At 41.5% G+C, this 137,575-nt stretch overlaps 6 protein-coding genes and 1 pseudogene across 6 annotated transcripts; 6 read left to right on the plus strand and 1 right to left on the minus strand.

Moving 5' to 3' along the window:
* Window positions 1–468: 468 nt before the first annotated feature.
* LOC148590923 (short transient receptor potential channel 3) lies at window positions 469–12,761 on the plus strand (the record flags this gene model as incomplete). Its single annotated transcript, XM_088538304.1, has 9 exons — window positions 469–633; window positions 2,886–3,102; window positions 4,686–4,919; window positions 6,226–6,490; window positions 8,101–8,296; window positions 8,878–9,087; window positions 9,937–10,020; window positions 11,012–11,087; window positions 12,434–12,761. Coding segments are annotated over 9 exons (1,590 nt in total), but the record flags the coding sequence as incomplete, so codon positions are not given.
* A 1,057-nt stretch (window positions 12,762–13,818) lies between these two features.
* LOC148590924 (BBSome complex member BBS7-like) lies at window positions 13,819–28,945 on the plus strand. The gene is made up of 19 exons (XM_088538301.1): window positions 13,819–13,904; window positions 14,280–14,345; window positions 14,992–15,054; window positions 15,400–15,575; window positions 16,174–16,360; window positions 17,024–17,096; window positions 18,269–18,385; window positions 19,756–19,886; window positions 20,655–20,739; window positions 21,627–21,729; window positions 22,186–22,378; window positions 23,384–23,458; window positions 23,674–23,739; window positions 24,231–24,370; window positions 25,342–25,506; window positions 26,211–26,320; window positions 26,427–26,530; window positions 27,453–27,576; window positions 28,493–28,945. Exons 1-19 carry the CDS (start codon window positions 13,869–13,871, stop codon window positions 28,627–28,629), a joined length of 2,151 nt encoding a protein of 716 aa, XP_088394427.1. The 5' UTR covers window positions 13,819–13,868; the 3' UTR covers window positions 28,630–28,945.
* Window positions 28,946–30,076: 1,131 nt separating this feature from the next.
* On the plus strand, window positions 30,077–34,331 carry LOC104578067 (cyclin-A2). Its single transcript, XM_088538307.1, is given in 7 exon segments — window positions 30,077–30,587; window positions 30,673–30,788; window positions 30,905–31,128; window positions 31,681–31,885; window positions 33,018–33,131; window positions 33,553–33,686; window positions 34,131–34,331. Coding segments are annotated over 7 exon segments (1,356 nt in total). The 3' UTR covers window positions 34,183–34,331.
* A 3,346-nt stretch (window positions 34,332–37,677) lies between these two features.
* LOC148590925 (exosome complex component RRP45-like) lies at window positions 37,678–42,677 on the minus strand. Its single transcript, XM_088538303.1, has 12 exons — window positions 42,573–42,677; window positions 42,366–42,460; window positions 41,863–41,982; window positions 41,647–41,749; window positions 41,054–41,191; window positions 40,452–40,534; window positions 39,977–40,109; window positions 39,700–39,788; window positions 39,392–39,538; window positions 38,843–39,033; window positions 38,460–38,538; window positions 37,678–37,895 (listed from the first exon to the last, which is right to left on the minus strand). Exons 1-12 carry the CDS (start codon window positions 42,636–42,638, stop codon window positions 37,814–37,816), a joined length of 1,326 nt encoding a protein of 441 aa, XP_088394429.1. The 5' UTR covers window positions 42,639–42,677; the 3' UTR covers window positions 37,678–37,813.
* An 8,648-nt stretch (window positions 42,678–51,325) lies between these two features.
* Window positions 51,326–51,514, plus strand: LOC148590926 (small integral membrane protein 43-like). Its single transcript, XM_088538305.1, has one exon. The coding sequence runs from the start codon at window positions 51,326–51,328 to the stop codon at window positions 51,512–51,514; it is 189 nt and encodes a 62-aa protein (XP_088394431.1).
* An 11,043-nt stretch (window positions 51,515–62,557) lies between these two features.
* LOC104580448 (annexin A5) lies at window positions 62,558–80,420 on the plus strand. Its single transcript, XM_088538306.1, has 12 exons — window positions 62,558–62,605; window positions 68,247–68,331; window positions 69,377–69,471; window positions 70,496–70,609; window positions 72,218–72,308; window positions 73,235–73,314; window positions 73,829–73,885; window positions 75,146–75,239; window positions 76,268–76,363; window positions 76,855–76,913; window positions 78,747–78,869; window positions 80,001–80,420. The coding sequence occupies exons 1-12, from the start codon at window positions 62,597–62,599 to the stop codon at window positions 80,061–80,063; spliced, it is 966 nt and encodes a 321-aa protein (XP_088394432.1). The 5' UTR covers window positions 62,558–62,596; the 3' UTR covers window positions 80,064–80,420.
* Window positions 80,421–133,797: 53,377 nt separating this feature from the next.
* Window positions 133,798–134,189, plus strand: LOC104575781 (pyroglutamylated RF-amide peptide receptor pseudogene; annotated as a pseudogene).
* Window positions 134,190–137,575: the final 3,386 nt, after the last annotated feature.

Consider the following 137,575-nt stretch of genomic DNA (forward strand, 5'->3'; position numbering starts at 1 on the left):
TGGAACACTCGTAAAAGAATCAAACCAAATGACAGCAACTCTCAAGGAGGTCTGCAAACATTCCATGTGAGAAGCGGGAAGAGAAGCTGAAGGTGGGTTACAGTTACACCAGAATTTCTACTCTCCATCAGCTTGATTTGCTGAGAAATTGTTGCAAGATAGGATTAAAGCCAAACTCTGCCAGGATCCTATTGGGTAGGTGACACAGTTCTAATGAAGCCAAAAAGTTTCATGTCGGTGACATATGCAGCCCCTTCCCCAAAGTGCTGCTTTTCATCATCTCAGCAGTTTCCGTATCTGTTAGCCTTATTTTAAAGGAAAGGAGGAAAAGCATGCTTATCAAGATCTAAATTAACACAAGATGCTTAAGACTCACTGTTCACGTATGTAATATTTATGTAACTTGTATTATAATAACTTGTGTTATATATTATAATATATCTTGATTTTCATTCTTTTTCTTTGCAGTTTGTGGCCCATCCCAACTGTCAGCAACAGCTACTGACGATCTGGTATGAAAATCTCTCAGGACTGCGGGAGCAGACCATAGCTATCAAGTGTCTGGTTGTGCTGGTTGTGGCATTGGGCCTTCCATTTCTAGCCATTGGCTATTGGATTGCACCGTGTAGCAGGGTATTGACTTTTATAAATTGCGTATTAAATTACTTTGTATTATTCTGGGTGCTATTTTTCAGCATCGAGCATCCAAAATGTAGTATTGTGCCTCTACCTTGATGCTTCTGAAATTGCTGCTTCTAAATAATCATATTTTTAGTGAGCTCTAGCTTTGAGCCAAATGATGCTGTTTGTTTTATGTAACATTGTAAAGGGGGAACTACAATGATGAAGCATTAGTGGGAATGTAAGTTGTTGTTAGGTTTAAAGAAAGAAAAAGCCAATTTGAAAGCTTTTTTAAAAAGTTTTAGATCATGCTCACTTTGAATTTTCTGCAATGTAACTGAATTCTTGTATTTGTTTTAGTACTGAAGATTTTTAATAGTCAGCACCCAGTGGTCCAGAAGATTAGATAACAGTTCTCCTCTGGTGGCATTTTAAGGGCTGATGTTCCTTTATAGACCATCAATAAAATGTTTGTTTACTTCAGTGATGCAGAATTTAATCCTAAATAAAATATTTGCTGTTACTGTGCTAGCAGGTCTGTTTACCAGGTGAACCATAGAACAGCAATCAAATTAAATACAGCTTTCCAACCGTTTGGTATGATATATTCATAAGAGAGCGTACCTCTAAACACTTTTTTAAAAATGATACAAAAATGAACAAGTGCTTCTACATTTCCTGCTAATTTCAAAATGAAAATAAGAGAAGCTTCTTTGAAATCCTTACTGCCTATAACATCTGAGCTATCTGAGAATGAAAGGTATTGATAGACCTTCTATATATCAGGAGTAGTAAGAAGATGTCTCTAAATTTCTTTGTCTTTAAAGATTTTTTAAATAAATATACTTCTGTGCTGAATATAGTCCTAGAATTTTCTTTTTCCATTAACTGTGCAGCAGAGAAATCTGAGTTTCATTTGGACTTATATTTTGCCTTTGTAGCTCGACTTTAAAAGGAATAAGATTTTGCTCATCCCTTGCGTATTTCAAGTGAATGTGGTGTTTTCTCTGCATTAACTGTTTTCTTTAAAGATTAGCCTTTATGAAATGGTATAATTATTTAAATTATTCTGTGAAATGCTTCTTTCTGTGATTATCAGTAGTGAAGATATTCCTCACAGCTCTATATTATAGAAACATATTAATTTTTTTAGCTAGTGGCTAATATGGAAAAGTGACGTTTGTCCTTGAGCTTTAATCCCAGTACCAGAGACACCTGACATTTTTCCTCGTGCTTATGTCAAATAAAAGTACTGTGCATTTAGATCAGTTGTTTGATACTGTAATTTCAAAATGCTTTCTAAAGGTCAGGAGGAGGAAAGGGTACTGAGGCTGTTTGCATAGGTAGTAAATCTGTTCTGCGTGTGCCGATCTGTTCGGTCCAGAGTCGGCGACTCCAGCTTTGGAGGAACCATTCCACAGAGCAGGAAGGTTCCTTGCAGTGCCGCGTGCCTGAGCACAGTTGGCTGTGGGTGGGATGGCTCCTCAGGAGCGCACTGTGTACTGGCAGTAATACAGAGTAGCCACTCCGTGGCGAGCAGCACGTGGTCCTCGTGCGTGGAGGGAGCCCAAGAGCCCCGTGGGCCACAGCGGTGTGCAGGCGCTGAGGCGAGGCCAGCTGCCTGCACAGAGGCAGGGCACGCACGCAGCCGCGCTCACGGTGCGGACATGGGCTGCATCCCAAAGGTGCTGATCTTTCCAAAGGGAGCTGAGCTGGGAGAGACTGGTGAGTTCAAATGGGCAGTCCATCACGGAGGTCCCCAGAGTGCCAGCAGGGAGTCTTGGTGCCGTCCCTGTCCTGGAGCCAGTGCACAGGCCCCAGCGTGCGGAGGAGCCTCGCGCTGCCCGCGCTCTTTGAGGCGGTGTTGGCACCTCGGCGTTGTGCTGTCACTGCGCTGTGAAGGAGGCTGCCCCTGGTCACCTCAGTGAGGTGAGCCCTCCTCTGGCACTTTCAACATCAGCTGCAGGCTAAGGCTAGCAAACTGTGTATGTCTGTGATTCCTTGGAGCATTTCCCTGCAAACATTGCCATCTAGGGTTTATGGAATAACATGAACGCTCCCAAAGAGGATGACCCCCCACAGGGCTGCCTCTGGGGGCCTCCTGTTCGGAATGGCACTTTCTTGTCCTTAATATTCCTGAGTAGAGAGTAAAAGTTTTGTTTCTGATTGTCCTGAGATTGGGGTGCCTCTTTATGCTTCTGAAAAACTGGATGAAAAAGTTTCTGTGAGGAGGATGAGTGACTGCTTTTGTTTTGTCTTCACAGCTTGGAAGAATTCTTCGAAGCCCATTTATGAAATTTGTGGCACATGCAGCATCCTTCATTATTTTCCTAGGCCTGCTGGTGTTCAATGCTTCAGACAGATTTGAAGGAATAACAACGCTACCCAATGTCACTGTTACTGATTACCCTAAGCAGATCTTTAGGGTGAAGACTACCCAGTTCACCTGGACAGAAATGCTGATTATGGTATGGGTACTTGGTAGGTATATTACGCCTTCATCTCTCTATCAGCCGTCTTCCTGGAGGTAGAAATTTGAAAAGAGAGAGGTATCTGTCCCAGACCTTCCCTGCAGCTACTGCATGGTTAGAAATAAGCACTTGGGGCTGGTTACTACTTGCAAACTAGAAAGAGCATCTCTGTGCTTGTGTGGGAGGGAAAATAGTGGGAAGAGCAGGTTGGGGCCATAAAAGGGATGACTGGACTGCTTTATACCTGGGGTGCAGCCCCAAGCAGGACTCAGGAGGCCTCTGCACTGTGTGCTGTCACCAACCCACAAAGTTGGTCAGCTGCCAGCCTTATGTGAAGCTATGTATGGCAGAAAATGGCATGTTCTAGTTTTTTATTTATTTACTTTTTTTTTTTTAAATCAAGGTCAGGTTCCTATGTTCTTAGGAAAACATCAGTTAGCCACATGATAATGTAGCATTCTCAGGTTTTACTAGCTGGTGAATGTGGAAGAAGTATTACTCTGGCTGCTGCATAAAGGGGCCTCACCCCAATTTTTGAATCTTTGATGTCTTCTGGTTTAAGCAATGTTTAATCTTGAACTGCATTATTTTAGGAGTATCCCTTGTGTGTGCTGCCTTTTGGGGAGTCCCAGCTGGTGGGGAACTACTTCTTTATTGCTTTATTTAATGGAGGGTAAAGATTGTGATTTTGGTGATCTTTGGGACTTGGTTACTGTGAGAAATTACTTTGGTTCTTAAGAGCTGATCAGTCCAAGCAAATCCAGTGTGTGGCTGCTGTGCATATGCTTGAGGTGACAGCAAAATTACAATTTAGATTGGAGAGTCTAATGACATAGGTCTGTTCAGCAGAACCCCTTTGCATTATTCCTCCAGGGAAACAAGCAAAAAAAACTTCTCTCTCTCTCTCTCTCTCTGTTCCCCTCCCCCCCGCCGAAACATTTTGAAGTAAGGAAAAATCATGATTCTCAACAATTACATCTCTAAATTGTGATGGGATTGTGGTCTGGATTAGTTGCTTGTGAATGAATCTCTGGGGAGAAGTTTGACTAAGAAAGCGAAATTATTTGAATTACAATAGCTAAATTTCCCTTCACGTTCTGAAGGGCTTCTTATTCTATGGAGAACCAGTATTCTAATTTTGCAAGTTACATGTTGTCATCTATACAGTTGTGAGTTGTACCTTTCTGTAACAATTAGCCCTTTTGATTAAGAAGTGTTACATAAATCTAAATGCTAAAATAATGAGGAGACTTTTTAAACATTTATTTTTTTTTCTTCTTTAGGAACTTGGCATGTTGTTAGGCTTTTGCTTTCATTCCATATGCAGGTTTATTGGAAAGTTATGGTGCTACTTTATATAGTATGGAGAGGACTGAACTTTATCCTGGCATATTGATTAAGATCTTGGAATTTGATCAATCCTGTTAAAACCAAGAGAGACATACCCAGGGTGTATGACAGCTCTGTGACACAGCAAATAAGTGATTTTCTGCTCTACTTGTATCCCCTGGTTTCATGTGATGGGAGAATGCAAAAAGCTTAAATGAAAGCAGTGTGACCAACATTGCTGTGTTTTGTCATTTTTTGTTGCAGGTATGATGTGGTCAGAATGCAAAGAGCTTTGGCTGGAAGGACCCAGGGAATATATTTTGCAGTTGTGGAATGTTTTGGATTTTGGGATGCTGTCCATTTTCATTGCCGCTTTCACAGCAAGGCTTCTAGCGTTTCTGCAGGCCACAAAAGCACAACAATACGTGGACAACTACATTGCGGAGAGTGACCTCTCTGAAGTCACACTTCCACCAGAAGTAGAATATTTTACTTATGGTGTGTTTATTTTTTCTGCAAATTTCTATCTTAAAATAGAAGATCTGATTGACATTCATTTACGCTATGAAATTAACTGGCATTTTTAAGCCTTAAGATGAGTATTTGCATATGTTGATGATCATAATATTACCTAATATTTTCTGCCCTTGGTTTACTTCTCTGATATTTAAACAATACTTACTATGCTAATTTGATAAACAAGCTTGCCAAAGTGTTAAAAACAAACATTAGGAAGGACAGAATCAGTTCAAATGTAACTGTGCACACTTTAATTGTTTTTCTCAAACTGTTTATACTTTTTTCCAAGCTATCTCTATTCTTGATTTTACACAGAACTAATACAGTTTTGATGTGAAATCTTCTTTGGTTGATTCATTAGAACCATTCATATCCCTAAAGGTTTATCAACATTTCAACATTTTATGATTAAGGAAGAAGCTTATGCCAGACTTAGAATCAGGGAAGTCCTGTGCAGATAGAAGTATTAAATAGTTATTGCAGTGTAAATATTATAACTAAAGGTGTAAATAATTTCTATTTGCAGCTATCAACGCAGGCCTGCATGTGCTGCTGTCAGTGTACTTTATGAGCTTCAATATATTACAATACCAGACTTTGTTACTTTAACTGGTATATGAGCAACTGAATCTGTAAATAAATATTATTTTTGTACACATAATTTTGGTGTTAAGCACATTTTAATACAGTGGTATTTTGCTACAAGGATGCATTAACTCACGTAATAAAGAATTTATTATTTATAAATGAACTCTATTATTTCTGAACATATTGTAAGTAAAAATTGTGATCCTGTTTCCACTGAGGTCAATGTAAAGAATATCCATGACCTTACTTTGCTCCAAGTTATATCCTGAATTTGTAACAATGGCAAAAGTTTCATGTAATGGGAAAAAAAAAGTTCTTCAATACTATTAATTTTCCACTAATAAGCCCCAAAATGTGAGTTAATTATTGGCTTTAGACAGTACATATTAAAAGAGCTTAATCTCATGGTCATGTTATGAAAGGCAGTAAGAAATTATTTATTGTTACATAGTTCATGTTAAAGTACACACTGTAGAAGAGATTTTCATCTTGAAGCAAGTATAATTTTCTTCTAGTAAAATGTAATTTACTTTCCATATATGTGACTTAAAGGAAACAAGAACAGAGTAGAGGCTACTAGACTCCCCAGATACTTGTCTCTGCTAGTTGCAGACATGTTCACGACAAATCTTATCAATATTTTCTAAACAATATGATAAATGAATAACTCTCTATGTCTGTATTTCATGTCTTCCAGCTAGAGATAAATGGCTCCCATCTGATCCTCAGATAATATCTGAAGGCCTTTATGCAATTGCTGTTGTGCTTAGCTTTTCTCGGATTGCATATATCCTGCCTGCAAATGAGAGTTTTGGGCCCCTGCAGATTTCCCTTGGAAGGACTGTTAAGGACATTTTCAAGTTTATGGTCCTTTTCATTATGGTCTTTCTTGCATTTATGATTGGAATGTTCATACTGTATTCCTACTACCTTGGAGCTAAACTAAATCCGGCCTTTACAACGTAAGTATGATGCTGTATTCAAGCAAAAGGAAATAGGAAATTTTCAGTTTTCTACAAAGGTAACAAAGTCTGTGACTACTGCAAGGTCTCTCCTAGCATTACATTGTAACTGAAGGCTGTTCAAGTCGGTGAGAAATCAGGTATCTTAGAGCCTTAGAAAGCAGAATACAAAAGCCCATCCTATCCATACACCTATCCTATGTACATAGAAGAAGCTGCCATTAAAATAATTTTACCTCTATATCATGGTAATCATACAAACTTGCGAACAGCAACTGCAAGAAAATGTTACTGATTTCCCCAGAAATATATTTTTCAATATCAACCAGTAGAGTTACACTGTGCTCTGACAGACCTAACTGATGCACAGAGAGGAATGTAGCTGTCAGAAACGGGCCTCCAAATAATCCTTCAATCTTTTGAGAAGTGAAGGTAGCAGTTCTGTAGTGATGTGTTTTTCTTGGATCAATACTAAAAGAAATCTATGAATTGCATTGAACCTTTTTGAATCAGATTTACAATTTGCATGCTAACTTTGCATCCACTTGCTGTTACATGAGTTACATGAGTGCAAAAGAGCACTAGCTGTGAATTGCATCTTGGGCAATTAGATTCACTTGCCATGATCTTCTCTGAGATTTCTGTCTGATTTCCATTTTTTTTACTTCCTGAAACAGAGTTATGTTGGAACTTAAATGTTTAGGATATCCCAAACCAGAAGTAGTTCTGTGGATGCGTCAACTTTATTCTTTCTCCCATCTTTCTTCAACTGAGCTTTTGTAAAAAGTGCAGTGTATTCATGTATTTGATTCCATGACTTTTCCTTCGACGTGACTTTTTTTTTACACTTGTTCTTCCTTATTGTTGTTCCTTTAGATAAAGAATGAAGTATAATGATATTTATTTTACAATTTCTTATTCCAGATATTGAGTGCAGATAATAGCAATACAAAACAGTAATTTCCAGTAAATTCTGCACAATGAAATGTACCTTTTTAAAAGTAGGGTCAACCTTTTTATTGATTTTCTACATCTCTTAGCTTCCATTCCGGAGGAATGGGTTGCAGGAGGAACAGCAGCGTGAGGACAATCCCGAAGGTGTGAACCTGCCAAGAGGCAGCTCCCTCAGGACTCAGCCTGTCCTGAGCCTGGAGCCTGAGGGGTGTTGAGGTGTCTGCTTCCTACCAATGTGCCCGCATCCCACTGTGGTTTCAACAGGGGTAGTTAGAACAGAATTAGACTGAAAGGGAAACGTGCTTCATCTCAACCTCTGCAAACGTGATAGCCTTCCAGTTCCTTTTTCCCTGGTATTGAGCTTTCAGTCTTTGACAAATATTTTTTGAGTACCTGAATGAATTTTGCATGCTTTACCAGTGTTACAGCTTTAGTACGTGTGATGTGTTGGAGCACAGTGGAGAATTCAGGCAGTCTGTGAACACGTTTTCTTAGTTTTTAGATCTTAAGGATCTTATTTTGATCAATGCCTAAATTAAAATTGCTACAGACTTGGGTCATGGACACATTACTGGAGATTGTTTATTGTTTGTTTTAAACACAGCTTATGCTTTTATTTGTGTAACTAGTAATAACGCTTTCCTCTTTTCATACAGAGTGGAAGAAAGTTTCAAGACTTTATTTTGGTCAATATTTGGCTTGTCTGAAGTAACCTCGGTTGTCCTCAAATACGATCATAAATTCATAGAGAACATTGGTTATGTTCTTTATGGCATATACAATGTAACGATGGTTGTAGTTCTGCTCAACATGCTGATTGCCATGATCAACAGTTCGTATCAGGAGATTGAGGTATGACTTGAAATCAAGTTCAGACTGGTAAAACTTTGGTTAGAAAGTATGAGGACAAAATCAGTCTGTCAGTTTTTGATGAGATTTCTTCATGAAAACAAATTTGACACTTTGTAAGTCATGGTTTGTGTTCATAGTTATGTAAAAAGCTGTGAAATCTTAATAGTTTATACTGCGCATGCCTGGAAGCCAATAGAATTGCACCTTTTGAATGAGTACAAAGTTCATGTAGCCAATTTAAAGAAAAGAAGAAAAAAAGGCTTTAAAAATGTTCTTCTATAAATAGCAGAGGGTTAATATATTAGCTTTCATTCTGTGCAAAAATAACTCATGTTTAAATAGTTCACATGCTTGAACTAAGTACCAGTAATGAGATGTTGACATAAAGAGACCCAGCTGAATTTTAGTTAAAGTAGATTCAATAAAGCAGTTGCATTTTTGCAGAACTACTAGGAATCTTACTTGTAAGTAAGTGACATTTTTATTTTACATAAAGTTAGATATTTAAAAGATTTTTAATTTGGAAGGAGTTTTACATATCATGAAAACAAAGCACATCCCTGTCTTGTGTCTTAATGCAGGACGACAGTGATGTAGAATGGAAATTTGCCCGTTCTAAACTCTGGTTGTCATATTTTGATGATGGAAAAACATTACCTCCACCGTTCAGTCTTGTACCAAGCCCCAAATCTTTTTTCTATTTCATCATGAGGATCATTAACTTTTCTAAGTGCAGGAGGAGACGGCTGCAGAAGGACATTGAAATGGGAATGGGCAATTCCAAATCTAGGGTAGGTACTAAAATCTTCTGAATGTAGTCATGAGTTATTTTTCTAACTCAGCTTTCTGCTTTCCATTTTAGCAGATAATTTGTTAATTAATAATTGTTAGCATATAATTCTGATGATTAAGCATTTATATTTATAGATCTATAATTCATGTTGTCACTTGCAAAAACACAGTTTTAACAAAAATAACTGAGTCATCAAAGATGCAAGTAATTCCCATGTGGAATGACCTAAATATTGAACAAAAAATGCCTTCAGCCTCTGCTGGAGAGATGCCACCGTACAGTTGAATTTCATAGACCACAACTCCTAGTATGAAGAGCTAGTTTTTCCTTTCACCAGCATAGGCAATGTGTGAGGGAATGTGATGCCTTTGTGATGGAATCAGCTGATCCTCTGACAACTGAGCAGGGACCAGTTTTCTAAAGGTATTGCTATTCCTGAAAACTGTGCTTCAGAAGAACCACTTTGCAGCTACTTTGACCTGGGCAGAAATGGCTTTGAGCTTTCTTGTAGCTGAGTGTGTGCCTAAGGGTGCAGTTTGACAATAACCCTTTGCCAAAGACACTAGAGAGTCTTTCCTTGATCTGGTCATTCATTCCTGCTTTCAAGTGGTAATCTTCTGAACTCTGTGAGCACAATTGCTTTGAAGCTATGCTGTGAACAGGATCGTTGCAAAGAGCAGTGTTTAAAAAAATAAATCAAGGCAATCAGGCAATCAGTGTGTTTTCTTTTGAAAATAAGCTTCTAAAGTAGTGAATATAGAAACATCTCCAAGAAAAAAAAAAAAAGGCAGATGACTTTTAACTATGAATTCCATAAGTGTTTGAATTTTGTTTCATTGTTTCCTAGTTAAACCTTTTCACTCAGTCGAACTCCAGGGTTTTTGAATCACACAGTTTTAACAGTATTCTCAATCAGCCAACACGGTATCAGGTGAGTACGTACACTGGCCACTGCTGAGTAACGGAAGTGTGTGAAAGTAGATAGATATCTGTATTAATTGTGCATCACATAAACTGAGTAATTATTTCATACCCTTTATTTCATAGAATTACAGACTGTTTAGATTGGAAGGGACCCTTGTATATTATCTAGTCCAGCCTCCTGCTCCAGGTCAGAATGTCCAAGGCCTGGTCTACTCAGGTTCTAAAGATACCATAACCACTCTAAGCAGCCCTTTTCAGAGTATTTATATTGGAATAAGGGAAGGGGAGCCAGGAGTCGATGCCAAGAACAGGTATGGTCAGCTAATGCCCAGAGCAGCTGTGGCATACTTGATTACCTAGAGCTTGTTCTTGGCCAAAATAACTACAGCAGATCTGGCACCATATGCTAGTGCTGGTGCTCAGAGGGTTTTGTTTAGGGAAGAATTCTGTGTTGCATAAGATCCTCGATATCACCATACAAGTGGCTGGACATGTGCTAAGGATGTCAAGATCATGGCAGAAAAGTGCTAGACAAAATACAGATTTTCTTTCATCCCTGCAATTTTACATTGGTAATGATATACACGGTAGTTAGATCCGTATCATTGGGTTTGCACATCCTGTAGTGTATAAACCTCTGTCAGCACATCTGGTGACTTCTGAAAATGCAAGCTGTTCACACTAAGCCAAATGTCCTTGTTTCGTTCTGTTACACTGCATTAAAATAAATGAAACTACATTCAATATTTCTATATTGTCCATGTTCCCTGCAATCAGTGGTGATATCCTGTAAATAAGAGGTAACAGTGAGAAAGGTGCTTTGTTAGAATGCTGAATATGTGTATGACACAAAAAAAGCCCATACAAGACAACTGCTTCATCTAGGGCTGATAGTTCTTTTGCTTATGAGGAAGTGAGAAATACTGTTCATAAATGAAAGTAAGCAGAGGTTCAGTATAAATGCTTATCTGATTGTATAACTGTTTTTAATCTGGCAGCAAATAATGAAGAGGCTGATAAAACGTTATGTTTTGAAAGCACAAGTGGACAAAGAAAATGATGAAGTAAACGAAGGTAAGAGACACTGCAGTTGTAGCATTCAGAGGCAGTTTTTGCCACGCCAGACACACACCTTGACTCCCAGTTGGAGGATGACTCCGGTGCACACAGTCCCCCTTTCTCCTGCCTTCCAGCAATGAAATGCAAGCCTGAGGGGTAAAACAACAACAACAACACAGAACAAACCCTTATGAGGTCTGGGCAAATCTCGAAATGAAGTAGTCAGGATGAGGGCAGCACTCTGCTCTCTAGGAAAAGATCATGAGGTTATAGACTAATGACCTTTTCAGGGCCAGCTCTGTGCTTTGAAGATGCAAGTAACTGTGCCAACAATAGTTTTGTTCCCTGTAAGGTGGAGGAATCCAAAGACCGCATGTTCTCACTAATAACTGTGGAGTTCAGGTCTTCCCAATGCCCTGATGCCTGCATGGGTATTTATATACACACACTCACATGAGTAAGGCAGTTAATGTGTGGAAAAATCATGATGTACATCATGATTTTCCTAGAGGCAAGTCCACTTTGTGCAAGCTGGCTAACACCTGAACTGCAGGCTTGGCTGCAAATCAGAGACAGCATTTTGCCAGGCTTGCTGGTACCTTAGGTATTCTCTTGTACTGTTTCATACATGACAATTTCCTGCAGAGGATAGCATGTAAGAATTAGTAAGCCTAATATTTCCAAGAATAGTAGTATTTAAATTAAAAACAAACAAACAAACAAAAACCTTCCTTTCTTGATCTGAGCATATAATGAATGTCCAGTTGCTTGTTACAAACCTGGCCTTGACCGCTGTTTCCTGACTAAGGTGGTTCCCAGTTAGCTGGGGTGTTGGTGCCTGTGTTGGCTTCTATCATAATATTAAATTGGTTGACTTTTTCTAATTCAAAGGATATTGTTAAGGAAGAGGAGAGAGACTCAGAAGCTGTGAGTTTTATTGCCAGCTCTGCCACACTTTTCCTGTGTTGTTCTAAGCATATCACTTCAGAAAAAAATCTCTTTGCCTTTTCTCTCTGAAGTGGGGGGGGGATAAATACTAATATTTACCAGCTGCTCAGCAGTGTTGCTGTGATTAATTCATTAACCTATATAAAGGGATTTGTGAGTATTTGATATTCGGTGTATCTGTGAAACACAACATTAGTAGCGTGTGCTGGATTATGAAAATACCTTGGGCACAATCCAGGGGTGGACACATTCTCACACGCTGAGTGTTGCTGCTGCCCCTGCTCTCGGCAACATTTTGGGATAAGCATATGGAAATAATTCTGAAATAGGCTCTGGTGTTTCTTGACAGAACATTATTTTATGAACATATAACAAACTTTGCTAACAAGTATTTCTTTCAATGATTAATACAGGTGAATTAAAGGAAATCAAGCAAGATATCTCCAGTCTTCGCTATGAACTTTTGGAAGATAAGTCCCAAGCAACAGAAGAGTTAGCGATTTTAATACATAAACTCAGTGAAAAACTAAATCCTAATATGTTGAGATGTGAATGATTCAGCAGGTGAACCATGGCTTTGACTACAGCACAACTATTTATTGGCAATAATATTTCAGTATCTTATACTTGAAAAATGTATTGTAGATTTTTAGCACTAAATAATTTTATGTACAGCTTCTCTGAAATTTAGTCTTAAGGAAATTTTATTAACTCATGACACAACGATTGCTCTCTCCATTTTAAGTGTTTAAAAGCAAAAATTATCACACTTTTTTTTTGCATTTATGCATTTTAAGAAGGTACGAATGACTAGTATTTTAACAGGTTTATGAATGAATGCTGAAAATTCTTTGCACTAAATTTGCAAGAAAAGATTACAATACTGTACCCAGTGTAGTGACCTGTTTCTTACAACAGTGGGGTATGAAGAGGACGATTACCTATCTAATAAGTCAGTTAGCAAGCAGTGAAGGATTACTTGAACTCTTTTATGTTCTTCATTAGCGACACTAGCACCCCATCACTGTACCCTCACAGGCACTCCATGGAAGGCAGGTAAGTGTGAATGTAACTTTAGAAGCACTGTTTAATATGTATGTATATATGCACCTGCACACATAAAAAAATAGCTTTTTCTTAATTCAGCATACTTACTTTCAACAGCAAGGAATAGGATTTTTTTTAAAAAAATACTTTCGAAAGTAATGTGACCTCGGTCCAAAACTCCCCTTTATGTGGTAGAAATGAATTTTTTAAAGTGCAGTGGGGGCAGGGCTGGTCTTTTGTTACGCACTTCTCGGTAACGCCTCCGATGCTTGTTATTAAATAAAATATACAAAATACTGTTAAATAAAATATGCCTCCTCGGTGTTGTCATGCACAGGGTTACGTGAACATGTACCCAAAACAACTTCTGTGAGAGACGCCCCAGGTCTCAACGTGCGCTCGGTCTTTCAGGTGCTGTCTCAGTAGCCCTGAGCTGTCCAATTTTTAGATTTAAGTTCCAAAAGTAGGTTTATTTGCCTTAAAACCGCCGATGTGACACAGTCCCCCCCCAGCCATGATCCCAAAGGCGCTGCCGCCTTCCCTCAAAGAGAGCGGGCGGGGGCCGCTTCCCCCGCGGGAGCCGCTCTGACCAACCACGGCGCGTCCCCGCCCGCAGGCCCGCCCCCTCTGCCGCGTGGCCAATGGGGAGCCAGCTGGGGGCCGCGTGGCCCCCGTTGCCGCGGAAACGGGGGCGCCGCGATCGCTGGGGGCGAGAGCGGGGCCGGGCGCGGGGTGCGGCGACGCTGCGGGCGGGCCGGGCCGGGCCGGGCCGGGCCGGGCCGCTCCGCTCCGCTCCTCGCCATGGAGCTGAGCCTGGCCCGCGTGGACTACCTGCAGGTAACGCCGGGGCACCAGGCCCCCTTACCCGAGGGCAGCGCGGCTCGGTGGCGAGCTCGGCCCTGCGGCGCCGCCCGGCGAGGATGGCGCAGCCGTTGCCGCTCGGGAGGGCCCGAGGCGCCGTGACCGGGCCAGCGGCGCTCACCGCCCGTAGCGGTGAGGAGCCCGGCGCTCTGCGGAGGTGGGAGGCGACGCGGGCCGGGGTAGCAGGGTGCCATGGAGCCGGTGAGTCCCGAGCGCAGGCGCTGCCGGGGCGGTTTCAGCAGGGCCGGGCGCTCCGGTGTCGCTTGGGCTGAGCTGCGGCTCCGCAGGCAGCTGCTGCCCCCGCTGCTGCGAGCAGCCCGGGGTGAAACCCCCAAACGTGTCCTTACCCAGGTGGGAGTAACGGCGCAGAAGACCATGAGGCTTCTCCCTGCATCGGGACGCAAGGCGACGCAGAAGGTACCCGCTGTTAGCGGCAGAGAGCTTGTTCTGCAGCCTCTTGCTGATTTGTTCCCTGGTTTGCAGAGTGCCCTGATGATACCAGCATAATGTTAATTGACTTCTGATTTCCTCTACCTGGTAAATCATAAGAAAAAATCTGAACGGCTGCAATTTAAAGAGTTGCAGAAACTGAAAGGAAGGCCTTGCAGTCTTGTCTATGTTGCTAGAAAAAATATATAAATAAAAGCGTTCTTAAAAAAAATACCTTTAATATAGGTTCAAGTTGATGAAAACGTTCTTCAGGAAAACTCAACACAATCAGTGGTGCATTTCTTTAAATAATAAATGCAAAATATGAAAATATGCCTGTCTGGGGGGTGTCACCTGATGATTTCTGGCCTTTATAACAAGAAGCAGAGAAAGGGTAGTAAGGGCTCTCACTTAACATCAAAACTGTTCTTAAGCAATAATGTGCTATTTATAGTAGTTTATATAGTGTTGTAAAGCATAATCCCATGCAGCTGTATAAGCTAAGTACTATAGGTCATCATAATGTTTACCAAAGCACAGAAAAGTATGACTAATCTAGTGAAAGTGTTATTTTTTTCTAAAAAAAAGTATTTGCAAATGGAATAAAGTATAATATTCTACTATACTTTTGAAGGTTGTTGTTGGAGATCAGGATGGGGTGATTACATGTTTCGGCATAAAAAAAGGAGAAGCTGTGGTAAGTATTTTTCCGTTTAAATACGTATTTTTGAATGGAGTGCAATATGGAAGAGGGATAATAGTAAAAAAATTGCACAAGTATTAGCAGTGATGAAATTATCTTAGATAAATAAGGATAAATGTTATAAAGCTTTTTTTTTTAGATTATTATATTTAAAAGACTTGCTCAAAAGTGGTTGATTTCTTTGTGATGGAAAAATATACGGCATTATTTTTATCTGCCTATAGTCTGTAGTAACATTAGTTTTGCCAGAAATAGTAAAATAAATTTATCATCCTTTGTGTGAAAAGGTGGCTGTAAAAATATTATTGAGATGGTTAAAATCCCTTTTCTATTTTACAGCCAGTGTTCAAGACGCTGCCAGGGCAAAAAATTGCAAGGCTGGAGTTAGGAGGAGCTCTTAATACACCGCAAGAGAAAATTTTTGTGGCTACAGGATCAGAAGTTAAAGGTTTCACAAAAAGAGGGAAGCAGTTCCTTTCATTTGAAACTAATCTCACTGACAGCATCAAAGCCATGTATGTATTTTATTTACGTATCTGTTTTTATGCACAGCAACTAGTTAGTTTATGTTTTTATGAAATAGGCCTCTTAAGGCAATATATGTTTGTAGGTGTGCGTGCAGCTCTAGCACACAACAGCTGCATGACCCATAGAAAGGAGCTTCCTGTGACAAATAGAGAGTGCCCAGGCCGCTGCATGGGAGCTGGGGTGGTTAGGATGGTGCGTGATGTTCCTTTACCCCTTCTGTGGAAAATCAGCTTGTTTATTCTTTGATTTGGTTGTAAAAGGCCTGGGACAAACTGTACATAAACAGTCTTGAGAAGAATTAATACTCTCAAATATACATTAGGTAAATTTCTATAGAGGTGTTCTAAGGATTTGACATGAAGACAGGAGATAAAATTTGAGAACTATATAAATCATATGGTTCTAGTGTGCATAAGAAGCATTTTTTCTTTTAACTGATGAAATGGATAGCTTACGGCATGCTAATGCTGTGGGATCTGCCGTGGGCTCTGCAGGCAGTAACACAGTCTGTGCATTATTATCAGGATAAAATAATATCCCTGTAACTGTACTGGCAAAGTGCTCCAAGCAGTGTTTTCTTCTCAGGCATATCTCGGGATCGGATCTCTTCCTCTGTGCAAGCTATATCTATAACCATTACTGTGACTGCAAAGACCAGCACTACTATCTGTCAGGAGATAAAATCAATGATGTTCTCTGTCTTCCCGTAGAGAGAGTGAATTGCATTACACCTGTACTTGCGTGTCAGGATAGAGTCCTCAGAGTTTTACAGGTTAAAATATTTGCTTGTTTTTCTTCTGTGTATGGATGCCATAGAATCTGGGTATTTCTTAAGGGAATGAACACATTTTAAATGTTTTGAGTGTATTATATCTTAGTTGGTGGTGTTATTGTCCGTAATAATACAACTAATTTTTTTGGGGGAAATGAAGTTTTGTTTTTCTGAAATCATGATAGTAAACTTGCAAAATAAGGATTTATAAAAATCTGTTATAAATAAATTTTGTAATTTAGACATGTAAGTAGTTAACATTTTTTGTAACAATAAATAATTTGTTTTCATGTAACTACAGCTGCTCACACAAGTGATTTAAGTGTGTAACTATATGTAGATAGGGAAATTCTTTCTATCATAAATTACTGTCACAGTAATTCTGTCTCATCTTAAATAATATAACTATTACTTCATACTAGCAGATGAATTCTCAGTATATCTTACCATAAAAGGAACGTTTATATGGTAATAACATAATAACATAATTTAAGACCTTTTAAAATTGGAATGTTTTGTTTTATTTATGAATAGATGAATATTTATGAGTAAATGTTTATGAATAAATGTTTATGAATAAAGGATACCCGTATACATGTACTCCATTTTTTTTATTTACAATATTTTAAAAAAATCATTTGAAGTATTTTTCTCTGTCTTTAGGGATCTGATTTACTGTATGAAGTAGAAGTTTCTGGACCACCTACTGTTCTTGCTCTAAACAATGGAAATGGAGGTAACAAGATTTGTGGTATACATATAACTGAACATTTATTGACATTATAGTTGAAAAGACATTATAGTTGATCTAGTTGTTATTTTAGTGGATGAAGTTCATATGTGGCAAAAGGGATGAAAGGCCTGTTCTCACTAAAAGAAATTCAAAGTTAAAGATACCTTTTTCTCCACACACACACACACGCACAAACACACAAAAACAATTTCTGAGTCAGAGTTACAGCATTAATACTGCTTAGGCAAGTGAGAAAATAATAAGATGAAAAGAGAGAGATGGCAGGAGGATCACTATAGTGCCTTTAGTTTGAGACTGGTGAGGCGGTTGTGGAGATTTGAGGCTAGAGACTCTTCCCCCATTTTGCTTTTTATGCACTGACTGTAATTCTTATATGTAACTTTTTAGATGATTCTAAATGATACATTTCACTGAAAGCTTCTTTCAGCAGCAGTGAGATATAAAGTGGTTTCATCATGTATGTGTAAATATGAACTACCCTTCTGGAGACCTCAAGCTAGTTTGGGTTTTGGATTTCTCTCTTACATGTAGTTTTTCTTAATGGGAATCCTTAGCTGTGTGCATTCGTGCATGGAAGAGAATATTCAGTAGTGTTATTGTGCACTGAGGATGTGGCAGAAGGATCAAGAAGGATCAGGCTTAAAATAGTTTGATCATCCTTCTTGTTAATATGTATTAACCTACTATAAATCCCTCTGGTGTCTTAATCTGGTGCTTAGTTTAGTTTTGGTTAGACCATTTGACAGCAATGTTCACAGTTGGTTTGGCCAAGTACTACTTTTTTTGCTTACCTCTCAATGCATTATTCACTATTAGATCTATGTTCTTAGTGAATCACTTTTTTTTTTCTCTCTCTCTCTGTAAAGGCAACTACAAAGTCCCCCTCTGCCTAAATTTAAAGTCCTAGATTATGAATGCCTTGGTCGCTAGGCAGAACTCCAGTATAGGAGGATATTTGTGCACAAGAAAATACGAGCATTGAAGAAATTACATGAAAACTGCAACTATTATATTTGCCTCTTTTTTTGAAGCTTGGCAGTTCTGTTGCACAGCATTCTTTGTTTGGTTTTTAAATTCTTGGGAAGCAGAGTACAGCTATACTTTTAAAATCCTTATATAATTGTATTGATTCTAAGATGAATTTATGTGCTTAGGTGATTCTGGAGAAGAAGTTGTGTTTGGAACTTCTGATGGTAAAGTGGGTCTGATCCAGATTACTGGTTCCAGTCCTGTACATAAGTGGGAAATTGGAAATGAAAAGAAGAGAGGAGGTATGTGTCTCAGTCTCCTCATCTCTGGTTTTCCAGCTTTAGGTATTATTACAAGTATTATAATCAAGAGGTCTTATTCATAGATATTTTGGATCTGCATTATAATTATTGCAGTGTATGATATTAATATGAATAAGTTCTCTTTTATTCTTTCTCCTAAATTTTAATCAATTCATCTTGCTTTGGATTTTCTGTTCGTACTATTTCCAGTCTTTTAGCATAACTTTGTTGTTATAGTGTGATTTTTAAAGTGACAATGTTAAAACAGAATACAAATTCATATATAATCCCTTGAAATTTATGTTTTTTTGTGACTATCTTTAAATGCCAATGTGAATGTGTAAATGCTAAATTTTTCACATGTTCAGTAGTCCCTAGGTCTTTTCAGAGGAAAGGCTTGCATCTTCCCTCCAAGACTATTTTTATGTTAAATCATTCTTAAGGTTTTTCTCTGAAGATAGTGCAAAGATTTCCTTAAAGCTGCACAGTATGGTTTAAGTGGTGTGAACATAGTAGAATGCTTTCTGCACTTCAGTCTTGGTATACTGTTGCTTCTGCAGCATGTGTTAGCCTTTACTCCATTGAAAAGGAAAGGACCAGAAATGCCTTTTTTTTTAAATGTGAATTTAATTATCCCACGAAAGAAAACATTAAACTTTAAAATGCATTAAGTATGGCCATACTGTTCCCTTGCAATACTTGAAATGCTCAAATTGCATCTGATTTTTCTTGTTGTCTTACACTAAAGCTTATGCACCCTTTCTCTCTCCCTCCCTCTTCCCTCCTTTCCTTTCCTCCGTTCTATAGCTCTTTCTGCCTGTCTGGTTGTCACAGACTGTGGTTCCACCTGGTTCAGTGGTAATGGGTTGTCACACTAACATGTCATTGAGCACTATAGACCTAATCCCGATCTGGCACAAGCCCAACCCTATTTCTGTCAAATTATTCAGAATTTGTAGTAGTGTGTTGATTACAGCTCTGTTTATGCTCTCAGAAACAAAGAATAGTAGAGTGGACAGGCAGATAGTTCATCTAGGAAGAAGTTTGGCATGGCAGGGTTAAATCCTTCAGGAGTGAGTTTTGGGGTTTTCATACAAGGGATATCCATACAGTGCTGTTCACCTGCAGTGTTGCTCACTGGAGAGGGCTCTTAGTGTTGACTTGGTGTTGGCTACCATAAAATCACTTGGCATTTTTTTGACATTTGGCTACAGATCAGAGACTTCAGCCCTCTCTGATGCGCTCAGCCAGAAATAGCTATTACAAGACTTTAAAAACTGACCTAGAATTCTTTCTCTGTAGTTTAATGTGGCCTGTGTATATGTCGTAAACAAAGATGAAGCAAGTGCTTTCTTTGTCCCTTTCATTAGGTATCTTATGTATTGATAGTTTTGATATTTTGGGAGATGGGGTTAAAGAATTACTCATTGGACGAGATGATGGTATGCTAGAAGTCTATAACTTTGAGAGTGCGGATGATCCGGTTCTTCTATATGATCATGTAAGTCCATATTCATCTTATTCTTCTTGCTGGCAAAATGAATTAAAAATCTGTATTTCAAAATTTGAAGCTTTTACAAGATTGAAAGTTACAGCTATAATGACATTCATCTTTTAAAAGAAATTACTGCTCTCTGTAATGTTAGCAGTACAAACTTCAAAGCGTTATGCTAAGGTTTGAAAAGCAGAAAGTGACATAATCCTAGTCTGAGTAAAAATCATAATAGTGTGGCAGCTGTATTGATGCCCTGTCTCTGCTAACTACTGAACCCTGTCCTGGGTGAAACCTGAGTGAAGAAACTAAACCCAACTTGCGTATAATCTGTCTTTTGCATATGAAATAATGTATGTTAGCTGTCAGAATTTTTCTAGGCTTGATTATAAATTTCTAAAATTGTGGATTTATTTTATAGGGATTATGTTAGCTTTCAATCAGACTGTTGATTATCCCTGGAAAAATGTGCGTACATTAGTGTTTTACTTCAAGCCACCTCTTTCTACTCTATGTTGCAAAGGCAGAGTCAAAATGTATTAATTAAAACAGCCTGATTTAGCTTTGGTCATCATCAGCTAGTTTACTTGCTTTTAGTGTCTAGATACTCTGCATCTATGTAGGTATTTTGTGATGCAGGGAAAAAGGAAGATGGAAAAATAGAAAAGGAAAAAAGGAAAAAAAATAAAAAAATAAAAAAAAACTAAAAAATGTGAAACCAGACTTCTAAAATGGGTCCAGTGATATTTCCCTCTCCTTGAATGTGTTTATTTGAAGGCATTATCAGAGAGCATTGTGTCAATCCAAGGTGGCTGCGTAGGAAAAGATGGATATGATGAAATTTTAGCATGCACCTATTCAGGTAAGCTGCCTCTTATTCATTCATTCAATAGAAGCTGGGTGTGGTATGGAATAGAGATGTAAAAGAAAAACACATGCGCACCTCTGGCTTTGCAAAGGCAAACTCCAGTGTGGGGTACAGAAGGCTGGCTTTGGTAAATTTTGGTAGAAAAGAAAAATACTGCTCTGAACAGCAGAAGTTACATTTGAAGCCTGGCAGTGTATGACTTGTGTGGATTTTTTTTTAAACCTTGCACCATTATTTGACTTTCTTAGTTGTTGAAGTAGGTAGCTGAGGAATATAAAAGATAGTCAGCGTTTACTTGGCCACTTTTGTGGTGCGTTTTGTAATAATGCAGTTTTGCCGTTTTAATTCTGCCGAACACCTAAGTCTACGTACCATACCTGAGGTATCACAGTATAAAATCGTATATCTATTTTTTAAAGGTAAATGCCATTAAGAAAACAAAGGTTTTTTTCACATCAACCAACAGCATGTTGTCTCAATATATACTACGTGGTATGCAGTTTGCTATAAATTTACAGCTCTTTAGTGTTTTCAAATACAGTGCTGCTATTAGGAAAACTTCTGTCAGAAGTAGTAGGGTTGAATAGTAAACACTTAGATAAAAATACCTATAGATGGATTATTTGTTTAAAGTGCTCTATGAGAAAGGATAAGTAATGCTTTTCAATTTGTAAATATAGAATGACTACCAACCCATAAAAATCTGTTTAATGTCTAGAGCCATCCCTTTTTGGAGTGTATCCTCCAAAGAAGGATAAAACTAGAGCTTTATTCTCCCTATCCAAAATCCTGAGCTAAAGTCACTCTACACAGATGTAAAAGCTAGGTGTACATTTTTATTTATAGCTTATTTGGAATATAAACTTTGTATATTGATTTAGGGTGGCTGACGGGGCTGACTACAGAAACCATCCATAGAGAAGGTGGATCTGGTGAAGAGCTAAAATTAAGTCAAGAGATGCAAAGCAAGATTTCATCCTTAAGGTAATTTTTATCAAAGCAGAAATCAATAATAACCTGCTATTTCATGGTCCCTTCTGTCTTGTCTTTGGATGATGTTGTCTTGATGCCGTCTTTCTTACAGTTTCTTCAAGATACAGTTCTTCACTTCTCTCTTTTTAATCTTCTAAATGATACAAGGGAAATAGTCATATATTATTAAAAATATGTTTTGTTTTTGAAGGGAAGAACGTGTCCTTTCAGTGTCTGTTAGAAATTTCTTCAAGCACAGTCTGGTAGAACCTACATTTTCATATTACATAGCTTTTATTTTATCTTTGTGAAGTTATGTATGTGAAAAAGGACTTTACTGGTCATGTCTGATTGAAAACCAGTGGGCAGAAGATCAGAAATATGACAACTTTGCGAGTAAAATATTTAATTTCAAAGGTAGCTTTTACAGTTAACTTTTCTGAAGAGTTTGTGTTTTCTCTTTTCTAGGAGTGAACTGGAAAGCTTACAGATAAAAGTACTCCAGGAACGTGAAAAATACCAGCAGTCTTCTCAGTCCAGTACTGCTGTTTCATCAGTGCCTGCGTTCAGTGTGAATGATAAGTTTACATTAAATAAGGATGATGCCAGCTACAGCCTCATCTTGGAGGTGCAGACAGCTATAGATAATGTCCTGGTACAGGTGAGAGCATTTGTTTCGTTTTCGGACCCATTTGTTTCGAGAGCATTTGGCTTTCACTGAGATTTAAATAAAAGTTAAAGCATGAGGAGACTTTCTGTTTAAAAAGACAAGCTATAAGCTGCTAAGTATGTGTTTGTTCTTAACTGTCTGAATTGTTAGGCAGCTGAAATGTGCAGCCTTGGGGTATTGATGCACTTGTTCTACACGCTTGTTGTGTAATCTTCTGTACCGGAAGATTCACTTGGAGAATGGTATGAGTCACTTCTGTGCAACTGAACAAATTCAGTATCGGATTTTTATGTTCTTAGTGACAAATATTTCTGCTAATAAACACTCTCTTAATTAGTTATTCTTCTTAACATTCATTTCAGCTGTTGCAATGTCTTTGGTAGTCAGAAGAATAGTAGTACTGAGTTAAATTTCTTTTGGGATATGCCTGGGAAGCAAAATTTGACCAGGAAGAATTTCTGTTTAGGTAAATTTGCCATATTAGAGTGGAGGGAACTACTATATGATTTTTTTTTCCCTATTGCATATTTTTATGGAAAAGGACTTAATCAGAGAAAGGTTAAGGCACACCAAGTTTGAAGTTCTGTGGTTTCTTCAGTTTCATTAGCTCAGCAAGGAATACTCAAATTCTTTTTATCTAGGCCTGAATTTATTGTATAGCGTGCTTTTGTATAAAGAAAAGGATCGAAGTTCTGAGGTAATGCTTGGTATTGCCTTCTGTTGCTAGAGAATGCAATAAAACTTTTTTTTTGTTAGTTAACGCAGCCATGCAAGAGTTTGACACACCATAAGAGAGATTGTCGTATTCCTCTGAAAAATAAACTTTATGAAATAAGTTGCATGCCTGTTAAGCTTTTACGTCTTTGCTATGAATGATGAAGTAACCGTATTGCCTCACTATTATGAAAAATGATTGATTAGAGTTAGAGGATAAATATATTAGAAGCTACTCAGGATTTAAAACTTTTTATTTTCCCTTCCTTATATGTTCTACAGAGTGATGTCCCAATAGACTTGCTGGATGTGGATAAAAATTCTGCTGTTGTTAGTTTTAGCAGCTGTGATTCTGAGGTAAGTGAAACAAAGGAAATAATACTTAAAGATTGCATGATGAAAGAGCTTAATACTCTTTTTATAAAAACAAACAATCAAACAAAAAAAAAACAACACCGAATTTGGATTGATATATTTGTAGTATTAAATATATGGAGTTAAACTACTTATTAGGTGATTTTTGTTTTGTTTGACCTGTTTTATATTATTCCACTGTTTTTTATTGTTCACAGCCAAATAGCAACTTTGTTCTTGCAACCTACCGATGCCAAGCAAATACTACAAGACTTGAACTTAAGGTAAAATGACACACAATACTTTCCACAGGAAATTATATGGTATGTGGCAGTGTGTTGCTTTGGTATGTGGCAGTGTGCTGCCTAGGGATACAGACATCTCCTCCTGGATTGACTGGTTAACCTGAGCAAATGATGAGTCAAGTTATTCTCACATAGTACCTTTCTGCTGCTGCATATTCCCTGTTTATGTGGTTACCACTGAGAAAATGTGTGAAAACAAGATTACTAAAGATAATCTTCAAAACACACATAGAGACTATTTAGCTCTGTCTAGGCTTTCTCTTGATGTGGTCAACTATTACCGCAGTAAATACTGTACAGTTTTCTGTACTCTGTACTGTAGTCTTGCTGAAATACGGATTTGTACTAAAGTCCTGCTGAAATACGGATTATCTTTATTAAATTTTGAACACCCACCAATTCTCTGAATTCTGGTAAATTCGTCTTTTCCTTCCTGTTCTCGCTTGTGGGTTCTGCTTCTATTTATGCAGGTTCGATCAATTGAAGGACAATATGGGACACTTCAGGCATATGTAACTCCAAGAATTCAACCGAAAACCTGCCAAGTTCATCAATACCAGATTAAACCACTTTCACTTCATCAGAGAACTCACTCTGTTGACCAAGACCGGTATTTACAAAGAAAAATCAATGCTTTTCTTTCTGATGCAGTGCAGTTGAAACAGTTTTTACTGTAGAAGTTTAAGCAATTATGCTCAGTTTAAGAACTTGAGCTGCTGTTCCATTTAATGCGTTTTCTGACAAAAAAAAAGGGCAGGTTTAGCAGGTTCCTGCTTTCTTTGACATTTTTATCTTTGTATTTTCAGATTATTGGATATTATTTTATTGACAGGGTGTGGTAGTGCAGCCCTGTGTGTCCGTGGAGCTAAGGGTGTGACAGAAAGGAAACTGTCCTTCATGACACTGTCTTTCTCAGTTTCAGCCTCAGCTTCCCCCTAACCCCTTTGCTGTAATTCTTTCCCTTTGCTAACTTTAGCTCCTGAGTGACTTTTTTCCCCATATCCCTCATTGTTTTACCAAATTTTGACTTCTCCCTTAATCAGTATCTTATATTACCATCTATTGATGGCATTTAAACTGAAGGATTGAATTAATGATAAAAAATCATTCATCAAGTATTTGCTTGAAGTGCCAAGGTGTTCCCTTGTTTTGATGTAAATACTGTCTGCCTGTGGTTCACAGAGTGGAAGGACTCTGAGGCTTTTAGTTGTATCTTTTTCTTTTGTCAGTTATTTACCTTTATCATAAATTTCAAGCTTAACAACTTGAAATAGGTATGCCTAAAACCTCCAACTGGTTCTTACCCAATTTTGTCATACCTACTAGTAGATAAAATTTGCACATACTCATAGCTTTTTGTCTTGAGTTATAGAAAACTAATCTGCAGTGTATTACTACTTATCAAGGTACCGGAGTTGGCCAAGGGTGGTTTTTATGTTGTTTTTTTGCAGGATGCTGATGATAAACAAGATGATCACATGGAATTAAGTGTTTATTTTTCCTTTTCATAGGGATATCCAGTGCACTGATAGTGCCACTCCTAGCAACTAATGGCAAGTTTTTACTTTCCTAATGTCGTAGACCCATGAATACACTGATGCTCAAAGGCCAGTTCAGTTTTGCTGAAATTCATTCCTGGGTTGTGTTTTGCTTGCCCGAAGTTCCTGAAAAGACTCCAGCTGGAGAGAGTGTCACCTTTTATTTTCAGAACACCTTTCTGGGTACACAGCTTGAAAGTACTTACAGGTAAAATATAATTACAGAAGGAGAGTGGACTTTGCTGGGGCTGTGTGTTTTATTTTTGACTAGTCTATGAGGACTGTTCTCATGCACATGCTAATATTTGCCTCCCCATCCCTCTCACTTCCTGTCTCCAGTAAAAACTCCCAGTAGAGATAATGGAAAATTTTGCTTAAAAGGGGCTGTTAAAGATTACCCTGATTGAATCGTGCGCAGTAATGATATCATCCTTAACAGCTAGAAAGTGGTTGAGGTCCTTTCTGGGGAGAGACATGTTTGTTTTTCCCCCTTTCTGGTAATGAAGCTCACGTTCCTGTTTGCCTTCCAGGTGTTAGAAATCTAAAAAAAAAACTGGTATATTGAATGCCATGCAGAATCTTACTTGTGTAACCTTAATGCCGTGTATCAAGTAAGATAAAATGGCTTTATCTGTGTATGCTTGAAGATACTGCTTTCTATGAACTCTTGGAACAGATTCTGTTCCCTGACGAGATTACACTGTCAGTAGGAGAGGAGGGAGTAACATGGATGTATACAACCACACAATAGAATCACAAGAATCATTATGACCAATATAGAGGTGGTTTGTTTCTTTGTTTTCTGATTTCATTATTAAACTATGGGTCTTACATTTTAAAATGGGAAAATATCTAATGCATACAGCTGTTTTAGGTTGGCCTGCTTGTTTAAAAGGTTTCTTCTTTTTATAGAAAAGGTGAAGGACTTTTTAAGTCTGACAACATATCCACCATATCCATCCTAAAAGATGTGCTTTCCAAAGAGGCTACTAAAAGGAAGATTAATCTTAATATATCATACGGTAAACCTTCTTTGCTGTTTTACTGTCTTTGACTTCATTTTATATTTTTTAAAATGAAATGTATTATTCATTTGCTTGTTGTTCCTGTTTTTTGATGCCCTACTAGACATAAACGAAGAATCTGTGAGGTATACGTTAAAGCTTATCCACCCCAAATTAGAGTATCAGCAGCTGCTGGCCAAGAAGGTTCACTTAATAGATGCTTTGAAAGTAAGTATTCTCTGGAGGCTTTCTGTGTGGATTGTATTAGTAAATATAGGTATGGCTCAAGTCAGATATGTGCCTTAATGTTACCTCTTCTGTTCCCAAGACACACATAGTAGTTATGTTGGAGACACACATTTTAAAGTAAAACTCCTATTTGTACTAGCAAATAACACATGGAGAATCACTGATGGTTGTTGAGGGTATTTAAATTGAACAGTGGACATGGGCAGCTGATTCTTCTTGCACTTAACTAGTTTGTCTGAATTCTGCTTAGTGGAAAAACTTCACTACTAGTGAGCACAGAATATGTTGTATATTTTAGTTATCAGTTAAAACAGGAAAACCTGAGAGATACAAAATAATAGAGAATTCATTATTGCATGTTACATTTGTGCACAGGTAATGATGCTGGAGCTCTTGGTGTTTTGTGCTTGTCTTGGGATTTTTTTTTTTTGCATAGCAAACATTTAACTTTTTTTCGTGCCACTGTTATCTAACTTGTTAAGCAGCAATAAAATAATCCGGTGATTGACGAAAGCTGTTAGCACTTAAGACTCAAAATGCATAATTACCTTCAGTCTAGAATAGAACAGCCTTTCTGTACAGGATAAAAGGATCTGTATTAATTGGATCTGATAGTAACAGTTATAAAAGCATGGTGAAAGCTTTGCGATGCAGCTGGATGCTGTAGAGGCTGAGCTGTGCACTGAACCTGTTCCGGCAGCACTAGGAGCTCAGAGCTGTAATATGGAGGACTTTTGAGAAACCTAGCGTATGAAGAGACAGGTAACATCTGGTATTAGAAAACCTAGAGAAAAAGGCACTTCTGAATTAGCAAGTCATTTTGAAAGGCATTGTTTAATCCCTGCTGCATTTTTGTTACATTTACGTTCTTTTAATTTTCACAATTTAAAATGTCTTTGAGGAATTACAAGTCCATGAAGGAAATGTGGACTTCTTGCTCCCTAAGTACCGTAGCATTTTAGAAGAGTCGGATCAGCTACTTGAGGAATACAAGAAACAACCTGCGCATCTTGAGAGACTTTACGGTTTGTTGATCAACCCAACTTTTTTTTTTCTAAATGCAAATTAATATTCAGAAAATACATTGGACATGATTGAAATAGTTATCAAGTCAGTAGCCGTGGCATTGAAATAATTTGATACAAGGGTACATTTGAGTAGCTTCAGGAGACAAAGAGGTGTCTAAGTGTATCTGTCCATCTCCTCTTACAGCTAGGCTGTTACACCATGTTGCACAGTATTTTTGATCATAGGATTCCAGAGCTAAAAGGCAATAGAACGTAGCACATGATGAAATTGGTTTTGCTTCTACAAATTTTGAATAACTCCGCTAAGGTCTTTCAGAAAGACCTTAGCGGAGTTACTCCAAAATTATCTGTCGAAGCACAGTGCTGGGATTGTCAGGGTTATTTGCAAGTGACTTTTGTACCTTCTATTTAATAGGCAGCTTTTTATATTCCGATGACCCTTGTATTTATGAACACAATTAAGGAATGTATTCCAATTCCAGATGGCATTTATGAATATATCTAAGTTGAATGAGTGATTAAGTTCTGCCAAAGTAAAAAGACTTAACATAAACAATAACATAAAAATAGGCATGGGATGTGAAGGGAAAATCTTTGATCTAATTAAGTGAAGGAAATTCTGTTGCATTTTCTGGTGGTTCTGCCCATATAGCTTTTAGCTCAGGTGCTAGGTTTAGTAATGAGCTGTCCTTTCCTACCTGTGGAATGTTCCTTTCTCCTGAGTGTCTCAGGTGTGGGTAACTCTAAGGCTAGTATATATATATACACACACCTTTTGGAATTAAGCTGAAATCTGGGATAATGGGAGGGTGTTTTGAATTTATTTAGAAGTAAATAATTGCTTAAAACATTGTTAGTAGAGATGTCTCATAGTTGAAAACAAGACAAAAATCTTGGAACTTTACTTTTGCAGGTATGATCACAGATCTCTTCATAGATAAATTTAAATTTAAAGGCACCAATGTGAAAACAAAAGTTCCTCTTCTTCTGGAGATTCTGGATGGCTGTGATCAAGATGGACTGATTGCTTTTTTTGAGGCTGCAGCCTGATTTGGAAGTGACAAGGAAAGGACGCAGTGATTCCTTTTAGCTATTTGGTTTTTAACCAAGGCAGTCATCTATCAAGTCCAATACATCAATTTGGGAAGGGGGGAAGTTTTACTATTCTTTTTACACTTTAATTTTATTCTTATTTATTGCCATATTGAATACTGGTCAACTTTGGTTCCTCTAAAGCATTGTACATGTGAAACGCACACACAGCTTATGTATTCACAAATGTTTTTCATAGCTAACGAAAGCTATAGAAGCAGATACTGAATATCCCTTTTGCAGAAATGTATTTTCAGTAGTATCAGAGACTATAAATCGGAATATTTTCCATTTGTAGGAATGTATGAAAAAAAATATTTTCATGAACTTAGCACGCTTAGAAAATAAAATCAGGTGTTTAATGTGTGATGTGTGAGCTGTGCTAACAGGCACCGCGCTGGCAGCCGCTTTGCGTAATGAGTGTGCGCAGGAACGGCGGGGAGGAGCAGCTCTGCAATTTAGATTTACACCGTTGTTCTTTTGAAAGGGGTGAGGTGTTTTATAAATGTCCCCTGTGCTTCTCCTCGTGTGATTCTTTGTTAACTCATTCCCCAGAAGCCTTCAGTTCTCCTTACGTGAAAGTCAGTGTACTCTTCAGCCTGTTTTTTTTATTGCTTGAGACAGTAAATGCTCTTTGGATAGAGATGTGTGTGTGGTTTTGAGCAACCACAGTAAAAAAGTGGTTAAAGAATCATTATGGTTGGGAAAGACGCTCGAGATCATCAGGTTCAGCCCATCATCATCCTGCCTCCTAAACCGTGTTCCTGTGCCTCTCGTCCACCACTTCCCTCGGCAGCCTGCAGCCATGTAGAACTTCTTAATAACCTGAACCTCCCCTGGCGCAACGTGAGGCCATTTCCTCTTGTCCTAGCAGTCCTCCTGTTATTCTGGAGAAGAGACTGACCCCCGAAAGGGGGAAGCCAGACCCGGTCCCACCCCTCTGGGCGGCTCTGTCTTGGCGGCCGCCGCGCCCACACGGGGGTTTCCCCTCCCTCCCTCCCGCCGCCCCTCAGCAGCGCCCGCCCCGCCCCCGCCCGCGCGCCGCCACTTCCCGCCCGCCGCACCCGAGCGGAGCCGAGCGGGGCCGAGCGCAGCCGAAGGGAGCCGAGGCGCCTCCCCGCGCGGGAGGCGGCAGCCGCTGCCCGGCGCGCACTGCGCATGCGGCCTTCCTCCCGCTCTGCAGGCCCCGCCCCTCCGCCCCAGGCCGTGCCCTCTCCCCGCCGCGCCGCGCTCCCATTTGGCCCTCGCCGCTGCCCGTAGGCCGCGTGACGCGCGCGGCGCGCGCTCGCTCATTGGCTGGTTCAATAGTCGCGGGCTACTTGAGGGGCCAGAGCCGCGCCGCGGCGCGAGACTCGGCGGCCCTGGGAGCGCTCGCGCGGCCCGGCCCGCTCCCGGCGCCGCCATCATGTTCGCGGAGCAGGAGAACCAGGAGAATGTCCCGCCCGCCACTGCTGCTGCCGCCGCCAAGGCGCCGCCCGCCGCCGCCCGCGTGGCGCTGGGGCTGCTGCGGGGCCCCGCGGTGCGGCCCGCGCCGCCGCAGGCAAGTGCGGGTGCGGGGGGTGGGGGGGCTGTGGGGCCGCCATCTTGGCGCGGCGGGAGCTGTCAGGGCGCCTGTCAGCGGCGCGGGCCGCGCCGGCGCTGACGATGCCGCCCCCGGCAGGCGGCGCGGAGCGAGGCCCGGGCGGCGGCGGGGCGGCCGTGCGGGGCGCAGCCGCCTTTCGCCATCCATGTGGACGAGCCCGATGGCGAGCGGCCGCGAAGGCGCGGAGCGATGGCGGTGGCGGCGACCGACAAGGAACAGGAGGCGGCGGCCAAGAAGGAAGAGGCGACGGCGCTGGGACTGCGGGTGGCTGTGAGCGCCCTGGGGGAGCGGCGGCCGCTGGCGCCGCTGAGCAACAGCTTGGAGCTGAGCTGCGGTGAGTGCCCCTGGGGCCGGCACGGTGCTCCCGGTGCCCCGGGCCTGGCGGCGGGGCTGCTGAGGTAACTGCTCTCTCCCGCCAGACTCGCCGAGCATCATGGACATCTCCATCTCCTCCGAGGCCGAGGAGACGAGCCCCAACGTGAACAATGTGCCCGACTACGCGGGCGACATCCATGGCTACCTGCGGGAGATGGAGGTAGGAGGGCGCCCAGGCAGGGCCCCCTGCGCTGCTCAGCACCCCCTAAGGAGGGCGGCCAGTGCCTCCCCAGCCGCCCTGCACAAGCTAAACCTTGTGTGTTGCGCATCCTCCAGGTGAAGTGCAAGCCCAAAATGGGCTATATGAAGAAGCAGCCCGACATCACCAACAACATGCGGGCCATTCTTGTGGACTGGCTGGTGGAGGTCGGCGAGGAATACAAGCTACAGAACGAAACCCTGCACTTAGCTGTCAACTACATTGATAGGTTTCTGTCTTCCATGTCTGTCCTGCGAGGAAAGCTCCAGCTCGTGGGTACCGCAGCCATGCTGCTTGCATCGTAAGTGGAGCTGGTTAACGGGAAATTCCACTTGCTGGTCTCGTGCGTCTGGAAATCTTCTCTTGTGGTGCTCACATTCTGTTCTGTGTAATCTGACTGACTGGGGTGGTTTTGCACTAGGTAGGAAGCCGTAGTTATCCCCTGAAGAGCTTGGTAGCTTAGGTCGAATGCTGCAAACAAGGAACTAGCTATGTTTGTGGAGAGGCCTAGTGTGAGGAGTCATTATTTGCAGCTGCAGCAGCAAAAAGCTTTTGGGATGTATTTGGGGATGTATGTGCAAAGCAATTCTTGCTCACAACTGTTAGTCTACTGTGTTTTCAGGAACTTCAGTAACTCCTGAGTCCCAAATTACTTAACAGTAAAGCTATTAAGTCTCTAACTTCAAAGTTATGCTGATCCAGGACCTAGGGGACTGGAGGCAGCAAACTTGAGTAACAGGATGCAGCTACTCCACAAGCCAGAACTTGTACTTTTCTGCTTTTCATTAAGTGTTGCCACTTAACCTGGTCCTCTGCTATGCAACAACTTGCTCATAACTACTCTTTACTGCAGAAAGTTTGAAGAAATCTACCCGCCTGAGGTCGCAGAGTTTGTCTACATCACAGATGACACCTACACCAAGAAGCAAGTTCTAAGGATGGAGCACTTAATTTTGAAAGTTTTATCATTTGACTTGGCAGCTCCAACGATCAACCAGTTCCTTACCCAGTATTTCCTGCACGAACAGACAAGCGCAAAAGTTGAGAGCTTATCCATGGTAAGTAAGAATTAATAGCTGAATCTGTGTAACGGGGCAGTTATTAGTGCACCTTGCAAGCTCTGTTTTCTTCTACCAATGGAAAACCGGTGCAAGGTATTTCAGGGCAGGCTTTCCTGTCTCAGCCTCTGTTAAATCACTAAGGTCCCTCTTTGGGAGAGGCCTGGGGAGCACAGCTGGTGCCCCTTGTGTCCCTCTGGGATGTTGCTCCGCCTCTGGAGAGCAACCCTTTTGTTGGCTACTTAGCATCTCAAACAGCCTTGTTGTCTGCTATTTGAGTTGGCTCAAGCATGAGTGCTTGCTCAGAGCAGGCTGAGACTGATAAATTCTGGGTCTGTTTCAGGGCTGGTTGCTTCCCCTGATACTTTCCTATCTAAAATTAATGTGTTCTCCCCGCCAAAAGGCACATTGTTCCTTAAGTTTCCATGTTAAAATTGTATAGGGATCAATGCATAGTTGTCATCAATTACCAGAAACCTGCACCTTGAATAGCTAGTATCTTGTCTAGGTGGACTTGTCTACCAGGGTTCAGTTTGTCTGGAAAGGATACGATTATCAAGCTACAAGTCTAGAAGCTAGTTTCTTGAACAGAGTATGAACAGTGAACATCTCGGACTTGTTCTGGATCTAGTCTGACGTTATCATAAACTCCAGGCGTGCGGCAGGTGCTGGAGATGCTAAAGGGAAGCAGCAGTCTCACCAGGCAAAGGTCAGGCATGCCTGGACCTTGTGTGCCTCCAAGGCTAGACCTGTGCTGCCTGCAGAGCGCGCGTGCGAGCGGTGTTAGGCTGTGGGTAGCGTGGATGCTCTGAGGAGTGTTTCTTGGGTAGTCTCCAGTTTTTTTTTGCTATTAAGGACACCCAGAATCAAATGGCAGTTCCATTTGTCAGGCCTTATTTTTTTCATTTTCTCCCTGCACCTGTGTCCAGTGCTTTAACCTGTCTCAACTTTGTCTTGAGCAGAGTATCAGTATTTGCTGGAAAGCAAAAACGTGGGACCATCTCACTAAGGGAATTAACTGGGAAAAGCTGTTTCACTAATGGGCAGGATTTGGAGCTTAAGGTTGTATCCAAGTGAAGCTGTTTTTTTATTCTTCCTTTTGAAAGTAGATGATTCTTTTGTCTTCTTGCAGTATCTTGGGGAGCTGAGTCTAATAGATGCTGATCCTTACCTGAAATACCTGCCATCAGTTATTGCTGCTGCAGCATTTCATCTAGCAGGCTACACAATCAGTGGACAAACGTGGGTATGTAGCACCGAAACAGAGTCTTCAATTCTCTTCACAACTATTTTATGCAGTTCTGCATTGTGTGGCCAAGGCTCCTTTTAGGGCTCAGGCTGCTGGAAGTACAGCCCCCCCACACCAAGAGTTTATTATTACAGATTGTCCCTGTGGTATCTGAAAGAGAGGGGTGGGAGGGGGAACCCCTTCTGGGAAGGGAGAAGCATCTCCTGATGTGCTCTGCTCTTGTAATTCCCCTGAAAGCTGTTATCAGCCTCCTTGTGATAGGCAGTGACCACTGGAGGTGAGGAATATTTCTAGTTTGTGCCTCTAAAGGCTAGTTTTTGGGATTAATGAACTGCTAAAATCTGAGCAGTGGTTATTAAACTGCTTGATGCCCAAGGGAAATGTGCCCAAATGTTCCTCTTGCTTTTCTTTTTCTCAGCCTGAATCTTTGTGCAAAGTAACAGGCTACACCCTTGAAAACATTAAGCCTTGCCTCATGGACCTACACAAGACCTACCTCAAAGCAGCACAACACACGCAACAGTCAATAAGGGAAAAATACAAGAGTACAAAGTAAGTATCTGTGGACATGTATGATAAATTTAGTATTAAGTGTGAGTTATCCTACTGTGTAGTTGCTGCTCTGGGGGTTTCAGCTTGAGATGGGTCTTAGGTCAGACTAAACTAACCAAATGGACATTGTGAGTGACAAGACTCCCAAGATTTGTATGTGGTGCTTTGTGGAGCAGTAGCTCATGTTCACTGACAGACCAGCTATCACTGCCTAGGCCGTTAGCTGTGCTGTGGTAAGTGCAGTGATTTTCCTGATGCTTGTGCAATTGGCAGTCAGGAGGCTGCCTCATGCTCCTAGAAACCCGAGTGGCTGACGTGCTCCAGAGTTTTTTGCTGGCCCTGCTGTTAGCAAAAGGCTCTTTGCTGCAGTGCCTGTGCTGCTCTTTCCAGCACACAGCGCTTAAGTGAGATTACAGCCTGTGTGTTTTTCCTCCCCTCCTCTAGGTACCATGGAGTATCGCTCATTGATCCGCCAGAGACACTAAACTTATTGTAATAATCAAGAGACTGATCTTTTAAAAAGATGTATATTACCTTTGCAAGAAAATAATGTACAGTTTTAAACAAGGTTCAGAAATCTAGATGTGATCATTTGGAATATTAATGCAGGTTTTGATGAGCTTAATTATGAAGTTAGTTTTATGTGGTTTTAATGTAAATCTTTTGTACATGCAATCTTGTTAAAATATTTAGCTGGACTTTTGTTTTTTTTAAGGATGTTCTCTTTAAGCACAAAATTAACCATTCAGACCAAGTGCATGTCTGAGATTGCTTATCTAATTATAAACAGTAAAAACAGCAGGGCATTAAAATAGGGCTTTGCTCTTTTCCAAGTGAGACTGACTTGGACTCCATAACAGTATTTGTAGCATTTTTTCTACTGTCTAGTTTAAACTGAGGCTTAGCACAGACTAAGAATGTGGCTTAACAGCTATAATTTTGAAGGAACTGCACAGGTACAAAGAGAACACCTTCCTTAATTGTATTTGTGCGAGACTCTTTAGGAAGTGCTAGATACTGGGAGCCTGGTTGTAGAAATGCAATATACTGCCTGATCTGTCAGGTTAAAGGCTGAGTGCTCTACTACAAGGACCATGTGCTTCGAACTAGCCGGAGAGTCTGTCCTTGGTGCTTCCTCTATGTGCAGAATGGACTTGCCATAGGTACCTTCTGCTCAAAGTCTAAAATGGATACTAATTTAAGGCCATGGAGTTCCCACTAATGCATTATCTGCCCCAAAAGCCCATCAATGTCCAACTAAATTCATTAGTTCACTTGGCACTTTGCTGCAGTTCAGTCTTGCCACCAGAGTGATCTGCTGCTGTGCTGTCAAGAGGGAGGGAGGGTGGAAGGGATCCCTTTTGCGTGGCCCTCACTATGCACATCCCTATCGCTTTGGAAGGGCTCCTCTGCAGCATACAGCAAAGGTGTAACCAGCTCATCTTAATTTTTCTTAGAATTTCCCTATACCTGTTACCAAGCTAGCGGCAAATAATCAGTGTTGGATCAAATGGACACTCGCCTTCAACATGTACAAAAGGAGTGATGTCCTGACCTTACTGTGCTTTGCCTGTAAATCAGTGAATGTATGGAAGGGGATTTTTAAATGGGCCATTTCCAGGTTGGCTAATAAACATCTTTACATCTGATGTTAGTGGTCCTGCTGGTACCTTAAAAACAGTGCCAGTTGGTGGCATTACCATCCTAAATTGGCACTCCTTCCTAAATCCCTCCAAGGACTGCCCTGCTGAACCTGTGCCATTCTAATATGAAGTTAGTAAGCATAGTGGGGTGCCTATCTGAAGACATGAACAGCACCAGCAGAATTGTATACCTATTGTCTCTGGGACAAATGATGTGGGCTATAAAAAAAGGACAGCAGCTGCCCTCTAGCGAGCTGTTAAGCACGCATTTTGGTGAGAAAACTCACGTGTCAAGTGAGTAGCTAAAAACTTGCTCTTCTGCCCCGATGCCTGCTGAACTCCAGCTCAGCCCTGCTCAGTCTGTAGTCAGAGTCCTCCACAAAACAACACAGTTTACAGAACTCTAGTTTAGTGGTGTTGGTTTGTGAAGCAAAGACAAGAGTATGCAGCAGAGGCCCTCTCTTTTGGCAGATATGAGCTTTTGGGATGCACTTTGGCAGAAATGTTGTGTGTCTTCTAATGAGTAATGATGAACTGTATCTTGTTAGTCTTCCTTGTTCTCCATTAGCTTCATTAGCTCAATTGTAATAGCTTGACACTGAAAAGCTAAACTTGGTTTGACTGAAACTACACATTATCATGTCTGATGCTTAGTTTGGGAAATGCTCTAGCCTTACAGGGGAGTGGGTCTGAATATCCATTAACATGTGGGCCCTTGCTCTACTGGGAACTGCAGCTGGTGACCTTGGCAGCTCTTATGAAAATGTTCCCTGACCACTGTCTGCAGGCCTAGAGCCCACAGCTCTTCCTGAGAAGCTGGGTCCTGCCTTCTCCTTTTGGTGGCATAGACTGGGAACTTTAAATATTACTAAGAAGTGCAAACATAAGAGAAATAACTTAAAGCTTACAAATTACTTTCCCCAGAAAAGAGCAAAATGCCAGTACTCAGGTGAAAGGCTTAGGCCCTCTTATTTTACAACTACTGAAACGTCTCCTTGCTCAGCTTTGGATAAAGGATAGGTTAAAAAAAATAGCATAGAGGATAATGCTGCCTTGCTCCCTAAGCTTTGCATTCAGCCTATGGGGTCTGCTATAGCCTGAGAAAGGCTCTGGCACTGGGCTAGCATTCTGGCTGTCGTCTGGCTCTGTTCTTCCTGCTCTGCCCACAGTTTTGCTGCTGCAGGGATCAGCAGCCTCTTCAGTTTCTACAGTTAGCAGGAGGCCTTTCTAGAATTTCTTGGAGCTTTGAACAAAACAGAAAAGCCCAGGCTGCACTGTACTACCATTTTGTCTATCCAGTGTAACTTCTGTATTACTTTCAAAAGAAACAACTTAGGGATGTAGGGCATGCCCTATTAGGTAGGGAAATAACAGGATCCCTAAGTAAAAAGAGAGACAAAAGAGGTGCCAAGAATACTCTTCTTCCTCAAGAAGGTGAAACTCAATCTTCCCTCATTCCTGTACTCCTAAAGGCCATTTCCAATGAGAAGAACTGACACTAAGAAAATACACTCTTTGAGCTCCTGGAGGAAGACAATGTTTGCCCCTTTTGGAAAGGACACACCTTGATTAAAGCTGATAATTAGCAAGAAGTTGCCCTTGTGCCAGTTCTAAAACCCTACTCTCACATATAGTATTTGCAATAACAACTTCCTTCCTGTTCATATTTCACAAAATACTGAGGTCACATGTAAAAGAATCCTACTTTGCTCTTGTACATATACATGTGTTTACGATTTGACTCAGTTTTCAACCAAAGCAGCTAAACCATCTTGGAAACTTCTTTCCTTTGCTTTGTTGTGCCTCATTTTAAATTCAGAACATAATTCTTTAGGACAAGAAGCATTCCTGTTTGTTGCATGTAATATTTAATTAAACTTTAAAAAAAAAAAGCGGAACTGTGAGTCATTCTCATTCACATTTTGCAGCCTCTTGTCCTTGGCCATTTGCTTTTATGATATTTCAAGTAATTTTATTTTTGCTCATTTTCTATAAAGCAATTTTAGTGAAGGTAAGATATGGAATGATCCAGAAAGACTGTCTTAATCACATCCTGCCATGGCATCTTTCAAGGTATGGTAATAGCTATGTTAATCAAAGAACCCTTCTCCTGCTGTTAAGCTGGAGCCCTAATTCTTTCTAACAACTGACCTCTTGTCTATACCTATCTTACAACACGTAGTACTGTGATTTATACTCCTATAAAAATTGAGTTGTTGCTGGGACTGTTTTGCTAAGGTTGCTCTTTCGCCTGTTTGTACAACTCAAGTTAAACAACTTGAGTCAGTTGAGAGAATTTACTACCAGAGAATTTAATTTATACAGAAACTTGATTTCTTTTATTTCAAAATGTGTACACATATGTGAAGTATATACGAAAGCACACCTGAGTTGGGATGGGAGGAAAGTTATCTACAAAAATAAGGTCAGTAACAATAGACAAATTATGTATTGTACACTATGTCTGAAGGACAGGTGATCACTTTAATGAGCAACTCTCTTCTTTTTTCTCTTTTTGTTAAATGTTTTCTTACTTGTATTTTCTTGTTTCAAGTTGGCCTGTGTTCTGTGAGCAAATGACATTTTAAACAAAATAACACATTAAGGATTTTTATTTTAAAAGTTAGTTGATCTTCTCTAACACAGCAAACATCTACCCTGCTCAGCACAGAGCTCCAACTTGAATCTGAATGTTTACATGTGTTAAAACATTTTTAAACTTAAGTTTCCATGGCTAATGGAGGGCTATGACACTAAGTCTCACCTCTGAAGGATTGAATTTCAAGATGAGCTATAAGAGGCACTCTCTGCAGCATCTCTTAAGCAGTAACTGCTTCAAATACACTTTGATGCTCTTAGGCCCGTGGTAGGATTGAGACTAGTCAAACATTTTTAAGCCTCTTGCACAGCTGCAGGTCAGACAGGACTAGTGTTCTCCAAAGGGAGCTGACTACCATCCATTGAAACTTCCTCACTGCTCTCTCTGCAGCCCCTTTGATCACTGCAGTTCTGGGCTTGGCCTTGGTCATCTCCACACATGCTAGAGAGCGATGTCTTTGAAAACAGCTGGTGCTTTCAGAAACTATTCCTCATCTACTTCTTCCCCCTTGTATTGTCGAAGTACCTTTACCTTGTTTTCCGTGGTGGAGCCTGTGGTTCCAGAATGACAACTTCTTCCTCTTCACTATCAGACAAGACAATAGGTTCATCTTCAAAGAAACAAACACACATCTGATGAGTTTTGTGCAGACTTCGGTAGCTAGTAATTATTCCTAAATAAATACTCCAACTAGAAAGACAGATGCTCACTACTGCTAGTGCTGCTCTGAACCTTCACCTGGACATTTCTTAAAAAGAAATTTGTTTTGGGTGGTATACTAACTAGGAAAGGGGTGTCTCAAAAAGTGGCTATCCTCGTTCCCCTTTCTTGACGGGCAGTTCTTACTCTTTTAATTCTTGACTGCTAACAAAGTGATGTTGTTATAAGTGTCTAATACCAATATGAATATTCACCTTTCTCAGTTTCGTTGGTAACACTGGTATCCTCCATTTTAACTTTCTCCCATTCAAAAGCAGTAGCATCAGTTTCACCTTCCTCATCTGCAGTTTCTTCTCTCTCAGATTCTTCAAGGTCTCCCCAGGCATTTTCTATTCCTTCCCCAATTTGGGCTGTCCCAGGAGTGTGCAGTATTGGTTGGGTAAAACTTGAAGTAGTTAAGAAAAGCCCCTGTTAGTTGGCAATCTGTTGGTAATTTAATGCAAATTAGGTGGATTTTAATCTGTGTCTTTTCTCCCTAAGTCTTTAAGGGGGAGGTAGAAGAGAATACTTTGTTTCTAGGGAGATGGACAGTTTTAATTCTTAACGTTAACTAAATATGAATGAAATTATCTAAAGGCTGTTACCACCAACACCAGTATGATGGCGATAATTTCATCTGGAGGCTGTGAGAGTACCTAGACTGTGAGAAATTTTGGCCGTGTTTACCTTTAAAAGTGCTGAAGTGGTAGCTGAGGGGAAGCCTTTCCCCTCACCCCTCCCACATGTCGCATTAAAAAGGATACACTTCAGAAGGAGGATCAGCCTTAGTGATGATTTCTTCTGCTTGTTCTTCCACATCCTTAGTATCAACAGCAGCTCCCTCCATTTTGAAGGCAGTGATCTTCTGATTTGGTATAGATTCTGCAAAGCCAAATTTCCCACCTTCTTTCCTAGTCAATGACATGTTATTTCAGGATGTTTTACGTTTACAAATTCTTTTTCTTTTCATGCTTAAAACAGCTACAAGGAAAAAAAATGCTATTCATATTAAAGGCTGCTCCCTCCCACATGTTTATTGAAAATGATCTCTTGCCCCTTTCCCCAAACTCACCTAACTTTCTGATCATTCTCCAAAGCCTTCTGAATTAGTTCTGTTATTTCTGCAACCTTTACAGCTGCTATTTTACTGCATCTCAGAACCTGTTTATAATATATATGTAACAGCAGGTTATAATTGTAAAAAACAGGAATTTGACCAGAACCATATTACACCACAGACAAAAAACACATAAAATACACTAGGAACTCACATTAACAGGACTTTTCAGTATCTACACTACTACAGGGAGTAGTTTAGATTTGAAAGACTGCTCAAGGCAAATATTTACCTGATCCTTTAACAGCATAATCCCACCACTGGACTGTATGGTGCAAATTTCCTGGTGTTTATTCATGGCAATTACAAGGAGACCATCCATTACCTGTTCCTCTCTTTCACTTGGATCCACCAGTAAGTAGGTACTAGAATGAAGTTTCCACATATAATGCAATAAGAAAAAAAAAATTTGCAAGGAAGTTACTATCCTTAATAAAATAAGAATGGGGAAAAAAAAGCTTAAATAGAAATAGTAATTATGAATAGGCCTTTCCATCCTCAATCCATTTCTTCATTGTCTGTAAAAGGTGCTGTTTCCTTTTAAACTTGTGCAGTATGCTTAAGTATTACCATCATTTCTCATTCCAGGTAAAGTATTTTAAGAAACAAGTCTATGGTTACCAATATTTTTAGGACTCTTCTACATTGTCATTTTCTGCAGAACTGCTAATAGCTTGTTTCTGTCAAAGGCTTAAAAAAAAGCTTACCCTTGTTGGAAGAAGGCAAAACTGACACAAATAGGCATGTGATGGATACTCAAAGGGACAGGATCACGCTCCTCAGGGGTGTACTTTAAAAAGAATTAGTCCAGAAGAAAGTTATTTACAAAACATTTAATTTGAAGAAGATGTACTGTATGCATGAGATATGTAAAGGATTTTTTTTTAAAAAAAAAAAAAGCATAGAAAAAAGGTACGTGAACTTCTACTGATCCAAATATTAACAAAAGAAAAGTCTTTCTAATACTTCTTGTGTGGTTCTTTCTGATATTAATTACATAGGTAATTAATACAGCCCATTCTTCATTCTTGTATTTGATCTGGTTGACAGTAGCTCATGAGTCAAAACATTCCACAAAATTTTTCTTACAATTAATACTCCCCTAAGCCTGAAGTTGATAAAATTATGTGTTCAGCAGGCTCACTTACTTACTATCCTCTTGCAAGTTGTGCAACAAGGCCTTCATCCTAAGCAACAGGGATCTTGGAGTTCATCTACTGACATAAACATTTATTTCTTCTCTCTTGGACAGAGAGGAACAACTATCTGCGGTCCTATAGCACTTACTATAGACTGATATATAACTTACCACAGTTATTTCCTCTCCTTGCACAGATACATCTGGTCTGCGAAAATGACACAAAGCTACAATTCCTGCTATACTAGCGGCATCAATGATGTTCCCATCATGATTTAACAGGTGCAGGTCCACACGAATTTGCCAAACCTAGGGAAAAGTGCACATAATGGCTCAGGACTTGATAGCATGATTCCACAGAAGCTGTCATTATTGCAATGATTTCAGCTTCTGAGTCACCAAAACCAAGTACTAGAGTATACTCATAAATTCATCAGTTCTTGGTTTAAGAAGTCATAATGAAAAATCTTAGTAAATCCAAAGATACACAGTATGCTAGGTTTAAACACTGGTAATTTTGACAGATACACAACAATGAAATATAGTTAAGATATTCAATCGGCAAAGAAATACTTCAGGGTGCTAACTGTTGCAAAAGGCTTGCAGAGATGAGTAAATTAAAACACATGGCATGCAAACTCAGATGGTTACATCCTTACTACGTTAGGCTAAAGTCAAAATTGTGAGTTTTCAAAACAAGACAGTGACCACTTTGAAAAAAACATATACGTCCTCTCGTGTCCGGAGTCAGCAACTTCCTGTACCTTTTCACCAGCAACAACACAGAGAGACTCCGTATCTATGCACTTCGAGTTTCTCAGGCATCGTTCTATCAGCCTGTTCAGTTTCACCAGCAGCTCAGATTGCCTGTTAAAACAAAATTGCCCCAGACTGTGTGCAATTAAACTGTATATTTACATGGACCCTAATAATGGCTCTTATGGTGCCCCTCTTTTTAGCTTTTTAAGGAAACTACATACCTGCCAGGCTCAAAAGCGGGTGCTGCCATTGGTGAGAGCTCAAGATTGAAGAAAAGGATACCTTCCGTAGCCCGATTTGGCTTGGGGGGCACGAGCTCACATGAGACTTGTCCAAGAACCCTGCAGTGAGAGGGCAATAAACCCTCAGATCACTGAATTTAGTAGGAAAAAAAATATCTACCACTAGAAACATGAGAGAATCCCTTAAAATATATATATGTTTATAGACATATATATACTTGCATTTCAGTTTTTATTTTGTACTTGTCATCTCCAAATTTCTACCCAGGCCCTCTCTCTCCTCTGTGCTCCAATTTATTGCACGGATTCCTACTGCCGAACTGCTGTCGCTTCCAGCCTTCATCCCGGGAATTACTTCTCAACGCCCCTCCCCCTGGGCCTCACGGATTATTTTAAAGCCCTCTTCCCCAGACAGGGAAGGGCAGGCCAGGCGCGCGGAGTGGCCTCCCGCGGCCGCCGAACCCCCACCCCGCCCCGGCTACCTCGTCTTGCCCAGCTCCACGATGCAGCAGCCGTAGTCAGTGCCGAAGGAGATGCGCACGTTGCGGTAGTCATAGCACTGCCGCCCGTCCAGGCGCTGTCGGAGAGACACGCACAGGGTTACTGCACCATCGCCGCCCGCGGGGAAGGGGCCCGGGGCCCTGCCGCCGCCCGCGAGGAGAGGAAGAAGGGGAAGGGGAGCCCGACACCTTCCGCTCCTGCACGGCGCGGAGGAGGAAGCGCCGCTCGCAGTTAGACAGCGGCGTTTCCTTCATGGCGGCCGTTAACGGCGGCGCGAGCCTGTGCGATCCCGACCGGCGCGCACCGCTGCGTCATCACGCGGCAGCCGTTGGACAGCAGAGCGCATGCGCGAGCCGCCCCAGCGCGGGAAGGGCTGAGGCGAAGCGCAGCTCGGCCTGAGCTGGTCCGGCCCGGCCCGGCCCGGCCCACTTCGCATGCGGCTCTGAGGCTGAACGCGGGATCAGTCTTCGCAGCTCCGGCAAAGCACAGCTTCCAAGAGAGACATGTTTATCCCCGGGGGCTCAGCCTGCTCAGTAAATGTGCTTGATAGAGTGACTGATTTCAGCGTCATGTTCTGCATTCGTAAACTCGTTCTCTCGAGAACTTACATGTTAAATCAATCTCTGTTAATCTGCAGTTTGCTTGTTATCACTAGCCCTGCTTTTAAATGAGTGGAAGAGACTTTCCGGTGCTTCTGTAAGTCATCCAAATGTTTTTAAGTTTAAGCTCTGTTAAGAATTGAAACATGGAGGCTGCTGGGTGTGAAATTTGAGTCCAGTTGGCCTGAAATGGTCATAAAGTAGTGAATTACCTTGCAATGGGAATGCAAATAAAGCAATATTTAGTAGTTGAGGAAGTAAGGTTTAGTCATGGTTTGGTGACCTGTACTCATAAGTGATGGCTCAGGTGGCCTTGGAAGGGATTATTGTGGTGCCTGTGAGTCTCGATGTGTTTTTTAGTGACAGAGAATAAGGACCATGGGAATTTGTGAAAAAGGTCCTGTTCAGGAAATTGTATGGAATTAAAAGAACGCATCTCTTATTTTCATTGGTAACACAGATGCAGTGCGCAGTCTTCAAGTTAGGCAGAATACTAAGGAGATGCCAGAGAAAAATAGTCTGTAGAAAACAGCTAAGCTGGCAAGAGTAACAAGGTAAGTAGGATTACAAACGTACAACAAACTTCCCTGAACAATTCCTGTTCTGAAATGTCTTGCAAGTTAAAACTCAAGGCCTCTGCAAGTGTCTTTTATGTTTCATTTGTGTTGAAATGAGAAAATCTATTACACATAGTCTCCTGTAGGCTGTTGAAATATCTTCATTATGGTGTCTTTTTTTTAAAGCTTGTTAACACGTTTAGCAGGAGTTAGCAGCTGTTTACTCTGAACAAGTGCATCATATTCAGAAAATTGCAGATGGGACCAAATGAGGAAAAGTACTGTAAGATTGCCCACGCTGATTTTATATTTTCAGAAAAGATATTTATTCTAAAAGAATACCAACAAGGGATTATAATGGCTCTCATGTTGTAGAGACAAAGACAAGTAAACAGTTTTCCCAAATGATACTGAATGTAAAGCAACAGTAAGGTAGAAACTGATTTTAAACCTGCAAACTTTAGTCACAAATACGTTAATGTCTGGGATAAGATTCAAACTCATCAACTGTCATCATGATGTTATTTTTTGTTTTGTTTGTTTTTTCTTTTAGACTTTGATGTGTAGGTTTCACTCATATTCTGACTATCCTGCTTTTATCTAGGAGACAGGAGAAAAGTCGTAGGAGAAAAGCCCTTCCACTGGGACCAAGCTTGCTCCTTGTAAGCAGACTTGGCCCTTAGTTCTGCAGTGATTTGGCCGATGCAACTTTTGACATGAAATCTTGAGTGTGGATACTAATCGTTTGCCATCGCTTAAGATTTGATATTATTTTGTGTGGATTAATAGCAGAACTAATTTCTGAATTACATACAGTTGAGTAAGTAATGAAGAGCTGGCATTTTTAAGTCATTGAACACAAATCCCACAGTTTGAATTGTTTCATTTACTATTAGCAGGAGGGTATAACATGCACAGTTAGTAAGCACTGACAGAAATATGTTGGTAAAATGTGTAAGATGAATAACAAAAGTGGAAAAATTCTGAAAGAGGCTGTATATGCAGGCTTTGCATTTTAAATGGCTCTCTAATTTAAGCTGTTTTTGCCAAGTATGTTAGTGCAAATGCTTTTCTACAAACTGATGCATTCGTTTTGTTGCACTGTGGTATGTATGTTGCATTCATAGAAATTCAATGAAGAGGTGTGGGGTTTTTTTGCATATTCAAATAAACATGAGCTAAACCTATAAATTAACTTTTTTACATCGTTTATGTGCTACCATTTTGCATTTGTCGTTATACTTACTAAGAGACCATTTTCATGAATGCTCTAAGTCTTAGCATTTGTGGAAGCAGGATTGCAGAGTATTTGTCGTATTATAATTTAAAGAGATGTGAAGTCTTTTTACATCCCAGTGAATAGAATTTGTTTGGTGATGCATTTAAGTTACGTCTCAAACAAATAGGATAATCAGAACAATGTTGCATTACCCTTTTCTCACTCTCTCCGCATGTTTTAGCGTAGGAGTCTAATGGTAGCATTACACAATATCATTATGATAACAAATGTGAACTTCTGTTCTGCTAACCTATTAAGGGAAATGAGAGGAAGGTGGCTGGGCCACTACCTTTAAATGAGCTCTGGAGAAGCAGCTTTTTGGTATTGTTTTTCCATTTACTGTATCATTGGGAATTTGTCTACAGTCATTGCAAGTTCTCTCCACGGTAAATTGGGTTAGCTTTGCCACTACTGTCATACTAAACCTCAGGAAAACAGAGTTTAATTTGTCTGAAAAAAAATGATTAAGCCTTGTGACTCGTCATAGAAGGATATTGGATTGGCCAGACATGATCCTCCCTCATTTGGAAATCTGTGCAGACTACTTCCAATCGCACTCTTGTCCTTTATATGTTTGGAAATATTTCCAAGTTTATTTGCAGTGATCAAGGTAAGATTGACTGGTCTGTAGTTCCTCTTTCTTGTCCTTGAAGGTAGAAGTGGCATTTGTGTTTTCCTGGATCCTCAGGAACTTCTGAACACCACAACCTCTCAAATGTAATTAAGAGTGGCCTTAAAATGACTTGGGCCAGTTCCCTTGGCGCTCATGGCCATGGCTGCATTTCATCATGGCTAGATTATTTTCTTGATGATACATATGCATATTTTGGCTCTACATTCAAATTAAAGGACCATTCAATAAATCCATGGAAACAGTGAGGTTGCAGAGGTTTCACTAGAGACCTAATCTGGCACACAAACATTTTATTAGTGGTGATAATATGCAAGAAGGAGAGATGCCAATTTGAATTACAGGATTTTGATTGAGTTTGGAAAGCTATTGGCTTACAAGCTGGAAAAGAATATCTTCCTGTGGTGCATTTCATGTGCATAGTAGCAGGACGTGGTGACTGTGAAACCTTACTTTGCCATTTTGTCAGCTTGCAATAATGTATAAGGTGCACTGAAAATGTCACTATCTTTTTTTTTTTTGGATTGGAAAAAAACTTTTATTGAAGGCTATATGGACCGTACAGGCCGAAGGCATAAAGGCTTAAAACATAAGAGTAGGACTTCACGCAGAGAAGTATTCTGCAGAGGTCATATCTTTCCTGATTAAAATGTTTTGTGCTGAGCTGCCCCTTTGTCTCACTCTGCGCTCTGCTGTCAGTAGCGCCCTTACATTCTGCGTTCTGCAGGCTTAGACTGGTCTCTGGACATCAACATGAGCAGTTCAGCGCTGTCACTTCTGGTTTACATTCATGTAAAGGAGCAGAGCCTTGTGCCTCTGTTGGGCAGGCTGGGGCCCAGAGCCTTTGGGTGCTCTTTTGACAGAGGTGAGCGACTGGGCTGTTGTGGAGCTACAGTCTGGTTGCTTAGCAAAGCAATAATTTCCTTGTAAAAGAAGTTCTTGTAACAGTTTGGATAAAATGTTATTTTTAGAGGAGTTGCATGTTTCATCCCCACTTTTACTAGGTTTTATTGTTCTGTCAACAACTTCTCCAGAAGTTAGTTTTGATTATCTTTATTGCTGAGGAGACAAGTAAGGTAAACTCCTGCTTCCGAAGCTGTTTTTGTTCAAGATCAGTAAAATACACAGAGAATTTGGTGATGGACTTCAGGACAAGCTGGGTGAGATTCCCATCAAGTCAGTAACTTAGGCCTCAAAGGAACCAAGTTGTATGGGAGGGCTAGAAAAGAGTTACTTCCTGTGTTTCGTGACATCTTTGCACAAAGCTTACTTTGGAGATTTTGTACGTGCACGTGTGCTAGGAAGGATAAACAATTTGATGCAAAAATTAAGGATGTTTAAAACCACATATCAGTGGAAATTTGAAGCAGGATACATGGGAAAATAAGGTCAATGGAATAGGCTAATGAAATAGAAGCTGAGCTAATACACAATTACTGCAATGTTTCTGTTCAGTAAAAGGCAGAGTTGTAATTGTAACCAAGTAATAGAAGTACACTGGGTTTTTGAAATGACAGAGGAAGGGAATGAGTGTATTATGCTGCCCAGTAAGTGAATAAATCACAGGCACTTAGACTAACGCAGGAATCCTCCAAAAGAGGAACCTAATGATCTATTGTGCCCACAGAGATGCGTTCTTTCATTTGAGATCAATGTTCTGCAGGCTGAAATGCCCAAATTCGATTATCCTACCAAACTGAGCCATGAGACAAAATCACATATGACGACCGAAGAAAAAAACAAACTGCATCAGAATCTTAGTATCTTGACTCTAAGCCTCCAGCAACCATATTTTATGGCTTAATAAAAAATAATTAAAATTTGATCTTCTTTCTTCACAGTAAACTTAAATATAATGTGCCCCATGCTGCTTTGCTGCTGCTCCCACTCTCCAGTGTCTCCAGTATACACATTTACATGTATATGCACAACATGTTGTATTCAATGTTTTAGTAGATAGATTTGGGAAGAAAAGCTCTACATAAACATAAAAAATACTTTTAATAGCTTGATTTTACAAGAGCTGCCAAGGCTTAGAAACAAACACAGTTCTACCAGAGGGGGTGAAGGAGGTGGGTAATCACTGTGAGCAGCGCAGGCTGCGGAAATAAAACTTGCGCAGTTCAGGCTGCTTAACAGCTTGATGCAGTGAGGTCCTCTTGGCCTTAGTCCAGAAAAACACTTAAACAAGCTCTGTATTTGAAGCACAGCTGTGAGGCTCTTTGTACCTTACTGGTTCGCAGGAAGGTGCCGCAGCTTGAGTGCCTAAAATTTAGGTGGGTAGTTTCCTAATTTATCCGTCCCAGTAATTTTATTCCCTAAAAGAAGCTCTGGATCATAGGCAAACCATCCAAGTATCAGATTTAAACAAGTTAATAAGTTCTGGTCCGTCTGCTCTCTGGATGTTCGTTTTATTATTCTCCAGAGGCTAAGTTTCTGAGTTCACCCCGGAATATTTGTACTGTTTCTGCCCATGCCATAGGCTTCACATAAGCTCTTCTGTTTCATTTTTAGTAGAAAGGAAATTTATTTTCTCAAGAAAGAGTCCTGTCAGAGGTTCTAGTCCTGTTGACCCTTTTTCTATTCAGCCCTTCTTATCTCTAAGCAATCCTCTGGGAAAGTGGTAAAGTCTTTGCTGGGTGGGATTTTGGCAGGCAGGCAGCAAAGTTGCAGAAAAGAAACACTCTGTCTTCTTTTGAGAGCTGAAATATTATTCTGTCATCATGTAATGGCACTTAATTAATCTATAACTTAGAGGCTCGGCACAATACTTAGCAGGGAAGAGTCTGGCTTTCTCTAAGTTGTGCAATTTCTCTCTGTGTGTCTCGGCCAGAGAGGTATGCACTTCAGCATGTCGCTCTCGATACGTGTGCGTGGGGCGGGGGGGGGGCTTGCTTTTATTGTTGTGTTTACAATAGCCTTTGAGTTAGAAGAATCACATTAAGCCAAGAACTGTTAAAGTTAGTGTCGAAGGCTCCAAACATAAAAAAGCAATGTCTGGATTAAGATTTTTAGTGTTGTTTAAAATTTTCAAACCTGGCAGAAACATCTTCAAGTTCAGAGGAGTGTGACACTTGTTTGTACTGAACAGGGAATTGATTCTCCTTGCTGAATGTTTCATTGTTTTAAAAAAATAAAAAATGTTCACGATAAAGTAGAAACTAGTTTCCTTTCATGTTAAATGTTGGATAATTACTCAGTGTAGGCAAAAATTACTATTATTTTTTTAAGAAGCACTTTATTGCATTCTGGTCTTGACTATTACTTGGCAGAGATAATAGATTAATTATTGGATATTAAATTGATACAGCATAAGTGGCTTGATACAAGAACTCAGGAGTTTGAGATTGAAACTAATATAGGTTTGAAAAATTAAATTTTTCTACTGGAAAAGTAGACAAGCATGTTTACTGATACACTTTGTTGATCTTACTGTTGTAAGCACTTACTCTACTATTCTTATAACACAGGGGAAATCCATAGTACTGAAAAGCCTGAAAAGCTGATCCATAAGTGATGATGGCACATTTATGATGAGCAAAACTGTGGAATATTTTTCTCTTTTGAAACCAGAATTATTTTGGATAATTCCATCCATTTTCCCACAATCCACAGTCTCTCGGTCTCAAGTGCCAGACTACACTGCTGCCAGTATAGGATGGATGGAAGAAATGTGTACGAGGTGCTGTGATGATCATGACCTGGATTTCTGCTGCCTATTAATTGAATCTGCTGAGCCTTACAACTCCAACAAATCAGTATCATTTCCATTCCCAGATCCTCCAAAACACCATCATGACTCAGAGTAATAACTGAATGAATAAGTACATTTGGTTACAAATAGAAGGAAAATCTGACTGCATTTATAGAATCGTCAGCTATAACAATGTTAGACAGCACGTATTAATGCAATTGCAGGAGAGGTGGTTCAACCCCAGAGAAAGCAGGATAAATAATAAATGGTCAAGTTAAACCACTAAATAAGAAGTGTTCTTTCTGAATATTTCTCCTGCTTATTCAGCCTGCAAGTATCTGTTGCAAACAAGAAATGAATCCTGACCACCTAATTACTTGAGAAATTGGCAGGCATAATCTTTTTCAAGCCCTTTTGTTATTCTCTGTGACAGCTTCTTTCGAGAAGTCAATCTTTATACTAAAATATTTTAGTACAATCAGAAGGTGCATTTTTAACACATATGGATGCACCTCTCTTGAATAACCACTCTCAAAGTGGCTATCTCTCTGTAGAGCCTTACTACTTTGTATGAAGAATAAGGATTGGGAAAAAGTTCTCACATACCTATCTACTGAGTTTGTATATTACATATGTCTTTGTACACAGTCTGTGAAATGCTTTGTGTTATATTTATATAGGATTAAATTTGGGGTAAAAGATGGTGAAATGCAACTTTAAGTAATTTCAGAATTCTGTTTCGATCACAAAAAAGAGATGTTTTTTGCTGATTTTAAATACAATTTTGTATTTGCAACTGGTTCCTAAAACAGAGTCCTTGTTAAGGTGCAAAGGCATATTTCGGAAGTAAGGACTCCTGTATACAGCAGCTGTTTACAAGGCGTTAGTGCCCAGGGCAGCAGACTGTCTTTCCTGGACATTTAGATCAATATTCTGTGCATTCAAAAGTGTGTTAATACTGTTGTATTTCCCAAAATTCTAATTCTGAATTCCTCATGAAGAAAAACTGATGAGAAAATACTGTTTCAAGTAGTTCAATTCCTCACTCCTAATAAAGGCAAAGTGGGAAGCTGGTAAATATTGTGCTTGAGGGGCTATAGACCAGGAAAGTATCTAGTGGTGGTGGAAGGTGCTGGTGGATTATGGATGTGGGGCTTTTGTGCTTCTGTCAGATAATATTTTCTACAGTATTGATACAGATGTCAGAATGAAGCTTTGCTACTTCAGGAAGAGATGAATTATCATTTTCCCAAATTGCTTCAAATTGTATATTAAATATTATTACAAAGGTCAAATGAGTATAGAAGATTCAGTGTAAAATGGTAGCTCAATAGATAATTACCTTCTCAGCTCAAACTTGCGTCAAAGCTATACTTAAATTTAAGAATTTGAAAAGTTTTATCCTAAGGAAAGTGGAATTCATATATTTATTTGCCATATTTCTTGGGAGAGCAAGACAGTTAGTATGGTCTTGACAAAATTAGGAATATATGCAGCAGTCATTATGTTTATTCTTTTAAAATTCAGTCCTAATGCTCATAAATCCATGTTTGCTTTGGGAATGTGACTTTAGCCGAGATCAATGGCTTGAGGAAAGCGCAGAGTGACATCCAAACACACGCATGGAAGGTTTTCCATGAGGATCTCAGGAGCCGCCTCGGGTTCACCCGCTCTCCTGTAGCTTGGGTGCACAGAGGGCCCTGGGGAGCAGGGAGAAGCCCCGCAGACAGTATTTGTCATGGCTTTCGTGTAGCCTGGACAAGCGGCCAGGGTTTGAGCTCAAGTTCCTGTCTGCCTTGTGTTACCTGGCCGGTGCCCTCCCTCGGGCCCGGGGCTGGGGCTCTGCTCCCCACGCGAGCGCCCTTCTCGGCCGGGAGCCCCCGGGCTACCCCGGGCCCCCCGACGGCGGCTCCTGGCCCCGAGGAGGCGGCGCTGCCAGCACCTGCTGGAGCCAGAGGGGCAGCTCTGCCACTCTGTCCCGGCTGCCGCAGCCCCGGCCACCCGCGCCGCCGATGCTGCTCCTGGCCGCCCACGGGGCGCGCCTGCTGCGGGCGGCGAGAGCCGAGCCAAGCGGCACCGAGCCGAGCCGAGCTGCGCGCGACCCAGCTGCGTGGCACTGAGCTGAGACACGCGGGACCGCGCCGCGCTGCCCCGGAACCTGCGCGCCCGCCGGCGGCGGGCATGGAGTGGGAGCTCAACCTGCTGCTCTACCTGGCGCTCTTCTTCCTGCTGCTGCTGCTGCTGCTGCTGCTCCTGTGCCTGGTGCTCCGGCAGCTGAAGCGCTCGGCGGGCAGCGCTCCTGGGGCACCGCGGCGCAGCCGACCCTCTCGGCGCGAGCCCTGGGGCTTGTGCCGGGAGCAGGCGCTGTGACTGCTGCCCATCACCCTCACCTCGGGCCACCTCGGCCTTGCCAGCCGCCTGCACCAGCCCCAGGGCTCCTGCTAACCACAGGCATCTCCTGTTCCCTCACCTTGGCTTCACCTGCAGCCGAGAAATTGAGGAGGCAGCTGAAGGTGAGCTTGCCCGGCGCGTTTTGCTCTCTACCAAAATCAGGTAAAGCTCCTGACATAAATGTAAAGTGCTTTGTCGGAGAGATTAGTTTGGATTTACTTTGGTGTACTCACATCTGAGTTTGACTCAATTAGACTGTTATTTTACAGGATTTACTCCCTGCATATGTCTAAAACACTAGTTTTGCTTAACTCACAGTAGGTGGGGACAGACCTGGCATTCTGCCTCTTCTGACTTCTCCAGTTCACCACTGTGGCTGTGGTCTGCCTTGGCCTCAGCACAGCAACCCAGGCACTGCAGCGCCGGCCGGAGAGTCCCCACGGCCAGTCCTGCTGCTCCCTGCCACCCTGCGCCCAAGGACTGGGCACCGTGAAGGAAGTGCTGTGGGCCACCAGGACTTTCTCACAGTGTTGCCTTTTGCTTTCTCACAGTGTCAACTTTGATAGCTCTCCAATTATGGTGGCTTTGGAAACAAGGCAGTACATAAGCGAGATCTGCCCTTGTGCATCACTATGAAAGCAGGATTTGGAAGGGACTTTCGACTGCTTGAGTGGCACATGGCCATCTCCCAGGTGTGTGAGGCATAGCAAAATGGCTCTGTAAAGCGGCGCTTTGGGTTTGAGGCTATTGAGGCATGGACTGGCAGCTCCCAAAGAGACCAAACAAAGTACCGTGCATTTCCTTGGGGGTTGCAGTGGCAAGGCTGGCATGGGTGTCTGCACCATGACAAGTGCATGGACACAGTGTGGTCTGTATAGGAAGGATAAATGAAGAAGTTCTTAATGGATGCCAACAACCGGCCAACAAGCTCAGTGAAAAAAAAAAAAAGAAAAGTATTTTGGAAGCCTTGTAGGGTTGATTTCTAAGTGTGTGTGTTTTTTGGGGTTTTAAAAGATCTTATTAGATTACAGTTCCTGGAAGCAGCCTGGCTGCTAGAAGAGCATGGTGTAGCGTTGCAGCAGGGTGTATTTAGAGGGCAGAGCACTGTGCTAATTCAAACAGTGTCTCCTAGCGTCCCGCCTGCCATACAGAGATCTGCCCTGCATTTCTCCATTGCAAGGCAGCGTGCTGCATGCACAGAGCTCCTGGTTTCCCAGCTCCGTATGCCAGCTCCCAGCCCTCGCTCTGTGGAGTCTGGGCTCTCTCCCCATCTGCCCTGTGCCTTGCCCTTCTCCCGTTTCTCTTGCCGCTGGCTGCAGGTGACTGGGCACGGACATGTGGGACAGGGGCGAGGAAGACCCTGTCTTCCTTCCTGCGAGCAAGGCGCTGTTGCGGGCACAGCTGGTCGGAGCTGGCACGGTTGGGACTGCTGCTCCCCATGCCCTTCCCAGCCTTTGCATGGGCTTTGGGGCTGCCCATGCCGTGCCGGGGTATCCTACATAGCAATAACATTTCCTTTCTCTCCTTTGGTAAAAATGGCAGGAGGGATAACTTCTGTCATCAATTAGAAAGAGGTCTGGCTGATGGTTTTACTTGATTAATACAAATAAATGTGCAACAGTAGGACGTATTGTATGTGAGCACACAGAGATTATCTACTGAGTTGACTCTGCAGATAAATAGCCCTGAGGTATGTCAAATAGTGTGAGTAGTTGGGATGGTTTTAGCAGGTTTTAATAGTAGGAATCTTAGATGTATTTTAAAGTTTGATTTGCACAAGCAGTGCCTACTTAGTGTATTGTGAAGAAATTGAGATTTTTTTAAAACAAATTTTCATAAATCTGTCTGCCAGACAGGACATAGGCTGTACTAGCTTTATCTGGAAATTTGAAACTAATAGACCATTCACCTCTCACATAAATTGCATTTTAGTTAGTGCTCAATGTGCAAAGCAACAAGAGGGTCTCTCGTGCTGATGATGGGTGCGGGCACTGGTACCCTGTCGCTGGGCAGGGCTGAGCTCTTCTCTCTGTCCAGACACCTAGTTCACACCTGCTTACTGGGCTGTTGCTGACAAAAGGAGGGAATGCAGATAAACGCAGCACAAAGATTTTAGGGACGCGTGAGGGGAGGATTACAATAGTTCAGCGTGTATACTTTTGGTAGCTGGCAGCTAAAGGGGAGCACGATTGCCCACGTATGCTCGAGGGGTGTGAATATGAAAGGAGACTTAGCAGAACCTGCAACGAAGTATAATGAGACAGAGGAATACGGACAGCAGGAGAAAGTGCTTGACGGTGAGATGTGTTAGATTAAGAGATAATCGCTCAAAGAAAACACAAGAAGCTTGGTATTTGCATGTTGAAAATTAGGTACAATGTACAAGAGGGAAGAAATCTATGCTTTTACAAAGGTGTATCAGCTATTGAATTAGCTATGTTCTCATCTATAGATTAAAAGAACATTAAGCACCGTGTATCAAATTTATTTCTGGTGAAGCCTGAGGAATTATACCAGGAATGTCTTACTTTGGAGATTGGTAAATAATCTAAAATAAGTACAACAACCTGTTTCTTTGTTCCATGTTCAATTTGGTATGGATATTCCCCTTGTGACAAACAGCAGCTGTAGACATAGTCACAGTTGTGCAAGAGGATCTTTAATTTCCTGGCATCCCTGAGAAGCTCACTGTTTCTTCGGCTTCCCTTCAGATGCATCGCATCCCTCAAATTTTTATTTTGAAAATCCACCTACTTGGAGAGGGTTATCAAAATTCCTGTTTTGAGGGACCTTCAGAGGCTTTAGCCAAACGGCTGATAAAGAAACAGCCTTTCTCCCTTCTTTCTAAGCACATCAGGCTTATAATACACCATATAATTCCGGTGATTTTTCCTTGTGCTTGGATTTGCTACAGCATTGGTGAAATGAGCTGTTTCTTTATCGATTTTATTAAGATATCAGAATTTAATCATCTATGTGCCTGATTATATGGTGTAAGTTGTATTTTACAATTGATACCCTACTAACAGTAGAAAATATAAAAGAAACCATGGCAGCCATATTAATACTTTTGCACAAAGTGGTCAATAACAGGCAAGTCACTGAGATTAAAAACAAAAAAGACAAATGTATTTCAAAAAATTCATTCCATGGGTTTTCTGTATTTGTATATTAATCTAGAAAGCACAGAATAATTTAGTTCCTTTCAAGTGCTTGTAAAAAGAAATTGTCCGTTGCTTCTGAGGTTGAATCCGTCCCTTTTTAATAGCGTTTTGGGTACACAGTAGTGCTTCAAAGAAGCAATTTGGATTGTCCAAGTGATTCTGCAGCTGCTGACATGAGATATGTAGCTATCTGAAAGGGCATGCCTAGGACCATGCACACGCATGCTGCTGTTCTCCTGCATGGGATTCCTAAGCTCTTTTTCCAAGACAGGAAGAGTTGTTTTGTAATGCGGGGGCCTGACTGCTTGGAGTTGCACTGAGGAAACCCTTAGTGAACCTACAAGAAGTTGCCCCTCAGCAGCAGGTTACTGGCTTTTGGAGGCAGCACCAAGCCCGCAAACAAGCTCGTTGTTCAGCCTCCCCTTTCTGCCACCAGCACTATCAGTCAAGGCAGGCCCAATAAAAACCCTAAGGTGAAAACACTTTAAAAGGAGAAGGCATGAACGTGATGCTAATGGCAGGAAGGTAGAGCTCTGAGGTGAGAAGCCTCAGATCAAATTGATTTGTTCGCTTATCTTGGCCTGCAGTTCTGATAAATGAAACAGTGCCTGGGCACTTTTGTAGAAAAGATTTCAGCTTTTCAATTTAAAGGCATAATTCCATGTCTGTGCAATGCTAATTTAAGAAGAAATTACATTCATATTAATTTCTTTTTTATCTCGTATCTTCAGTATATTTCAGATCTTCAGACATACTCATTGCCTGACCTGAGCTCTCATTCACTATTGAAAGTTGTTTTGCTAATGGCTTTTATGAGCGTCAAATTAAAAAGGATTTGCTTGACTGAAACCTGCCTAGACTGGATAGGCTTTCACACTTGTGAAAATATTTGACATTATCTTTTCAAGAGCGTATCTGAATTCTAGAGTCTGCTGAAGCTGTCACACTGGAATAAACCAAGTGCTTTATGAATTATATTGATATTAGTTGCACTCTGTGCTGAAGTCATAAGACTTGGCTATAGACTTTACTATTTCCTCCTTATTTGTTCATCTTTCACCTACTTGCTGTGGGATTTACTGGTGTCTAATTTCTATGGCATGAAATCTGGTTTCTCTTTATGTGAAATATAGTCCAAATTTACATTTAAAATCTTGTTAAGGACCAATAACAAAGAATCAACAATCACAGAACCTTTTATTTTCCATTTATTCAAATGCACTTCTATAAGGCCTATTTCCAGCTCAGAATCTTGCTTGTTTTAAAGACAAACTCTTAGCCTGAGCTATCTATCAGTAAGAAGTGTTTGTCTTCACAGTATCAGGAACCTACTGATGGTTTCATACCCAGAAGAACAGTGAGCTAGAGGGAAATCTGCCTACAGACATTGAGAAATCTCAATAAATAAACCACTCGGGGACCAAATACCAGGATGCTGTGATGTTATTATTGGTAAGCAGCCCTTTTCTTTTTTCCCCAGCAGCAGAGCTGTCAGTTTAATTTTCCAAAGAGGGCAGCAAATGGATTTTGACAGCATATTTCTGAGTGGGAACTGTAATTCAAACACATATGGATAGCTCCATATGGACCTTTTGACTCTCTGAAGTGAGAGAACGGGATGCAAATAGCAAATGTGAGGGAAGAAAAACAAATGAAGCGGGGTACCTGCCTGACTACCTGGTGACTTTTTTAAAAATTGTTGGAATAAAAAATTTACCTGTCTCAGGATTTTCAATGAATTTTGTGTATCACCCTTGTTACTGCTTTATTTTATCATAGTATTAATGCATGCACAGGAAAGATTTGAAAATATTTTTTTTTCTTTTTTTCTCCCCATCTCTCAGCCAACAGGTTCAATACCTGGGCCTTGCCACTAGATGTCTCATCTTAACCAATGCAGAGATGGGAGGGTGCATCTTATTTTGACACCTTCGAGAAATTTGCAGGGTTTATTTATTTATGTATTTTTCTTTTGTGAGTAAATATGTACACCAAGGAGGCAGCTTTCAGTGTCACTGAGGTCCCTTAGCAGCATGAAGGAGACAGAGCAGCCCAGCGCTAAGCTGGGAGCTTGTGTCTTCCCAGCTGGGCTCTCCTTGCAGCTGCGCTGCGCGTTCCCTGGGGGAGCTAGGCCAAGCACGGTGCCTTAGCTGGCCTTGTTCTCTGCTGGGGAACTTGAATACGAGGGTGTCTGCGTCTCAGGGCTCTCCTGAGAATGCTAAATGCTGGTGTGTTCATCCAGGGCCTGAGATGAGAAAGAGGTCTTGTTACAGGATCTCACTATGTATTTAGGGATAGTAAAAGCAAAGGACAAACTTTTTTAGTGGCATTATGCCAGTTCATATCAGCTAAGTGGATTAATCACAAACCAAGAGACATGCACTCAGACAGTTTTTATTTCCTTCTCCCAGGTTTTTCAAATTCCCATTGAATTAAACCTCCAGCAAACAGAACTGATTTTTTTTTTTCCTTTACTCCTTTTTTCCAAGCATAGTTAATGGCCTAATCAGCTGAGGGGAACATCTTTCTGGACTTTCATTGTTTACACTTGTTTACATCTCACAGATTTGTGATTGCTCTTAAATTCTATAAAACTCTGCTTTAAGTACTGGGTAGAAGACAAGTGTCTTGCTCCTACTGATGGGCTGTGCCCTAAGGGATTCTCATGGGCCGGGTGCATGTAGAGCGAGCACAAAGTGTAAGTGATCTGCTCAAGTTGAAACACACAGCACAGAAAAGCCAGAATCGTAACCCAAGCTCCTGACTCCCTTTCTCCACTAGGGGAGTCCAAATTCCCAGTTGTCAGGGATGTCAGCTGCATCTCCAAGGAAAACTAGGCAGCCTCTGTGAATGTAAAGCTTTGCTTGAATTCACGTTGTTTATTTTATCGATGACATTCCTGTGATATGTCTTTCTGTAGAGATAGTTTCAGAGAAACCTGCACCTCCTCTGAGTAAAAGGAAGTGTTTTTTTTCCAGTAAGCTGAATCCAGCTGCCCAATGCTGTAGCCACTATGAATGCTCTTAACTCCTGTTAACCTTTCCTCATTGTAATGGGGTCCCTTGAGAAATCAGGAATCTAACAGAGCACCGCTGTATAATGGGCTGCAGATTAAAAGTTATGAATCACTTACAGGAAATTCTCTTTGCTGGAGCATAAACCAGCATTTTTAGTCTCCAAAGCAATCCTCAAAGCACTTAAAAAAAAAAAAGAAAAAGAAAAAGAAAACTTCCCTGCTTCTTGCTCTGAACCTACCCTTCAGCAGCCCCTTCATGCCAGCATGTACAGCATGGAGAGAATTTTAGAAACTTTCTGTCGGTATTTACAGTTTTACCCCACCCATTAGGCAGTAGTGCCCTCCCCTCCCTCTTAATCTATTCCTTATGCTGAAAGGGTTGCTCTTCCAGCTCGTGCCTCGTACCTGCACCTGAGGCGTGTGAGTGCTGCCAAAGCTCCTCTCAGCAGAGCTGGCAGTTGTGCCTGCTGTTTGTGTAAGAGCCGGGCGAAACGCGGTGCTGAGAAACTGCAGCTGGAGCATCCTCCGGCTCCTGGGCTGGAATGGAGCTGGTGCCTTGGGTGTTAGTATTAATCAAAGTGTCAGGATGCAATTTCTCTTTTCTCCCCACTCCACTTCTGACTTGTTATTCCTCAAACAATTATCAGTGTTTCACTTCCAAAGAGACAGTGTCAACGAGTGTTTCAGTGTTTCATACTCACTGAGTGTGAAATGCATCTAAGGCTGATCTTCAGTTATAGTTTCATAATGAAACTGTGACTATGGGCACTAGCATCTGCTCCCTGAAATTTCACAAGCCTGAAAATCTTCCTAGGCAAAAGTTTATTTCTTTTCATTACCTCTACAATAGGCTTTTAAAAATGTTCTGCCCTTTTTTTTTTTTTCCTAAAAAGAAAATGTTTGAACTAGGGCATTGACTGTCCTTAGCCTTTTGGTATCATGCGAAGAGGACTCTAACACTCCTGTTACTCCTTTAGATAAACTGAAAGACTTTTCATTCTCAGCAGCTGCCTGGTAAGTAGCATAAGGAAACTTTTCTTTAACATGTGCCTTGCCACGTTGCGTCATGTAACATCTCAGAAATGCTATTGCTAGCAAAATGATGCATGATGCTTTTGGGGAGGAGATGAGGACTCCCTCCAGAAGCCGGCTTGATATAGACCACCTATCTTTACTTTTTTGTGTTAAACCTGGAGTTACTTGTCTTTCTGTGATAATAGCATCTTGCCTTTGACAGCAATTGCTATAGGGTGGGCTTTTGAAGTTAACTGCTTAATTTTTGGTTAATCTTTCATCCAGCTGCTTCCTACCGTGGCAGCAAATAGTCCTTGTCTAGAATTTCAGTCTTTGTGCACTGAGATGACAACCCAGTCGAGAGTAGCTGCATGTTTCTTTGGGAGACAGCAAAACCTTTATTCTCCCAAAAGTACAGAAGTAGCTGACAGGTGAAGCCTGTGTCCATGACAGGATTTCATGCTGCTCTCCTGCCACCTCCTCTGTAGGATGAGATGGTTAATTCCCATGAAGGTGGGTTTCAGCCTAGCCGCTAGCTCCCCAGCATCTCAGCTCCTCCAGCAGGACAGGGCTGGAGGCGCAGGAAGCAGATCCTCATGAGCGCTGCTCATTCTGGGTTTTGTCAGTGTGCCATGCTGGATGTGTATATGTAGTTTTTAACCCCTTTCCAGGAGGTTAGGGCAGGGCAGTGCTAACCTCTGACACAGCAGCGGTAGCTTATGTCTCTTCAGAACAAGATGCTGTGAATGCAGAGTCTGTACTCTGATTGATGCAATCCCATCTTGCCCGCTGAAGAAATGCAAGATTGCTACTGTAATCCATGCTTCTCACATTACCCTGGCCTTGTGGCTGCTAGGCACGTCTCAGTTGCCTAACCAAGGGACATTCGACCTAAATGTGATACTTCAGCTTTTATTTACCCTTTAAAAGCATAATTTAGAGGCGAGGACAGAATTTCACTCCACATAGACAGGATCTGTGCCTTGAAGCAGATTGGCATTTAGAAAAGCATTACCCTGCTGGCAACTGAAGGTCTTGTGTATGGTCAAGCTAAATACATCATAAGGCATTGTTGCTTTGTTTATCATTTGTTATTATTGTTGTTATTGCTCCAGGTGTTCACATCTCTGCACTTAAGAAAGCTCAGAGCCATTCAAAAGTAAAAAAACCCTGACAGGATTTTACCAAATTGAGAAGACCTTTGTGTGGTTTGTGGGTGAGCACTGTTGGACATTGGAGCAGCTAGCAGGTGCGTGCTCGCCATGGCTAGGAAGGTCCTGCACCTGATGTCTGTAAACATCTCCTAGTCCACCTTAGATCTTGCCATCAAGGGTAGTCCATACAATATACATTTCTCTCCTGCTGCAAGCTCATGTCTTCCTTGGGCCCATTCTGAGTTTGCGGGTCCAGCCATTCTTACCTCTTCCCTTGGCATTCAAATCCATGCAAAGCTGAATATTCAGTGATGAGTAGGAGATTTTCAAACATTCACTCTGCAAAATGGACTGGCAAATCTTTTATGTAATTTTATTCTAATGGCTTTCAAGGCCTCCTTCCTCCATGAAGTTGTGCAAATATTTGCTTGGTTAAGCAAACAATGACAGTGTTTTAGTCTGACTAGAGTAGCTCTAACCTCATCTGTTGGCAACAAGATTGCTCTGTTCTTCTCAGTTTAACCTTTCCATTGCTTCAGCGAGTGTTTATCTTAAATTGTGAGGTTTTTTGTTGTTTTTTGGGGTTTTTTTTGGACCCCCTCCAGAGCAGGAAAGCACTGTCTGTTCTCATATCCAAGATTATCTCTTCCTTATCCTTCATGGATTAGATTGGCCACACATTACCTCACGTTTGGCTGGGGGTAGGACTGTTCTCCTCAAAGGTGCGTGAGAGGGAAATGAAGCCAGATACCTCAAAATGACACAGGGTAGGCTATTTCAGCTCCCCTGTGGACAAAGTGTGTACACAGAGATCCTTACTGCGCAGCAAGCGGCATGTGTTATTTTGGTCCCAAACTCACAGCCTGCAACAAGTGTTCAAAGGGAGAAACACTGTTGAAGACGTCTCTTACCATTTGAGGATTTTCTTAAATTTGAGAGTGGTCCTAAATTAGTTAGGATATTAAATATGGCACAAGAAACATAAATCATATAATCCATGTACCAGAAAAATGTGCCCTCATAGTTTGAAAGATACATGAGTAGAGCTAGGAGAAAACAAGCTTCTTTTCAATCCTCCCTTCCTCCCTTCCTTCCCTCCTTTCCTCCCTCCTTCCTTCCCTCCCTCCTTCCTTCCCTCCTTCCATTCCTCCCTCCCTTCCTTATTCTGCAGTTTGTGTTAAACTAGTAGCAACTATTTTGTGTCGGACCGCCCGGTTTAACCAATGCTGGCTGCTAGTTCATGGCTAGGGGAGCCACGGGGAGGGGAGAGGAACACCCGGGTTTTTCTGAGGCAGTGCAGTTGCATTGCGGGCAAGCAGATACTAATTGATTACTTATTAGTATTGACTACTAATTGACTGCTTATTAGTATTGACTAATTGACTACTTATTAGACAAAAATACAAATTTTTGCAGATTATTCCAGGACTTGTTTCATCATTCATGAAGCTTAACAGGTATGTGTGAATCACTCAAGGCACCCATACCTATCTCTGTAGCCATTTGCTATGGAAGGGAGATCCTATTGACATGTTTCAAAGCGAGGACTAAAGCTTTATTAGTTTCCAGGGAGGTTACTAATTGTTAACATGATACTAATAGAGCCCTTTTCAGCCTTCTTGCTGTCCAGTAACTTTTCCTTTCCTTATCACATGCCTGAGTCACAAACGTGGTCTGAATTCCATTTGGCTGTGCTCACACCCGTGGCGTTCTGCGCTCTGTGCGGCACTGAACTTTAGAGTGCATTAGAAATGAAGGATCCAAGTCCTATGCTTTCTTTTCTATTCTTTCTTTCTTATTTATTTATTTATTTATTTTTGCTTTCCCTGGGCATATGTGTGCACTTCCTGAAGATGGTAAATCTCAAAAAATGAACCTGGCATGTCCTGTATATAAAGTGCAAGGAGAAAATGACACTGGCGTTTGCAGCTGGAGATGGGTGTGCCTAAGCTGCGTTTGTGCTTAATCTCAGAGCAAACAGTTCGAACTTCCACACACACACAATTAAAACCATTTCATAGCCCTTTATATTTTCTTAAACATCCTGACTTTGCAGCTTATCTATTGTGCATTTCCCCATGTATATATTGAGCAATATTGAGCAGTTTTGCTATTCGCGAGTCTGTGTGTGTAGAAGGTCACTTAAAGGGATGGGATGCAAAGGAGACTTTAGTAAGGAAATCAGGCTGTGTTAGCAAACCACTTGGCCCCCAGTCCTGTAAGCAGGGCCTGCTGGATCTCGTGTTTTTCCTGAGCTGTTTGTGAACTGTGGGAGCAACGTCAAATGATAGAAAAAAAAACAATGAGAGAAAGAATGAACGAAGGAAAGGAAAAGAGAAAAGAGAAGAAAAAAGAAGAGAAAAGAAGAGAAGAGAAAAGAAAAGAAAAGAAAAGAAAAGAAAAGAAAAGAAAAGAAAAGAAAAGAAAAGAAAAGAAAAGAAAAGAAAAGAGAAAAGAAAAGAAAAGAGGCGGGGCCAGTCGCGGCGGGGCAGCGCCCTGCCCCGGGTGGGGCCGCCTCCCTCCCTCCCGCCCGCGCTCGCTCCCTCGCAGGCTCCGGCGGCAGCGGCGGCTCTGCGGCTCGGCGGACCCGGTGGACCCGGTGCGGTGAGGGGCGGCGCGGGGCCCGCGGCGCTGCTCTTGCTCCTGCTCCTCCTGCCGCTCCTGCTCACCGCCCCTCTCTTTGCAGACTCGGCCCGGCGCGGAGGAGCCCGACATGGCGAAGGTGAGGCGGCGGCAACGGCCGCTGACGGCCGCTAACGGCTGCTAACGGCCACGCGACTTGCTCCCCAGCTTTTCCCTCTTGCTTTTTTCGCCCCGCCGTTTTATTTTCGGCCTTTCTCAAACCGCCCTGTCCCAGGCATCGGGAGGCGCCGGGAGGAGGACGGCGATGGGGAGAACAGCTAGTCATGTGAGGCGCACGTCAGGCGTAACTTCTTTTTTTTTTCCTGCCACTTTCACTAATTTGTCCAAGTTTTCAGTGCCGTGTGTTTATACTGTGCTTGGGTGGAGGCGCTTTCCACTGGCGGAGAGAAGTACTATTTTCCCCTCCTCCTTTTCCGCTCGGGCCTGGGCTGCTCTGTCTCTGCCACCGAGGTGACGCGTCTCGGCGCTGCCAGGTCCCTCCTGCTTTGCTGGGTCTAATGCCTTTTTTTTTCCTTCTCCTTCCTCAAAATGTTGCATCTACCACACACTGTTTCACTCGATACATTCTCCTTTGCAAACCTTGTGTCCCTCTTGCTGCATCTGAGCGGGAATGAAGCCTTGGAGAACAAGTCAGGAGTTGAAAGCCATGACATTGTACAAGTGAGGCTGATTTCATAGAAGCAGTGAAACATTGTAGTGTTTTTTATTTTAATTTGAAATAATAGTTGAATACTTATTTGGATTATTTAATAGTAGTGATGTTTGAATATTGCTGAGAGCATTTACTCATAGTCTATCTGAATCTATTTTTTTTTTCTTAAAAAAAGAGGCTTTTCATTTTAAAGAAGGGGCATTTTGTTTTTAATAGCTAACTATTATATAGAATAGAGAGTTCTGCTACTCTCTGCTAGGCTTTTTGAGGGTTAGAAAAGAGACTTATTTTCTAACTCAGATTGGCTTCTTGAGATGTATCTCTGTATCTCACTGGAAAATAGAGAACCTTACATATGCCAGGGCAGGATATCAGGCCAGACTGAGCTGCCTGGGCAACCTTTTATTGCCATGATGTATGTAATATCACTTGTAGATCTGAAGATAGCTTCTGCTTTGTAAAAACATGGAAATTTCTGATCCACTTCCGATTTAGTGGATTCACGTGCCTCCACATGGGCACTGACTGGAATTCTTGATCTTTGTCATAGGAATCTTTCACGTTCCATAGCAAAAACCAGTTTACCTTGTGTTCATGTAGTAGGGTTCTCTATTGCCCGAGGTAATGCATGGGACTGTGAGTGGCTGACTGAGGTAGGTGGAGGTGGGCTGAAGTCATTGCAACTATGGGTCTTGTACCTGGTAGGTCTTGCCCTCCAATATCCTGCTTTCCCCCAGCTCCAGTGACACTTTCTGCCTGTATGTGGCTGTAAGAGAGTTAGTGGGATTCAGCCCCAAAAAATAAAAAGGTGAGGAGTAAGATCTACTCATGGCAGAGGTATAGCATGCTTTTGCGTGTGATGAGATTTTATTTTCTGTTCCTAATTGTGTTGCACCACAGAATGAAAATGCCTATCAGTCAATTGTGAAATATTGAGTATTAATTGACAGTAGCTATTCCTGCAGGTAGCTAAAAGTTCAGAGTTCACAAAAGCTGTACAGAACAACATGAGAACTGTTGTATACTGAAGTCCAATTAAGTCTAGATATATCACTGAAGAATAAGGCCTTGAAAAAAGGTGAGTTATTCCTGGAGTCTCTGGCACTGAAATAATTGCTCTTGCTCAAGAGTTTTTCTGCTCTGGAGGTGCTGAGGGATTTTGCGTGTTGCCACTGCCAGGAGAGAAAGATCCATTCATTTTGTGGGAAGCTCCTGTGAGCCATGAAGGTGCCCTGCAGACTGGACTCTCCATGTCTGTGTTTACCCGTGTTATTTGGAGGAAAACTGCCTCTTCTCATACGGCTTTATCTGTAGCGGTCTTTGTTAAGGCAGATGCATGTGTGTGACAAGCGCTTCCTACTAGGTGAACTGAGCTCCCTCTGAAATTCCACCCCGTGAGCTTTGCTAGTTCAGAAATCCCGGATCAAAGCAGCAAGAGTGCCTCCAGCGTGCAGGATGGCAGGCTTGCGTGCTGGGTACAGGGCTGCCTTGGTGTGCTGCTCTCGGCGAAGCGAGAGGGACCATTTCCTGCATCCCTTTGTAACAAAACAGCCGGGCTCTGACTGCTCCTTGCAGGGGCAGGTGTGGTTGCTGCGCCCGCAGCTCCCGTTCCTGTTGCGCCAACCTGCACCTGTGACTAGGAGTGCAGGAGTAGTATCACTAGCTTCAAGGTTGCTTTAGAGGATGATCAGAAGGATCCACGTTTTAGCAAGTGCTCAGTTGAGTCCTAAGTTTTTTCGTTTTTTTAATGTTATGGTATTGGTTTCTAAGTTGAGGTTGCTCGATCCTCTCTTTCTGGCTCTCTTCCCCGCTATCTTTGGTATACAGGGTGCAGTGACTCAGAGTTCAGCACAGAGGTTGAGTAATTTCATCTCCTCCTAGGAGGGTTGGGAGGTTGCGTTTTTTTGTTTTTTTTTTTTTTTTCTCTACAGGGCAGATGCAAATTAAGTCTGCTGACCAGAGCTTATTCATTCCCTTTAAGTCGGCAAAATGAAGCTTTACTAAATGTAGAAAGTTTTATTTTTTTTGTCAAACTGTTTCTAAAATAGTTTTGTACGCGCCCACTCTATGCCTGTATGCATCCATTTGCTATGTAGTTTATGTTCTCCTGGCTGCAAGAGGGCTCTACCTATCTTAAGAAACGCTGAGGGAATCATGCATTTATTCCAGCTCCTGGGCTCATCTTGGTGTTCGCAAAATAGCATTCCTTTTCTGCTGGTCAACCGGCCTGCTGGAAAACGTTCTCCATTTCCATTTCTCCCTGTGCCATTTCCCTGTGCTTTCTTGGTAACAGATGACTGATTTAAAAAAAAAAAAAAAAAAAAAAAGTGGTATCAGATCCCAGCTCCTCTGTAATAGATACTGGGTTTCTCAGTAGCGGAGAGAGGAGACCTGACTTTTCTTGGTACTGCAAGATGAAAAGGGGTAGTTTTTCACGTGTGTGCAATCTACCTGGTAAGGACTTGCCGTGAGTGGGTTCGGAGCAAATGCAGTTGTGAGAGAGTCTAGTTCAGTACAAATGTGGTGGTCCCTTGTTCCCCAATAAAGAGTGCTCTGTATTTACCAGGACTAAACATAGGATCTTGTGGGTGGGAAACTTTTTTTGTCTGCTTGGTAGGAAAAACAAAAAGGAACCTAGCTAAGTGGCTACTGTTGTTTATGCAGATAGGGCTGTTGCCAGGATATATGGCCATGTGACATCTAGTTATGAAGCAATGTCATCTAGTGGGAGAAGCTGTCGTAGCTTTGAGCTGCTGGTTAGAGGAAAAACTCAGCTGATGAGACAAATATTTCTGTCCTTCTACAAACATGTCTATAAAGTTCTGTGAGGCAGGAGAAGTAAAAAGAACAAGCAGAAAACATCAATTTTATGGAGGGACGTGAGTTTTAAAATTTAAATTCCTAGAATCATGATGGTTGGAAAAGACCTTCAAGATCGAGTCCAACTGTAAGCCCCTCACCACCCTGCCTGCTAAACCATGTCCCTAAGCGCCACATCTACACGTTCCTTGAACACTGCTGGGGATGGGGACTCCACCACTTCCCTGGGCAGCCTGCTCCAAGGCTCACCACGCTTTCCGCGTAGGAATCCTTCCTAATGTCCAGCCTGATCCGCCCCAGTCAACACTGCTTAGAAGGGAATCCCTGGAATGTAGCAGTGCCTCCTTATGTCAAGGAAGCTCTCTCAGGTCACAGCTACACCAGAAGAAATTCATGATTTGTTTTTTCTCAGTTAACAAAAGTAAGAAGCATGATGCAAAGTGCCTTTTAGTGGAACATTTAGTGTTAAACAAAGTTTTAACTTAGAGAATAGCCCTTGACTTCTATGAGATCTGTTGCCCAGAAGGTTGTTTCAGTAGGAAAATTGTGGGTTTTTTTTTCTGTAATATTAATTTTTACAAGACAAAATTAATTTTTACAATCAAGAGAAAAAAACACTGGGAAATTTCCTCTTTGAAATAATCTTTTACTGACTAGCAGAGTAATGAGGGTGAGGGGAGAAGGAAAATAGAGGCTTTTCAGTCTTTATTTTCTTTTTTATCATACTAAATTCTGTTTTGTAAATTTGATTCCCAAATCCTGGAGGTTTCTTCATGATAGCCTTTGGAATTAGCTAGGAAAAAATCAGTAACTACGTATTGCTGTGCTATATCTTGAAAAATTGCCCAGGAACTTGCTTGTAATGGGAAAAGCAGAACGCTAGGGGAATTGTCAAATCTCTCAAGTATGTTGGATGCTGGAAAGCATCTACTAGAAATAAACGTGTTGTTGCTCTTGAGCACCATCCTCCCGTGTGTTCCAAAGCTCGGGAGCTGAGGCAGGCCGAGCCTCTTGCTGCTGCGATGGGAACGCGCTGCTCGGGCCTGCCCGCTGCGTTCCCCGCGCGCCCTCCCGGCCGCCCCGGGCGGAGCTCCCCGCCCAGGGCAAGGCCGCCGCAGCGAGGCCAGATGGCGGCGCTGCCGGGGAAATAATCTGCCCTCGGCCCCAAGGGGCGTCTTGGCACCTCCCTCTGCGCTCCGTGACCTGGGTGGAAGAACGCTCTGGCCCTCCAGCTTGCCAGATCCTTACAGGAACGGCTACGGGAAATCTCCCCCGCCCATGCGCCCGCCAGCAGTTAGAATAACCTCCCTTTTCCCAAGCCCAGGCTCTTTCCCCTCTTGTCCATTGCTCAGCGTAAAATCTAAAATAGCAAACTACACATATGAGTGCAGCACAGTGGGTTCTTGAACTGGCATGGTTAAGTAAAGGCAAGTCTTTAAAGTGCTGAATGTCCTTTTGACTGGGCAAGAAACTCCCTGAAGAGTCATGTTCCATGGAAACCTAACAGAATTATTTCTGTGTTTGGATGTCTTGATCTTCTATCCTTATGTTTGAAAGGAAATTTATTTTTTGGCTGCAAACTACTATGTGGAAGGTTGCTGAATTGCATGTATAAGAAGGTTCTTATGCTAAAAATATCATGAAAAGTTGAAGCCCACTGTGAAGTTCAGTAGGTCTCATTTCCAGTATGACAGGATGCTGAATCACTTGAGTAAAAGGTGCTGGTGCCAAAAGATACATGATGAAAAACCAAGTTCAAGTGGGAAAAATTTAAGTATAACACAGGCTGAGAATCCAGTAAGTTTTTCTTGAGGAAAGGAAGTTTTTTTTTTTTTTTTTTTTTCCTCATTTCTAAGCATGTCTTGGGTCTTTGTGCAGTTTTTCCAGCATATATACTCTGTCCAATTATTTCTCCAAATGACTCAAATTGTATTTACTTAGCCACTTTCATGCATTCAGGCTTTAATATTGTAAGTACCAACCCTGCAAATGATCGTCATATAAATAGACCTAACTTAGCAGGTGCACTGCTGAATGAAACCATTCTAGTACCTTTGTAGCGACAACTATGTTTACATACCCACAGAGAGCTGTTTAGACAGGCACATGCAAGAAAAATATATTAATACCTTTTGGATTTTGGATTCAAATTCTAGTCTGAGGTGACTGAGAGGACTGGAAAGTGCTGGTATCTTCTATCTCATGGCTTTGCTCCTTCTCCCACCTCCTTTTTCTCTTTTTTCCCTAGTACACAAGAGGTACCGTGAAGGCCTTCTCTCCTTTTGATGCCAGAGCTGATGCAGAAGCCCTTCGTAAGGCCATGAAAGGAATGGGTAAGAATAATTTATGAAAAGGAAGAGGTTTTCACTCTTGACTTAGCTGCCTTTGGAAATGTCATGTCTGAACTCTCTATTTTTTTCTATACTAACAAGTAAGGATAGGGCGTGTGTCTACATGCTGTGGAATGATAACCTCAGAAATACAGAAGCCTCAGCATGTCCTAGCTCTGACTGTGCTCTTAGGAGTGTTTATTCTTGGGTTAGCACAGGGGAGAAAGAGAAGGTTGTTTGTACATTCCCAGTTGAAAAATGAATACTCCCCAGACTTGTCTACAGAAGAGGATTTACTGCACAGTAAGTTAAACTCTTAACTTTACCCGACAAAACAGTAGAGAATTATGACAATATAGCTAGATGCTCTGTGCTTGGAAAATGTGCGACAGCTGCCCCTAGCCTGGGAAGGGGTAAGTTGTGGCACAGTGACTGTTTTTGAGGGGCACATGTCAACTCACATGTGCTCCCTAAGCTCGCAGTGTAGCTTTCCTGTGTGAACGTGCAGGAACTGTCAAGAAAGGCTGCAAGAAAGCAGGGAGCAGGAAGTGCAATACACTTCTGCTCATCAACAAATTAAGTGGAGCTAGTAAGATGTTGTGCTGTGAGGACTACTTTGAAAATTATTATATGTAAAAGGAGAGTAGCTCCATACTTCCATACCCTGGGGTATTTAGTTGTGAACTGAGTTTTGCTGGAGGGGTTGGAGTACTTATTCTAAAATAAATCCCTTAGAGAGCCTGAAAGCAAAGCTCCTTTATAGAAACACAGGCTGTGAATAAATGTTGTACCTGTTGCGTTGGGTGCTGGAAGCAGTGTCTGGAAGAAGGCACTGACTGAGAACAACACATGGCTTTTCCAGCCACAGTTTTGCTGCAGCATGTTGCCAAACCTGGCAGCACAGCTTGAGGTGTTACATTTGTTGGTTGAATGCTTATGCTTTTTGTCAATGAATTGCTATTTCTAAAGCATCTTTTATTGCCATCTGAGTTTGTGCCAGCCTTGTTTGTTTTTAACGGTTTGCTTTCTTTCTTTCTTTCTGATTCAGGGACTGATGAAGAAACAATTCTGAAGATCCTTACGAGCAGAAACAACAGTCAACGCCAAGAAATTGCATCTGCCTTTAAAACCTTATTTGGCAGGGTGAGAAGAAAAATTACTTTAGAAGTGAGCTGAATATGACCTGTGATAGTTACTTAAAACTGTGAGGAGCATAAACCTATGAGTCCTTTGAAGAAAATGCAGCTGTCTTTCCTCCTCACCCCTAGTAATTCAGAATTGCTGGCTAGGTTAGAATATTCCATTGAGATTATCACAATGATGTGTTGTGATTTTCTTTTTCCATCTGTGATTCCAATAAGCATCTTAGGAGGTTTTGCACAAAGCAAATCTGTAGTTTCCTGTTACCATGCTTCTAATATTGACCCCATCCTCAGTATGGAAGGAATTATCAAATCTTTTGATGCAACAAATTTGGTTTGCAGGGTAATGCAATGGCAGGAAAAGGATTTTCTGGTACTTTGATTTCTGTCAGTTTTCCTAGCTATCTAATGTCATAGCAGAGAACAAAGGCAAGTATATGGTAGATAAAGGCAGAGGGTAGACTGAAGTAAGGAAGATTTGTTTCTCTCTTTCAGCATTGCTTATCTGGATAACCTTTGTTTCAATGGCAAGTGCAGCTAGCAAAAAGAGTTTAAAAGAGAGTTTTTTCTACATACCAACCCTCTGTCCCTATTAGCATTGGTTACCAAACAAACCCAAGTGGGTGGAATTGGTAACAGCCATGCCAGTTGTCTTTCCTTTTTGACAAATTCTTTTGACAAGTATTTGCTTATATGAGCTGTGAAGCAATTTTGTATATCTTTTTCTATTTTAAGCCTGTCATTCTACCTTGCTTAAGTTTTTTTTTTTTTTTTTTTTTTTTTGGTAAAGACTGCAGACCAAAATATATCTCAGGTTTACCAAATGCCCACATCATACATAAACCCTTATTTTTCCTCCTTATACTTTGGGCTAAATTTATTTGGTGCTGGTTAAAATGAAAAACAGCCCTGTTGCTTGCACTTTTTGATGCCTCTCCGGAGTGATCTAGTTTGTGAACATGTATGACATCCATCTGAAACATTTAATCCTTGTTCATTACAGTTCTGTGTTTGTTCTGCATTAGGATCTTGTAGATGACCTGAAATCAGAGCTTTCTGGCAAATTTGAAACCTTGATGGTGTCTTTGATGAGACCTACATACATTTTTGATGCTCACGCACTGAAGCATGCTATCAAGGTAAGAGGATAGGACCAAGGGATTGAGGTGAATACGTTCTTTGACATAACATTGGGTTTTGCTCTTGTTTTGTTTTCTATAAATAAAAACTTTCTGTTGGTAAGAGGAATGCTTGTAGAAATCTTCTGTCTTTATAATTAGAAATGTTATAAACACTTGCTGATCTGGTTAATGCTGTGGTTTTGTTCTTTATTATTTGCCCTAATAACTCCTTAGGAGTGTATTCGAAATCTCATCTGTATAGTGTTCTATGTGAAATTATTTCAAGGGCAAACAACAGTGTCACTGTATATTTTAATTAAAAATTCATAACATGGGACTTATTCCTTCTGAATTAGATATTACAAGTTGGGGGCATGTATGGTTATTAAATCCTTTTTGCTGCTAAAGTGCAGTGCTGAAGTTTAGAATGCACCAGATGTTTCACTATGAGCCATGCAAGCTTCATAGCTTTACAGCTGTATGCGTGGACTACAAGTTAGTTGAAGGCATTTCATTAAAGTATGGTGGGTTTTGGCTGTCTCTTGCTGACTATGATTTAAGCTAGAGAGTTTTTTATACTCGATGATGTACAATCCAACTTGATGTGAAGTTGTGGAAGTTCGTGTCCAAGAGCAAAATTATAAATGGGTTTTTATTTTGAGTGCATTCAAAACTGTCTCCAGTTATACAGTGGGAAGAATTGATAACCGTGTTAATGTTACCTTTCTAACATCTTTCTCTATCTGAATCTATTTGGTGCTTTTTTGAGGGAAGGACAGGTAAACAGACAATTTATGGCCTATATGTCTATTCACTCTTCATTGTGTATTCTTCCATATGTTCCTTCCTGCTTTTTCCTCTGTCCCATCTGTCTGATCTCATCAGTCTGTGGAAATTCAGGAAGTGGGTGTCCCAGAATTGTTTGCAGAACCTACTGACTGCTGTAGGGGACATTGAACTTGACATAGTGTCAGCTGGTGCTTGGTTGGGTGGCACTTATGTGTAAGATCCCAAGATGCTTGATGATGACCTGGTTAATATGTAGGCTTTAGTCCTCATGAACCCATGACCCAGCAAACTGTGTGGGACAACAGAAACTTTGAATCCGGGAATTTTCTGTAATGTTTCTGTGTGACGTAGGAAGGGGAGATAGCACCTGACAAAGAGGCTCTGTTGACTAAAAGGAAAAAGAAAATCGCCAGACTCCTTTTGTTGACTTAAGAGCTGAAGCCTCACAGGGAAGTGATGGAACAGACTGGTATAGGAGGGAAAATAAAGATAATGAAACAAGAGTGTTTTGATACTGTCACTTAAAATAATATTACACAAGATCGTAGAATTCCAGAGAACGCATCTGTGCACGAAAAGGTCTTGATAATAGCTGCGATTCAGCTAAGGTGGGTAGCAACAGTAAAGAACCAGATAACCAGATTTCAGCGTAAGGTAACAACCCAGCTAAAAGAACTTGAAGTCTGTGTGGAAAATGATAGCACAAGTTTCAACAAGTGCTGCTGCTTAGTCTCTGCGGTCCAGGTTTATAAGCTGCTTCTTGCTTGTGACTGTCTATAGGAATGCCCGTCATCGTGTTGTTATTCTACTAAAGGACTTATACTTGCCCCCCTCTAGGGAGCAGGGACCAACGAGAAAGTGCTGATTGAAATCCTTGCCTCCCGAACACCTGCAGAAGTGCGGAATATAAAGCAGGTTTATCTGCAAGGTAAAAGTTCACTTAAAAATAAACTTCTAGTTCTCCTTTCAATTCTTTCACTATAGTTTTGATGTTTATTTCAAATAAGGCTTATCTGTGAGCCAAGAGGTGTTTCCAACAGCTGGGATTTTGTTCTCTTGGGCTGGAAAACTTCATACTGTAAGAAGCTAGGGTTTGGATTGTAAACCACAGTCCTTCTTCTTTTGCAACTCTGACTTGGATGCAGAATTTGCTGTTTTGTGATATATAGTTAGAATTCCTTCAACTATGCTTTCCTTCCATTATGTTTCAGCTCTCTAATCAAAGGGAATTTTTAGTAATTATAACCTGGTACTACGTAAACGGAAGCTGTTTTTTGCTTCCTACTGAGCACTGTGGTCAAATACATTTGTACTCAAGCGGGTACAACTTTTGATTGGTTTGGGTGCTATGTTTCTAGATCTGAGCTGAAGCACAGAAATATCCACGGAAATATTAATGGGTTTTCCTTCTGTGATTTGTGGGAGTTGTTGTTGGTAGTGGTTTTGAAGCCGGTGTTTAATTCAATACATTTATTTTCTATCTCTCCAGCTTTCTGCCACACAAGAAGTTGTCACGTCTGAGTAAGATTCAAGACAAGGCTTAGGGTCCGCAAGAGCAAAGCTTGCCAATAGTATTAGGTTATTAGGTTTTGCAAGCAAAATGAAACTTTTCTGGGCTCCTGCTCACTGGGTTGCTGTATTTCAGTATAACAGCAGTTCTTTGTGCCCTTTAGTTCTTTTAGGAGTTGAGCCTGTTTGTGGCACACCCTGTATTTTATAATATTTTGAGTAATCAGCTCCTGATATGAGCTTTGGGATAGTATGTTTGGGTTATTAAAGCTATTTCTGATGAATGATTCTGACAAATGATTCTGATAAATGATAAAGGTGATGAGTAGGTTTGCTGTTTTGCAGAATATGAGGCCAACTTGGAGGATAAGATCACAGGAGAAACATCTGGCCATTTTCAGAGACTGCTTGTGGTCCTGCTGCAGGTCAGTATCTATAAACGTGTGTAGGGGAGACACTGAAATGCTGGGCTGCAGCACACTGCCCCTGCTGTGGTGTGCAGCTGATGAACTGAAATCATACGTACTCCTGCTCACTACTACATTTCTACATTTCTTTCGTGTTTGATGCTTCTCACTTGTTATCTTGGGATTCTGGACAGACTTGGTGACAGGCAGGATTGGTTCTGAAACTGAGTAATTTCCACTAAGGTGACAGGGCCAGTCTGGAGCTCTGTTACAAACCATTTCCACAGCCCTTGCCTGAGAAAATTTTGTGATGCTCCTGGGTGAGCAGGGGTCCTGATTCTGTTGAAAGTATTGGGAGAACAAAGCATTTATTTCATTATGCTGTATGCAAGCTGGAGGGAAAAATAAGATTTGTTTTGGAGAAGCTGCAGTTTGGATGGACTTCTCACAGACACTCTTACAGGCTAAACATATCAGACTAGTTGCTTTTTGATTCGACTATCACTGTAATGACTTTACAAATTTTCCTTAGGCAAATAGAGATCCTGATGGCCGTGTTGATGAGGCTCTTGTTGAGCAGGATGCTCAGGTGGGTGATTTTATATATATATATATATATATATATATATATATATATTCCTTCTAGATGTCATTTCTACCCATTGTTTTGCAAAAAGAGCATACAGATGGAACTCAAAATATGAGAGAAGTTCTTGAGGTTCTCTTTTTTTAAAAAAAAATATTGCTACATTTTTATACATTCTGGACAAACATAGTGGTCAAAACTGAAATTGGCATCAACATTTTGTGAACATTCGGATTTCAGTGCAAACTATGTCCTGTTTTGCTTATTGCTTCATGAGGTGCCTAAAAGGTACAGTGGCGAAGTCAACAGAAGAGAGAGCTATGGATGCTGAGAAAAGATACTCGAAGACCTGCTGCTGGAAAACTCAGGGATGTTAGGAGTTCATTCCTTACTGATCTCTAAACCTGTGTTCCACACAGGGAAGGGAATTCCAGCAGTAAGCTGGTAGCCTCGATGTGGTATTTTGTTAGGTTATATTAGCTTTGTTCTTAGTTGTAGTAATGGTCACTATTTCAGCAATTTGGTTATGGTGCTTGTTTAATGAATGTTTCCTCTCAGATCTTTTGGATACCTTTGAGCTAGACATTGTTGCTTGCAGATTGTTAACTGAGATGAAATATACAAATTGCTCAAAAAAGGTGAGACAGAGGGAAAAGCAGAATGCCAGATCAACCACATAGCTGTTTACATTGAAGAAGGACTTGCCTGAGAAGAGTGAATGTGCTCTGAAATAGTTGAAATTTGTTATCAGTCTAGTTTCCTATGGCTAAGAAATGAAAAGTCTGAAATCCTTTTTCTGAGAGCATATAAATCCATCTGACTTTTCTCTTTGGAAAACTCCCTCCGTGGCGAGCACAGCATGGTTCTCCCTTTGCTGTGAGTCATCAAGTAATGTAGTTCTGCCTGCCTGATTTGCCAAAAAAAAAAAAAAAAAAAAAAACCATAATTAAAAAGGAAGGTGCCGTGTTTTTACTTTCTGCTTTATCCTCCTGTATTATCATGGTTCCAGAAGGCTCTACACTTATGGAAGAGACTTTGGGCATAGTAAATTTTAGAGCCTGAGGCACTATTATTAATCTAAATTTCAGAACATATGCATTTCACAACCAATTTCAGAATATATCAATTATTCCTTTCTGAAGTCATAACCATGGCTTGTATAGTAAATGTAATATTCTTTGAGTGAGACAAATGGAGCTTTTTCAGTAGGATGCATGGACACATAAGCAATACTGTTGTTTTAGTCTCTTTAATTTCCAACAGGTCTTGTTTAGAGCTGGGGAGCTGAAATGGGGAACCGATGAAGAAAAGTTCATCACCATCTTGGGAACCCGAAGCATTTCCCATTTAAGGAGGGGTAGGTAAACATGGTTCAAGTATGGTTCAAATACAGCCTACAGTCTACCCAGCTGGTGGTAGAAGCAGTAAAAAAGCTGTTTCTGCTACTGCATTTGTCAAGCCCAGCAATCTTTATTAATCTCTCCCCTCTTCCTAATATATTAAATTTTGTTTCCTAAAATTTATTTCCCCATAGCAAGAGCAGTACCCATCTGCTGCTTGAAGGAGTGGTAGTGTGATAGATCTAAAGGACAGCCAGAATGCAATTTTTGGATGCTTGTTTATTAATTTTTTCCCCTTTCAAAAGAGACAACATGGCAAGTGATGCTGAGAGTCTGTTATGAATCACCAGCTTCTGATGGACATCCAGTCCTGAAAAGATCAACCCTTTTATAGGTGCATATTTTGTTAGGTGCCCCCCCCCAAACTTGTCCTATAAGACTTGAACTTGCAAAGTAAATTTGGTTTCTGATTTTTGTTGTTTGGTTTTTGCATTAAGGTAATCCTGAAGCTTGCTTTGATCATGCTTTCAGTATTTGTGTAGCACTGCAGAAATGCAAGATTTCTCAGAGTTGTTAACAGTAGAAAACCCAAGTCTTATGGATACTCCTGAACACAGAAGTTCACTGCCCGTAGGCCAGTTTGTTTGCACAGAGTTAATCAGATGCAGTAGCCCAGTGTGGGGAGGAGCTTTGGGTGCAAGTGAGGTGGCTGCTGCCATTCGTGTCAACATCATTCCTGTTTTCCATAAACTGCTAGTACCAACTGGAATTCAAGCCAATGATCTCTGCTTTCTGGAAAAAAATGCTTGTCATTTCCTGTAACTTCCCCTTCTCACTCCTTCTCACAGTCTCTCATTGAATATGTTGTAGAGTAGCAACCTGGTAGGAAATAGGCATTTAAAATAGGACAGAGGGACGTGTGAGTGGGAAATAGCATTTGAACAGTGGCTAAGGTGGTACAGATGGAATTAATCTGCACTCCAGCACATGCTGGCAGGAATACCAGCTATACATGTGACTGTTTGTGCACTTTCTTGTTTTCCAGTGTTTGACAAGTACATGACTATTTCTGGCTTTCAAATTGAAGAAACCATTGACCGTGAAACCTCTGGTGATTTGGAGAAGCTGCTTCTGGCAGTTGGTAATTAACAGTCTTACCAGATCTAAGACTGCCCACCTTTCATTTACTCCCCAGGCCCCTTAAGCTGCAGCTGTATGGGAAGTGGCTTGAAGACATGCTTCCTTTCCAAGTCATATTTTTTGTATTTAGAAAATAGGTCTTTACTCTTTTTTTAATAGGAACATAGGGGAGGAGGTAAATTCCATGCTTTTCAGTCATTGCACCTGCACTAGGAAGTGAGATGAAATTCTACCTTTGTTTGTATTCCTGGCAGCTCACTCAGTAGGCTTGCAATCAGTGGGAGAACTTGGCTAGAAAGGTTTCTTTCCTATTAGATGTACGTGATGCTTTTAAAAGCCCAGAACCCAAAAAGTGCAGCAAAGGGGCTAGCTGTAAACTTAACTGTTCAAACTGGAGGCATGGTCCAGAAAAGTACACAGCTGTCTAGTTTTGCCAGAAAAATATTGTCCTGCCTTGGATAGCAGTCATTAACTTATGTTTTGTCTCTTTAGTGAAATGTGTCCGAAGCATTCCTGCTTATTTTGCTGAGACCCTGTATTATTCCATGAAGGTAAAAATACGGTTTCTGTACATCACTTTTCATCTCCTCCAGCTACAGTTCCTTTCCCTTTCACCTGCTGATCATTCCTTTCCTTTTACTGCAAATAGCAGCAGGATGCAGTATTGTAAAGCTTATGCAAAAGGCTTAGGGGACTGTCCGTCTGGTGGGCTGCAAAGAATTCATAAGCTTTATTTCAAGTTTGTCAGACCTGAAATGTTTCATGGGAAATATTGATTTGATCAGCTCTTTTTTGGGGGCTTGATCTTGTGATGCTGGAAATTTTCTGGCTAGATCCATACAGCACACGTGGCTTTAAAAAAAAAAAAAAAAAAAAAAAAAAAAAACCTACAGTATAGAGTATGTTTATGTGTTCATATGAAGTAAGGATGATTTATAGTTAAAGATTCTATAGGGGGACATCATGGGAAGCCTGTCAGCTACACAACTGTTTCTTCGGTGGCTTTGCCTTCTTTTGGGTGGGAAGAAATAAGAATGCAAACTGTATTTGTAACTCACAATGGCTAATGTTAATTCAAATCCTAGGAAAGATAGTCTTCTGTTTTCATGCAAGTTCTCAGATTCCCTGAAGACTTCCCCTTCCACCCCTTGTGAAAAGCACTGAAATATTTGCCACCAGATGGCTGTGTTGATGAGGTGTCAGCATGAGAATTAATGGAAAGAGGTGAAATTACAGCTTAATTTTTTAAAAGCTGCTCTACTGCTTTATAGACATCGAAGTAAAATAAGGTTCAGATTGAAAGTATAAAATACTATATCAGTAGGCTGAGCTGTATGAGGAGCAATTGCTTTTTTTTTTTTTAAGAATACAATAGAAAACCTTTCTCCAAGGGTTTAGGCATCTGGTAGGTGTATATTGTGATGGGTCTACCTTCTCTTAGTCTATTGGTGAAATCCATTTTTTTTCTACTAATAATCATTAAGAACTTTGCATAAAGAAAGCTTTTAAAACTTCAGTTGAACTAGCATTTTATGTCAAATTCTACTCAGAAACCATTATCTTCTTGGCATATTTTGAGGGCAGCTTTCGGGCTTTTTTTTTTTTTTTTTTTCCGATGTCATCTGAGAATATTACACCCATTCTAAGAACTGAGTAACCCTGGTATTTAGGGAGGGCTCTGCTAATTGAGCAGCATTAGCAGGACAACATGCAAAAACTTCCATTGCTTCAGCTTGCCTGGAGTCTGACTTATGTGAGCAGGAGGGATCAGGACATTCACTGCTTCCCAGCACAAAAAATGGAACTTCTCGTCAGAGAAGAATTGAGCAAGCTTGTGTGGCTGGAAAAGACTTTCTATGAAGCTCACCTTTATAATACACAGATGGATAATTTGTGGTTTGGTTTGCTCAGCCTGTGTGTGGCTGTACAATGTTACGTGCTTTCCTCTAGCCACTGTTAGGGCTTATATGTTCCCTTCCAGAAGCCACTGGCGTTTTTGAGAGGGTGATTTACATGTGCCAGTGATGGTGATGATGAGATCCACTACAGTGTAATCTTGGAACTAGATTATTTAGGATTTATCTGGGTATTCACAGTTGAAGCCTGTGAAGATGAAACAAATGAAATAAGGGGTGTGATAATCATAGGAGTTCAGGGCTTAGAGCACTTCACATGGGCAGCCCTGCATTCTCCATATTGTGGTGTGAATGTTCTAGGAGACCATCTAAAGTGTTCTCTGTTTTGGAGTAGAAATGACGTCCAGGGATGTTTTGAGGTGTCATTTGCTTTCTTCTTGCACCCTGGTTGTATTTACTGTTTCATTACAGAACCTGTTCAGAACAAATTCACATATCGTAATGTATTATTTGACCTTTTCTCTTTAGGGAGCTGGCACTGATGATGAGACCCTGATCAGAGTCATGGTTTCAAGAAGCGAAATTGATCTGCTGGATATTAGACAAGAACTCAGAAAGAATTTTGCAAAATCATTGCATCAGATGATTCAGGTAAGATTGCTGCTCTGCTCTCAGAGTACGTAGAGGTACCTGGGATATGTTTTCCACTATTTTTTGAAAAAATGTTTGTGCAGGGGTGAGTGGGGGAGCAGATGTGTTGATAGCAGGTCAACACAGTGTACTCAGAGCAGTATTGGCTCTGCTGCAGTAGCAGTGTCATTGAAGTGGGACACATTTACTATGAAAAGCTGAAGTTTTCTTTCCAGTGTTCCCTAGGAGAGCAAGTGTAGTCATATGAAATCATTATTACTCATGCTTTTCCATTTTTAGCTTCTTTATTTCTTTTTCTTCTTGCCTAAGTTCCTTCTAATTTTCAGTGCTTTGGAGAGGGGCAGAGGAAATAGCTTTGGGTTTGGGAGTTTATATTATCTTGAGGCTGTAGTTCCAACCTCAGACTGTTATGTGGAACTTTTTGTGCCATCTCAAAGGGGAAAAAAAACATCACTGCAGAATCATTATCTGAATCATAATCTCCTCTGAGTGGATGGGAAGGAGCAGGAAGGAAAAGATCCAGCAGGAAATCCAGAGCCAGCTGTTACGGATTGTTACATATTTGCTGAAAAGTTGAAACAAATACTTTTTCCCTAAGATTTTTTTTCAGGGATTTTTTTTTTCTTTTTTTTGTGAGATTTGCAGCACTGCTTTTATTTCTTACTTGTTGCTCTCTCTGCTGCCTTGCTTTTAGCACTGTGGGACGTGGAGAGCAGCCCACGGCAGTTTGTGGCAGAGAGTTCCATTAAGCCCAGGGAGCGGGGAGGGGGCCTTATTGAGGGATAGAGCCTGCACTTGGGACGTGTAAATCTGTCGCTTTTAGTTCTGCTTTGGGCTTCTCTGGTCTCTCTCACTTGCAGATTAATTCTTTCTAATATGCATCTCATGGCAGAGCAGTTCTAGGAAAGTGAGTTTTAAGCTTTCGGTGTTGCTGAAGGTCTGTCTGTGTAAACAGAACTCCTAATGTAAGAGGCAGAGAATTTCCTTGCGTCATTCCTGAGCGGAGAGTCATGCGAGTGGATTTCCTGTGGGCGGGCCTTGTGTGTGATCTGTCCGAGTCCTCCCTGGCTGCTGCTTTCCTTTGCATTTCTGTGGTTATGACTCACGGTGATTGGTCTGTTATATTAACAGAAAGATACATCTGGGGACTACAGGAAAGCGCTGCTGCTCCTCTGTGGTGGAGATGATGAGTGATGCTGGCAGTGGCACCAAGCATTGGTTGTGCTCTAGCTTCGCAGGCCTTCACTTAGCATGTCCAGCTAAGGTTTTATATGTTAATGCTTTATGGCTCTTTGAATTTATACTCGTATTGCACTTATTCAAAACAAGCTCATTGTTATCCAAGTGATAGCCAGTCCCCTCTCCTCCTGACATCCCAACTTCCAGGAATTTCAAGTGCCTTCTGTGAGTATGCAGGCGTTCTCTTCATAGAAGATGGGTACTGAGCACAGAACTCAGTTCTTCCCAAGTGTTTTGCTGGCATAGGAAACAAGTAATCATGCATTTCACTAATAATTTAAAAATGTTTTGCATTTATTCCATACATTTCCACTGAATGTTAAGCTAGCTCTAACATTGCAAATGAAGAAAAGATATCCTTTGTATGTAACATTTGAATTAATTTGCGAAACATAATACAAGCAGTTATTGGAAATCTGAAGGACCAATAAATTTTTTTGCTCTCAGCACAATTGTGTGTGGTTTTTAATGGGCCAAGACCTGTTTTCCCTCCCCGGGTCATATAATTCCATCACTTAAAATGGTTGGTATGTTTTTCCTACCTCTTTGTAGATTTATAAATATATAGGATATTTTCCAGCAGCATATCATAATCTCTTGTGAGGTAGCAGGAAAGCTATTGGTGTGCTGCATGTGACTGTTCAAAATAGTTGGAATAGCAAATTACTGGTGTCTAGGGCATTGAATTCCTGCTTCGTGCCACTTGCTTGTTTTCCTTTTTGTTTTTTTCTAGATTTTCTATTTATTTATCTCTGTCCCACTAAGCTGGGGGGAGGAGGGCAGGAAAGCTGTTAGCCCATCGCCGAAGCAGAGCAGCTGGGAGGCCCTTGTAGGGCCAGCTGAGGATTTCCGCGATAGGTGAAGAAGAGATGAGTGGTTCAGGGGTTTTGGGAGCAGGCAGGTGATTGCAGAAGCACCCTCTCACCAGGTCTGCAGGCAGCACGTGTTCCCAACTTGTTTCGTGCATTCAGAGGCCTAAATACTGCAGCTGAGTTTAGCTTGTTGGTTAGTCACACATTGCAGCTATAGAAACTGCACATTTTTTAGTAGTCCTGTTGAAATTCATTGTTCACATCTTACAAACAGTAAGAATTGCTGTAGGAAGGCAGCAAACCTCCCTCCTTCAAAAGCAAACAAAGCACAAAAACTTTTCTGGTTGCTATTTGAGGATCTCTTGCTGAGCAGGATAAAAGACAGGACTGGGAAGAGGCTCTTCTAGTGTCCCGGCGCGCGGGGCGGGAGCCCCTTGGCGCGGAGCCGTGCGGGCGGCGCTCCTGCACCCGGGAGCTCGGCAGCCCCGGCGCCCCTCACACTGCTGCTTCCCTGTCCTGCTCGCGCCTCCAGCCTGCGTCCTCGGCACACACCGGTGCTGGGAGCCTTGCTCTTTAAGAGGTCCACTGAGTTTTCCCAAGATACCACCCTGTTCCCATGCTTTTCATCATGCTTCCCTGTTCCTACGTTTTCCTTTTCTCCTTCCCTCTTTCTGGTCAGTGTCTTTCATTCCCCAGGGATGGATGCCTTACACTCCCTTTTCCACCATCCTCACCAAGCCTGTCCCTCTCTTGATTCTGGAGGTGTGAAGCACAACAACAACGACCCAGCAGACCATCGTCTGTATTACAAGGGTGGTGGCACTTAGGCAGATGTGTAATTCTCGCCTAAGCAGCTACAATTTTACTAGCGTTATAGAACCAGCTGTTTGGACATTGGCTCTTAACCTTCCATCCATCTTTACCCAAGCTGTATTTTAAAACTGAGTGCAGTGTTGCAGTTTCCTTACTAGTGACAAAACGCACTAATTCTAGTCTCCCTATAAGTTTTTATTCAAAGCTATACTGAGCTGAAGAGCTTGCTTAATATGACTAACTGTCAATTTTCTAACTGTCATTTCCTGTCTGGATACAGCAGAAAATCATGACACTGAAGGAGCTTCGTTTATAACAGACTTCTACCGGTGGTGCTTGTCTCAGAAAGAACTGATGAGAAAGAGGTAATTCTACCCATGTCCTTTAATCCAGGGTTTGCTCCTCTCTGGAGCAATGTCAAAAACTGATGGACATTGAAGATCTGATACCAAGAGAAACAGGTTTGGCTTTTTGTTTTTCTTGTTAACACTATCCAGACTGGCCACAACTCTGAGTGCAGGACACTGCTCTTGCCTAGGATCTGTCAGGATCTAGCCTGCAATAACCACACCAGCATATGAATAAACAGCCTAAATTCTCCTTGAAACCTCTACAGCAGAATTTATTTTTGGCCAGGCACACATCAAAAGGTGTAACCGTGCCTCTCCAATTGCATTCCCTTCTTTCCCTACAAGCTGCTTGCTCAAGGATCCATTTACTTTACTTTTGAAGGTCTCACAGCTGAAGAGATTCTTTCTTGAACCTCCCTTTTCAAGTTTGTCAGCTCTGCTGCCTTAGCAACAGCAAAGAAAATGCCAAATAATTAACAGCATAGAGCTTTCAAAGCTCCTTGAGAGAAGGGACTCATTTTTAAAATGGGAACATTAAACTGGTAGATGTGAGACTTGTAGTGTTAGATGAATAAAGTTTAGGTAGGCAGGAATGTAGTCTTTCAGCATTAGTTGGTTTTGTTTAGGAATTTGTCATAGCGATCATTGCTGATAACTCCTAAAATTATTGCTGCAGCAGAATGGTTTAATACAATCAAAACTATATTTAATTATATCAATATGTACTTTTTAAAAAATGTGATACCTACTAATTTGAACATATAGTCCATATTTTTAATCTGTAATACAATTGATGTCATTTCTAAGCAATTATTATTACAGAGCCTGAAATCTCCCAGCTAGACTGGAGTTACTACCAGCAGTTGTCCTCCAGTTGAGGTGTTTTGCTCCCTAAAAATACTTTTTTTTTTACACAGAACCACTAGGGCAATGGGTTTTGCCGGATGATGTGATCAAGACAGATCTCTTTCCCTGCTGAGGTTCTGCAGAGTGCAACTCCTTGCATATCTTGTGGTTGGTGTTTTGAAGGTGATGGCTTTCCCACTGCCAGGGACCTTTCCAAAGTGCAGGATCTGTTAAAATTTCCTAGAGTCTCAGTGGATAATAAGTGCCTGGGAGGAAACAAGCGGAAGGGATTTTTTGCCTGGCATGGGCTCCCACTGGAGGAAGATGCATATCCTTATGTTCTTTTCCTTAAATTTCTGAGAATCTCGGCTGTGCTGGTTGCACACTTTTGCAGATACGGTACATGCACCATCTGGCTTGTGGTCCTGTGGATTTAAGCACTTAAGAACATTGGAAGAGTTGGATCTAATTTAGACTGTAGAACACCTGGTTCTGGAGTCCCACATGGGAAGATGTAGAGTCAGGTTGGAACATGCATTAGAGGAGCGGGACAGAAACAGTCTGAGCTTTGGTCAGAGCTGTGCAGAGGCTATGAGGGCTCCAAGGCTGAATGCAGCTGTAATAGACTGGCAAGCAGTCTCAGAGAGAAGCTGTCTGGGCTGTAAACTGTTACATTTACACCTTTCAAAATGGGTTGTGGCCTCTCCTGTCAGAGCTGTAAGGTCTGCATTAGAGGCTACATTCCTGGAAGTACATTTTTGGCTGGCAGTCAGAGTAGCGAAGGCAGAGACAAACTCAAAAATAAGTGACTTGCTAACTTGATGTTTCCAAGTGCTTATCATGGCATTCTTTTATTCCTTGCTCCTCTGAAAACAGCAAAGTCAAAAAACAAAATAAACAAACAACAACCTCCTTCTCCACAGCTTCAAAATTGGCCCCTGCCTTTTAAAGGACTCTTCTTCAGCTGGAACTTCCTGGGAGGCCGTGCGGATTGGTGTCCGAAAGGAAGGTCCCTCACAATCCTGGAGGTGCTCAGTGTGGCAGTGGGCTGAGCCATGTCTAGCAGTGGATTGTCTCTGGTGAGATTCTGAGGGCTTTGGTTTGGCTTTGCCTTGGCTCAGATCGGAGAGGATGTGTTACATTTCCCTGAAGTCATTGACTCGGTGACATTTCGTTCCTTCTCTGCTGTTTCTTTGCTTTGAGGAGAGGTGTGATCACTTTTTTTTGTCTGAAAAAAAAAAACACAAATCATGCCATTCTCCTGTGATAACTGTGCCAAAACAAACTTACGGTACACCCTGACTTCTTAATTCTAGATTTGTAAGGGCAGCAAAAAAAAACATGGAATTTATCCGTATCTGTGGAACATGACCAGAGTGTATGGACATTTGTAATACAAGATGGTAGTTTCTATTACCTTTTCTCTCCTCTATCTTTTTGCATTTTAAAATCAATTTGGTGCTCAGCACTCACAGCATACTGTTTAGTTGAACAGATGATTAAATCTTAATTGGACTCAGTGCACGTTCTACCATTTACAGTTATCCTGGACCAGTTTGCACCATTAGAAATTCTTTTGATAAGTTGCAGACCCAGAATTTAGAGATGTGGTAAACTCAGCAATGCAGAAAATTGCTCAACTTTTCACTGGCCACATTGCCAAGATTTTCAGCTATGGAGTTTGGAGAGTAAGAACAGGGTAGTCTGTGTTTTTTAAAAGCTTAAGATACTGCTAAGGTCCAGTGCCATCCCTGGCGGGACCTGCTACTTCTTACGCTGAGCTGTTCTAGGCTGTTCTGGTTTTGTTTCCATAAACCTGCTGCCAGTCCTGGAGCAAGCAGTGTAATAAACTGTTAGGGTGAGAGAGCCATGATTAGGGTTTGGAAACTGTGTCAAGCTGCAAATATTAAGAGCTATAAGGTGAGCAAGTTTCATCAAATGGGCTGATGGAAACAAGCCAAGACCTTATCACACTTTGAGAGCCTTTTTTGATTGCCACTCATTCTCTGATCCACAGATAATGAAAACCTTGCAGAACACACTAATAATTGGCCTGAAAAAAAATGCTTTCACTATCAGGCTGAGCGATCTTTTTTTACTCATCTTTTTTCTAGCAAGAATAACATCGTTAGAGAGTATATGTTACAGAAACTCGGTAAGAACAGAGAGAAATAACATCTATTTTGAAAGTCAATCATTTAGAAAAGCACTGGTTTATTGTGGTGGTTTAGCACTTACAAAACAAAAGCTAATCTATTTTCTAGCTATAAAACTGCACAGGTAGCTTAAGCAACATAGATTCAATTCATTAGTTTTTGTTGCTGTGGCCAGGATTCTATGTTTGTCCTATGCTACTGATGACCAAAACACAAAAAAAAAAAAATGGAAAATGGGACTGGTGTTTGGAATCTGGGGGACGTTAATGTGAGAACTGGGATGTTTAAAAAAAATGTAAACACAATATAATAATATCAGAACCTCAGGTTAACTGAGGCTACCTTTGTTACATAAAGTTGGATACAGATTTTTACATACTAGTGAAATAAAGGAGTGACTTAGACCTGGGTAGTTTGAGAGAATGCTAATCATGTTTGAATATCAGCCTGATTCTGTGCTCATTCATTCCTCTGTTTATTGGTAGAAAATCTCCTCTGATGTTATCCTGCTGTAAGCTGATGCAAAAGTGAGACTTTTCTTTAAGTCTTCTGCTTTTCCCTCTGAAAGAGTATCTGTGTGCATTTTGATCCTTTCCTCCAAATTTGTACTTTCTGCCCTGTTGCTGGGTTTGATGGTATTCTTCTAAACATAAACATCCAGTTGTTTGCAGAGATGCACTTTGAAGAAGGAGTGATGGCAAAGAACATTTTACTGGTAATACCATGCATAACTAACAGAAGAATGAAATTAATATCTGTATTCTCAATTGCTTTACAATTGTACTGTCAAATTCAGAACTTAATGTCACTGAAGGGAACTTCTAAGTTACAGGTGTCCAAGTTCAGGAAAACATTAGTCATTACTAGGCAGTTGCATAAAAGGATGCAAATACCTAAAACTTCCAGTGATGTTCCTTAAATGCTCAGTATTTGGTTTGGGGCAGGCCCCGAATTGCACCGCTCCTGTCGTTGCTCAGCTGCTTCTGTGACTAGGTGCAGCTGGAGTTTGCAACACAGGTGTTTCTTGATCCAACTCTGTCTGCCATGAGACAGCCTTTTGCAAATAAAAATTGAGTTTTGTCCCTTTTGTGGAGGCAAAAGCCTAAGTCTCTTGTTCCATGCAGCAAGTCAGTGATAGTTTCTCCCTTTCGAGCACTGTGGTAATGGAACCAAGAAAGAGCTGAGAAGGCTGCACAAATACAGGCTGGTTACCCAGGGGGACGATAGTGTGCATGAATCACTAATGATCAGATGTTGTGTAGGAAATTCATTTGGAAGTATGGAATATTTGAAATTCTGTCATCCTATCCATCATTTTAATGGCACTACTGGTATGTGTAGATGAGAAAGAATACTGAGCTGGAAAATATACTAAATTGACACTTTTTCTGCCTGAAGTCTTAATCATCTGTTAACTTGCTCTTGGCCTGTGGTTCGTCTGACTTTATTATGATATGTACTTTATCTACTTCTATGTAATATACTTATTAGAGCCTAATTAAATTAACTAAATGGTTGTTCTTTTTCATGGTTCTCTGGTCTGCACACCTGGAGAGAGATTTTAGCTAAATGTTGAATGGATGCATAAATTTCCATATAGCAAATTCTGTAAATGCTTAGCTTTTAAGTTTTTATTGTATTTTTGCAAGCAGAGAGGTCCTGAAAATGGAGCACTGATGTGGTGCAAACAACAATCTTACACTTGTTTTTTGTAACACAGAGAACCAAGCAAGATATATGGAATAGTTTTCCAGTCTGATTCTGATTGTTCTTCAAAGAGATTTTGAACAAGCATACTATTTCTAAGGGGCTGGTCTCTAGCCTTAGAGACCTGTGTCATCTACCCCAAAACTGTCCCTACAACCACCATGTCTTTGGAAGGAGGTTCTTCCAGTGCAGGTTTATTAAATATTATGAGAGTGGGTTTCTTCCTTCACTCTGTGTGGCGCCCCATAAAGATCATGCTCAAGAGTTCCTACTTTTTCCGTCCTTAGTCCTCTGTGTACCTAAACTTGCCATCCAAGCCCTGAGGTCTCCATTGGAAAGAGCAGGAGCTGGGAAACAGGGGCTCTGCTGTAAGGCTGGGGAGGCATTTCACTATGGAGTGTCCTCTTGATCCTTTTGACCTTGGGGCAGATCCTTTTCACTCAGGCTTCCCTTAAGCACCTGGACCCTGTGAATTTGTGTGTGTGTGAGGGGGGATGTATTGCACAGTGGTTGCTGATTTTTGAGGACAATTTTTATGGAATGCACCTGTGGCATGCCCACGATGGCATATAGGGATGGTGAATGGGTTAAAAATAAAAAAAGAACAACAACAGCAAAAAGTTGGAAGGAACTCAATATGACAATCCCCTATTACTTTATTAGCAGTCTTGCTCTCAAAATGTATTTCAAAGGCCTACATTGAGCAGGGCAGCCCTTGTATTTCGGGTGGAGAGGTGAAAAGCTTTCTGAGCAGAGGTTATGAAAACAATTTTAGTACAGACGTTTCCTGAATAGTTTGGGGGAAAATGATTGGATAATGAGTCTAAAGTGGCTTTTTTTGTTTTGATGGTTGTAATGTATTTTCCGCTATAATAATCTGTACCAGTTTCAGTGAAATATGTGAGGCTGTATGGTGGTGCCGCAAGAGACTTATATTCTTGATATTACAAACTTCTGAAACTTTGAAAATGGAATAACTCAATAGGTGACAGATTTTTAACTTGCTTTCTGAAACTCGGCTCAATAAATAAGTGAGGACAAAAATGTGAGGGTGATTGCAATGGAGATTAAGGAAATGTTATATTGTTTTGAATGTAAGCTAATATAAAAAAAAGGAGGTACACATTTTTCTAGATTTTTATATTAATATAAAAGTATCAGAAACCAGTAGTCAGAAAATGAAATGTTAACATGCCACTGCAATGCATAATAAGCAAGATTAAATTAGACTTTAAGATTAAATTTACTTGAATGACTACAGTATACATTGAGAAAGTGCTCAGAAATCAAGGACTGAAACCAACCTTGGCAATGAGATATTTGTTACTAACCCATGTTGATCCAACCCAGAGTTTAATATGTGAATTAGTCACTCAGTTGGCCAGATGAAGTTAGTTCATTAGTTTGGCTATATCTGAACAGACGATTCAGAGTTTTCTTGGCCAGGCTTTGTGCTAAGCTGATGCAGAGCTAACTGTTATCGTTTATTGAAGAGTCAGCTCATAACCTCTGTAGGAAAAGGCTTGAAGCAATGATTTTTCACTGTAATATCATGCTTGTAGTAATGTCATAAAATCTTAAAACCATTTTATCAGGATTACTGTATGCCAGCTGATTCATAAAGCTATGACTTAAGAATCCAAAAGACTTAAAATAGAATATACAGAAAAGCTATGAGAAAGTGCACAGAAATTTGCCCGAGACATATGCAATTGCTGAAGCCTGACACTCGAGGCGTCTGCACCCTGCAGTACCTCAGCGGCCCTGTGCTCTGAGTAGGCGCTTAACTGCAGGTCAATGGGAGAACCTGAGGCCTTGTTTGCCAGAGAGTGTTGTGGTGGTGTTTTCTCTAAGCACAAAGAATGAATTCCTGAGTTAAATAAAAAGTGAAATCTAATGATTCTTCTTTATGAATCTGATACCTTTGAGCTACATTCACAGGGAACCCACGTGATGAGAATGGTATTCAAATCTCTGGCCAGAGGAGGCCATCACATCACCTCCATTGCATGTGGCACCCGTACATAAGGCTGTTAAGCGAAAGCACATCATGGTGTTAGACTATAGACTGCCCAGGCTCTGCTTGCATCTTGCATTGGATCTCTCAGGTGTCCAGGATCATTATACAGGACACAGCTACCAGCTGGTGAGCGGGTAAGCCCTTGCAGAGAGCCCTGCTGCTGCCACCGAGGCAGTCCTGCACGTGCTCTCTCTGCAGTAGTGCCCTGCTCCTCTCTTTGTAGCCGCATTTACATAGCTGCTTGGCAAGTAACTTTTCCAGCCAGAAGTTACCCGAGAGGGGAGGGCTGTGGGACAAACCCTGGGTAGTTGGGAGAGTGGGATTGCTTCCTTCGGGCGCAGGGCTGGCTTATAGTGTGCCTCCAATTTCAGAGCTGCTAAGCAATGCCGCTCTTTGTAACACAACTGTTCCTCCCTAAACTTTCATGAATCGTGAGGAAAGGGGTAAACAGGCTTGCTTTTTGTAATGATTTGCATGTCTTCTCTTAAATGCCTTGAACTGTGCCTGAGCCTGTGGAGTCTGGGTGGGGAGAGAGGAAAGAGCTGGTGTTGGAGTGGATGTGAGTCACTGGGGCCAGCATCTCGTGCTTGCAAGTTTCTTCAGTGAATATTTTATTGCAAACTCATCAGCATCTGTTGGCATAGGAGAGATATTTTTCAGAACTAGTCAGGATTTTCTGCTGGCACATGAGAAAGGAGAGGAATATTTTGGGGTAGCTTCCCTGTAACATGGAGGAAGTCCATATTGTCCCTGTTATGACTCCTAAGCCCTTGCCTAGATGACAGTGGTAACACCTCTGAGTAATTCCAAAACAGGTGAATTCTAAGTACTTTTTGAATCATTATGTATAAGGAAAAAAAACTACTCCTAGCAGGCTAATTCCAATTTGCACATCTAAGTCCATATTTTTATATCAGATCTTGTAAATGTCTGGAGAATATCCCATATTGTCACTTATAAGCAACAAAGAAGTAAACTAACATACATATGAAATCTTACAGCCTTGAACATTCTGTTGGTGAGATTGTTCTTTGTGTGGTTAAAGTAAAACTTTAGAAAATCTGCCAAATACCTCTCTATCAAAGCTCATCTGAACTAACCAGCTAGAGACTGAGTACAGACTGACCAGTCAGTGCCTGTGGTGGAGTGTCTTCAGGCCCTGTCATTTTGTATTAAAGAGGTGATCATTTCAGTCTTCTCACCTCTGATCCTGGATTTCTTCCTCAGGAAACCAAGGCCTTGACCTTGCTGTGGTATGAGACTAGGATGCAGCCAGACCAAGAGGCCCAGCTTTGGCAGACAGAAATGGATGAGGGCAAGAACTGAGGGCGACTGGCACTTGTTTGCAGCTGTGAGCTTCAAGTCTGACCCATTTTTCTCTGTGCAAGGAGTGGGGAGAAGAAGAGTTTTGTGCAGAGGTAAGGTAGGGGAGGGGATGTCCAAGTGCCTGAGTGCTCCCAGGTGGGAGCTGGAGCCTTTTCCTCACTGCCTATCTTGGGCAACATGTTCTCCTTAGGAGAAGAAGAGGAATTCTGCTGGGGAGGGGAAAGAAAAGACAGCAGGAATTGAAAGGGGCAAGAGAAAGTGATGATTAGTCTTGTATTAGTATTGATTAGTATGAAAGTAGAGATGATTAAAAATTGAAAGAATTGGAACAAGATTATACAAAGCACAAGCAGAAAGGAAAACAGAGGGGAAGACAAAGAGTCATTATATATTCCAGGGTAGTTAGTTTATAGGGGGAAAAAAAACAAAAAAACAGAATTGCAAATTCTACTTTTTAATTTTAGGTTTACTTTTACAAATACTATATATAAACATTGCACCAATTGTGAGAAAAACCTATGAAGAAGGATTTTTTTCTGGTAAAAGCAAAACAAATATAACCAGAAGGAAAAAAAAATCTCCAAAATTTAAGCAGGAAATGAGGTTGGAAAAAGTGCTTTTGCGCTCTTGGTCTTTCTCTCCTCTTGCATCCTAGGGGCTGAGTTCTGATGCTGATGTCCTTAGGTAAGTCACTTTAGTGATAGTATTGAGTTGTCTTTAAGGCGCTTATGAACCCAAACTTCCTCCAACAGAACAAATTATGGAAAAAAATTAAAAGAATCAGTCTGGGTAATTCTGGATCTGGAAATGGGGAAAACAGAACAGTAAACAAAAGGTAACTATTTTAATCAATCTCATATCTCCAATCTTGTCATTGTGTAGGGACCTAGTTTGGGATTTTATATATGAGCTAGCAACTGCTGGAAGAAAGAACAGTTTACACATTTTAATGGAGAAAAATAACTCTGACTTTTTTCCATTGTCACAGTTTTCTAGACACCAAATAAATACATAAGTAATATTGTAATAATGCCACAGCTGGAGGAGTTGGTGGATAATATGGTGGTGACAATATAATGTATGTTCTGCAAATGCTATTACTGTAAGAAGAAAAATGTTGTTTTTTCTCCCTCATGCCAATGCCTGACATCTTCAAAAGGTCTGGGTGAGTCTTTGTTTTTCATTTTGTGAACAGAGATGTCAAAAATGGCAAGAAGCTCTTTCTGCTGCCTCGTATCAGTTTACTAGTTATGAGTGTGTGCCAAGCTTCAGGAAGCATTATTAATAAGCTGACAGAAATCACTTTCTGCTCACTAGGGATCCAAAACAGGTTACCAATAATGATGAACAGCTTCTCTCATTTTCTCCTTGAATTTCATTAAATAATTTTCCCAAATACGTGCCATTTCCTATAATAGAACCTGACCACAAATGATGCAAATTTTGAGTGATCATAACACATCAATGCTTATTTAGATGGCAAATCTACAAAGTGAAATAATCAATGTATTGCTCTAAATTACAGAAATTGTATCCTAATGATGAATTACAAAATACGATGATCGACTATGAGCTATTGAAAAGTCTGCATTTATTACTTTTACTTGATGTGGGAATATTTTGCTTTTGGAAATGCTACCAGACATGTTGGCAATATTCAGTAAGGAAAAATGGGTGAATGATTGACTAGCTTGTATAATATCCCTTATGTGCTCCTCCAGTGGACTTTTTTCTTCTTCCAGAATACCACTTGCACTGTCCTTCTAAACCAGACCATGTGCTATGTTCCTCAGTTGCAAACGAGCCGGACATGGTTTTCTCTTCTGCAGGTGCCTCCCAAATCTCCCTTACATGTTGAAGAGCTTTCTTTTCATTAGCTTTCTGTTGACTATTCCTGCTTGAGGTGTAATGAATAATCTGAAATTAAACTCCAGATAGAGAAATGCGTTTCTTTGGACTGTATGCAAAAGCAGCTGTTACTGTGGTTCATTTTAGTCAGTCAGCAAGGGCACGTTATTTGGGAATTTTCTGGGTGGCATAGAGCCGGTGTGAAAGGATCAGGACAGAAGAGCTTTAAAGGAAATTTCAGATTTTAAAGCTGTTGATGTGAAAAGATGTCATGCAAGTGGCAAACAGTTCACAGAGCAGTCAGGATCCTGGCTGGTTTTGTGTTTCCTTCCACGCGCTGTGGGAAGCGCAGAGCAGACTTCTCCTCGTGCTCCTCTCCCTGGTGCAGACTCTGTGCCTGTTCCGCACAGAAGTGACGATGCCTTGAGCTCCATGCTTCTGACTGTGGGTTTCTTTGCTTTGTAACCTGCAAAATCTTATATTAATGACTCTTGTTTTCCCTGCCATTTATTCTTTAGTCCATAATTTTGGGAAAAGATGATCTGGTGTTTGTTTTCTGAAGTAAAATAATCTTTTAGAGAGCATATTCTGTTATTCTTGCCAGCTTACTGAAAATATCACCCTACCTGCTGTGAAAATACTGTGACTTCAACATCTTTTTCTTATTGTAGGTGCTTGCTATATCCTGTACCTTTCTAATCTGAAATGAAAATACCCATAGATCTGTGGCATAGATCTGTTTTTCATGTGACTTAATTGATTATTAGGAGTGATTTTTTTATTTAGTGGCTGGATTATTTTTGTCTGTGTGGAGTTGGTTTCTTGATTGCTTATATACGTGGGGATACTTCCTGAGACTAGAAAGCTGTGGTCAAGTATTCAAGGAAACCTGGTTTAGCAGCACTACAGAGGACCCAGAGAGAGATTCTGCTGTTTAAAATTAGCCCCTGGAGTTTGCATCAGATCAGTCCTGAACTTGTTCTATGATTCATTAAATCACTTCCAATTTCAACTGCCTCCAGTGCATTCTGAGTAAAACCACAGCACTAGAGGGCAGGAAGGAAGGATATTGGAAACTGCTAGCCAGCCCTAGGTGGGAAGGGTTTATTATGGCGAGGTAAATGCTGCCAGGATGCTGTTTTCAGTAAGAGGGGCTTCAGGAGAGTTTGAGATATATTGCATGTAAATGCTGGAGTCTGGCAAAAGGGTTGTTTTTAGTCCCTGTGTAACCTTGAGTGCTGACTCTAATGCTATTGCAGTGTCAGTGTCCATAGTCCGCATTTAATCTTGCAGGGCAGTGGTGGAAAGCAAATGTTGTGAAGAAACTGAGTATTTGAAGAGATTAGGATTTGAATCAAGATTTGAACAAAAGCAGTAAAAATTAAGAATTTGTTTGTACTAGCTCATGGACTAAACAAGCAAGTAGCAGAGGTGGGATATAGTGATTCTAGTAGTATCTAGAGAAAGTAGAGCCACGTGTTGTGAAGAAATGGTGTATTGTGAAGAAGAGCTGTCCCCACTGTATGCGTTTTGGGGGATTTTATCCTGGCTGAGATTCCTTTCCCAATAAGTGACGTAGTAGAGATTCATGGTCTATTGAGAACCGACAGGCTGAGTTTCTTGCAAGGCTGCTCTATTCAGAACCCTGTAAGGATAAAGCTTTACTGAAAAGAATGAAAATGGGGCTCTTGACATAAAAGCCTAATGGAAATTCTCAATATTGGGATGTTTTGAGTATTGAGTGCTCTCCAAAGGCATTGGCAGTGAAGCATGGATTCAGAACCAAACTTCAGCTTGTCTATATAAATCCTTATGCCTCCAAGAGCTGATTATAAGATGGAGAAAAAGGCATCAACGTTATTGCTTAAACATCTTTCCACTGGTTTCTCAAACTGCTCTTCCCAAAACATCTGTCAGTGCAGCATTAAACATCCTAATGACTATGAAAACCACTCAGCCTCTCCATATGTTTTAATCTGTAAACATTTTGCGCAGCAAACAATGTTTTTGCCTTACCCTGTGGCTCTAATTATCTGCTGTGATGCATAATGTAACAAGAACATTTTGGTGCAAAGCAGTGTTTCTGTTCTTTATTGGCTTTAAGAAAAAAATTTCAGCAAAAAGTTTTTTCACTTTGATTGCAACAAGATTTAAGCAGCACAACTTCCCTCTGCATAGTGTAGGAACTGGCTGGCAAGAAAGGACTTGATTGCAAGCAACTTATTTGCTAAGAATTTGGTGAAGTTAAATACAATCAGAATTAGTTTGAAAAAAAAAAGTGAAGTATTAATTTGCAATTTCGTCTTCTAATAGGTATTGGAGTTGGGAATTGAACATATCTTACATTCACTTTAATCTGCATCCTGACAAAGTATGCTATAATGTTCTATACCAGTACGTTTTGTAGTGTTTTTTTTTTTTTTTTTTTTAGAAGAGCATAGAGGCAAGCATTCCCTGTTAATTGCATGTTTTGGAAGAGTGATTTTTACATTTCTCTAATATCCTGTACTTTTTATCCCCATTGAAATATATAAATATATTTTTCCTTTATAGCATACACAGTCTTGTGTCTTACAAGTACTTCAGGATGGAGCTGGTTATGAAGTAAGTTGCATGCACTGTTTTGTGATTGTGTAGAGGATTAATAATCTCCAAACCCTCTGCCTCTACCACCTGATGAAATGGAGGAAGTCTCTCTATTGACTTACTGAAGTAATGCTGCAATTTTTGAAAACGTTAAAAATCAAAAGGTCTATATTTACCGGGATGTTTAGACACTTAAAGTTTATTTAGGGGTCTGACTTTGTGTCTAAACTTCTATATATCTTTTTAAGAGGTGAGATCTTTCTTCCACTTGGAATTAAAATGTGACACTAAAAGCATGTCCATTAGTTGCACATTAAGGCATGTCTGTGAAGCAAGAGACAGGTACTGTGCAGTAATCTGTTTTAGATGATTTTAATCTAGCTTGCAAGGCAGTAATGGTAATGAAGATGTCTCCTCAGATTTCCATGTGCAGTGGTAATCGGAATGTGGATGCAGATCCCTTAGTAGCTTTATGGGCAGTATCACCCTGTCTTCTCCGCCTGGGAAGGTTTGAAGTAGCTCCGCAGGAACGCGGTCTTGGCGGTTGCTGCCGTGCCATCCAGAACAGCTCTGTGCTCCGGAATCGCCTGGCACGGCCGGGTCGTTGTTTCCCAGCCGCTTTGCGGGGATCCCACGAGCCCTTTAATCTGCCTGTTTCCCGTTCCCTTGGCAGCCTCGGCCTGTGAGCGGAGGGCCGGTGCCCGGGGGGACCTTCAGGGCTCTGTCTAGGATTGCAGGGCAGTACTCAGAAGCGCCTGTAAACTTCAGAAAAGCTCTGTGTGGGATAAAAGTAGAAGCTGGCCTGCAAGCTGGTGTCCTATACAACCTGCAGAACTTTTCAGCTCTCCTGGCTCTTAAACCCTGCACTGTGATCCATTCTGAGAGCAGCGGGCACATCCAGCAAGATTTTCTCCAGCCACTGGAAAGGGCAGTGCCACGTGCTTGCAGCCTGAGTGGAGGCAGCTGCCGGGTCTCTGCTGCCGGCGTGCAAGTGCAGCCCGCTGAGTTACAGGCTGCTCCAAAAATCTGCTTTGCTCACTTGGTGTTCTGCTCTACTGCAGTAATTGCTTCTAGAAACTGCTGTAGGGCCGGCACACAGGAACATGCTCCTGGGCTGTACTCGTGCACATGTGGGATGAAATCCCAAGCCTCGAGGGCAGGCAAACATAGATCTTAATGACAGCGACCTGAAAAGAGGCTTTCAGACTCAGAAATCAAGGTTTATTTGAATATAAACTAGAGATTTACGAAGGCTTTCAGCTTCTGCTTTTGCTTCAAGACTCTTGGGTGGAAAGGAAAAAAAAAAAAAGGCACAGAATCCCTTTAAGATCCCTATAAAATCTCACTCTCTGTGTCATTTCAGACTCCCAGACCTGTGTGTGCTCCTGTCCTCATCTGCCCTGCCCTGCTTCTGCTGCTGGCTGAATCTCAGTACTTTTTCCAGCCTTTCCTGCTCTAGCGTGTGTCCAGCTGTTGCTGGAGCTGGCTCATCATCTGAGCTCCTTCTGGAGGGCTCCACAGCTCCAGTGGGGACAGGGCAAACAGCAGCTGCTTCTGCTGCCCAGCAAGAGCCTTTTAAAGGAAGGAGCAGGGGCGTTGGGCTAGATGATCTCGAGAGGTCCTTCCAACCTCAGCAATTCTGTGAGTCTGTAATGCTGTGACTTGCAACTGATTTGAATAGACACTTTCTGCAGTGGCATGTTACTCTTCATATATAATATATTTTATGTTTGAATTGTGGATTATAGGCCTAATATTTTAGTTGGTCCTGTCCTGGAGCTGGCCTAATTGGCTTTATAACTCTTTTCCAGGATTGTTTTTATAAATCTGTGAATTTAGTGATTGTGATAAATGATAGATTTATGGCAATTGCCTGACAATCGGTGTCCCAAGAACAAAAATTAAATGCAATACAATAAAAACATATGAAGAAGCTTGTTTTCCCTATAGCTGTCATGTTGCCCGGAGGCTGATATTTTTTTCTTTTGTTTTTGTATGTCTAAAGGCATTTCATCATGTTTAGCAATTACTTTGGACTTCCAGCTGTCCTGGGGGCTGGAAGGAGAAATCAACTTATTCTCCTGAATAATTCAGCTCTTCCCAGAAAATATCTGTGATTTTCAGGCTGGATAAGTACAGGCTCCTCAGCACGTTGGAGAGTTTCCTATTTTAGATGGGGAATTTTCTTTAGCAAAAAGAAATAATGAGGTAGACCAGTGGGCCAGTGGAGCAGCTTGCAGCTGTGTCACGGGGGCAGAGTGCTGATGCTCAAGGTAATATCCCATTTTCCCAGACAGAGTGAGGGCTGTCCTGATCGTAGCCTTTTGCAGGCAACATGCAGAAGAAGAAGTTCTTACCCTACTTTCCTATCCCATTTAAAATGTTAGAAAAAACTTGAGGAACTTTGAAATAAAAGATATTGTCTTAGCAAAGTACTGTACATTTCCAGTAGAAACTTTTATTTTTCTATAACTTTTTAAAAGAAGCATCTTCTCTGTCTACTTGAAGATTCACTGAAATCAAAATTCTGCTTCTCGTATTGGGATATGAAATTTAATTAGTTGGTTCACTTCATACTTGTAAGAGTTGAATGTGTGTTTCTGCCTCTGGAGGAATGGATTTCAGAGCTAAAATAAGCAAAAGCAGTCATCTCTAGACTGCTAGAGACAAGAGAAATAACTTGGGGTTAGAGATGTAGTGGTACAGTCAGGATACAGAGTATTTCACTTGGACACTTGTATTTGAAAATAATACACAATTTGAGAAGAGTGATTTGGAGTAGAAACCTGGAAAATAAAGTAATAGTAGTTACTAATTACAGTGTAATATAGCAGCAATACTTTGGGAACCTTAATACTAACCAGGAGCAAATCTCTCTTCCAATACATCTTTGCTGGATTGTAGATGTCTCCAAGACAAAGATTTTGAAAAATGAGGTGAAATCTATTCCAATTAGAGTTGCAGAGACTGAACAGAACAGAGAGCAGAGATGGAGGACTGATATATTTGTCACACACCAAGTAATGGGATGGAATAAAGCAAGGCATGACATTTAGGACGAATATTTAGGATGGAATTTCCTCATGGTGAGAACTGTTATCTACATAAATGGTGTCCTGGGGAAGAGCTGAAACGTCATTGCTTGGCCAGTTTTAGAGAATTAGACTGGACGAGAAGCTGGTAAAGCTACAACAAAGAAACACAACTTTCTTAAGGGACAGATGCTGTAGATGCTGTGAGGACTTTTCCCTTTTAGAGTCAGAGGATGAACTTCTCAATAGCCTAAGTGGGGAGAGCATTAGCAGTTCCCCTTTTTTTTTTTTTTTTTTTTTTTTTTTTTTTTTTTTTTGATTCATAGCTCCATTATCTCATTCTTCCTGGAAAAGTTTGTAGCAGGAAGGACACTAACCAGTGACCACTTCTGATGCTGTCCAAAGTGACTGAGAAATGACCTAAGGACCTACTGGCATAGCCTGCTGAGCATCAGCTCATACAGGCTCCGCATGCACAGATTCAACCAGGACTATCATTAAAATTCATAACCTCAGATGCTCATTACCAGGTTTCATTTAGAGATCAGGCTTGTTCTTGTGATTCTGTAACTTAAAACAGTTACAAAAAAAATCTTTACCTTTGATGCTGAAAGTATGTTTTGTTTTGTTTTGTTTTCTAAACATACAGGGAATTGGGAATGATTGCCATTTTCAAGCTCTTCTAATAGTAACAAGTGTCTGTTCTACTATTTGAACATATCTTGTTCTTAGTTATATATTATTTTAGAAAGCAGACTTGTAACCTTTTCTGTTTCTATTCAGTAAGCAGGGCTGATTCCTCAGTGCTTCAGCTGTGTAGTTGTACAAGTCGTTTGGATGATATGTGCTACTGCCTTTACTTTCTAACCCTGAAGTGCATTGGGAAAAGACAGGAATCTGTGAGAATAGATTCCATAGCATGTACTCCTTGTTGAGTATATTTGTTTTATTCTGCAAAACACATATATAGATAACAATATGTACTCTGTGGTAGTCTATCTCTTCTGTGGATCATGTAGATTTTAGTCGTCTAGCAAATAAATGACAAGTGTGCTTTTAATTCAGTTCAGATATATAATTCATCTCTGTGGTCATAGTAGCTTGCAAAGTTAAATATATATATATATATATATATATATATATATATATATATATATACACATGTGTTCCAAAGAGTTATTCTAGGTATATGTTTGTTAGCCTTGTTTTTCTCCCTCCCTTCCCCTCCATCCTTACTTGCTATTGCTTCTGCTTTCTCTGTGATGCGGCCTTTAGTATGTGTTACACCTAACGGAGAGAATAGCTCATTATTTAGAATAATTAACCATGTTTTGAGATCTGTGTTGGGCACAGAGCTGATTCTTCTGTCAACACGTGGGGTGTTGAGCGCGTCCTGGACACATTGTGATGGGGAGGGGAGGGTGCAGCCCCGCACAGCCTCTGCCCCAGGCACTGGCTCCCCTGGAGGTAGGCGAGCGGGAAGCGCCAATGGCAGGGGGGCCCCTGCTGCCTGCCTGGGCCTTCTTTTGCTTTGCTCCTTGGAGATTTTGAAAAATATAAAAAGCAAACACATCTCAGCCAAAAGCTGAGCAGCATGGGGAAATCCTGAATAGCTTTCCTAATCACACATAGGATGCATGTAGCTGTGGAGCTGTATAGGTCTATATAGCATTATATCTAGACAAGGATCTCTCAGAGAGAGATTTACATGTTTACCTTTGCACTTAAAGATACTCAAATATTATGATATTTTTATAAGTAGATGCAGGTGAAATATTTCTTATTTTTAAGTTGGCAGGATGGCTTTCTTGGGTTTTACTTTCTTTCAGTTTTAGCGTGCATTTCACAGAGTAACTGCACTCTTGCCGTCTCTGATACGCTAAGAACCGAAGTGCGCAGGAGGAGGCAGGTAATCGCAGGCCAGTAGCTTTCGCTGTTGCTGCCTTGGAGCAGCAGTAACATCCCTTGCAGTGATTTGGTAGCTCGCAGCTATTCCGCAGTGAGCTGCAATCATTTAGTAATTGCCTAAAAGGTAGGATTAAAAGGTACAAACCGTACCCTTTGATGATAATTAAAACCTTCTTTGGGAAGCCATAGAAAACTTCTTCACTACGGCCCTAACAGACTGACAGCTGGGATTAACCAAGGCTTTTTGTATAAAGAGCTTACCCAGCCTTAAGGATGTACACAGTGCAAGTTGTTTGAAATTATTAAAGGGGTGTTTTCTGTGCATTGTCTTTCAGAAGGAAAACAAGCTTGAACCCCTGCCACTGAGCTTTGCTATGTGCAAGAATCTCTTGCTGACGGTGAGTTTGACAGAGGAGTCCACTGAAATGAAGGGCAGTTTAGGTGCTGTACTGCTCCATACAGAAATGTAGCTGCAGATTTTTCTGAGTGGGATGAACAGTTTTTCTTGTGATCAGCGCTAGTGTTACAGGATTTGCAACGGACTCGGTGTCAGAGCTATTAACACCCGCAATGGGAACGGGAAATATGGCATCTACTGCAATCAGTTCAGCTTTTAGTGATATCTCCTACATCCAGAAAGTGTGAAATACAGGAGGACTTGTAAGGAAGGGAAATGTATTTGCCAGAGTGAGTATTTAGCTAAGAGATGGTGAACTCTGGAAAAAGGGGAGAGTTTTAGGAGCATGAGTAATAAAGATATTTATTAAAAGAGTATAGAATTTATGAGGAAACTCAACAAATTGGGTGTTTGCCTCTAGTTGTTGCTAGCATTCCTATAAGAGCGCACAGGGTGTGCTTGAGGCTTCCTGGTGAGTTGTGGAACAACAGGTTAATTGGCAAGGAATAGTTCAGCTCTGGGGGAAGGGGAGTTTAGAGCTGTCTCTCACCCTCATTTTACAGTGAAATATAAACAAATCTGCTTTCCCTCTGAGACAGCTCCCTTTTTCAGGGCTCTCCAAGGGGAGGCAGGGGAGAAAGCCAGCCCTACATACTCCTTTCCTTGACTTGAGAAAGGCAGCTAATGAGCATTCATGAGAGCAGGCGCAGGGTTAGATTTAACAGGGGCTTCCAAATATGTGCTCAGCTTTTGTTCTGCTCTTCACATCAATTCATGGCTTGCTGGGGCTAATCCCAGGCTTTCGGCTCTGCTCAGCTCCATAATAAATATAAATCAGCTTGTTTTTAAGATGTTCCTTCATTAGCAATGAGTTAAATTAAATGAAAAATGCTGAATACACATTCAGTTAAAGCCTCTGCTGCTCACTGAGAGCTCACTCGGGGCTGCCGAGCTCCCTCAGCTTCGTCATCTGTCAGGTGTGGTTGGCACAGGGCAGGATGGGCTCCAGCGCCTGCAGCTCACAGGTTGTCTCCTCTCCTGAATTCTTGAGGACTCCGCTCGGTGGCAGCTCTCCGGAGGCAGCAGCAGGGCTGGAGCGGGCGCCAAGAAGCTGCCCTGAGCCCCCTGCCACAGGCTGGGGAGGTGACGTGCCCGCACACGCTGCCTCAGAAATCTGCCAAAAATATGGTTTCCTTGTCTCCTGCCTCAGGGGTGACTCACTCAGTGCCCACTTTGTCATCTCTTTGTGCCCTGCGCAGTGATTTACTCTTGAGCAATGTGGCCGTAAAGTATTTCAGCTCTTCATGGTGTCAAGTTGTGCCCTGGCAAATAATTTTGCAAGCCGAAACGATTGCAAAACAAGGCAAAATGTGTGCAATTCCCCTCACTCCTCTAGTGCTACAAATCAGTTATATAATTCTGAAGCAGAAGTTTGTTTAAGGTGAACAGATACATTTCAGAGCAGAACAATACATTTCAACTGTGCATAATATTCATCTGCAACAGTTAAGCGGGAGTTTGATGCTTGTATTCTTTCATCTGAATCTAATCACCAGTACTTCTGTCTCTGCTTTGGTTGCTGTTTTCTGTTTGCTTCAAGTAAAGCACATTTAGTGAAGCATGATGGGAAAATAAACTGGTGATTTTATTCTAACTGTCAATGTTCTTAAAAGCAAAATATTTTGCGCAACTTGTCAATCATGGAAAAAGTCTCATTGGCAGAGAACATTGCTCCTCACTAGTGACTGAAAATCTTTTGTAGTTTTGGAATGAAGCAAGTGCTCAGTGGTTCTCAAAAAAAGTTTGAGATTTTTGGTTTTGCTTTGGGGAAGGGATTTTTGGCTGCTGTGGTCACTATTCTCCTTCGGAACAAAGCAAATGTTTCAGTATTGGAATTTCCCATAAAGCAGATGTTCCACTTTTTTTTTTAAGCATTTCTAATATTTATTCAACCTTTCAATTAAGACTCTTTAGCTATGTTAGGTATGACTTAAACGTTGGTGCATCTCTCATTCAGTGGATATTAAGCATCTTCTCGGTCTTACTTGCCCCCGAGGAGGGCAAGGATGTGGCTGAAGTGCCTTGCCATGGCCTGCCCATTGCCAGACCCCGTATACAGCTTGGCAGGGCCTTGGGCAAGGCAACCTGGTGACACTCGTTAGCAACAGGTGAGTAATTGTCAGAGGTCGCACAAAGCCGGCGCTCGTGTTATCTGGTGTTTGATTTACATTTTTTAGCTTCGATTTTGCGCAAATTTTCATCTTTGCCCTAGTTTACAGCTGAAAGAAGACCTGCTGCATTTATTGTTGTGCTGTGTTTGTTTAATACATATTTCATAGTACGCCACAGAGCACCTAAAGCTTAGCTGATGGGTATAGGGTCCACTGACTACTTACTTGACACTCAAATGATAATTATGATTCCTTTTTAATAACTATTTGCTGTTTATTTTGTAGTTCTGGTAAAAATGGGGATCAAGAAAGAAATTGTATTTATGCTGAAGTTATTGCTAGTGTTAGAATGGTGTTAAACCTCTGTATTTTTCTTACTTACAGGTAGCAGAGTAGCTGCTGGTAAGCGTTCTTCTTGAGTGGCTGTGTCTTTCCCTTGGTTGTAACCTTTCTGAATTTCTCGGGAAAGGAAAAAAGGCTGCTTTTCTTCCTCTTTCATCCCTATAGATTCATATATCCTATTCACCTTTTATTGAGAGCTGTAACTTAACAGGGCGTTCCCATTTTCTCACTGATGAATGTGTTGTCTAGAAAGCTGAATTTGACTGCGTTCATAATTAACAAAAAAAACCAAAAGTCCCTGTGGGAGCCAAGGAAACACTTCTTCCTCCCTCCCTCGTGTTGCCAGCAGGCCGGGCTGGTCGAAGGCCTGCAGGCCTCAGGACCCGTTTGCGGTGCCGGTGCCTGGCCTGGAGGCCTCAGGACCCGCGCGACGCCAGTGCCTGGCCTGGAGCCCTCAGGAGCCCGCGCTGGTGCCTGCCCTTGGGCCCCTGTGCAGAGCGATTCATGCAGCGGCCCTGGCGGCGGCAGCCATTTCACGATGGATCACTGGGCCCACGCAGAGAAATCATGGCATCAAGTGAGAGGTTTGCTCACACTTTTGTTTCATTTTCTGTGCATAAATGTCTTCTTGCTCTTCCCAATCTCTAGTCTGTTTCTTTTTTATTTTTGACAGGCTTTTTTTTTGTCTCCAGTGTTTTTTTTTCCAGAGTAGGATATTGCATTTGGACAGAAGATAGCCTTGCAGTAGGGCTGAAGGGACTGACATACCAATTCTCCACCATTTCACATCATGCAATCATATTTATTTGCAAGAAGTGGCTGTAGAGTGGTATCTAATACCTGTGCAGATGCACGTTCTGACGTAGTTTAAATATGTGAGGTAGAAGAATAATGAAAAGCCAGTAGATACTTAGAATCTCAGTGCCTTAATCTATGCTGTGCTTTTCATTTTTAACAAGGTTTACCATGCTTTCAGCAGCATGCAAGGAATAGAGTTGAATTTAATAGCAGTAGGTTGGAATGCTTGGTTTAAACCTATCTCCAATATTAATTCTAAAAATTATTCCTGTTAGATACTTAGCTAGCTATTTCACTGTTGAGGCTAACATTTGTTGACATTGATTTCTGTGCTAGGCTTGCTAGTTCATCTGCTATTAGATGAGTCTTCTTTGTGCTTTATGCACAATGTTTTAGTCCATGTCCTATGAATTTTAGATTGAACCCTTTTGTTTCATCTTTATAATTACATGCCAGCAGCATGTTCTTTTGGCATTAATTACTCATAGGAAAAACAAGTGCTGTATTTTTTAGGAAAATACTTTGCATTTTATGTTTTCCAGAGAGAAAAGGTTGATTGCAGCAGCATGAGAGCTACTGTAACACACACAATACATGAGTTTTGAGAATGGCAGACCCCTTACAGAAACGAATGATAACTTCTAGGAAGGTGTTAGAATAAAATTCTGTTCCAGACAGGGCAGACTCCAGCAGTCTCACAGGCTTTGGTGTTCCTGCCTGCCCTGAGTACAGCGCCATGGGAACCTGCTGCTTGGAAATGCCACCGGCTGCCAAAAGACTTGACATGACTGTTTTTCACCTGCTGTTTTATCACTTTTCAGCTTCAGAAAGGTTTCCCTTTCTCCCCTCAGGTGTAGCTCTGTAATGGAGATATTCAACAGACTGGTGGTAACAGTTTTATTCTCCTGGCATTCTGTGGGTGACTCTTTTAGGCTCCATTTATGTATTGTGTAATTAGCTGAGATTTAAGGACACTGTGCAGACAATTTATGTGGGGTGCTACATTTTAGAAGATATGCACTGTGCATTTAACAAATAGGCACAGAGTTGGCAATTTCATATCGGAAAAGCAGTAGAGCCTGTTTGAGAGGACAGTACCATGAGATGTTTGACAGCCCCAAGTCTAAGCGCTGGTGAAAGGTGGAGTTAGTTGTTTTGCTTAAATGGGGAGAGCCTGGAGAGAGAGGATGGATTACTGGCTGATTTCTGAACAGAGAAGAGTCACTCGGCAGTTATTAGGGCTACAAGCAGGAGTACAGTTTGGTGGTGCGAGAGCTGCAGAATAGGATTCTAGCTGTATCTTGAAAAGCCTGCTGGACTCTGAGGAGACCTTATTCTGGAAAGCAAAGCAACTACAGCACATGCAGGCTGTAGGGTCATGGTTAAACCTGGAGATATGCATATTCCAATTTGCTTGTGGGAGGGGAATTTTTTAGAGTACAGCTTTATATATGAATATTTTTATTTTAAACCATCGCATTTTTTAGTTTCATTTCACATGTTTTCTGTCTCTCGCATTAAAACATTTCTCATAAAATGTCTGGAAGAAAGCATCTATGTAGGTTGAAAGGTCTTGCTTTCAGGTGAGGACTGTACAGTTGAGGCTGAAAGTTCCTGCAGTGGCAAGAGCAAGTAATACAAGTTTTATGCTTCCTAAGGTCAACTTGCATATTTTTTAGAGATCTACGTAGAAGTTGTATCTGTCTTAAAAGGTCAGTGAAAGTCACTTTTTCAGTAGACGCTGTTTTTTCAAGAAGAGAAAGCTATAACAAATTATTGCTTAAGGCAACTACTGAATGTGGCAGCCTTAGTTTAACTATAGATTGCCAACTATTTTTTGTCTGGGTAGGCATATATGGAATTTTGTGGATATATCCTACCACAGGTAATTGTACCAGGACTTTTTGACTGTTCCCTCCTTCCTCATTCAGTATAATAACTGCTCGAGATGGCCAAATTAAGCTTGGTGCAGAGATGAGCAGAAAGCCCCTTCCTTGGCCAGAAAGGCAGGGGTTTGTGATGTTCCTGACAGCACCCTCAGTGCGGGGCTGCCTAAGGGGCAGCATCTGACAGCGTCCAGTGCCTTGGCCTCAGGTGCGTGCCGACTCCCTGAGTAATGTGGGAATTATCCCCCTGGCCAGGCTTTGGGGCAAGGAGGCAGAGAGCATGGAAAGGACGAGGTGAATTTGCATGCTCCAGAGAGATTCCTAAGGTCTCTCATGTAAACTGCCTGCTTACTAAACTGAAAATGCTTAAAAAGCTGTTCAAGTTCCAGCAGGAAAACTCACACATGCAAGTTCTGATAGATCTGAGATTATTCTAGACTGCTATTTTTAAGTTAGTCTCCTCGGTGAGTATTCCCAGTTCCCATTTACTGACAGGCTCATTTTTATTAGCTAATGATCAGCTTGAAAACAACAAGCTTTTCTTTATTTCACCCCTGAGACAGAAGACAGGATGGAATGGAATATTTATCTCGCCAAAGAACTATGGAAGAAACTTTGAAACACACGCACACACAAACATACATATATATATATATATATATGTATATATACACGCCCACACACACACAAATATATATATATATATATAAAATCCATCTGATTTCTCAGGATAAAGAGATACATATGCAGAATTAGCTCTAGTTTGGTCTAGTCAGCTTAATCTTTAAAAATAAATGTTTTTAAAAAGCAATGTTAAATGAAAGGGAGGATTATATAAGGAGTGAATGGCAAAAAGGCTTTCAATATCATGGAAAACTGGCATTACTTATGTGAAAGAGAATGAAGAACAAGGTAAAATGACAGTACGAAGATATAAGTTAAATATAAATTTCAGTAGCATCAAATATTATTCTTCTGATGTATGGCTTTAATATTCACAAGAAGATAAAAAATGCTCAATTTCAACTTATGCGAGTGATTCATAAGTAATAATTCAGTCACAGCATTTTTCAAAGAATTGACTTCTACAGAGAATATCAGTTACCACAGAGCACGGTCAGAGGCCAGTGGAAATCCTATGTGTGTGTGGGGAGGGTTTTTTTTTTTCTCATTTTGATTAGGATTTGTTTTTAACTGGTGGTATTTTTAACTGTGGTGGTATTTGTGAGATTAAAGTTTTTTTTTTTTTTTTTTTTTTTTGCTGCACAGAACCTGAAGTCATTATCCAGCAATTAATCCTCAGTAAAAGCTCCCAAAAGACATTGAACTGGATAGCAGTTGAATAATTTGTTTTCTTTCAAATTGGAGCTTCAATCAGAGATAGGAACTTGTAGAAACTTTCCAAATTACTCCGAGGCATTAGACATTAATTGAGAACTTCAGGGTTTTGTTTTCTTGCTCTATCTACTTACTTCTATTTTAAAATTTTATCACATGCCTAAAAAAAATAAAGGTTAAGTCTGGCATAATGTGAAGGCACTATACAGGGCAAAAAGTGATCTCCTGGTGTTTGATGCCTGGGCTTAACTGTGCCTCAGCTCAACTGTGCAGAGTTGGGCATGGTATTGTAGTCCTTAGTAGTCAGGAGAGCTGAAGCACTAGAAAAACTGCACGGATTTGCAGCACAAGAGCTGAGTTGAAGTGTGAGTTGTAGAGCTATGTGTATTTCTCAAGTGTCTGTCATCAGACTGTTTGGAAAGTGGAGCAGATTTGGGGAGAAAGGGGAGTTGTTACATGAGGTACTGTATTATCTATGCAGTTAAACAAACTTGCTTAAAGGTAGTTGCCGTGGATGTGCTGCTGAAGGAGCGAAGCTGAAGGAGAAGGACTCTTGAGCCTGTCACTGCGGAAGGGATGGGGCCGATAGGCACTCCTCCGAACCAGTGTAAGTGTATATAGAATCATAGAATCACAGAATGCTTAAGGTTGGAAGGGACCTCTACAGATCATCTCGTCCAACCCCCCGGCACACGCAGGGTCACCTAGAGCACGTGGCACAGGACTGCGTCCAAGCAGGTTTGGAAGATCTCCAGAGAAGGAGACTCCACAACCTCTCTGGGCAGCCTGTTCCAGTGCTCTGTCACCCTCACTGTTAAGAATAAGTTCCTGTGGAACTTTTGGTGTTTCAGTTTGTGGCCGTTACCTCTAGTTCTGCTGGTGGCCACCAGTGAAAAGAGGCCAGCACCATCCTCCTCACTGCCTCCCTTGAGGTACTTATAGACACTGATCAGGTCCCCTCTCAGCCTTCTCTTCTCCAGGCTGAACAGGCCCAGCTCCCTCAGCCTCTCCTCATAGGGCAGATGTTCCAGGCCCCTGATCATCCTTGTGGCCCTGCGCTGGACTCTCTCCAGCAGCTCCACATCCCTCTTGTACTGTGGAGCCCAGAACTGGACACAATACTCCAGATGTGGCCTCACCAGGGCTGAGTAGAGGGGCAGGATCACCTCCCTTGACCCATATATACACATATATATGTGTATTGTTCAATACTAAGAGAATTAAGAATATTTAGTGAGCTAATGCAGTGTATTAAGTTATGTACTTAGCTAAGTTTCAGATTTAAATTTCTGAGCAGTAAAGGACTACATCCACTTAGAATAAAAAAAAAAAGTAGGAAATAGTTTATTAGAGTGATTGATTTCTAGGCTGGTATTTTTATGTGCAACATCCAGTAGCCGTGTACAGAAACTGATTCTCCAGGAGATTAGAAAGACAGCTTTGGGGCCTTACATGCAAGTTAGCTAGGCTGCTACTTAAAAATATGTTTAACTGTTCTTGAAAATCTAGCAGGATCTATAGGAAATGAAAGACACTTTACAGATGGGAAGCAGGTACTGAGATAAATGAATGGAGAGAGAACAGTCATCGTATATTTTTCATGATCTCTCCTGTGTTTTTTTTCCTATCGACTGTGTAGATTTTTATCCTGAGTTCTAAAGAAAAGTTGCTGCTTCCCTTTCCAAATCTTGGCAGGTCTTTTTTTTTTTTTTTTTTTTGTAGCTTTTTGCTTCAGACTTACCTGTCAGTACTGCTCCAAGTTGCTCATTAGCTCTCCTAATGTGTCCTTCACCCTGGTCTAGCTTTGGATCGATCTACCTGAGCTCCTCTCCCTGTGCTGGCTCGACAGGCAGTTGAGACAGAGAGAAATATGTGTGTTTGGCAGGTGACTTTCTTGTGTGCTTCACATGTGTGTTTCACGTTGGGACAAATCTCATGCGAGGGACCAAACTTGGAACGTCCTCTCTTCAGGGATGTGGCAGCTGTGAGTTCACCTGTGTTCAGCTGTGAGAAAATACTTGTCTTTAGCCCGAGCTGCTGTGGCAGTCGGTTGTGGTGCTGTGGTGAGCAGCCTCGGCAGGTGAAGTGCCCAGCTGTCCTGTGGCAGCTCTGCTCCGCTCTGCGCTGCCTTCGAGCGACTGAAAAAATGCAGACTAAGGACGTCTGGATGCAGTGAACTGACAAAAACCTAGGCTTTTAGCGTAGGTTTGGGCCAGCACTCCACTTTGAAACAGGAAACAGCTTTCAATGCTCCTGAAGGGCAGTTGGACTAATTCTGTTTCAAGTTTCTGTTGACAAAAATGCATTAGATTTCTTGATATGATTAAAATGTTCTCATTGAAAATGGAGAGAATGAAGGTAGAATTTATAGTTGTTTTTTGTCTAGGGAAGCCAATAAATACCCATATTGTCTATCCTAGTAAGCAGCTGGTAAGAATGCCAATGAGATTTTCTTGTGATGTAATATTTGGAATTTGATATCCTGCTTTCGGGTTTTCGCTGCAGGAGCAGATAGCTGGTTGTTGTCAAGGCTGATGTGTACAGTTCCAGTCAAAGCGAGTTGAAACTGTCTCCTGTTATGATGGGCTGGTTTTGTAGTTTCCTGACTGACACGTAAATTGCTATTTATTTTTAAAATACAGCATGGCAGAAGAGGCAGGGAGACTCATGAAAGCTGAATTGAGATTTTGAGTGTCACATAGACGTAAATGGGAATAGATAGCTTGCTGTTCTGATACAGCAAATTGGTATTTCCAGAAGGTATTTCTAGCCTGATTGAAATGTTTAAAATGAAACCCTATAATTAAGACCTTCTTTTGATATATCGTGCTTTAGCTTGCAGCCTTTCTTTCCATTACTGAAAGGCAGCTCATCCACACCTGGTGGTTGTCATACAGCAAGTGCAGTATGCAGGTGCAGTAAACCTTTGCTTTGCACCTTCTTCAAGCAGGAGGAGAAAAACAATTCCTGCCAGTTTTATACTGAGTTATGGGAACATGGGATTGATCAAATCCTATTTCTTGCTGTCACAGGCAGCACATCAGGTAGTTTACTTGCTTCCATTGCCCTCTGTCCTGGCTCCTTGCTCTCCTGGTTAGGCACATTCCAGTTTTCAGTTTAAATCCATCCTCTGCATTTCCATTTCTTGGGGCAGTAGTGTCTTGCAGCTCAAGCAGCTCCTGTTCCCCACGCCATTTCATGCCAGTGTATTTGCAGTCATGTCCTATTCTTCACTCTTCAACCTACTAGGCTAGTTGCACCGTGGCCTTTAACTCTTTTCTTGGTGAGATGACTGCTTTTTTTGTCATTTCTCTGAGAGGGAGTGTTGGTGCTGAGCTGGTATATACCCGCTCATGCCTTGAGCAGCAGTCTCCATAGGGCTCTGCTAATCTTGCTTTGGCATTGTATTCCCATGCATATGCAGCTATTAGTTGGATATGCGTTTGCTTTTCATCCTTGGTCGCTGTTATGGAGCTAGAAAAGTTCTTTCTATCCAGTGTCAGCTACAAATATCACAAAGTATTTTTGTTTGTTTTTGTTTCTTGCATCTTTTAAGATGCAGTTTTTAAAATGTTCATCTGGCTGTGCTCCCACAGTTGTTATGGGCCAGTCTTTTGTGCCTTTCATGAGAACAGAAACGGTCTCTTACAGCAAAATGAAGTTGCCCATTTATTCTTTGGCAGATACTTTTTATAGCTGGATTTCAGGGAGCAGCTGCTCTGTTCACTCTATAAGGGTTCATTTGGTGTTGACCTCAACAGTTACACTTTTGTTGGCCTCTGTTTCATATTGGCAACTGTTTATCAGAAATACAAGGGGAGATACAGGTTCCCTGTTTCCTGGTGACTGTTAACACCACAGGAGTAGCAGTGGGGGCAGGACAGTGCAAAGCTATTGAAAGAGAAAAGAAAATTGCTGCCTTTTGATAGAGGAGCTCGAACCTGCAACCCCTGCACCAGCTCACTCTTCGCATAAGCAGAGCTCTGTCCTTGCTCTGAGCAGTGTCCATCTGGCTTCTGGTAAGGTTGTGAGAAAGGGGGCTTGGAAGAGCCTGAAATGTCAGCTGTATGGTTAGCCTTCAGCATCTTGTACAGCTCTGCTGCTCCACAATTGTGTTACTTTTGTTTTTCCCTGAAAAAAAGGCATCCTTGCATGTTACCTATATTTAATCAATGAGAAAACACACATACACAAAAAAATCTTTGATTCCTAAATAGAAAGTCACCTCTCCATTACGACTGGGGCTACAAGCTGTTATTTAAGGAAGACAGAACAAGCCAAGAGCTGAAAGCAAACAAGACCTTTGCTGAAATGGAAATCACTACTAGCATAGCAACGCGCTCTCTGACAGCATCAGTATTGCAATTTTTATTACAAACTTAAATCCTCATTCTCATTGTCTTTATGCCATTTTACATAGACTTCAGTAAAATAACTTCCAGTTTATACAATTCTGTATAATCTATTAGATGCATTTTTAAATAGTTCTGAGAATCTTAAGGCACTTTAAATCTGAAACACCTAATCTCTGCATTGCAGTTAATTTCTTCTTCATTACTTTTATTAAGTCAGCTCAGCAGTATAAGATATGCTGTGCCGTAAACTTTTTTTTTAAAGTCTTTGAGCTCACGCATGAAAGCAATTTAGTTTGATACAAATCATTCATGCACATTTTTGGTGCTGTTAGGATTTTTTCTCCTGGAAGTGAGACTCATCGTACAGCACTGGAAAGAAAGCAGTCTAGCAACTGTCCTCAGTAGATTTCTGTTGTGTAAAGGGTGTTTCAGATGGCATTTTGAAATACAGAAGAGTAACCATCTTGATAAAGTTATATTTAATTCGTGTTTTCCTTTGACTCTAAGGATCCTTGCTTCTGGCAACTTCTAGGCTTTTAACAGAGCTTTAATGAAGATTTTCTTCATTTAAGTATGAAAGTGAAAATGGAAAGTGAATCTGTTCTACCTCAGTCTAGCTGAGGTGATTTATTTTTTAGCTTTATTTTGAAATGGAAATTCAAGAAATAAATACAATAATTGATTTGGGTGGAGTGAGACATGTTTGGGTGAGTGAGAAATATCTTCAACATCTATGTAAGAAAATTACAATTCAAAATGTCTTCAGATGAAATATCCAACTTGCTCATTTCAAATGTTATAGTATGGTTCTTTGCTGCAGCAAGAGCACATGTATGTGCTTTAAAGTCCACAGGATTGCTGCTTGCCTTTCTCTATGTTAATAGACACAGTCTCCAAAGATATTTTCTTCATTTAGCAGTATATTGCTTTGCAAAAATTCATGTTGCAAGAGGAAGAGGTATATTACATACAAACTTGTTGAGGTTTTCTTTGTTTGGCTTAGCCATCACTGATTTATCTTTTTCTAAAGCAGCAGCTGATGTGCAAGGTGAAATCTACCATATTACACATAGATGTATCTTCCTTTGCCTGAGTTAGTGTAGCTGATGCAGTCTCCACACTGCCATGGGAATGTGCTTATCAAACACTGTAAAATGCAACTGTTTCCCTTTTGATTCCTTGATCTCTACCCTGAAAGATCATACTATGGTACCAAAGCCAGCAAAAAAAGTTTCCTGTCAATCGTGTTGCCATACTCAGTATCTCCAAACTGATGTTAACCACCCGCAGAAATCTTAGGCTTTGATTACACTGATGGCTTAACATGCTGAAATTCAGGGTAGCGTTGGATGTTAAACCTTACCTGCCCTACACTTAACTTGCTGGAGCTCATGTGGCTCAGGGCAGCACCGGATCTTAGAGCAAAAGCTAATAAGCCTTGGAGCTGTTGTGAGGTGAAGTGCTATAAAGTCTTGTAGATGGGCTTAGATACCAAATATCTGAAGCAGTTCAGTTTCCCCTCAGGGCCTGTGTTCTGCGTCAACAAGAGACAAAATGGATCCTAATAGATTTCATCCTTCTTTACCTTAGCTTAAAAAAAAAATCTTTGTATATTTTCCGTGGTTACCTTCAGCATTAGCAGCTTTGGTAAATGGCATGTGCTGGGGTAAAGAGTGGTAAGAGCAACAGGTAAATCCATAAGATAAATATATGCTCCTGGCTTAGTCTGAAGCAAATTGGTATATGACTTTATAAGTGAACCTCAGCTAATGAGTAGGACATTGGGCAGGTAGAAAGAAAAAGTGAATGGGAAATGACCTTATGAATGCTAAATGATTTGCTGGGGGGCACAGGGAAGGTCTGAGTTTATCATCCAGTATGAAATGTCCATGGGCAGAACAAAGTCTGCCAACCCAAAGACAGGCTTCTGCAGGGCACCTCGGAAACACTGAAATCCAATTAGCAATGAGCAAAATCAGGTTTGTCAAACATCTGTGGTCTGCAAAGTCAGACTGGAGTGCTTATGAAATGAATTTTCAGGGAAACTTCAGCATTTGCTTCTTGGTTTATTTGGAGTATTGCAATCACTCTGTCTGCTTCTAAACTGACCTTTCTATTCATGGAAGAAGGATGGAGTAGCACAAAAGCAGATCACAGTATGGAGGGAGTGAAGCTTCTCTGTGCCCCTTACAGATACTGCTTGTTGGTCTGATAATAACAAAACTCACTGCATGGTTGCAGTGAGGATCATGATTACATGGAGGGCATAAAAATGGAAGGGAAGGAAGAAAAGTAATTCAAAATAAGATGCTTCATAGCAAACATTTCAGATTGATACCCAGACTATTCACTTGAAAGCATTAACTGGTGAAATAATAACCAATCATACCAAAACAATATCAGTAACCACTTCTGCCAGATAATAATCAGTTGTGATTAGCAAAGATAAAGCTAGAGCTTGATGCAATGCATTTCAAGGTGCAGGCTTGCGGAATGGCACACAGCTTTAAAATCATGGCTAACATTGGACTTCCTTTCGTGACGAAGCAGGTTCAGAGACAGAACCGTGGGTCCCTGCAGTGTATCAGGCTCCTGGCCGCGGGCTGCCGAGTCGGCTTGAACGGAGCGGGCAGCGCGGGCCGACCTGCTGGGCCTCGCTCCTCTGCGTCGGCTCTCCCAGTCAGCTCGTGTTCAAGCCACCTTGGACGTCTTTATACCACGCTCCAGACTACAGTGTGCCGGTTTTCGAAGACGTATAAGTCTCTAGGTCTCTTATAGCCAGTAGAACTGGGACACTGGCCTGGACTGCTTCTTGATGCACAGCATGAATTACGGATTTCTTTGGTGCTTTTAAAGTGTCAACGAAAGCCCACCAGGAAGAAAGACAATTTGGTTCTTGATCTTCACCTGCACTTGGATGGTCTCTAAGTGGAAATTATCTCTTTTCCACGTAAATCCAGGACAGCTGAATTGAACTACTGGAGTCCAGCTGTGAGGAGCAAAGACTTGTACAGTCTGATTTCTGGTTTAGTTTTGTTTTTAAACATTGGAAAGTCAGATCTGTAGAAAGGAATATAGGCTGTGGGGAAGTGAATGAGACAGTGGGAACATGTTTAATGATGGTATATGGCTAAGAGCGAGGTCTGGCTATTAATGACAGCACAGCTTTAGTGCTATTACCAGTTTGCTAGTTAATGAATTCACTGCAGGGCTCTGGTGGCAACCTTGGGAAAGCTGCTGCAGGTTTGCTGGTGCCTTGCCAAGCCTGCTGTGCCTCCTGATGGAGGAGGAGAGAGGCCTCTATTATTAACAGATGCAGCCCAAGCAAATGAGACACGGCTGAGTGAAACCCAGTGCAAGCCGCGTACCCAAGGGAGCAGCAGGAACCTAAGGACAGTCCAGCCTGGGAAGCAAAAAGTGGTTTCGTTTTTCCAGCGTATGAAGGAGCTGCAAAGCTGGACTTGGACTTCTGGGGTTTCCTGACTTGTGAGCCATCACTAACTCTGGCTTTCATATCGTCTCAAATATTTTAACTTACCTTGGAGTTTCAAAGGCCAGTTTCTTATTATTCTTATTCTTGCTTTAGGGAGATGAGGGTGGCAACCATACTGTTTGTGAGGAGAAAAGTCGAAGGGAGATGTATTGAGAGCGATGGAAAAATGTATACGGAGTTTTGCAAATTTTGCAAATTTTACTTGTTCTCAGCAGTCTGTGTATGTCCGGACTGCTCTGCTGGAAACACTGAGGCTCAGTGATGTTGCTTGGGTTGTGCGACTGGTTTTTGAAACAACTTGCTTGTTTTGCTTATTATTTTGTGTTGGCCACATGGCAGGGTAGTTTTTCTGTTGTGGAGCCTGAGAAGGAAAAACAAATAAACTTTGTGGTGCAGCCTTGTTAAATGATTCATGGGCCAATAGTGCAAACAAACAGCAAATCATGAACAACTGATTCCTGTGTTTTAATATTTTGAAAATAGCTATCTGAACAATTAGAGACTTTTGCTACAATTAGAGAATTAGAGAATGCTACAAAAGCAAAAGATATGAAAAAAAATGGCATTAGTCATAAAATCGTATGTATCCTGGGAAAAAGAAGATACATATAAGGTGAGACCTTACAAGCCATTCCTTTAAATCACGTGCTGCCTGGGACTATCTGATCACAACGTTTGTCTAAGTTGATATTGAAATAGTTGATATTGAATAGCCCTCAGAGCACCTAACTGATCCAAGACCCCGTCTGGCTCAGTTATTTGGGCTGAAAGCTGCTCGGCCCCTCCGCGAGGAGGGCAGGGCTTTGCCCTGGGCCCTCAGGTGTTTCCTCTCCGCGGCCCCAGTCGCCGCGTGGCGCTGCCATCCCCGTGCTCTGTGCTGTGGCAGCGGCTCCCGATGCCAGCGCCCCTCTTGCGCTTGGCTGTGGGGCTGCCGGGGGGCTCTTCAGCAGCACCTTGCTGGGCTGATCTAGGATCTCCTGCTCTAAGCCCTGGCGAGGAGTTTCAGCTTGGTTGACGCGTCTGCCCACTCTGCGCTTCGTCTTGTTCCCAGTCACAGGATGTTTGTGCTGGCTGTGTTGGTGCTGGCAAACAGCTGCCAACCTCACCTCAGAAGCGTAGAACAACTGATAGATAATATTGTGGGTGCTTTGGCCCAATCTGAGTTATGGGAAGTCGCTTTAATGTTGCCCGGAGGATGCAAGTGCTCTAAATTGTGGAAAGTTGCTTGGAGACCTCAGCTTCTGTATGTGGATTTCCCAGGATGTATGGAACTGGTCTGCTCCCTTATGTTAGCCCGGTTCCCTGGCACCGCTGTCTGGATGGCAGCCAGATAATAACATCCTGTGAATGCTCTCTTCTTTCATGAGCTACTGAGAGAAACCTGCTAATCTCCGTTCTGTTTTGCAGGATTCCCGAGGCTGAGTACAGCCGAATCTCTGGGAATGCTGCAATTGCCTAAAGTTTTCTGTGCCCTGTATGTGTGTTTTTCTGACCGTGCATAGAAAGAGATTAAATGAATTAGTTGCAACTTAAAAATCGCTTTGGGAGCCAAGGTTTTAGTCACTGCTATTTTGGATTAATTTCTGAACATCTGTAAGATAACCTTGAGAGACATTTGGATGAGTATTAAGATTCATTACATACTGCTACTGAAATAGCCAAGTAAGTTTTCTCTCAGAAGAGAAGTATCTTTGAATAATACTTTTCTTTTTCTTGAACAATGGATTTCATTGGCAGTGAGGACCTAATTTCTCAAAATAAATGTTTGTGCATCTTTCAACATTTACTACAAACCAATTTTCCCCATGAATTTTTTTTTCAGGTAGTGAGTTTTACAATGAGGCTACAGTTTGGTAGAAGGAAAAGAAGGCAGCAGCTCTCAAAGCCTTCCACTCTGCTGTGAAGTTTGAAAAGAAAGTTAAAAGCAAGTAGCTTTGGAGTATGTGAGGAGATCAGCTGTATAAGGATATGAAAGATTCAGTTTGGCTTTCTTCTGTGAAGTAGAATTGCTACAAATTTTTAGCAGGCTCAAACCAGTCTCAGTGGCCCTAAAGTAAAGCCTTCATCCTTGAACAGCTGATAAAATCACGTCCAAAAGGCGAGTTGCATCTCTGTACATTAAGCACTCCTTCCGTCCTCATTGCCATGCTTTTGAGTTGTCCTGTGTTTTCATTAGACTTGCACAAAGTTCACTCACTCTTTTCCTGGTGATGCCATTGCCCTAAGCAGTACACAGGACTTGAGCAGGCTTGAATTTCCTTCTCTTTCAGTGCTGTGCAAGAAACCTTGATGTTTTCTTTCACGATTCCTCACAGCAGGTGAAAAACACTTCCTTTTGGTACTCGTGGGTACTAATGGTACCCATTAAAAATCTAATGCTTCATGAAAAGTGATGCTTTTGCAAAGGAAATGGCTTCAGACTCGGATAAGAACCCAGCTGATTGATTTTAAACATGAATTTCCCACACTAGCTGCAACTTAAATTTTTAATCATTTTTAGAATCAAATTTAACTGAAACTTCTTAAGTTCTAAACTGAGCATGAAATGGCCTCCCTGCTATGAATCTTCTGTTGTCAGTGCTGAACAAAATAGATCTAGTGCACTATCGTGAAAGACCATTTTGCAAGATACTCTTAAATCAAAAGTGAAGGTCCCTGAAGTCATGAATAGACACCTGCCAAAATGCTTTTAGGCATGATTACCAACCTAGGCAGCTGAGGAATGTCAAATAAGCACTCACACTCATCAAACATGTATTTGGTTCTTTTTTTTTTTTTTTTTCCCAATTTGGGAGGGAAAAAAAAAGTGCTTAAACTTTCAAGCTGACCGTCATATTTCCTCCAATATTTTCCATTTGATAGTGGAAATAAAGATTAGGCAAGCTGGTCATCAATTGCTCAACTTTCATTTTCCCGCTTCTCAAAATGCTCTTTATTATGTTTGAGTCTTAGACCTGATTCTTCCTTCATGCTGCTACAAGTTACCAATTTCAGTTGAGTTAAGCTAACAGGAGAGTATGTCTCCTATTTCCTTTCCCTGAGAAACTATTGACATTTTTTTCAGGGTTATTTGTTTGTTTCAGATCAACTGAAAAGATTTTCATTTCAGTAAAACAAGCTTTTAAATGTATTTTTCAAAAAAGAAGTGAAACAATTGTATCAAAACAACAGCAACAATAACAACAAAGCCAGCTCTCTTCCGTATTAAGTGCTGAAGTGAAATATTCTGCAGGGGTAGTTGAGCTATATGTATTGCAGGACTTGTGAAAGGCATTAATTCATCTCGTTTTCCTGTCTCGAACATCTGGTTCTTTCGGGAGTTGGCCTGTTTCATGCCTTATAGTTCATGAAGCTTTACCATTGCTGGTTCACTTGTGGCTGTCCAACACTTCTAATAGTTATTTGAGTGCTGGAGAATCCCTGGAGCATATGAGCATGTGTTTTGTATTCCTTTGATAGGCTCAGGAATAGAAATATTATCTCCTTTATAAAAGGTAACAACTGCAGGAGGCATTTAGGAGGGCTATTCTACTTCCTCTGAACAGCAGAAGCAGTGTAAAATGATCTGTGATGGAGTTAGAAGCAGGTATCACTGTCTGTTTTAAAATACATAAATGATGTCCAAGACTGAAAAAGGTAGAATTTAAGCAGAGAAATGTTCAAGGTCAACAAAAGAAACTGCTGGGTGTTTTTGTTCTTGTGTTGTCCACTAAGCTCTTCTATATTCCCCAGAAATGGAAAAGACTTGAAGAATTGATTAAATAACGCTCTCAGGAAAACTCTGTGATCAAGTAATATAGATTGATATGAAAGCCAGAGAAGCACAGCTGACTATATATGAGCTAATGGTTCATCTAAGACCCCTCCAAAGTACATAGAGATTTAATATCAAATGCTGAAACGTACATAAAGTACATACAGAAAGAATGATGAACGATGACTGTCAACACTTTCTCTAGTGGCTTTTTGTATTGGTCACAGCCGGGCTCTTTGCTTGACAGTTCAGGAGTTAAACTCTATTACAAGCATAGCATTTTTTTTTTTTTTTAATTCAAACCCAGAAGACTTTCATGCTTAAATGAAACACTACAATGTGCTAAAAAGGCACCTTCCCAGTCAATACCTACCCTTCCATGTTTACAGAGGAAGGTGTGATTCACAGAGTAGCAAGTACATTTTAAACTGCTTTTGAAGTGTTCTGACATACTTTCATTTCCTTCTTGTACTTTATCAGGGGAATTATATGTTAATCTCTGCCAGTTGTGTGGGTGGGACTGTATAGGAGTCAAAGAAAAGCAGAGGGCTGCCCTGTGGAGATAAGGCTTCACCAATCCATTAGCTCTCTGTTGCCAGCAGTGATGAGAATGAGAAAGCCCCGCTTGAACGTGTTCGCTTGGCAGCTGCGGCAGCTGTTACCTATACATGGTGAATTGCTGATTTACCGTGCTTGCAGGATTAAGCGGCGTGGGGGAACAGGGAAGGGGTGGCTGCCATCTGTGGCTCTTCTTCAGAGCGCTCGTTCATGTCACGCATTACTATTAACTGGCCCCTCATTGTATTTCATTATTTAGATTTAACGTTAAACAAAACACCTGTGCAAAAGCCCCGAGAGCCACTTTGGCAGTAATTAGATTTGCAATTGCTGCCCAACAGCACAAAGACAAATGTACCAATAAATAAACTGCCAGGCAGCATCAGCAAAAACGATTTAACCAGCAGATGGAAAGAGGAATTTCACAGAAGACAAAAACAGTCACAGATCCTCCCGGGAACATTTGTCCATCCTTTCCCGGGAACGCTTGCCCAAGGCTAGTCCAGTCTGCCGTGGATTATTTCAGGTGAGGGGAACCCGTCCCACGTTTCCGAGGGACTCCCGGCCGGCGGCCTCGCTCTCCTCGTGCTCCAGGCGCCCACAGGGGGCACCGGGGCTGCCGCAGCAGGAGGTACAAGCGCCCCGTGGAGACAGGAGGCCGGACAGGGCCTGCGGCTTGCGCCTGTTCTCTGCTGGTGGTGAGTTTTCCAGCTTGGTGCTACGGTGCGGTTGTCTTCATTACTCAAGCCGAGTAACTAATTGGGTTAGTCCCATATGGGCTTCTAGCGCAGTGGTGCTCGGGGGTGGCTGAGGACGCACAGACGTGCCGGGCCTTGCGGCAGGCCCCGGAGCCCGAGCGCTTGGGCTCTTCCAGCATGTGTTTAGAAGCGGCGCCGCGTCTGATAGAAACGCGTGAGCAGGGCAGCGAGGGCTTGTGTTCTCACTGCCCACTGACAGCTAAAAAAGAAGAGGGTTTTCCAGGCCTGGCCGTTACGTGCACAACGACTGCAAACAACACATCTCTCGCGTCTCTTCAAAAGGCAGGAGGGGGAGAGAGGGGAAGGTTGTTTGCATATGCTTCAAAGATAGATAAATATCTGAAATCATAGAAGTGTGAATATTTAATATTTCCTGACTATAAAAGAAGAGTGCTACTGCAAAAATATCATTCTTGCACTTACAGATAACAATATAAGGAAATTCATTATGATAGCAGAAGAAATAAATATTTCAAGTTAAATGTGTAAACTCGGACAGATTTTTTTTTTTCCTGACAACTTGATGTGTTCCCTAGTTTACATGCAAATGGACTGCATAAATTATACATGGATTATTTACCTATACTGGAGTATAGCTGGATAAATAGTTATAAATTATGAAATAATGTACTCTGAAAAATACATAAGCCTTTTTTTTTTTTTAATGTGAAAGGCATTTAATGAATTAATTTTAAGGTAAAGATCTCTCTGGAAGTAAAGAAGGAATCAGTGGGTATATGATAGCTGTCTGCATGTGCTCTTAGCCCAAGGCAAATATGAAGTAACTGAATTATCTCAGACTTCAATAAAAGAGACAAAGACAATTTGGGTGACCTTGTAGCTGCTAAAGGCTATGAGTGAGTGCACGTGACATATGTGCCCATGTAGAAATAATAGCAGGGAAAGAAACTTAAAGATCAGACTGTCAAGGAACAGGTAAGGAATTGTCTGTATTGGGCTCACCTGTGTTGAAAGACCGGAGCAATGAGTGGGAGAGGCGGCGAGGAAAAAGCAGTTGCTTTGTATGAGCTTTGAGCTTCCTGTTGGGCAGAACGATTTCTTTTAAACCAGGAAACATTGTTTGTTAACGACATGAAAAACTCACAAAAATCTACAACGTTTTGTGTGTTATTATGGGTTGGGTTCCTAAGGGCACGAGATTTGTGCTTTTAATCCTGCCTCATGCTGGTTTAAATGTATGAAGAGAGCAGGTCCAACCTAATTTGGGAAGATAGAAAATGATACATTGATATGATAGGGTCAGTGATGTCCATGAATGAGAACTCATCCACAGGGCAGTCGTGAAGGACTTCTGGCTGAGTTTATATATTTTAAGTCGGTGGGACTAAGATAGTGGGAGTTTGCTCTTACAAGCTTTTTGATGAAATGGAATTACTATTCTTTCAATGTAAAGAGCTAGTAAATTCTTTCTCCTGCTCTGTTCTGTGATGGAATTCCTGTTTTTGTTTTTCATAAAAGAAGTCAATAAATAAGAGCAATTCTGTTTCCAGTGTTTTTAACTCTGACTTTACTTGCCAATATTTCTTCTTTTCAAGCTGCATCTCCCCTGGGTGGGATCAAATCACTCAGCTGGCAGCAGCATGCAGAGGTGCTTGGAGCACTGTGTCGTTGCCCAGGGTACCGCCATGTCCTGAGGTGTAATGCTGCAGTTTGTGTTTCCCCTTGTCCCATGACACAAGACAGATCACTTTCCTTTGCCCTCGTTTGCTCTAGTTGTTAAAGTTCCCAGAAATTCTGAGGATGAAAATGCTATCCAAAGCTACGGTGTCTTTCAACACCTTGAAACGTGGATTCCAAAATAATACCTGAGCAGATAGGAACCTGTCTTTCAGGTAATCTTAGACCTTCTCTGGTATTTTTTCCCCAAAATTGCAGTCAAGAGGCAAGGCAGGGATGTGACCATCGCCATGGCACGTGTGGCAGGAGTGGCCGCCAGCTTTCTTGGAAAGCTGCTGTTGGTGAGAAAGGGGGCTGAATTCCTGCCTTACTAAATAGACAAGGTGAAAAAGGTGTAAAGAAGAAATACAAGCACAGGGCTTAAGTGGTCAGTAGGAAAAGGATGAGTTTCTCAGAATGTTCACGTATCTTAGAAACATTTGGATCCCTGTGTTTTTTCTTTTTCTGCATGTATGTTATCCTGAGATAACAACAACAACAAAAAGTAATTCTAAACATGAATATAAACCAAGTAGATTGATGTCTCACTGGGAAGGTGTTAGAAGATTATTTTAGTTCTGTGGAAAAAGCAAACCAATAAAGCATTTTACTGAAACCATTGCATGCAGGAATGCTCATGATTGAATGCTGAATCCACTTTGTATTTGTTTGTGATATTCTTGGAAGTGGAAGCCAGCAGACAGTACAGAAATGAAATGTATCACTGCTGTTTGTTTTGTTTTGATGAGGAGGGCACCTGAGTTGTTTGCATAACTCCAGACAGTTTTTATGTTGCTTGCATGTGTAAAAGCTGTAGAACTGTTTGGATTAGTTGTGTGTGTAATTTGGCAAGTGTTGCATTTAGTCCTAGTCTGATAAGCTTGGACATATCTTGTCCCTAGTTGTATTGGTGTGTATGATCTTAAACAAAGATAGAAATATGATTGTAGGCATATAATAAATTTATTTATAACAAATACATATTTATACACATTTACATTTTTATATACTTGCATATGGAATTTACATAATTCATACACATTTATAAACAAAATTTTGTATTTCCAGTGATCTTTAAAAATTTCTTTATAGTCATATCAGATAAACAGAAAGAAAAAAAAAAAAACCCTTGGATTTTAGCTTGATCTGAAAAGCCAAATAACTTTTTCTGGCACATATCCGAACTGGACCAAAGTAAAGGAATTGCTTTTTGAAATGACATAAATTGAAGAAAAAGAAGGCAGGAAGTCCTCATAAGAGAGCACAAAATTTGGGATTTTTTGGCAGTTTAATACGTTTAAACATTTTTGTATCTGTGTGTTTGACTACAGATGAGTAGATGATACCACAGAGGTGCAGAACTGTTGAGGTGGCAGGGACTTCTGGAGATCATCTAGTGCTCGATCACCTAGAGCCTCTGGCACAGGCTCGCTGCATCCGGCGGGCTTTGAGTATCTCCAGAGGAGGAGACTCCAATATATACATCCTGCTGGAATTCTTTTCACTATTTTGGACATTTTGTTGTTTTTGTTGTTGTTTTGAGATGCAGTATGGGCCATTATTTGCTTATTAACTTGCTAAGGGTAAAAGCTTTTGGAATTCTGGGGGTCTGTCTTCCCATTTCCTAAAGCAACCCATCTCCATGATTCCAGTTGCTTTTAGTCTACTCAAAACTCAGGAAGAGAAACAAGCTAAAATGCTATTTTCCAAAGTTAATGTAACTTTGATTCAACCATTCCTGCTAACTCACACTAATTGTTTCTGAAAAATGTAATAATGTTGCTTAAAGCTTATTTGTAGTGCTAACATATTATGTAGATCCAACAGTTTACAAAAATTAAATCCTACAAAGTTATCTTATAACTCATCCTTTAATGGTTTTGTTTTGAGTGTATAAAAGCATCTTGCTGGCAACTACTTTCTGGCATATCACAGACTTGGCTGTTGTGGTATAATACACTAAATTTGGAGAAAAATAGATTAAAGTTATTGTATGGTTTAAACTGGGATGGACAGAACAAATTTATAATGGATGAGACATAGATAATTTATATGCTTGTTGTGCCCTTAAATTAGTTGTTGAAAAAAAAGATTTCTGATACTGAACAGTAAGTAAAGATGTTGCCTGAAAATACAAGGTAGTTGTGTATAGAGTACATACGACAAGTTAGTTTTACATGAAGAAATAAAAGATGTGATGGGAGTGATTCAAAACAGAGTAATCGTACTGAGGAGGAAAAGCCAAGATGAATATGTATTGTGAAATCCTCTGAAGTGAGGGAATTTTATATATTTTCTGCTTTTGTGTGTGTGTGTGTCATCATGTGATCATCAGAGAGCTGCTTTTTCTTTTGTAAAAGACAGCTTTGTTCTGTAAAGAGTATTTCCGTACTATTCTTCAGCTTTTTTCCTTCTCCTATTTTAGTTTTAAAGCTATGCAAAAATATCTTTAAAGAAATAAGGAAATCAGTCTTTTTGAACATAGAGTAGGTTTTTGTTCTTAGAGTAGGTTTAACTATTTTTGCTCAATTGTTCAAAACTTAGTAAAATCAATTTTCAAGAGAAAATTGAAAACTTGGGTTGGAAATACACAAGGTTGTTCTTACCCTTTTACGATAGTCCACGCTGATAAGTGAAAATGTGAAGAAATAATACTTCCAGAATGCGTGATAATAGTAATTCCTGATACTGTCCTCTTTTCCTTTCCTGTGCCCACTCTTTTCCCCTCTGGCTGGTGGTAGTTCTTCTCACTTTGTCCAATGCATTTAAGCAGCCTGATCTGCTGTGTTTTTCTGTCTCTGTGTGGCCGAGTGTGTTTGCACCAATTTCCATGGGCAGACTGTGCTTTGCCGAGCTCGGGGATGGACGGGGCTGCTCCCGGGGGTGCCGAACAGCCGTGGAGCTGAGGAGTTGAACAGCCAGAAGCGGGGCCTGCGCCCAGCTGGCTGGGGACCCATGTGGTTTAGACCTGGCCGCTCCTTCCCTGCTGCTTCCTTTCTGCTGCCAAATCCTCTGTAGCTCCGATAGGACCTTTGTGCCAGTCTGCGGTGGGAAGGATTTCAGATAAATTAATGTCTCCATCCTACATCAGCAGCCCTTGGCGCTGCGACCCCGGAGCGTGAGCGGCCAGCGCGGGGCACGAGCGGCAGCCCCGCTCCCGGCAGCGGCGAGCGCGTCCTTCGCGGGCCGCGTGGAGGCTCACGCTGCTGCGGCCCTTGGTCGTGGAGAGATACCGGCCAGTTCTGGCAAGCTCTGCTCCAGGTGACTCCTTTCCGAGGGAGCTTATTTTGAAAAAACTGCCGTGCTGGAACAGTAAGGTGATGTGAGGTGATATATTTTTTTAATACACTTATAAATCTGTACGTGCCTACTTCTCTTATTCCGTGCGTTTAGATTTGGAGAAGCTTGTTTCAAATACTGAAGTGTTTTGGTAGCATTCAGCCTGTGCAAGCACATCCTCCGGTATAATTTAGAGATTAGGAGTGTTAGAGTATGTTCGCAAGTTTTATCTTTGTTTGCTTTCAAAGTTTGATAAATTTGCTAAAAACAAACAAACAAATACCTTCCCCTTGCAACCAAGTCTGCGTTTAGTCTTATTGATTGGAAGGAGCACCTCTGCCGGTGCAGCCTGCTGTGGTATTTAGTCTGCAAATAGGTTTTAGCAATTCACTTGAGTTTCCTGGAAACGTATCTAGAACATGTGGAGTGCCTGCTTATCATCCTCATGAAATTAAGATCATGTCCGTGCAAAAGGAACCCGTGCACTTAATCTGATGACTGTGTTCTTCCGAATTATAAATATCGAGCTGGCCTATGTGAATGTAATAACTAATGTGAGGTATTTAACTGCTATTTTAGCTATTAAAAAAAAAAGAAAAAAAAAAGAAGAATTTCTTACACAGAACCTGTATGCTGTTTTCGAAAAGACTTTAAAGAGATATATCATTGCTTGACTGTAACAAAATGTTATCAGGATTCAATATTGCTGAATTACTCCATTACTCTGCACAGACTATGTTTTCAAGCCTCTGTTATATTTTGGCTTATATTTATTATTAATCATGGTCAACACCTGTTTACTTTTATGCCATTTCTTTTGATGGATAGTAAGTTTGTTAAATTAAATATGGATGTTTTTCTTCTAATTTGAACAGTGTGACTTAAAAAGTAACTGGAGAGAAAAATGTTTTCAGGCATATCCTACAAATTACATCCTTGTAAAATAATATCAGGTACCAAAGCAGGATAAAAGTGCTGAAATTAGCGTGATTAACATCATTATCCTTTGTGCCCACAGATTCAGGTGCTGTAAATACGGTATGAATATGAAATACAAAAAAAAGATTCTTAATTGTAACTGCTTTATGCTGAATTAGTCAATTAATATGTTCTGAATGCACAAAGCTCTTTAATATTCTAGAGATGGGCACTTTATATATATATATATCTATGTTTATATATTTATATGTATTTATAAGCAATTTTAAGGGAAGTAAGTGTAGATAATATGAACCTGAAACAAATAAGAGGCAGCATGAGAAAATAAATCTTCCAGTGAAGTTCAGAATAATAATAAGAAGCTGTTCTAGCAACCCATTACTGTTGGGATCATACAAGCAAGTGCTGTATATCTATAAAGCAGAAGAAACCTATTTTCAAGGGAGATATTTTTCCAATAAAAGTAAACTCAGGAATGCCTGAGAAAAAAGTACTATTACTGATTTGGTTAGCTGTTTTTAAATTTTGGAAACCTTGAGGAGGAAGCCATAGAAAACAGCATTGCCTCAGGGATTTGACTGCTGGGACTTTCAGGATCGGTGAAGTCCCCGCAGTCTCTATGACTGCCTGCGAACCACACTGTGAAAACTTGCTGTTTTCATTAAGAAATTGCTGTTGATGGCAAGGCTGGAGACAAAAGTTATGCAGATGGCTGCTCTATAATTTACTCTAAACTGTCTTTTCTCAGCAAAAAAATAATTTGAAGTTTAGAAAGGAAGGTTTTATGGAAATAGAAAGGCTTCACATATTAAATTAAAATAATTAAACAAAACAGGGGTTTTCCTAGTTCCCAGCATCTTCACATACATGGATTTTGAGGTTTAGAAACGCTGTGACTCTGTTGCCACGTGTCACATGCATGGGGGGCAGAAACTCTTGCCCCTGCCTTTTTTTTTTCTCTCTCTCAGTTCTAACTTAGTCATTGCTGGTCATAATTCATAACTGTAGAACTCCTTGAATCCCTGTTAAATTCCTTTCTTGCTGTGGATAATCAAGTAGCAGGACCCCTCCTTGTGCCTTCAGCTCTCCAGCAATCTTCATTCTCTGTGTGGCCCTGGCAGCATTTGTCACCTCCAGGGGCTTCACTGGATCTCCTTAGAAAGTGGTGCCTCTTCTCTGCTGGGGTCGAACAAACTTGCCAGCATTCCATCTTCCAGGAATGTATCGCTGCTTTATTCAGGCTCCTAAATTACGTCACACTCAGCTTACAAAAACAGTTTAAAATTTTGGTTCTGAACTCTTCACAGTTAATAGCCTGAGACTAAACTAGTTCAAATGAAAACAAATTCAAAGCAGTGTGCCTTGAAAGGTGCAGACTGCAGGCCTCCAGAGGAAGGGAGTTGGGGGATGTTAAGCGAGATTCCTGTGTGGTCATTTCACCCTCTGTGCCTCATTGCTCATCCCCCGGCAGGTGATGGGTAGTTTTGGAAGAGGTTTGTGTCAGCAGTGGGGTTTACAGCGCAAACTCTCTATGCTGGTTCAGATGAGAGCATGGTAGATGCTGCAAGCAGGGTAAAATCAACGATTTCTGGCAGCTTTGCCACAAAAGCAATTGCTTCCTGAATTGTGCCCTGAAAGCTGAAGACAATGTTGTCCTGAATTGCTTGTCAACAGATGTTGCCAAATCTTTCCGACACTTAAAATGGAAATGCTGTTTTTTTTATTTCCTATTCGGAGCTCCTGCCAGAGCTCCTTCTGTCTCCAAAACTCAATTACCCTCTCAGGCAGGGTTTTCAGAGGCATTGGAACCGTGTGCATACGTTTTCTACTGCCGTTGTGTTTACCCAGAAAGGTGCCAGAATGTTCCTGGGCCACCTGGAAGGCTGACCCAATGTTGTAATGGTCACACAGCTCTTAGTGTGTGCTTGGGTGAGTTATATCTTGTGATATAACTCACTGTGAGCTCCATTTAAAACTGAATCTTGTTTCTAGGCATGATTCTCTTCTCATTTGAAAAAATTCATCATGAACCTACAAAACAAATTGGATGACATTTCCAAAGTTGGTTGACAAACACTATTAAAATTGATTATTCCTCTCACTCCTAGTTACCTATAGCCCTAGGAACTTGAAAGGAGCAGAAACCACTCCAGCATTAAAAATTAGTACTGAACTATATGAAAAAAGTTAGCATATGCTGATATTTGCCAAATTTCAGTCTTGGGGGAGATATTCACTGTTAGATAGCTCTCAGTGCTCAAATGCTTTTCTGAAAACGTTCCACCTATGAATATGGTTTATGCACTGTGGGCAATTGTAAGAGTTGGTAACCATTATTTCTGGAAAAACAGACACGAAGACTGAGATAACTTTGCTAATTTAGGGAAGGGCTGCCACCATAGCTGCTTGGATCAAGCACTTGTTTTCAAGTTGCAATTTTGGCATTTTAAAAACAGGGTAAAAATTCCAGTTACATAATGTAAGTGGGCCAAAGAAAATCATAACTTTGGCATGTGTGTTTTGTTCAAAGCAAAGGCAAACTTAAGAACTATATACTATTCAATAGCAGGCCTAGTTTAAGGCTAACACAGGAAAAAAAAATAAAGCTGAGCTGATCCTCCTACCCATTTTTTTTCTTCAAAGTTTTATTGAAAGACAGCCACACATGTAATATATATCCATATATCCATATTTATAATATACAGTTGACCTGTATGCTTCAGGGTTTGAGCTTGTGTATAGAATGTTTCCAGTGAATCACATCAAGATGAAAAAGACTTTTAGAAAAGGGTTCTGCAAGATCTTGAGGTATGGCAATAAAAAATACGTGTAAGTTGCAACTTTGCTACCGTGCTGCCCTGTGGAGTACGCACCTGGTATGGAAGGAAAATCTCTGGAGTTAGCAGGCTTCTGTAGCACTAAGGAAAAATTGATGTGCCCTTCTAAAATGAAATGTGAAAATCTGGTGATTTGTTCTCTAAAGGTATCAAATATTAAATGCCAAGTCTTATTGACATGGCGGTACTTTGTCTCTGAATCTAAAAAATATAGAAAAGGAAAAAAAAAATTTCACCGAAATGATAAAAATGTCTTCAGAGATACTTTGCTAAAGGCAAAAAGAATAAGTAGCAAGGAATGATATAAACCTATGTGATTTAATGCAGCAAATAAGTAATCTTGTTTTGGTAACTAATTTACTTTTGTTTTGCATTCATACTTAATTGGTTTGTAAAGAAAGGCTGACCTGCCCTGAATGGTAATCATTAAGGGGAGTCACTTTGCAATGCAATTTCAGTTTTAAGCTCAGTTTAATATTATTCATTATGATGGTTAGAGCAAAAAATCCAGAAGCAATTTTGCTTTTGTCAGTGACTTTCCTGATTCAATGCTCTTCTCTCTTTACCACTTTGGCAGTAGCAATGCAGTTCTTGAACACTGTTTTTGTAAATTCTATGTTATTTTTTAAAAAATTGAATGTACTTTGTAATTATTTTGAATGTACTTTTATATATATATTAAAAAAAGCTATTTAACTTGCAAACTATTTCTTCTAAAGCAATGATTTACATCCTTTCTGATAAGCAGAAACCAATGCAGGTTAAAAATTCATTTCCTTTTTTTAGTTGTGCACTGAAACAGCTAAGCTGTCATTAACTTGAAAATATTAAAGATGAAGTAATTTGAAAATGCCATCTTTACCCTGAACAAAAGGAAAATTTAGCTAGAAAAAATGTCAATATTTTGATAGTTATAATAGCTACATAGCATAGGCTGTTATAAATCATATCATTTATCGCAGGCTGACATAACTGTGTGTTATGCATGGCCAGATGATAACCACATTATCGTCGCCACGTGATACAGAATCAGCAATAATTAAAAGTGATGCTTCCATACCCAGTAACCGCTTCCCGCTTCCAGTCTCGTCTCAGGCACGTTGCTTGATTTGGTGGCTTGCCAGGAAGTCTCGGAACCCTCCAGGTTCAGAACCCCGCAGAAGGCCTGGCTGGGGACATTAGTCCGACCTGAGAACCGTAAGGTTGTACATGGGTAGCTGGACCTGAGGTGTTGGGTGACCCCCAAAAGTGTTCAGAAATCCTTTTCTCTGACATGGGGGGGATGTGGTTTCCTGTTTACGGTCCAGTGTATTTATCTTGATTATAACAGAGTGGTCAAACAGGCTCTCATTTGTGGCATGCTCATAAATACTGATTGGAAATTTAATTTGCTGAAATGTGAGTATGAAAATGTGGAACTGTTTGGAGGAAAAAAATAACATAATGAGTTTTCCTGGTGTCCTGGGCATGCACTTCCAGTGCATGCAGAACTATTTTTTTCTACATGTCTTCCTTCTCCTCTCTGTTCTGGGCAAATATACAGGATCAATGCAAGTTTGTCCAGGGCTCTTAAAAAATAATGAAGTTTTTCTAGCAAAATTTTTGCGCTGCCAAAGAAAGATGGTGAGGCCTCTAGCTTGTGTTTGGGCATGAGACTTTTTGATTTATTGAAATTTTTGCCAGAAATTCCTTGCCTATTTTGAACTAAACACTTCATTTACCAGGTAAAGCACTGGAATGGTGCATGCAGCGATGCTCAAATCACCCTTTGGAAAATTGCAAAATCCTCTGCCATCAATTGCCTAACAGACTGATTATTTTCTGAATATGTATACACATATATGTAAAACCTTCTGCTATCAGATAATGTGGGGAGGACTGAGAGATACTAGCGTGAAGGTGCAAGTCCTAAAATGTGTGCTATTATTGTGCCTTCGGGGTCAGATGTTGAGAGGCCTGCAGGTCTGAAGTAAGATCTGAATTCTGAGTAAAGATCAGGGTGGACAGTGTAAAATATAATGACAGCTGTGAAATATGGAGTGGTGAAGATTTGATTCATAGCTCTATTTGTCTTGTTTCTATTACCATCAGGGAAGAACTACTTGTATTTACTTTATGGTGTTTACTTTGTAAACCACTCACGTTCATAGAAGAAAAGAAAGATCTCAGGGCTCTGCATACATTTCTGTAATCGTGAAATATGATTACTGGAACAGATAACATTTAAAAATCAAATTGCACTTCCACTACACTTCAGTGTACTTCAGTTAACTGAAAGGTCCCCGGATTTCTTACATAGTTCAGTCTTCCAGATTTCTTCTGGAAAATGCCTGTGCTTTTTTTTTTTTTTAATGAACTTTAATAGATTTTTCCTACTTTATTGGATGTAACACCACATGATAAATTGTAGCTGTTCCTCTTCCATACCTGTTGCCTAAAAGAGATGAGACTCAGTAGCCCTATTGTTTCATGTCTGGGCATCCTTTCTTTTCTGCCCCACTGATCCATAACCCTAAGGATTGCAAGGCAGCTTCTGCTTGGAGATTAACCCATATTCTGCAGGTCACTATGTTGTTTGCACAGTGCATTCACACCCATTACCCTGCAGCAATTATACCTTCATGCTGCCCTTATGTGCTGTGACACTTAGTTTAGGGAGATACATTGACTGAAAGTGAATTAGCCAACCTGTCACAGAAACAGTCATCGTTTTTTATCCCCGTCCAAAATAAAAAGCTCTTAAACCTTAAAAGCACAAAATTCAGCTGTTTCTGTATGCTGTCAATCCTGGCATTTTTAATATGCATTTGGTTACATGTCCTGCAACAATTTCTTCATAATGATTAGTTTTATATGTGATTGCTTCTGGAGGGAAGAGGTCCTGGAATTTGCTTGTATCTTGGAATCTGTGCTTTTGCAGATTTATGGCTTACTGTAAATCTTGTTTTTGAGGACAGCAACTGGTAACATGAAAATAAGCTGCAAAAGTGTACAAGGGTGAGTCTGCTACTGTGTAGCACATTGTGCTACCTTTTCTAGCTGGAGTTATGCAAATCATTAAAAAGGAAAAATAACGATGTAATATTCTAATAGAAATCACTCATTCAGAGACAGCTGTTCTGATTTACCAATAATATGGTCTATGTGAAATTAATCACACCTAATGAAATCATGGTGTAGCAGCTACTTAGCAGGTTCACCAGTCATGACAGTATTATAGAGCACTTAAAAGATATCCAGATCATAGCCAAAGAGGCCAATCATCATTCACACAAACCCCACATTACCTGTGCCTGACTATATTAAGGGGCCTAAGATTTATTTCTACTTGAATATTGCCTGAATTGTTTAAAGTGAAGCGGTATACAGGGTTGATAAACTGAGTTTTCTCCTTTTCTGAAATACTGTAATCATCCTTAAGTTATGAAACTGCTCCTTGTCAGACCAACTGTCTAGGGCTTAGAACAATGTTTGCTGTGATGAAACCCTGCAAAGTTTAGACGGACTGATCCAACTGCTATGGAAATCATGGCAAACTAGCACAGATCCAGATCAAAAAAGGTAGGCCTTTTGCTGAGACTTTTGAAAGTGCTGCTGTGCACTGATTTTCATGGAAACTGTCACTTGTTAGATCATCAGGGGTTTTGTTTGTTTGTTTGTTTTTTGACAATCTAGTCCATGGTGTTTATAGAAGAAGTGTGATTGGTTTAATTGCCTTCTCAAAGAAAGTGTAGATTAATCACTGTAGGGGCACTCTTTAAATGAAACAAACAAACAAAACAGCCCTTTTAATTTCACCAAAAAGGGTAAGAAATATTTCATCTGCAGGTGGGCAGCCTTTACTCCCTCTGTGGATTTGGTCTACGAGTTCTTTTGTGGGAAGGGAACTGTGGAGCCAAACAATACTACCAAATTGTGTTCATACTTTTATATTGATGTTCCCTAGTTATATTTGTTTAATTCTGTCTTTGCACTGGTTCCTATTAATTTGTTCATTAGCTTTTTTTTTTTTCCAAGTAATTTCTCAGGGGCACTGTCTTGCGTTTGAAATTATTTATTGACTTTGAAAATCCTTTGTCTTTTGTGCAAGGATTTAAAAGGTTTTGTAGATCTTAATGTTTTATATGAAAAAAAAGAGCAAATAGAATTCAATATGGTATTCTCTGTTTAATTGTTACTGCTTGCGTTTGATCTAACAGGAGCTGTGGTTTTTAAAAGGGGAATGCACATGCGACTGCTAAGTGGTTTTGAAAAAAAAATAAAGAAAAGAGTAATAAAGGAATGCTTTGTTCCAGAGTATGGAATAGGCATCCTTTAAGGCTTGTAAAAACATCAGCTTTAATTTTTTTCAGAATCCTTTCCAGAGAGCGAATGCCATTCTACAAGATGGAGCAGTGGTATTTATAACTCCCTTTTTAAAATCTTATGTTTATGTTAAAATGTGAACTCCACTATCCTAAGCAAAGTACGGAACATGGCAACGACACGTGGATTTTTGAATTCCTTCTGGGAGTGATGAAGATGTTGCCTTCCTGTGGGTGGGTATGGGTGGCCTTTTTCCCATTGTCAGCGTTGCGTAGGGTTTGGTAACTACTCCCAGTATTCCGAGTAGAAAAGGCAGACTCCTCTCTAATGACTGACCTCTGCTGCAGATCTCAAGCTCTTTTTGAGGGTGGAATGTTTATTGCAATATATTGCAAGTCCTTTTGGGAGCCAGAAGTTGTTGGATTGAGCTTTTAACTGATATATACTGGAAGTAAATGTCATCTTGAACATGCAGTGCTCTATCACCTGTTCAGCCCTTCCGTATCTGGAATGGGGCAGACTCTCTCTTCAAATTACTGAATGATGGGAAATAGAAGCTTGTTCCACTTAGTTGCAAAGAAAAGAATGTTCCCTGGTTAGCCAGCAATCTAATACCTATAAATAAGAAGCTCTTGCTAGAATTTTCTTCATGTTGTTTTGTACTTCCTCGGTGCTGGAAAGAGCAGGTGGCTTGGGCAAGGAGCTCCCTTTCTATGTAAAGATCGACTTTGCAAGAGTCTCTCAGGTGGTGTTGTTTCCTTGTAAAACATGTAACTGTATGGGGAGGGTAGAAGTGGTACCAGACCAGTTGTATTGTGCTGTTATTGCCTTCTGTGGATATTTCTGATACTTTCTAATGTGACTGAATAACAGCGACAACTTGTTATAAATGTTTTGTCACAGAGTGCTGGGGGGGAGGCGTTTCTTCACGTTCATCTCAAAGGAAGGGTGCCCCGAGGCTGACTGCACGCCTGGGCTCGCGGCTTGCGCAGACGCGCGCTGAGCAGAGCCTGTTCTGCAGGGACTGAGGCGGAGGCTGCCCCCGGGCTTCCCCGCCGCCCCTCAGGGAGCCGTTGGCAGGAGCCGTTAGGGCCGTTGGCGGGCACGCGCTCCGCAGCGGGGCGCGGCCCCGCGCTGCACGCGGATTGGCCGCGGCACCGTGTAAAGCGCCCCCTCCCGCGGGGGGCGGGCTCTGCCGCCTCGAAGTTTTGTCGCCGCGCGGTGCGGAGAGCGCGGAGCGGAGGCTCTGCCGCCGCGTTGCCCGCGCGGGGGTGCCCCTGGCTCCGCCGACGCGTCTCGGCGCTGCCTCCGCGTCCTTATTCCCCGCGGCGTCGCCCGCGCACTCGCTCCGGGTGCTTGGCCCCGCGGCGGGTCGGCTATGGCGGGGCGCCGGGGGCGGCATCAGCGGGCGCGCTGAAGGGTACGGGGGATCTGACGGCGCCATGCGGTCCCTGAACATCACCCCGGAGCAGTTCGCGCAGCTACTGCGGGACAACAACGTGACGCGCGAGCAGTTCATCGCCCTCTACGGGCTGCGGCCCCTCGTGTACATCCCCGAGCTGCCGGGGCGCACCAAGGTGGCCTTCGTGCTCGTTTGCGTGCTCATCTTCGCCCTGGCGCTCTTCGGCAACTGCCTCGTGCTCTATGTAGTGACCCGCAGCAAAGCAATGAGGACCGTCACCAACATCTTCATTTGCTCCCTGGCGCTCAGCGACCTCCTCATCGCCTTCTTCTGCGTCCCCTTCACCATGCTGCAGAACATCTCCTCCAACTGGCTCGGCGGTGCGTGATGGGGCACAGGGGTGGCCGGGACGCGGGCTGAGGGGCCGGGGCGGGCGGGGGGCCGGTCCCAGCCCTTACGGGGCTGCTGGAGGCTGCGGGAGGCGGAGAGGCTGCTGCGGGGCAGCGCTGGTCAGCGAAGAACGCCACGTGAAGCCGCTGCTCTCCTCCCGCCCAGCCGTGAGGGTGGCAGGTGCCGCGCGGCCGTTGGGCTCCGCGCGGCCGAGCGCGAGCCAGGAGCAAACCCAGTGACCCGCCTGCGAGGGGCTGCCGGTGTCTCGTAGTGTGTTTAGTGGAAACGCTGTCGACAGCGTTATGTCCGTGAGCTGCTGAGCACGCTTGTCAAGTTCTCTCGCAGTACTCTCGCAGCGTTGGAACTGATGAAAACTTAGGAGGTCTGTGCTCCCAGGAGCCGCTGGCTCCCTTGGGGCGCTCCTGCCCCTCGACGGGGATTAGAGATTCGTCCCTCTCAGGTGCTCTGGCAGTTACCCTCAGTGCACTGCGAGACGCTTTTCAGCGGCGTTAAATAACGGCTGCACTATTCCTTCGGGTTATGTTAGATCTCTTGCACTTTCGTCCTCGTGTCTTCTTAAAAGTTGCAGTATATTTGTAAGAAACTACAGACCATCTCGTGCAGAGGAGACTTTTTTCCCTCTTCTCCCCCACCCCGCCCCCTTCCCCCCGGCCTCCAAATTAATGAGCTCTGGTGGGAAAGTAAAACATCATCCCATCTTTATTTAGCTTAATTTCTTTTGAGATCATTAGACTTGGAGATAGAACCCTTTAACCCTTCTCTGGAAAAAATGCTTGGAAAAAAACAAGGTGGGAGGCAGTGAGAATACATGTTATGGGGTACTCGGAATTTATGAGCTACTCGTGTGTGTAGTCAGATATCTTGGTGTCTGAACAAATGTAATGCACAAGGAACTTGACCAGTTTTCTTAGGATGTCAGGCTTGGTGTGTTTGCATGTTTTTTGGCAAGTGGCTTGAATGTTTACAAGGTAACTTGTGAACCAAATGTTGTAAAGGGTGAGCTTTTTTTCCAGGATTGCAGGATTTAGAGATTTTTTTTTAAAAAAAGCTTGATAACTATTTCTCTTAAACACAATTCTCATTATGTTGGAATGATAAATTATTTTTTAGACTTGCTTGTGTCTTTGAAGTTACATCATGCTCCTGTAATTGTCTCACTGATGTGTAGATTTTTTTCTGGCCATCAGCGTATTTTTTGCATTGTATAGAGGTGAATTAACTTTCCCACAGGACAGTTCTCTTCCTTCTCATGATATCAATGTGATGGTTCACAATCATATATAAGGAAATATTATAAGGGATGATTTTGCAGCAGAAAAGATCTTGTTCTTCTGCAAACCAGAAGTATCCAGGAGTTGGATAACTTAAAATATGCTGCTGTGCAGGTTTCACTGTCCTCTTGCTGTGCTAGAGCATATTTAATAAAGTGCCTCAGTACATCCCATTGACCTTGATATCAACCTCTATGGTCTTGTGAGAATAATTAACTTTCAGTAACACGGTACTGATAGGATAGGTGATGTATTTGATGAATCTTGCCCTTGACTGCTGAAAAAGAGATAAGTAAAATTGGGGAAAACAAATGAGATATAAATTGATTCCTTCAAGGGTATCCGACTCCCAAGGCTCGTATTGTGAAGCCATGAACAGTGATTACAGGCATACTGCAAAAAGGAGACTACCAGGCTAGGAGGAGTATCACTGTTGCAGGCCTACTGATTTAGTTTTATTTTGCCTCCCCTTTTTAGAGAAAGCTTATTCTCTTTTGCCCTAGTGCAAGACTTCTGCTCCAAGCATTGCAGGCTCCAGCCTTGTTAAGGACAAGGCACTTCAACTGCTATGATAATAATAATAATCCCTGATGGGATGTGTTCCGAGACACTTGCTACTAGAGATATCCTTGGGTGCTGAGCATTTGAAGGTTTTTTTTTTACCCTTTTTTTGAGCAGTTGTTTTTTAAGGTGTTTTGGGGGTGCAGTTGGAAAGGACTAATTACCGGTTGAGCACCTCTGTCCCTGGAAAAGTGATTGGAACGGCTCATACTGGCCGTTGTCTCCAGGCGCATGGAGGACAAGAAGATGCTAAAGAGTAGTCAGCATGAATTCACCAAGGGGAAATCTTGCTGATAGCCTTCTATGATGGAATGATAAGCTGAACAGATGAGGGGAGACCAGTGGATGTCGTCTATCTCGACTTCACCAAGGCTTTTGACACCGTCCCTCACAACATCCTCCTGGGCAAGCTCCGGAAGTGTGGGATAGATGAGTGCACAGTGAGGTGGATTAGGAACTGGCTGAATGGCAGAGCTCAGAGGGTGGTGATCAGCGGTGCAGAGTCTAGTTGGAGGCCTGTAGCTAGCGGGGTCCCCCCAGGGGTCAGTCCATGGTCCAGTCCTGTTCAATTCATTCATCAATGACGTGGATGAAGGCACAGAGTGCTCCTCAGCAAGTTTGCTGATGATACCAAACTGGGAGGAGTAGCTGATACCCAGAGGGCTGCACTGCCATCCAGAGGGACCTGGACAGACTGGACAACTGGGCGGTGAAAAACCTCATGCAATTCAACAAGGCCAAGTGCAAGGTCCTGCACCTGGGGAGGAATAACCCCAGACACCAGTACAGGCTGGGGACTGACCTTCTGGAGAGCAGCTCTGCGGAGAAGGACCTGGGTGTCATGGTGGATGACAAGTTGACCATGAGGCAGCAGTGTGCCCTCGTGGCCAAGAAGGCCAATGGGATCCTGGGGTGCTTTAAGAAGAGCGTCTCCAGCAGGTCGAGGGAGGGGATCCTGCCCCTCTACTCAGCCCTGGTGAGGCCACATCTGGAGTACTGTGTCCAGTTCTGGGCTCCACAGTACAAGAGGATGTGGAGCTGCTGGAGAGAGTCCAGCGCAGGGCTACAAGGATGATCAGGGGCCTGGAACATCTGCCTATGAGGAGAGGCTGAGGGAGCTGGGCCTGTTCAGCCTGGAGAAGAGAAGGCTGAGAGGGGACCTGATCAGTGTCTATAAGTACCTCAAGGGAGGCAGTGAGGAGGATGGTGCTGGCCTCTTTTCAGTGGTGGCCACCGACAGAACTAGAGGTAATGGCCACAAACTGAAGCATCAAAAGTTTCCACAGGAACTTAAGGAAAAAATTCCTAACAGTGAGGGTAACAGAGCACTGGAACAGGCTGCCCAGAGAGGTTGTGGAGTCTCCTTCTCTGGAGATCTTCCAAACCCGCTTGGACGCAGTCCTGTGCCACGTGCTCTAGGTGACCCTGCGTGTGCAGGGGGGTTGGACTAGATGATCTCTAGAGGTCCCTTCCAACCTTAAGCATTCTATAATCCTATGATTTGGGGTCCTGGGTATCTTGCCTGGGCGTC

Source organism: Tinamus guttatus, unplaced genomic scaffold, assembly GCF_059628265.1.
Source record: "Tinamus guttatus ecotype Peru unplaced genomic scaffold, ASM5962826v1 Tinamus_guttatus_pri_ptg000995l, whole genome shotgun sequence".
Lineage (NCBI taxonomy): Eukaryota > Metazoa > Chordata > Aves > Tinamiformes > Tinamidae > Tinamus > Tinamus guttatus.

Excerpts from the sequence above, each read along its gene's own strand:
- LOC148590924 (XM_088538301.1), top strand. The coding sequence starts at position 13,869 with ATGGAGCTGAGCCTGGCCCGCGTGGACTACCTGCAG. Across the intron at positions 15,576-16,173 it reads ACTGACAGCATCAAAGCCAT|GCATATCTCGGGATCGGATC; the intron begins GTATGTATTTTA and ends TTTTCTTCTCAG. Across the intron at positions 23,740-24,230 it reads CTACAAGACTTGAACTTAAG|GTTCGATCAATTGAAGGACA; the intron begins GTAAAATGACAC and ends CTATTTATGCAG.
- LOC148590925 (XM_088538303.1), bottom strand. The coding sequence starts at position 42,638 with ATGAAGGAAACGCCGCTGTCTAACTGCGAGCGGCGCTTCCTCCTCCGC. Across the intron at positions 41,750-41,862 it reads CCCGCTTTTGAGCCTGGCAG|GCAATCTGAGCTGCTGGTGA; the intron begins GTATGTAGTTTC and ends TTGTTTTAACAG. Across the intron at positions 37,896-38,459 it reads GCTCCACCACGGAAAACAAG|AACACAGGCCAACTTGAAAC; the intron begins GTAAAGGTACTT and ends ATTTGCTCACAG.
- LOC148590926 (XM_088538305.1), top strand. The coding sequence starts at position 51,326 with ATGGAGTGGGAGCTCAACCTGCTGCTCTACCTGGCGCTCTTCTTCCTG.
- LOC104580448 (XM_088538306.1), top strand. Across the intron at positions 68,332-69,376 it reads TAAGGCCATGAAAGGAATGG|GGACTGATGAAGAAACAATT; the intron begins GTAAGAATAATT and ends TTTCTGATTCAG. Across the intron at positions 75,240-76,267 it reads CATTTCCCATTTAAGGAGGG|TGTTTGACAAGTACATGACT; the intron begins GTAGGTAAACAT and ends CTTGTTTTCCAG.